The sequence below is a fragment of the Lithobates pipiens genome, unplaced genomic scaffold (assembly GCF_037356315.1).
Source record: "Lithobates pipiens isolate NorthernLeopardFrog02 unplaced genomic scaffold, aLitPip1_a1.2 Scaffold_27, whole genome shotgun sequence".
In the NCBI taxonomy this organism is placed as follows: Eukaryota; Metazoa; Chordata; class Amphibia; order Anura; family Ranidae; genus Lithobates; species Lithobates pipiens.
Genome location: NW_027507788.1, coordinates 54,144,288 through 54,288,466, shown reverse-complemented (window position 1 = coordinate 54,288,466; position 144,179 = coordinate 54,144,288).

Sequence of the window (144,179 nt, the reverse complement as noted above, 5' to 3'; positions counted from 1 at the left end):
GCTGCAGTATTTGTAGCTGCTGGCTTAAAAAAAAACGGCGAACTCCCGGCGGAATCCCGCTTTAAAGACAATCTTGAAAAAATGAGAATGTTTTCTTGAATTTGCACAAGTTCATATAACATGTGATTAGAAAAAGTGCTTACCAGAGTTCTTCTTTACTAATATATAAAATAATATTATTGTAAAGTACACATTTTAAATGCAGAGATGTTAACTTTCAAATGTTGTTCCTCTCTCCGAGCCTTTTCTACTTCTTGACTATTCTTCCAGAAAATTGAAAAAGAAAATGAATATCTAGGAAAGGAACTGCATTTTCTTTCTTTTTTTTACTGTATTAATTTATTATGTGGAGAATTCTGCCTATTAATTGATGTGAGGCTGAGGCAATCCGTGTATTAATTCATCAGACAATTATTTGGTCGACTGAGGCATTGTATTTTTAAATTAATAATTGAACTATTGGTTATTAAAGATATTTTTTTTTGCTACCACATAATGCCTATAACTGGACGAAGCACTGTGTTTATTCATTTTTCCAGCAAGGTTTATAATCACTCTGGCACTTGTAGAGACATAGTGTTTGATAAATCAAAGTCTGGGAAACTGATTGTTGTATTCTTAATTGGTTATATTCTTCCTAGTCATTATGACCACACTTTGCATTATGATTTAAACTAAGGTATTTTAGTGATAGTGGCAAACAATGCATAACCCTAAATAATTAATATACAATTTATATTTAAAGTGTAACTGTAACTAAAAAAGTTAATATTTGTTATGTTATATGAAACATCTAGAAGTGGTATTTGTATCTGAGCAATAGCCTGAAAATGTCCCCTTTTGTCTTGAACCCCTTCTCAAACATTACAATGAATTTTCTCACATGTGGGTGTACATAGGTATTCTTGTGTCTACAGTTCCCTAGCTGTGTATCTGCAGTGTGAGAGCTAAGGCTGTGCTGGCTTTTGCTGCTAGTCTTATAGAGATTTGTAATGTGAGATTCAGTGGTCTCACCAAATTCTCCTGCCCACCAACAACTGCAAAAGTACATGCTCCTTTTGGGTGGTGTAATATTACAAGAAAATGTTGTTGGTGGTCAGGGAAACTTTTTTTATCTCAATGCAACAGAACAAAATAAAGGTACTGTTTTTAGGCAGATGAGCAAGGATTGTTTATTCCTCAACAAATACAGTGTCATTACATAGTTGGTAAGGTTAAAAAAAAGATACAAGTCCAACCTGTGTGTGCGCACTTTTATATCAATATTACATTGTATATTCCTGTATGTTGTGGTTGTTTAGGTGTCAATCTAATAGTTTTTTTTTAAATGATCTATGTTTCCTGTTGAAACCACTGCTTGTGGAAGAGAATTCAACATTCTCACCGCTCTTACCATAAAGAACCCTCTGCGCAGTTTCCGGTTAAATCACTTTTTCTCTAATTCTAGTGAATGGCCGCGAGTCTTTTTAAAAACCCTTTCGCGGAAAAGTTGTATTGTGGGGTCACCAGTGCGGAATTTGTACATTGAAATCATATCCCCTATCAAGCGTCTCCTCTCCAGAGAGATAAAGGTCAGTGCTTGTAATCTTTCCTCATAACTAAGATCCTCCAGTCCCTTTATTGGCTTTGTTGCAATTCTCTGTACTCGCTCCATTTCCAGCACATCCTTCCTGAGGACTGGAGCCCAGAACTGGACAGTATACTCCAGGTGCGGTCGGACCAGAGTCATGTAGAGTGGGAGAATATTGTTTTATCTCTGGAGTTAATTCCCTTTTTAATGCATGTCAATATTCTTTTGGCTTTGCTTGCAGCAGCTTGGCATTACATGCCATTGCTGATCCTATCATCAACTAGGACCCCCAGGTCCTTTTCCATCCTAGATTCCCCCAGAAGTTCTCCTCCTAGTAAGTAGATTGCATTTGAGTTTTTGCCACCTAAATGCATTGTTTTACATTTGCCATGTAGTTGCCCACCCCATTAATTTGTTCATATATTCTTGATAGGCTTCCACATCCTGCAGAGAAGCTATTGCCCTGCTTAGCTTAGTGTCTTTTGCAAATACTGAGATTGAGCTGTTTATCCCATCCTCCAGACCATTTATGAATACATTAATTGGGATTAGTCCCAGGACAGAACCCTGAGCGACCTCACTTTCCACATTGGACCATTCTGAGTACTACCCATTTATCACTAGCCTCTCAACTCGCCCTTGTAGCCAGTTTTAAATTCAGGTACTCACCCTTTGGTCCGTGCCCACAGACCTTAGCTTGTATAGTAAACGTTTTTGGGGAACTGTATCAAATGCCTTTGCAAAATCTAGATACACTACATCTACCAGCCTTCTTTCATCTAGATGGCAGCTCACCTCCTCATAGAAGGTTAATAAATTTGTTTGGCAAAAAGGATTTTTCATGACTCCATGCTGATTACTGCTCATTATACTGTTTTCATTACTAAAATCTTGTATATATTCCCTTATCATCCCATCCAAGAGCTTGCATACTATTGATGTTAGGCTAACTGGTCTGTAGTTCCCAGGGAAATATCTGGGTCCTTTTTTAAACATTGGTGCTACATTGGCTTTACTCCAATCAGCTGGTACCTTACCAGTCAGTAGACTATTTGTAAAACTTAGGAAAAATGGTCTGGCAATTACTTGGCTGAGCTCCTTAACGACCTTCGGGTGCAAGCCACCTTTGCCTTTATATGAATTTTTATGTTGGCGTTAAGTCACCCAGGGCTTTTTTTAGCTCTTTTAAATGTATTACCCTTTGGGATGTACTGGCTAATACTCTTATTTAATATGCTCCTAAAGCACACCCATTTTTCCTCCGTGTTCTTTGTTCCTAGAATTTCATCCCATTTCGTGTCTTCTAGCAAGGAGCGTCGTTTCTGGAAGTTGGCTCTTTTGAAATTCAGTGTCTTTGTATTCCCCTTATGTTTCCTATTTGTGTGAGTAATGCTGAAACTAATTAACCTATGATTGCTGTTTCCCAAGTTGCCCCGTATTTCTACATCCGCAATCAAGTCTGTATTGTTAGTAATCAGTAGGTCTAGTAACGCATTTTTTCTTGTTGGTGCATTTACCATTGGACCCATAGCCCGCCTGCTCCTCTCCTCATTTATATCTGGCTCCATGAGGGGGGAGGGGGGAGGGCCGCCGGTTTCTCCCTGTGCTCACAGGGGGGATGGGCGACCACCCTTTTCTCTCCACAAAACTGGCATCTCTGCAGCAGTGACAGAGGATATCAGACCACCCACAGCAGTCATGGCAACAGCCAGACGTGAGGTGACAGGTCTACCAGGTTTGCAGTAACTGTACCATGCTGGAGTATCGTTGTGTAGTCGCATGTCATTCTTTAGCTTGCATAGGTCACATTCATTTTCAGCAGGGTGTTGCATGCCTGGGAGGCTGGCAAAACAGGGAGGATGTAAACCACATACATTGCTGCTTTTACTTGTTATTTTTCTTTCTTTGGTCAGTTTTTCTGTAATGGTGTTCTGCCCCATCTTTTCTGTCATAGCGTTCTGCCCAGCATGTCTGTCATAGCGTTTCTGCCCCTGGATTTCTGTAATATCGTTCTGCCCCAGCATGTCTGTCATAGCGTTCTGCCCCAGAATTTCTGTCATAATGTTTCTGCCCTTGAAATTCTGTCATATCATTCTGCCCCGGCATGTCTGTCATAGTGTTCTGCCCCAGGATTTCTATCATAGCATTCTGCCCCAGGATTTATGTCATAGCGTTCTGCCCAGCATTTCTGTCATAGCGTTCTACCCAGGATTTCTGTCATAGCATTCTGCCCCAGGATTTCTGTCATAGAGTTCTGCCCCAGGATTTCTGTCATAGCGTTCTGCCCCAGGATTTCTGTCATAGCTTTCGGCCCGGCATGTCTGTCATAGCGTTCTGCCCGGCATGTCTCTCATAGCTTTTCTGCCCCAGGGTTGCTGTCATAGCGTTTTCTGCCCCAGCATTTCTGTCACAGTGTTCCGCCCCAGCATTTCTGTCACAGTGTTTCACCCCAGCATGCTGCCCAGCATTTCTGTCACAGCATCTGCCCCAGGGTTTCTGTTATAACGTTTTCTGGCCTAGGATTTCTGCCATAGGGTTCTGCCCCAGCATTTTCATCATAAGCGTTCAGCCCCGGGTTTGAGCGTTCTGTCCAACATTTCTGTCATAACGTTATGCCCTAGCTTTTCTATCATAGGGTTCAGCCCCATCATTTCTGTCATTGCGTTCTGCCCCAGAATTCCTGTCATAGCATCTCTTCCCCAGCATTTCTGTCATAGCATCTCTGCCCCAGAATTTCTGTCATAGCATCACTGCCCAGCATTTCTGTCATAGCATCGCTGCCCCAGCATTTCTGTCATAGCGTTCTGCCCCAGCATTTCTGTCTTTGCGTTCTGCCCCGGCATTTTGTCTCGGTGTACAGCCTCTCTATTTCTGTCATAGCATTTCCTGCCCCAGCATTTCTGTCATAGTGTTCTGCCCCAGCATTTTCTGGCTCAGCGTTCAGTCTCAGTATTTCTGGCTCGGCGTTTAGCCTCAGCGTTCTGTCATATAGTTTCTGCCCCAGGATTTCTGCCATTGCATTGCTGTCTCAGCATTTCTGTCATAGTGTTTCTGGCTCAGGATTTCTGTCATTGCATTTCTGCCTCAGCGTTTCAGTCTTAGGCCGCGCACACACGGGCGGATTGTCTGCCCAACTTAGTCCACTCGTGTGTGGGCTTCAGCGGACTTTTTCAGCGGACAGTCTGACGGACAAAGTCTTTCGGAATTTCCGTAATTTTGTCCGTCCAAACTTGGTTTTGTCCGTCCAAACTTGGTTTCAGCGGACAGTCCGCTCGTGTGTAGGCAAGTTGGACGGACTAAGTATGGCGCATGCTCAGAAAGGATTTAGACGGCCGAAGGTTGCATTGCAGTGTATTGGACGTCGTTTTTCTAGTCCCGTCGTACGTGCTGTACACGTCATCGCGCAAGTTTTCAGCGGACTGTCTGTTCATCGTGTGTGGTCAAGTCCGTTCATTCAAAAGTTGAACGGACTGTCTGTCGGATTGTCTGACGAACTTAGTTGGGCAGACAATCCGCCCGTGTGTACGCGGCCTTAGTGTTGTTGTCATTGTGTTTCTGCCCCTGGATTTCTGTCACTACATTTCCGCATCAGCATTAAGTTTCAGCGTTTCTGTCATAGCGTTTTTCTGTCATTAAGTTTCTGCCCCAGCATTCAGTTTCAAAATTTCTGTCATAGTGTTTCTGTCATAGCGTTGCTGTCATAGCGTTGATGTCCTTGTGTTGCTGCCCAGCATTTCTGTCATAGCGTTTCAGCCTCGGTGTTCAGCTTCAGAGTTTCTCAGAGGGGCATTGTTCACTCATGGCATACTCTGGTAGCTTTTTCGTCTTCGTTAATTGTCATGTCTCATCGTATCTGTATTCATGTTTTACCTGGGTCAGTTAGCTAGGGTTCATATGTCAGGATCTGTCACATCTACAGATCCATACAGGCTGAGGTTTCATTTGTTAATTGATTATTGTCCACAATCTTCTCGCCCGTATACCATACGTCATACGATGCATGTTCAATCACCACATCTATACGACTACCCACCATGGTATGTGGGTATACTAGCATTGAGTTTTCAGTTAATTACCTGTCTCTGCATTGCAGGTTACTCAGGTTCACTTACCACTTACATGCGGGTGGGGGGGGGGGATCCATCGTCAGGTTCATTTACACGCAGTGGTCTTGACATTTCTGCTCATATTCTCATTCTTAGGTAGGCACAGAGGGGAATTGTTGTTCTCATGTCTGGTTGTCTGTCATTTCTCTAGTTTGTGTTCTCAGGTTGGGCCTTCTTGGCATCCATACCGATATCAACCATGATTGCATTCATTTCCATAAGCCCTGCCCATTGTTGGGGCTATTTGATTGGTGCCGATGTCGTTTTGCCACTGGGCTCACCCTTGCGTCAGAAGCGGTCATCAATTTTCTTCAGTTGACGTCCTGTTGCATAGAGGCCCTGGTTACCGCCCAGGGATTTATAGTCTCTCTCAGGGTGTGTGCTAAGCCACGTCCCCTTGACGGCCTTTGGGTGGTAGGTTTGGGCAAACGTCATCATGATTCTGGATTCCACTCTCGGCTTTGATCTTGTCTAGCATGTTGCCTGGAGTACTGCTCAGGGATGTCAGTCCAGTCATCTTTTCCGATCCCCAGCCTGTTCCAGGTGGGGCGGGCTTCAGTCACTTTGGGCATGTCTGTATCATGTCATGGGACTTATTTCCCTGGGATGAAGTCTGGCCATCCTTCCTTGGTTCAGGATTCAGACTCGGTTGTTAGGTCTCAGACTGAAGCATGACCCGATCGTATCCGGTGGGACCAGTATCCTGTGTCTGGCATGGTTACTCCACGTTTGACGATGTTTATTGCCATGGTGCATGGGCCTTATCCGCTTACTCCATCGCATCCATCAGGTATCTAGCATTTCGCACTCCTGCCAGTGGTCTTTTTGCACTCACCCTCTCACTTCCCCATACCAACTATGGGTAGGCCAGGGATTGGGGGGGGCATGTCACTGAGCTACTACACTGGTGTACATTTGAAGTATTTCAATCTTCTCGGCCATCATTTGCAGGGGTTCCTCGGGCCAGACCTTACTCCTTTCCCCCACATATCCTCTCATTCACAAGCAGTTCATTCTCATGTCTGGGTTGTCTCAGGCATCAGGTTCAATCCAATCTTTCACGGGATGTTCAGTTGGGTTCCGGGGTCATTTTGCAGGTTCTATAGGGGTTCCTTCTCATCACTGAGTCCGGAGTCGGTGGGTTTCTCTTGTCACAGCGAATACTTACTGGATACTTGCTGGATACTTGCTGTTGCCATCCGGGCGCACGCTATTATACGTGTTGGCTCATTACCTTCCCTTCTTCATCTAAATTTGTGTCTTTTGCCCTCTTTTCAGGCATACTGACCAGCTAGGCCAAGGCACGCCTCAGGCCTTGGTTCTTAGGAATATTGCATTTCCCGTTTGAAGACTCTGACTATAAGTGTAAAGGCTGAACGGAGGCCAGCCTGTACTTGTGGGAGGAGCCTGAGAGTGCTATTTAATCTTCCTCCTCTGTCAGGGCCAGTGTTGTCTGCATTTCTGGGTTCCCACCCACCCATTCCCCCAGCCTTTCATACATACTCATAGTATTTTTCTTATTCTTACATTCAGGGTATGCCCTCTTTTCAGGCATACTGACCAGCTAGGCCAAGGCACACCTTGGTTCTTAGGAATATCACATTTCCCACTTGAAGACTCTGACTACAACTAGGGAAATTTATAGTGGAGAAGGATCTGGTGGTTTTGGTAGATCATAAGCTTAATAATAGCATGCAAAGCTAAGCTGCGGTTTCCAAAGAGAGCAAAGTCCTTTCTTGTATTAAGAGAGGTATGAACTCCAGAGAGAGAGATATAATTTTGCCCCTGTACAAATCATTAGTGAGACCTCATCTGGAATATGCAGTTCAGTTTTGGGCACAAGTTCTCAAAAAGTATATGGGGGAACTGGATAAAGTGCAGAGAAGGGCAACCAAACTGATAAGAGGCATGAAGGTGCTCAGCTATGAGGAAAGATTAGAGGAACTGAATTTATTCCCTCTTGAGAAGAGGAGATTAAGGGGGGATATAACCAGCATGTATAAATACATAAGGGGTCTATATAGTGAACTTGGTATTGAGTTATTCACTTTAAGGTCATCACAGAGGACAAGGGGACACTCTTTTTACATTACATAGTTACATAGTAGATGAGGTTGAAAAAAGACACAAGTCCATCAGGTCCAACCTATGTGTATGTGATTATATGTCAGTATTACATTGTATACCCCTGTATGTTGTGGTCATTCAGGTGCTTTTCTAATAGTTTCTTGAAACTATCAGTGCCCCCCGCTGAGACCACTGCCTGTGGAAGGGAATTCCACAAATGAAGTTTAAGGTTAAACCTCTTTTCTTCTAATTTTATTGAGTGGCCACGAGTCTTGTTAAACTCCCTTCTGCGAAAAAGTTTTATCCCTACTGTGGGGTCACCAGTATGGTATTTGTATATTGAAATCATATCCTGTCTCAAGCATCTCTTCTCCAAAGAGAATAAGTTTAGTGCTCGCAACCCTTAAACATAACTAACATCTTCCAGACCCTTTATTAGCTTTGTTGCCCTTCTTTGTACTGGCTCCATTGCCAGTACATCCTTCCTGAGGACTGGTGCCCAGAACTGGACAGCATACTCTAGGTGTGGACGGACCAGAGCCTTGTAATGCGGGAGAATTATCGTTTTATCTCTTGAGTTGACCCCCTTTTTAATGCATGCCAATATTCTGTTTGCTTTGTTAGCAGCAGCTTGGCATTGCATGCCATTGCTGAACCTATCATCTACTAGGACCCCCAGGTCCTTTTCTATCCTAGATTCCCCCCAGAGGTTCTCCTCCCAGTGTATCGATTGCATTCATATTTTTGCCACCCAAATGCATTATTTTAAATTTTTCTACATTGAACCTCATTTGCCATGTAGTTGCCCACCCCATTAATTTGTTCAGATCTTTTTGCAAGGTTTCCACATACTGCGGAGAATTTATTTCCCTGCTTAGCTTGGTATCGTCCGCAAATACAGATATTGAACTGTTTACCCCATCCTCCAGGTCGTTTATGAACAAATTAAACAGGATTGGACCCGGAACAGAACCCTGGGGGACCCCACTACCCACCCCTGACCATTCCGAGTACTCCCCATCAGTGGCGGGACAAGGTATTCCAGTGCCCAGGGCAAAAATGCCAAAATGCGCCCACCTGCCCCGGTTGCAGAGCACAGGGGTTGGATCCAGTAGAAGCATTTGCAGCAGACCAAAACATATGTGATGGTTGCAGAGTGCACCAGTATTACTATTTACATTTGGGGTTGGTTGGTGTGACAGAACCCACTGTCACTGTGTGTTTTGGAGGGGGCTGTGGGCTCGCCTCCTACCCACAGACTATGGCCCAGCAGAGAACATGATATTTGGAGGGCTATTTGCTGTCTCCCACCACCTGGAGAAGATGCCACCTCCAGACATTTGTGTTGGTTTGTTCATCGGAACCGGGTGAACGCGGGATCTGTGGCTGGGCTTGTGGAGTCGTTCCTGGCTACTTAAACCTATTGGCCCATCTGGGTTAAATATATACTTTTATTCCACAATGTACTTTTAGCTGATAAAGACATATACAAAATGGTACTGAGATAATGTAATGTAATGCTACACCCCTTCTCTCCACTCCCCCCTCTTGTTGCTGTGTTTAATTGTGTTGGGTCATGGCATGTAGACAAAAGGTCTGGACTGGAGACACATCCCAGCAGGGGATGTGTAAGGAGGGGCTGCCTGCTTGTCATAATCCCTTCATGTGTTTCAACTGTAGTTGTTTGAATATACAAGTGTTGAGTTTCCATTGGTTCTTCCTTCTCCCCTACCCCTCCTATGACAAGGCTAAAGGGAGTACCCCTAACTGTGTTTAAAGTGTATGTTTGAAACTTAATAAACAGTTTTTGTGCTCTGCATGTTTAACCCTCAACACCTGAGTGGCTTGTCTCGTGATTGAGGGGTTAAGGACTGGTTATGGCGATTCTGCAGGCTTCGGGTGCGTTTGGAGGACAGGAGACACGGGTCTGGCGGAGATGCTCAGCAGGAGTATCCAAGATCCGTCACAGTCATGTTAAGCAGCTAAGCAAGTGTCATCTTGTTTTGTGCTTGTGAGCGGTTGGAATATCTGATATCTATATTCAGACTTAGGAAGCAGTATACTGACGGAAGCACTCAATCGGAGTGTGGGACCGGTTCAGTCACAGTTGGTCATCACAATGATCACAAAGCACACAGTCAATTAGATTGCTGTGATGACAGATTGGTTCGTGGTCAATAATAAGTAACCTGGCAGCCCAGGGGTGATTTCTAAAGACTGTAAATGGTGCTTTAGAACTATGATCTGCGGACTGCCGAGCTGATCATTGTATTCTGACAGTGGAGGAGTCCTGTTGTCAGAGTACAATTGCACAAAAGGGGATTCCTCCATCCACCCTGTTTTGAGTGGATGCAGGAATCTGTTCAGCTTGCTGGAAAAAAAAAGCATGTACTAGGGTGGCACTGATACCGGTATCGAAACCGCACCGCAAAGGTATTGGCAACTGGTATCAGCAAATACTTGAGCTATTGTTGGTACAAAGCAGGTATTGGTGTAACCCTAGTGTGTAAACAACTTTAGACAATGTCAAATGTCTAAAGTTGTTATTAAAGCCTGAAGAAGGGACACGCATGTCCCGAACGCAAGCTCCTCCCCGCTAACCCGGAAGGGATGCCGATCCCCGCCAGTGCTGGTGCCTAGTGTTTGCTCTCCACAACCACTGGAAAAATTGTATCCAGCGGTGTTTCCGGGCCTGGGACCATCCACATCATCTATCCCTCTGCCTATACCCCGTCTACGGGCCTTCCTTTATCTAGATGGCAACTCACCTTCTCATAGAAGGTTAATAGATTGGTTTGGCAAGAACGATTCTTCATGAATCCATGCTGATTACTGCTAATGATACCATTCTCATTACTAAAATCTTATATATAGTCCCTCATCATCCCCTCCAAGAGTTTACATACTATCAAGGACATCTAGTGTAAAAAAGATTTCATCTCCAAATACGGAAAGGATTCTTCACAGTAAGAGCTGTGAAAATTCAGAATAGACTCCCTCTGGAGGTGGTTCTAGCCAGCTTAGTAGATTGCATCAAAAAGGCCTGAATTTTTTCCTTATGTGTATAATATAACTGGGTATTGACATTTATAGGTAAAGTTGATCCAGGGAAAATATGATTGCCTCTCAGGGGATCAGGAAGGAACTTTTCCCCCTGCTGTAGAAAGTTTGATCATGCTTTGCTGGGGTTGTTCACCTTCATCTGGATCAACTGTGGTTGAAGGATTGTGTATATGGAAATGTATGATTTTTTTTATTTTAATTGGTTGAACTAGATGGACCTTTTTCAACTTGACTAACTATGTAACTGTGTACACAGTATATATATACTGTATATCAGTGGTCATCAACCCTGTCCTCAGGGCCCACTAACGGGCCAGGTTTGCAAGATAACTGAAATACATCACAGGTGATATCATTTGCTTCTCAGTGATTGCAGTATTCTAGTCTGCATCTCCCAAAGGTAATACATAAAACCTGGCCTGTTAGTGGGTCCTGAGGACAGGGTTGATGACCACTGCTGTATATGAACACACATCATTTTGCTATGATATAACAGTCTGGCATTTGATACGGTCTGGTTTCTACGTGCTCATTTCTGACTCAGCTTCGGCTCAGAAGATTGAATGTCCTCTAATTACGATGGACAATTATTTCAATAAATTAATTTGATTAAGGATGTGTTTTTTACACACAAGTGGTGCTATGTTCTTTCATATACTAAAAAATATTCCAAATGTAATCGATTTCTTAATCAATTACTAAGCAGCTTGCCTTGATGGATCCTTATAATAATGGCACTCTGTGAATGGTGACTTTGTCATCGCGCACGTGTGGTACGATGTGTCGTGCAAATTATAACTTGTTTGCTTTAACCAATATTACTTTTTTATCTTGTTGGTGGTGGTCACTGTGGGGACTGTGAGAATCTACTTTGGTGCCCATTGTGCACTGTGGTCCCTATTAACTTCTGGAGCCACAAAGTAAGGGCAGATGGACTTTCTAAGGTGACCGAGGTGGGTTTGTGCATGCGCGGTATGGCGCGATGTGTCGATTATAAACTGCAGGTCTCAGTAGGCTCAGTTTGGGTATCCTGCTAGTGGCAATCACTGTTGGGACAGAGAGGACACATTTTTGTGTTCACTGTGGTCCACACGGTCTACAAATCCTTAGAGCCGTGGAGTAAAGGCAAAAGGTTTTTCCAAGATTGCCATGGTGGCCTCGCGCATGAGTGATAGGGCGCCACAAACGGCTTTAACACACCAGCCATAAATAAACCCTAGACTGCGCCATCCCAGCGGTGGCATCAGACACTGCTGGGTTTAAGAGAGTATTTAAGAGCCTTCTTAACATATTTCATTGCTGTGGCCATTCACCCTGTTTCCAGTGAGGCTCTATAACCTGCCTAAAAGTAAGTGGCTTTTCTTTCCCACTCTAGCAATGACATTTTTGCTATTTGTGAGTGTTAAACTATCCTTTTAAACCTTCTGTCATTTTTTTCAGGGATTAATCCCTTGTGATAGATTTAAAAAAGTGTTTTAAAACTGAAAGTAGGGAGTGCTCAGGTAAAAGCTGCATGATTGCCTATAAAAATTACAGCAAGGCATTTCTTTGTTTAATTAGCAAAAGTCTTATGTATAATTAATCATATTTTAGATGGCACAAATTTGTCGGCACCAGAGGAAGTGTGCATTTTGGAAAGGATATGAATATTGATTGATCAATTTGGCAAACTTCTTAAAACAATAGGTTAGGCACAAATTAATTTGGATAGGACCCTAATTTATTTAGGTGTTACAGATAATGATCAGTCTACGTGTGTAATTTTACAGGTGAGACTGTAGGGCAATTGTTCTTCTCTTCTCATTTTTTGTGGCACAGACGTTCCCCATTAAACCTCTTGATGGGTCTAGGGCAGGGGTAGGGAACCTTGGTTCTCCAGCTGTTTTGAAACTACAAGTCCCATGAGACATTGCAAGACCCTAACAATCACAGGCATGACTCCTAGAGGCAGAGGCATGATGGGATTTGTAGTTTCAAAACAGCTAGAGAGCCGAGGTTCCTTACCCCTGGTCTAGGGGATCAATTGGAACCAAAATCACTTTAAAAGGGTGAGAGTGTATTCATCAGATGATCTATATGTGATGTTAATTATGTAAATGTATGTATAAAAATCAAAAAGAATGCTCATCGGGTCCCTATATGGATGTATTGTTGATTATTAAAATACCAAAGTGATTTTATTTTTTCTGTTTTAGTGGTAATATATTAATTACCAAGGCCCTACAAAAGCTCCATAAGAAGCCACATTTGTGGTGAAACATCTAGAGGTAATCACACTTTTGTACCTTGACCATTGGGTTGATATGGTCCAAATTTAATAAATTGTTTAATACTATCTATGTAATAAAAATTCTATATCTTTTGTAAATTTGATTTTGATTGATTTTCTTGCACCTTAAAACTCCATTCTTTGGCTCTCTGGGCATACACTGTTTTGTCATAAAGGAGGTGGTGCGTTTAGAGTCTCCCAGCTCCAATATTAATTTTATAATTTTGCTATGGTCTTTTATTTTTTTTCGGGGTCTACAGCATGAATTATTTTACCGGACCTCCCCATGTCAGCGTATTATGGGTCAGCTCCGCCCCCTCTGACCCCTCCAGGACCACCTTTTTCTTAGCCCATAAAGGGCGGCTGTCTGCCCACACCAGTGTTGTTTTTTCGTCCTCGCTCCGGACGCCTTTTAACGTTTATTTTTATTATTATTTTTCTTTCTTTCTTTATTTTTTTTCTCCATCCACCATCCATCCTGTTCGGGTTTAGCCTCTCCCGGTTCAGAAGAACCCCCCCCCCCCCCCCATATAGGCTGTAAATCTCCTGAAGAGGTGGGTTCCCGTGGGTTCCCATGGTGCTGGGATTGTATGGTACAGTATAAATGACTGTGTATTACGGGAAAAGGTCACTTGCAGTATAAATTACTGTATATACCTTTGTTAGGCAGGTGCTGGCACTCTCTCCTTCCATGTTTTTGTGTGCTTAGGCAGTGGTTTGGCTCGCTGGGACTTGTAGTTCATCACCTCCAAGTGTATTCCTTTTCGGAAGCTCAGAGTTGAGCAGGTGAGATCAGAGGCAGATTCCTCTTGGATTGCCTAGCAAACACCAGACTGCTCACTGCTGATTTGCAGCAGGATCTGTCCTCTAGGCTAATCTCAGCCTCCAGCTGATCAATCTGCTGCTCTGCTCTGGTAAGCCTCCTTCCAGGACTTGTGAAAAATGGGTAAATCCTGTTGCGCACAACCTCACTAGAAGAACTAGGTATAAACTATAGAAAGCTGCTCACATATAAAAGAGTTCTCTACACTCACAATGCAAATAAGGGGGGTGTTTTATGTGGCGCTAACTAAAATATCACTCAATGTGTACTAACCAAAACAATATAAATATATAAATAAGAAAATATAAAGCAATATATATAATAAATTAATACAGTGCATAAAAATGTGCCAAAAAATACTGTTCCCTTTGTGCTCCGGGGATCTCCTGTCTGTCTTCTGTGGGGAGTCTTCTCAATTTCGATATCTTGGGGGATTCCAACGGCGTTGATCTAAAAAATGTTGATATCCTGGACTTCTCCGCACCTCCATTCTTCTTCCGTCGTCCTGTCTTCTTAACTGATCAAACCTATTATGCACAGGTACTGCATAATAGTCCTTATAAGGAGATCTTTCTCTTCTTCCAGTTTGGTGCTATTGGTATGTGTGCGGGGATCTGTCTCTCTGATCTCTCTGAGGGTAATCTCTGACATAATCTTCTTTTTTTCTTCCATAATCTCTCTGTGGATAACCTCTATCTCTTTCATCTACTCTATGTCTCTGTGGGGAGGGAGATCTCTAGTAAAAGAGGAAATCAATAATCAGTCTTCCAAGGAAGAAAGGATGAAAGATATAGTCTTTACACAACATGGTGGGAATGTACAGCATACACCAAATTCGAAATTTAGAAGAAATGGGAACAATCAGTGGAAAAAACCTTTCTGGAAAAGGAACTGGCATAATAATAATCTGAAAGGGAGACCTTATAAACAATCCCAATATGGAAGAAGATCTCCCTCCCCACAGAGACATAGAGTAGATGAAAGAGATAGAGGTTATCCACAGAGAGATTATGGAAGAAAAGAAGAAGATTATGTCAGAGATTACCCTCGTAGAGATCGAAGAGATAGATCCCCATATGCGTACTCTCAGAGAGATCAAAGAAATAGATCCCCGTATGCATATTCTCAGAGAGATCAGAGAGACAGATCCCCGCACACATACCAATATCACCAAACTGGAAGAAGAGAAAGATCTCCTTATAAGGTCTATTATGCAGTACCTGTGCATAATAGGTTCGATCAGTTAAGAAGACAGGACGACGAAAGAAGAATGGAGGATCGGAGAAGTCCAGGATATCAAAATTTTTTAGATCAACGCCGTTGAAATCCCCCAAGATATCGAAATCGAGAAGACTCCCCACAGAAGACAGACAGGAGATCCCCCGGAGCACAAAGGGAACAGTATTTTTTGGCACATTTTTATGCACTGTATTAATTTATTATATATATTGCTTTATATTTTCTTATTTATATATTTATATTGATTTGGTTAGTACACATTGAGTGATATTTTAGTTAGCACCACATAAAACACCCCCCCTCCTTCCAGGACTCTCATTACTTACTGCTGTGTTACTTGTCTGTCAGAGTGTTTTTATTATCCTGTGCCTTATAGGTCTGGGAAATTTTGCCTGCCTAGCTGCCTTAGTACTGAAGATTCCAATGGAAACGTTTATTTTATTTGCCGTTTCTTTGGAGGTGACGATTCTTAAAAAATAGAGATACTACCCATATTTAAAGAAATCGGTACCTTCTTTCCCATTTTTTTTCTGAAATTAAAGACGTATTTGACGATGAGTGGGCGGGGCCTGAGGAGAAGCTCAATGTGCATAATAGAGTATCGAAGCTGTACCCCTTGGGACACTACGCCTAAGGTGAATGCTTCATTACATAGATTCGACCACCACATTCCACTTCCGATGGATAATTCGGTCTCTTTTAGGGATCCTATGGAACCTAAAAAGGTTGTATAGTTTGGCCAGAGTAGCCTGCAGACCAGCGGTAGCACTAACTTCTGTGGCAGCAGCACTTGGGTTGGATTCACACCTGTGCGTTTTTGGTGCCTTTTGCAGATTTGCACTACCGTCTATTTATCATGGTCTCCTATGGAACGCGTTCTGTGGTGTGGGCCTGCGGAATGCAGGGAGCACTGGGAGTGCATGGGTGTGAATCCAGTCTTAGACTGTGTGTAGCGGAGTTGGTGGATGGATGTTCAGATGAAAGTCTGGGAAGTGGCAGTTCTTCTCCTTTGCAGTTTTCAAGACTGCTGTAGAGTTTGTGACTGAAGTGGCTGTCGACCAGGTCAAGATGACAGCAAAGATAATGGATCATTCCGTCACAGCCCGCAGAGCCTTATGGTTGAAGCATTGGTCATCCAATAAGTTTTCAAAGCGACGGGAAGCTACTCTCTTTTTTTTTTATATCTTTATAAATGATATTTGGTCTGGGATCAAAAGTAACATTTCTGTCTTTGCAGATGACACCAAGCTATGCAGTGGAATAACGTCCTTACAGGATGTCTCCAATTTACAAGCCAACCTCAATGCTCTGTCTAATTGGGCGACTATGTGGCAGATGAGGTTTAATGTTGAGAAATGTAAAGTTATGCACTTAGGGGTAAGAATATGCATGCATCATTTATGCTAGGGGGAGTACAGGGGAGTACTAGGTTTTGGTAGATCATAAGCTCAATAATAACATGCAATGCCTAGCTGCAGTATCCAAAGCAAGCAAAGTCATTTCTTGTATTAAGAGAGGTATGGACTCCAGAGAGAGAGATATAATTTTGCCCCTGTTCAAATCATTAGTAAGACCTCATCTGGAATATGCAGTTCAGTTTTGGGCACTAGTTCTCAAAAAGGATATCAGGGAACTGGAGAAAGTGCAGAGAAGGGCAACCAAACTGAAAAGAGGCATGGAGGAGCTCAGCTATGAGGAAAGATTAGAGGAACTGAATTTATTCACTCTTGAGAAGAGGAGAATAAGGGGGATCAACATGTTCAAATATATAGGGGGTCCATATAGTGAACTTGGTGTTGAGTTTTTCTCTTTATAGTCAAATGGGGTCACTCTTTACGTCTAGAGGAAAAGAGATTAAATCTCCAAATATTGAAAGGTTTCTTCACAGTAAGAGCTGTGAAAATGTGGAATAGACTCCCACCAGAGGTGGTTCTAGCCAGCTCAGTAGATTGCTTTAAGAAAGGCCTGGACTTTCCTAAATGTACATAATATAACTAACATTTATAGGTAAAGTTGATCCAGGGAATATCCGATTGCCTCTCGGATATAGGATCAGAAAGGATTTTTTTCCCCTGTTGTAGTAAATTGGATCATGCTCTGCTGAGGTTTTTTGCCTTCCTCTGGATCAACTGTGGGTATAGAATTGGGTATATTGGATTGTACGATTTTTTTTTAATGGTTGAACTGGATGGACTTGTGTCTTTTTTCAACCTAACTATGAAACATCTCGTTACCGCTCTATGTTTACATTTAATGATTAGCTGTGAAAGGATCACAGCCAATCATGTGGTAAACAGCTGCCGGCCAATGGCTGTTTACCAGCATTGGTAATGAACAGTGTTTTCAGTGAACACGCCGCCATGGACACGCACTCTCAGCGCACTCGCGATTTCATCACGTCCGATCACGTGGTAAATAGCCATGCCCAATGACTGTTCACCCCCCTCAGTAGTAACCGGTGTATCCGTGACACGCCGCCACCAAAGGTAAAGGGCTGTTCTCACACGATCGCACACATGCCCTGTTTAAATGGACGGACAGCATGACGCCTGCTCAGAACGAGAGTTGTGGTAGGTGGTTAAGCTGTTGCCCTGACCATGTCACTAGCGCACAACAAAGAAATAGGCTAGCGGTGACAACTACTGCGGTTCCAGTACAGTGTGCATGGTTATGTGTTGTATGCGTGGTGTGCATGTGTAGGTGTAGAATGCGCACTATAGATATAGCGATCCAAGGGAGGGAGGTATATTTCACAAAGTCTATGTGCGCCAAACTTTTTACGTTCCCCTATAGGAGCCATTTTTTTTTTTTTTTCCTGGGGTTTTAAATACTATGACCAGGAAGCACCTGAGTTTCATGTAGATGAATTTATGTTTTTTGTTTTTTTTGTGCAGAATAGTTTGATAGCATTATTCATATATATGATTGATTGTGATAAAAGTTGGTCTTTCTCTCTGGTCCCATCATGGAGCCTTCTTTGTGTGTATCCACTTTACCCTTGTAGGTACACCAGCCCTCTGGTAGGGATTGGTGTGAGTCTTTTTTTTTTTCTGTGTTCAGTATGTTATATTTTTTGTAGTTTATTATTCTCTATTTAGATTCTGGTTTCTGGGCAACTCCAGATCCAGTTAGAGAGTTATTTCTCTCATTATTTTGTTTTTTCCCTCTCCCCTCCTCCCTTTTTTTTTCTCTCTCCTTTTTTGTAAGCCAGGAAATGACAACCAAACTATCCTCGTCATCCTCATTGAAACTCTGTTCATGTAATGTTAAGGTTATTAATAATCAATCCAAAAGAGGCCAAATTCTATATGCCCTTAATAAAGATAGGGTAGATATTATACTTTTCCAAGAGACCCATTTTAAAGCAAATTGTATCCCAGCATGCTCACAATGATATTATTTGAGATGGTTTCATAGTAGAGCCGGGTGATTTTCTTCAAAAAAAAACTGCGATTTATAAAAAAAAATTGATTTTTTTTTTGATGGACACTGCGCCAGTCCTGAGTAGCTGCAGTCAGGAGTTTTTAGGCAAGGCTGCGGCTTCGGGTTAGTCTGCAGCGTCCGGTCTCGTGGACTCACCTAAAAACTCCTGCCCGCAGCTCCTCAGGATCGGTGTGGTGTCAGCGCCATTCCTGGGGAGTTGCAGGCAGGAGTTTTTAGGCGAGGCCGCGGCTTTGGCCTAGTCCATGGTGTCCGGCCTCATTGACTAGGCCGAAGCTGCAGCCTCACCTAAAAACTCCTGCCCACAGCTCCTTTAGGACCGGCGTGGTGTCAAAAATCAAAAATCGATTTGCTGAAAATTTTAATTGTTTTAACCTCTCAACTCGATTCAAGATTCAAATCGATTTTTTTTCCCCAGCCCTATTACATAGTACTTAGTCCTCTTCCAAAAGTAGGGGAGTCTCCATTTCTATTCACAAGCGTCTATCAATATTGCCCTTGCATGTAACTGACTCCAATGGCTGGTATCTCTTTCTTTAGGCTTTGGAATAGAATTTACACGATCGCCAATTTTTATATCCAAAACTATGATCAAATAAAGGCAATTATACAATATCTTCATCTTTTGACAGAATTTGAAGAAGGTCCGATTCTTAGAAGAGGTGATTTTAACCACTTCAGGCCCTGGAAGGTTTTACCCCCTTCCTGATCAGAGCACTTTTTGTGATACAACACTGCATCACTTTAACTGAGAATTGCATACGTGCAACATTGCACCCAAACAAAATTGATGTCCCTTTTTTCCCACAAATAGAGCTTTCTTTTAGTGGTATTTTATCACCTCTGCGGTTTTTATTTTTTGCGCTATAAACAAAAAAGAGTGACAATTTAAAAAAAATGCAATATTTTTTTCTTTTTACTATAATAAATATTCCCCAAAAATATATTTAAAAAAATGTATTTTTCGGTTTAGGCCGATATTTATTCTTCTACATATTTTTGGTAAAACAAATCACAATAAGTGTATATTGATTGGTTTGCACAAAAGTTATAGCATCTACAAAATAGGGGATAGATTTATGGCATTTTTATTATTAATTTTTTTTTATTAGTAATGGTGGCGATCTGCGATTTTTATTGTGACTGCGACATCATGGGAGACACATCGGACATTTTTGACACCATTTTGGGACCATTGTCATTAATACAGCGATCAGTGCTATAAAAAATGCACTGATTACTGTGTAAATGACACTGGCAGTAATGGGGTTAAACACTAGGGGGCGATCAAGGGGTTACGTGTGTCCTAGGAAGCTGTTCTACCTGTGGGGGGGTGGGCTACCACTGACATGACAGTGATCACTGCTCCCGATCACAGGGAGCAGTAAATCCTTGTCATGTTACTAGGCAGAATGGGGAAATGCCTTGCTTACAAAGGCATCTCCCCGTTCTTCCGCTCCGTGACACTATTGCAGGCCTCCGGTGGACATCGAGTCCACGGGACCCATGGTCACGGTCACAGAGCACGCAGTGCATGCACTCACAATGCCGCGATTTAAAGGGGATGTACCTGTATGCCCATTTGCCCAGCTGTGCCATTGTGCCAACGTACATCATCGTGCACTGGTCGGCTAGTGGTTAATATCGCTTTAGAACCCCAACTGGATACCTCCTCTCAGCAATCAAATATCTTTTACAGGCAGCTGAGAGCCCTTAAAAGAGAGTTGTTTGAACACCTATTGCTGGACCTTTTGCATGTATTCAAAAAATCGGGATTATACATATTATTCTTCAGTTCACCAATCCTACAGTAGGTTAGATTATTTTTTCATAGGATCACATTTTGGAATGGAATCCACTTATGGATATTGGGTCTTTTATTTGGTCTGATCATTAACCTCTTTTTTTGACAATACAACCTCCTCAGACCCCACGTTCCGGTCATGGCATCTCTACGAAACCCTTATGTCAGATCCACTACATCATCAGGCAATTTTGGCTTAACATTTTTATTGCTGACCCTGAACATGAGGAGACACCTTTACCTCTACAATGGGAAGCCTTGAAAACGGTATTACAAGGATTGTTTTTTCAACATGGAGCCCGCTTAAAGAAAGAAAGATCAGCGACTATACAGGACACTCTGTCAAGGCTTCGGGCTCTGGAAAGTTTGCATAAAAAGACCCCAGAGCTATTGGCTGATGTATCTTTGATACGGTCATCTTTACTACAGTCTTTAGAGGTGTCTCATAGTAAAAGTCAAAACAGATTTATAAATTTATATATCAATTTATAAATTGATAGAGGAGAAATTCTCAATTTTTACTTCTATCGAGAACTACTCCAATAAAAATGTACCTAGTTGCTCAATACCAACAGTGCCCTACCATAGTTCCCTAACTATAACATGGAATTCTCTTAATTACATTCCTTCTTCCATCTAAATAAAGTGTAACGTATTCCACTTTTAGCACCTATTTAAAAATTATTCTTAAAAGTGCAGTTTCCTTGAAAAAAATAAATAAATGGGAACCCCCCCGTGCAGTTTTCCAATTAATTTATAAAGAGGAGGAGCTCTTAACTTTTGCTTCCATCAAGAATTCCTCCAATAAAGTGTACCAAATTACTGTGTACCATCAAAAAAAAAAAAGGGGGGGGGGGGACAAAGGCAGGGAGCTGTGGAACACCTAATTACTTCCCATATATTTCACATAGACCTGGGTTTGTCTAAATTCCAACCAGCTCCTCCAAGTACTAGCAGATTTTGTTTCAGAATTATTTTGCATATGTATTACTTATTCCATTAACCTTATTTTATCTACCTCCCTAAACCAATCCTTTATTGTCGGGATTACCTTTGATTTCCATTGATTCGGAATTAATGCCTTTGCTGCATTCAGCAGAAATTGAATAATTGTTGCTCTATATTTCTACCTCGGCATCCCCGTTGCATGGAACAAGCATTGCCAGGGATCAAATCCAATTTCATTCCCACTGATTTTCTTTCTCCAGTCCAGTACTTCCCTCCAATAGGGTTGAATAAAGGGACACTGCCACCATATGTATGCATGCGTTCCATCCTCCCCACATTCAACTCCAACACAAAGGGGACAGGTTTAAACAGATTTTATACAATTATATTGGAACGTAATACCATTTGATTAATAATTTGTAATTAATTTCCTTCATCTCTGTGTTCATTGAAGATGAGTGAACATAGTCAAAAAATTTACTTTTCATTGTTTCAGGCAATAACTGATTCAGTTCTCGTCCCCACCCCTCCAAGGGACACAAGTATTCCTCATTTTGGTACGTCATCAAAATCCTATATACACTGGAAAGCCCTTGTCTATTTATTCCCCCTTGATTGACTAATCTTTCCTATGAATTTAGCTCATGAACTGAGCGAAGGGGTTTCGGAAGAGATTCCACAAAATGTGGAAGTTGTCGATACCTCCATGTATCCCATGATGTTACCCCATATTTTCCTCACAGTTCCGATAGTGAACAGAGGGCATTCCCATTCAGAACGTACTTCAACCTCAGATACTCCGAGGAGGTCAATTTTAACAACAATTTATTGTACTTACCTGGGAGGAAATAATTATTACCTGTCAACGGCATCAGAGGACTATTATGCTGCAAAAATGTATTTTTAAAAAGTTCATCCCATACTCTCAGTGTTTCTATGGTAATTGGGGCCATTTCTCTAGAGGAACCTGTATACTGCCTTGGAATCCAAATAATCTCACTTAGGGCTGATTTACTTAGCTCTGCCTCTAATGACACCCATTTTTTATATGGAGAACCGTGCACCCAGGCCATGACTCTCTGCAATACTTCCGCTGCATGATATTTTCCAAATCTGGAAGGAATTATCCTCCCCTTTCGTTTGATTTACTCAAAATTTTACAGGCAATACAATTGCCTCTATTATTCCATATAAACTTTTGTAATATCAATCTAAAAGTTTTAAAATTAATCACGGCAAAATGTATTGGGTGACATTGGAAAATATACAAGGCTTTCAGGAGAATCATCATTTTGATGACACTTTATCCTACCAAACCATAATAGTCTATGTGTAGGTTATCCTCTTAAATCTTGTTTAATTTTATTCAATAGGGGCAAATAATTATCCTGGTATAGGTCGATTGTTGATGTTGACAGAAACACTCCCAGATATTTCAGTTCCCTCCTCCTCCATTTAAAGTGATACAGAATTCTAAGGTCCCTTCCTATCTCAGGAAACTGAGATATCTAATATCTCAGTTTTTTCCATGTTTATCTTGAGGTTCAATACTGCCCCATAATCACTGAGCTCTAACAAAATCTCTGGGAGTGTTTGTGTAGGGTTTGTTACATATAACACAATGTAGATGTCTTATGTTCTTGTCCTGCAACCTCTATACCTTTAATTGTATGATTGGCTCTTATGGAAGCTAAAAAGGGTTCCAGGGAGAACACGAGTAGGGGGGACAGGGGACACCCCTGGCATGTACCACTATATAGCCGCATAGTCTCTCTTGAATTTTAGCTGTAGGGTTAGAGTATAAAGCCTCTATCCACCTTAACATTTGTGGGCCCATACCAAATGTATTTAGTGTCCGTAACATAAAATCCCAGTCTAGCCTATCAAAAGCCTTTTCGACATCTATTGATAGATAACGAACATATTTCCTTCCCTTTTTTGCTATATGCATCAGTAAAGTTGTTCTTAATATATTATTTCTTGCCTCCCTCCCAGGGACAAATCCTGCTTGATCTTTCTCAATACAATCTGGCATATATGGTCTCAATCTTTCGGCCAAGATCCTAGCATATATTTTATCATCCTCCTTCATCAAGGATATCGGCCTAAAGCTAGATCACAAAGTTGGGTCCTTCCCTTCTTTACCCAAAAGTGATATATAGGCCCCTAGTACTTCCTCACAGATCTTTAAGCCTTCCCCAATAGAGTTCATATATAAATGGAAGGGGCTCAGGGTACCTGAAAACTTTTTAAACTATAAACATATGTAACCGCCTGGACTTTTACCAGCCTTAGGCCGCGTACACACGGGCGGACTGTCTGCCCAACTTAGTCCGCTGAACAGTGTTTCAGCGGACAATCCGCTCGTGTGTGGGCTTCAGCGGACTTTTTCAGCGGACAGTCTGACGAACAAAGTCTTACGGAATTTCCTCATCGTGTGTGGTCAAGTCCGTTCATGCTAATTTTGAACGGACTGTCTGTCGGATTGTCTGCCGAACTTAGTTGGGCAGACAATCCGCCCGTGTGTACGCGGCCTTACGTTTCCTAATTGCCTGCTCAATTTCTTCCTTGGAAATATCTTTTTCTAATCTACTTACGTCCTCGTCGGATAATGGCGGTATCTTAAACTTCCGTAAATACTGTTCTATTTTATTTCCTCTATTTTGTCTGACTTCACTATCTTGAATATCATTTACTTTATATAGTGATTGATAGTACTCCAAAAAGATTTTACTGCTGTTCTCAGTAGAATATTTCATTTCTCCCTTTTTATCTTAAATTTTTGCAATATAGTTTACATTCCTTTTAGGTTTAATCACCCCCGCTAACACTTTCCCGGGTCTATTACTGAACTCATACTGCCTTTTAGCTGATCTAATAAAGGCTCATTTGGACTCTTGCTCCATCAGATCTTGCAGAGCCTCACTTTTCCTAATAATTCTACCCTTATCTTATTATCATTTAGATTTTTATGTGTTTCTGGGTTACCCACAATACAGTTGCCGTAATGTTTTCTACGTTGTTCTCTTTAAAAAATAAATTCAAATCCCTTTCCAAATCCTCCGCTATGCCCTGATCATGTAGGAGCAATTCATCCAACCTCCAGAATCTTTGCCTACTGGGATATTCTTTAAATCCAGGCTAATTATAGCCAGGGCATGATCAGATAGGGTGAAAGATTTCACTTCTGCCTTTAGTAGTCCCTCTAGGAGCTGGTGATCTAAAAGGACATAGTCGATTCTCGAATAGGATGATTGTACCTGATAATAATGTGTAAAATCCCTCCCTTTAGGTTACAGGATTCTCCACACTTCCATAAGCTGCTGTTAGTGTAATTTTTGTTTAATTACTTTGAGATACTTACCTTCTGAACGTAGGGAGGGAGGCTGGGTATCCAAGGTTGGATCGAGTACAAAATTGAAATCCCCTGCCATAATTACTTTACCCTCTTTAAAATTTTCTAATTTATTCAATACCTTTCTCAAAAAAAGGCACGGATGGACATTTGGCTAGTATATGTTAACGAGTGTACATTCAATATTGAACAGGGATCCCTTAATAAACAGGCACCTTCCTTCAGAGTCTGTTTCCATCGATTTTAAATGAAATAGTTTATTTTTATTAAAACCTATTGCTATTCCTTTGCTATTCCTTTGGATCTCTTATCAAGGGAATATCCATTAAACCAAGCTGGATAGTTTTTTGAGTTCAATCCAACCATAGAGGACTATCTAAAATGGGTTTCTTGTAGAAAAACAATATTAGATGACCAGCATTTTAATTTCTGCAGTATTTGGTGTCGTTTACTAGGACTATTTAGACCTCTAACATTATAGGACACTATATTCAAGGGTGCCATCTCTCAGACCTGTGAATCAAACACATCCCTAAACTCTTATTCATAAGGAAAGAATATAGAACTTCAAATTTTCCAGAGATGATCCATTTGACACACAATTTAACAAGACATAACAAAACAGTACAACCCCTTCTAATCTATTCCCAGCATACACCCTCTTATGAACCCCTCCTCCCCCTCCCAGCCCTCCCTTCATTGAATACCAATAATATGGCCTACCTGGCTGCTGCCCATATTTTTGTCACCCCTCCCTTGGGGGTTACAATATGCCTGCATGGACCCCCAGATCTCATCCCAAATTCAGGATTGCTTCTGAGGAGACGCGCAGGCATCGCCGGACCCCCATGCACCCCCGAGCAAGGCCTTTCCCCTACTAATCCATTGTTCCCTTATTTTCCTTATGCTATTTATTTATGTAAACCATATTATATTCTAATGGTAAGACTCTGGACTGTTTTCCATTGCTGACCACTTAACTTCCCCATTCAAGGGGGTTTCTTCTCCCAATTCTCCAATTTGATACATGGCAAATCAAATTTTCTGCAAAATTCTTTTAAGTCCTCTGGAAATCGCAGTGTGGCTGATACACCTTGATTTTTAGCCACCAAACAAACTGGGAAATCCCATCTATAAGAAACATTTTTTACTTGTGTAGTGCCCTCTACTTAACTACTACAGACCATTTTGCTGGCTTAAGACCAGACCACTTTTTGCGATTCAGCACTGTGTTGCTTTAACTGTGACGTGGCACCCAAACAAAATTTACGTCCTTTTTTTCCACAAATAGAGCTTTCATCACCCCTGAGGTTTTTGATTTTTGCGCTATAAGCAAAAAAAGAGCGTCAATTCTGAAAAAAAGCATTTTTTACTTTTTGCATCAATATACTTATACTGTGTTCAAATATTTCAGCCAAGATTGACAGGCACTCATGCCACTCTGTGTTCTCATGCCACCTGTCCACTCTATCAGGAGCCCGGAGTTGTAAGAGATGCTTTCCTTCTCACGTCATGCTCCTCCACCAGGTACATGATACAGAAGCACATTTGCAGCTTACAATGCAGCTGAAAATACAAAGGTTTATGCAAATCACGACAACTTATATAGTACAATAGGACAAGTTGTCCTATTGTACTATATAAGTTGTCGTGATTTGTATAAACCTTTTGTATTTTTATTTACCGTATATATGCTTTTATATCTACCGTATTTATCGGTGTATAACATGCACTTTTCCCCCCTTAAAATCGGGGGAAAGTCGTGGGTGCGTGTTATACACCAATCCCCACTGTCTGTGAGGCTAAAATACTGAGCGCCACCGAAAAAGACAGAGCGGCGCAGAAAAAGACCGAGCCGTCTGCTCGGCTCCGCTCGTAGTCCCGCCTCCCTGCTGTTTCTGAAGCGAGCGCTGCCGAAAAAGACAGAGCCGACTCTACTGTGTATTCGGCTTGACTCGGCTCGCAGTCCCGCCCAGTATGGCTCGGTCTTTTTCGGCACCGGTCGGTCTTTTTCGGCGGCGCTCGCTCGGTCTGTCTCGGCAGCGGGATATTTAAACATGGGCAAGGCTGCAAACGGCACTGGGCGAGCTGGAAATGACACTGGCAAGCTGCAAATGACACTCTGCAAGGCTGCAAACAGCGGTAAGCAAGCTGCAAATGACACTGATCATTCTGCAATTATGGACAAGGCTGCAGATGCACACTGATAAGGCTGCATTGACGGGCATTTAAATTTAAGTTTTTTTTCCCTTAAACTTCCCTCCTAAAACTTTTTTCCTTAAAATGCCCTCCTAAACTTGGGGTGCGTGTTATACCCCGATAAATACGGTATTCAATAAATGAAAAAACTTATTTTTTTACTATATTCTATGCCTGTACGTGCCTCTAAAAGTCCACCACCAGGGGTTCCCCTATTTTTGTAGTCTTTATATTGGATGTGGCACAACAAACTTCACACAGCATTGCCATCCTACACCCTTTCTTTCTTTGAATGACAATTGTGCATTCATGCTACACAGTACCCAAATTACATTTTTATAATTTTTTTTCACACAAATAGAGCTTTCTTTTCATGATATTTAATAGCTGCTGTTTTTTTTTTTTTTATCTTTTGCTAACTAAAAGAAAAAAGGACCGAAAATTTTGAAAAAAAACAAAATAGTTTCATAGTTTGGTATAAAATTTTGAAAACAGGTAATTTTTCTCCTTCACTGATGAGGCTGCACTGATGGGCACTGATAAGACGGCACTAAGGGGCACTGATAGGTGGCACTGATAAACACTGATTAGATGGAACTGATAGGTGGCATGATGGGTGGCACTGATGGTTGGCACTTAAGGGCACTGATAGGTGGCACTGATGATCACTGATGTGTGGCACTGATGGGCACTGGTAGGTGACACTGATAGGCAGCACTGATTGGTGGCACTGATTATGAGACACTAATGGGCATTGATGGGTGGCACTGCTGGTCACTGGCAGGTGGCACTGTGGACACTGGTAGGTGCCACTGGTGGGTACTTATAGGTGCCACTGGTACACTGGCACTGGCAGCTGCCACGGCTTTCTGTGTGAGGGACCGATGTTCCTCTGACAGAAGCCAGTGATCGGCTTTTTTTTCTCTCAGGCTGACAGCCGAACTTCTGTTTACATCATGTGATCAGCTGTCATTGGCTGACAGCTGATCACTTAGTAAGGGGTCAGGATCGACCCCTTACTCTGATCTGTGATCAGCTGAGTCTCATTGACTCTCTGATCACAGAAAGTGTTGTGCGCGACCCGCAGGGACAGGAAGACAGTGTTTGTTTGGGAGAACGTCAATCGACGCATTCCCAGCAATTAAGGCCCGCGCTGTACCTGTCTTTTGGCTATAGCAAAAAAAAGGCATCAAGCATAGAAAGCAGTGTTTTGACCATGTAGCTGATGCATGCGTTTGCAAATGTGTGCTAACTAAACCCCTGTTTTTAATGCATTCTGCTAGGTTAATTTAGTTGGTATGCAGACTGGTTGGTGACTTGAGCTGGGAATTTTCTCTGGTTTTGTCTTTTTTTTTATCATGGTACCCTTAAAGTTGCATTACTGAATATTTTTTTCCCCATTGTTCTTCCATGTTTCTCATGTCAGTACCCAGCTTTGTGCCCTTTGACAATCCCTTGCTAATTTAATTTTGAAAATGGCCAGAACTGATTTTCAATATTCACTCTCATAGACTTCAATGAGAATCAGAATAACGTTTGTAATTTTTGGACTTTATAATGGGTTGAACAAAGGGCTTATGATCTGAACCCAGGTTGATTCGCTCATCTGTAGTCTTCATCATATGGAAAGTAAAGGCTGCTAATTTTGCTTTTACTTTAATGTAAAGCAAAATATGGAAAAAGTACAAGTATGCTGTAAGCATCAGGAACAGGCTTCAAGAGCATTCTTGTTCTCTGGTAAAAACACCACTGATTAGCATTAGGGAGACATATTCACACATTATTAATCACACTTGAAACTTTGTTTACCATAATGATTATGTTACCAAAGTATTCAAGGATTCCATGTATACAGGCAATAAATTAATTTTTTAGGCAATATACTATAGGTTGCTGGAAGGCATGTTTGATGCAGTGAAAATGTTAATGGTGAGGCATAAAGTAAAGTAACCCATAACAATCACCTTTCATTTTACTGAAATTAGATGAGTGAAACTCGAATTCTGATTGGCTTTGAGTTTACACTTTTTTTTCCCCTAATAAAATGCCCCTTTTATCTGTAACTATAAAACAGACATGCCGACCATTCTCACTCCCTATCTCATTGTACTGTATGCCCTGATTGTTATTCTCTGTTTTATCTTTTTATTATTTTTATTGATAATGGAAAATAAAACAGACATTCTTTGACCTTTCTTTTGACAGCATTGCCTGACCTTTGCTTTGACAGAAGAAACATTTGATCCCAGAGCCAATTATTCCCAGTAAATACATCTTATCCAAGTGGATTTGGAAACTATTGAATTCTAATTAGCAAAAGGAAAAAATATTGATACTGAAAACAGTGTTATATAGAGTGGTGTCAAATAATGCAATATTACTGTAATATTACCAATTTTATAGCTGATACAACTATATATCTATATCTATATCTATATATATATATATATATATATATATCTATATATATATATATATCTATATATATATAGATATATATATATATATATATATTTATGATAGCTGATACTTTGTGACTTCTTTAAATTGAAGTGAATTGATTGATGCCCCTTGTAAAAGTCCATTTATCAGCTTTGATTTGATTGTATTGTAAAGGTTCATTACATTGTACAATAATTGAACCCTACGTATTGTCATGTTATTTAATGACTGATTTGGTCAAACAGAACAGTTGGACAATAACTAGACAGAAAAGCTAATAAAGTTAAGGATGGAATTTACAATGATTTTTGTTACAAAGACTTAAAGAGTTTCACCCGTTTTTGTATTTATTAAAAGTCAGCAGCTACAAAAGTGTAGCTGCTGACTGTTAATAAACACACACTCACCTATGCCATGGTCCAGCGATGCTTCTACCCAAAGCCTCACTCCTCTCCCTCTCATCTCTGCAGGGCGGGTATCACTACTGTGGGCATATGACTGTGACCGCTTCACAGCCGGGTGAACACTGCCCATGCGTGAGTCATACTGCACTTCCTGAGTGGCTGGGCAATCTTCTGGGATCTGTGATGAATCCCAGAAAATTGCTGGGAGGGAGGGGCCACCTAGGGGGAGAGGAGAAGTCATAGCCCAGAGCGGAAGTGGGAGCAGGTACCTGCGAAAACTAGGTTACCGCCCCTCGCCAGAAAAAAAATGACATTCCAAATGTCAGGAGGTCAGGATCCATCAAAGCGGAAGTTCCACTTTCGGGTGGAACTCTGCTTTAAAACTAAATTCCTGGATGCTTTTAAATGTACCCAGACAGTAGGGTCCCACCATAATGTATGGATTAAATGCTTTTTGACAAGGAGTGGGGAAGGAATAAGTACCAATATTTATTCCTCACTCCCACAGGTTTCTTTGCTTTGTGTGGCCAGTCCCCAAAGCTGCTTCACTTCGCAACCTGGCGGGTCGTAGCTATTTTACGTCATCACAAAAGACAAGGGACCAGCAGCCCACAGCAGAAGAGAGCACAAGATTTGTATGTACTCCTTACCCCCAGCCAAATGAACTTTGAGCCCAAGAAGTGTCAAGAAAACACTGCATGGTTACATTTAAAATCATCCCGGAGCTGTGCACTTGAGCCCCGCAAGATTTTCCCCCTTAATGACCAGGCCATTTTTTGCGATGCAGCACTGCGTCAATTTAACTGACAACTGCGCGGTCATGCAAAACTGTACCCAAACAAAATTGATGTCCTTTTTTCCCCACAAATAGAGCTTTCTTTTGGTAGTATTTGGTCACCTCTGCGTTTTTAAATTGATGATTTTGAAGAAAACCATATTTTATACATTTTGCTATAATAAATATCCAAAAAAATAATTTCTTCCTCATTTTAGGCCGATATATATTCTTCCACATATTTTTGGTAAAAAAAAAATTGCAATACATGTGTATTTATTGGTTTGCACAAAAGTTATAGTGCCTACAAAATAGGAGATTAATTTATAGCATTTTTATATATATTTTTTTTACTAGCAATTATGGTGATCTGTGATTTTTATCAGGGCTGTTACATTACGGCAGACAGATCGGACACTTTTGACACTTTTTTGGGACCATTGACATTTATACAGCTATCAGTGATAAAAATAAAACACTAATTACTGCATAAATGTCATTGGCAGGGAAGGAGTTAACACTAGGGGGCGATCAAGGGGTCAAATGTGTGTCCTAGGGAGTGTTTCTATATGTGGGGGGGTGGGACTGCCTGGGGAGGAGACCGATCATTGTTCCTAAGCATTAGGAAAAACTGATCAGTTTCCTCACCCCTGACATAATGGAGATCTGTCTATTTACATTAACAGACCTCCGTTCTGTCTCTCTCAGGAGCGATCGCGGGGGCCCGGTGTACATTGCAACCAACAAGGACGCACATCGGCTCCGTCATCCCACACACCCCCTAGTGCTCTTAAAGGTGCGACTTGCCATGCGATTTGGAACTATGGGCTTATAAGCTCAAGCATTGCCAGGCCAACAAAACTCAGGAAATCAATTACTAGGGAAAAAAAATCCCAGCCAGATGTCACTACAGTCTCAACTTAAAGCTGACAGCAGGTATTTTTACAGGGCAAAAACATACATTTTTGGTTGGTCATGAATATTTATATCAACATCATTTTACAGAAAGATTATTTGATGGTTGGATCTTCCCACCACTCTTTTAAGTTATCTTTCTTAAGGAAATGTTTAAAATTAGGTTCATATATTAAGCAACATGCATGTAGGCAGGTGGCAATGCCCTTTTAGAGAGACCACTCCCCTGGTGATGTTAGTAGGTGAAGTATTGTGTCTGTTATATTCTGGTGTGTATGGAGCCTTGGGCAAAAGGTGGATGGAAACGGGCTACTCCTGACTTACAGCATTTATATATGTAGCCTGAAGAGTAATAGGGTTCTGGACCTAGTTCCAGGCAGAGAGTCCATTGTGGGGTAACTCATTAAAGAGCATTTGGGAAGATATCAGAACACTAAGGGGTAATTTTGATTTCCCTGAAGTTCTCTGCACTGTAAATGAGAAATAGAGAAGATGTGAAACTGTTGTGCCAATTAATTTCTTAGTAAATCAGTGAAAAATAATATTGTGTGGATTTGCTTTATTCTAGAAGGTAGGACTTGGGCCTGGAGCATCTGTGACACAAAATCGCAGAGTTTCTCCAAAAGATAGGTGTGTGCTTAACCTATCTAGAGAACAAGTGGTCTGTTACCTGGGCCAGCTTGGTGGGAGCTGCTGTCCAATCCCGGTCCCTTATATGCATATGAGAGAGTAGTTTCTAGGCCCAGGCTAAAGGGGCCACACACTGAATATCCTTTGGGGTAGCCAAAAGAGTCTGGCTTGTGGGCAGCACTCACCAAATTGCTCCACCTTCCCCCAAGTAGCCTAATAGTCTGCTTCTCACTAAAGTCCCCATGCTGTGAACAAATACTTTGCAGATTCTGAGTCATTGTGGATGAGTTAAGTCAAAATGTGTTCCTCAAGGAAGTGTATCACCTTGTGCTTGTTAAGCAATAAAACATCACTGAGCAGTGTTTTTTGCACTAAATCACTGTTCCCTAAAAATAGGGTACATCTGTTTAATAAGACTAATTCATGCTACTCGCAGTAAAGCTACTATCTAAAAATTAGACATCTTTTTGCAATATGGTGGCTCTTTGTCAATAAAGTCCATTATGGGGAAAAAAAACACCTTTCTGCAACAATATAACACTTTTCTCTAGCCACCATCCTCCAACAATGCACTATATTTGTCACGGTGATCTCATTTAAAAAAAGGCAGCCCTAATGAGCTTCTTCCTCCCATTAAACATCATATGGATAGAGTGGTTACGCAATGTAGGCTTAGAAGTTCCCACAATATTTAATTACAGCTTTTTAAATTGCACTTATATTTAACCATTCTTGTCATTTATAGTAGCATTAAGTTCTCCACAGCTTTTCACTCTAATGCATGCCTAGAACTAGGCCATATGAAGGTAATCTTAACTTTTTTGCAACATTTAACAAATTTCCTGTACATAGTGTATAGATATACAACTAGTGCACAATTTTCTACTTATATCCAAATGACTGCCAACCCTACGATAACGTGTTTACGTTAAAAAAGCAAGCACATAAGATTCCCATGGGCAACTGAATAGATAGTTAAGGGTGAAAGTACAAATAATATCTTTATTTAATTACTTACAGTGAACCTTGCACCCAAATGCAAACAGTGACTCTGACAGCAGTAAGAGGAGCAAACCCTTCCCTGCTCTTCCCAAATCTAATAAAAAAAAATATAATTTGCAGGACATAAACATCAACCTTTCTCAAGTACTTTGCATGCCCAAGTTTTAAAGGATCATATTCAGAGCATGTAAGCCCTTGTACACACGGTCGGAGATTCCGACAACCAAATCCGTCGGATTTTGTCTGTCGGATTTTGTCCAACGGATTTTGTCTGAAACTGTTGCATGCACACGGTCGGACAAAGTTGTCGGAAAATCTGACGTGATGACGTTATTTCGTTACGACGGGACTACGTTCACGCTAGTAGCCCATAGCTTTGGTGTAGGAATTTGATCTGAGCATGCGTGGCACTTTGTCCGATCTGAATTCTCTACACATGATCAGAGTATGTCCGATCAGAGCATTTTGTCGGAAAATTTTTCCAACAAGTTGGAAAACTTGGTCCGTCGGATACTCCGACGGAAACAGTCCGATGGAGACCACACACAGTCGGAATATCCGACAAAATGGTCTGATCGGACACATTCCGTCGGAATCTCCGACCATGTGTACAAGGGCTTAGAGTTATGGAGTACACTGCAACAGTGACCTATAAATACTGTTTGTATTTGGGACTGATATATTTTTAAGTCTACATGCGATAAGGGCAATGTATATATGTGGAAGGGGAGTAGTGTCTAAGTATACTTATATTTTAATTTGTCAATACGTTGTTAATGTTGATTTGTGCTCAGTTTGTTTTTGGACAGAGAGAGCCATGCCCTCAATATACAAAACATGCCTTGTGTTCAATGTTTAGCTTGCACAGAACCATATATTGTTTCAGTTTAAAGTTGAGTTCTAGGAATGATCTATATTGCAGGTACATTGGTCTAAGCTTCGCAAAAATGTAAGTATACATATTGTATCTTATACCTGATGGGCTGCTTCAGAAGCTCAAAATCAATGTACTAGTAGTAGCTACTAATACAGTGATAGATGTGGTCTTTGGGTCATGCTTGAGTACTATGTTAGTGGCTTCCCCTTTACTCATATGGCATTGCCACCATTCATAGATGGCCTTGTATTTTCAACATGGTGGAAAGGTGGGGTTTTGAGGTTACTCTACCCAACTCCTCTAATATGAGAACTACTTGTATTCACTGAAGAAAATGAAGTATGTTCCATTGGTTTAGATACAGTATTCATTATTTCGAATACTTCGTAACTTTGGATAAATTTGCATTAGCTGAATTTGAAAGGAAATTCCAATACCTATAATTTAATAGTTAGTAATAGTTAAGTTATTATTGGTTAGTTATTGAAAAATAAATGAAAACCTTGCGCCAAAGAAAGCTAAAGAGACTAAAGCTGCTATCCCCTGTGCTAGATATTGGAGATTCTAGTGTAACTATAATAAGTGAAGTGAGGGGCGCTAGTTAACTAAATTATTGCCACTGTACAGTAATATATGTTGTGCTCACAACATATAACGGTAGATATATTAACAAAACGAAATTGCAATAACCCAAAACCACAGAATACGTAAACTTTACATAATATATATATAGTGCTTAAAAAGTGCAGTCCTGAGTACTATACAACTCCAAGACATATATTATTTTCAACACCAATCAAGTCATAGCACATTTTTATGCTGAGCAGTGTTTTCTTTTAATAAAAAAAATACATCTAATGAGGGATTTAATTAGTAGCCTTTGAGAGGCTGACATAAATAATGTTCATAAGCCTGTTACTGTGTGCATTTCTATTATTATAGCATATAGAAAAATATGCTAAAATGCAAGAACTATGCACAGGTGAGAAGATCAGGACCCTTAGAAATGTCAGATTTACTAATGAAATTGATGGAGTGTCAGATTTTATTTATTTGAGTTTTTGTTTTGACTATGTTTACAAGCAGATGGGCAAACTTTGCAAGAACCAGAAGAACCTAAATGACAATGTATTTTGCAGGAGTGATGCACAGACATCAGCTTTGATAGTGTGAATTTTCACTGTTGCAGAATGCTTCTTGACAGGCACAATAACCATGACTGTGTAGTGTACTGGTGAAATGAGACAGCAAAGCTCTCAGGCAAAGTGAGATTGTTACAGGATGACAAAGTACATTGTTGTGGCGTCTACCTCCATTATAGCGTAGGAAAGACAAAAAAGAATGTCCTCTTATATTACAAGAGCAATGTCAATGAATGATTACTCTACATACTTCTAAAATGCATTCTGAATAACACAAATAAACTCGGCAATAAAGCCATTAAAAAGCCATTAAAACTAAATATACCCCCCAAACAAATCTCTAATTTTTAAAGGGGCAACTTCAGTAGAACATAGGATTCCTCCTGGAAATACAGACATGTCTGTATAAATTCACTATATTACATAGTTAGGTTGAAAAAAGACACAAGTCCATCTAGTTCAACCAATAAAAATAAAAAATTAAATTAAAAAAATTATATAATCCCATATACATAATCCTATAGCCACAGTTGATCCAGAGGAAGGCAAAAAAAAAACAAAAAACAGAAAAGCATGATCCAATTTGCTTCAGCAGGGGAAAAAAATTCCCTCCTGATCTGCCGAGATGGAATCGGATATTCCCTGGATGAACTTTACCTATAAATGTTAGTACCCCGTGGCTTGACGCCGACTTGGAATGGCCACTTAACTGCACAGCTTTGGCAGTCAGAGACCCAGACTTCAGTCTCGCAGAGCGATCCCCAGCCATAACTATGGGGAAAATGAGAGGGAAAGGCTCCCTGTCCCGCTCCCGATCCCCGAGGAGATCGGAGGCCAAAGCCGGACACAGCATCCCGTATATCTTCCGAGCCCGCTCACGTGAGGCAGAGGCTTCTCCCGCGGCCTACACGAGTGCACGCTCCCCCAGCCAGAGCCCTTCACTAGGGAGAAACTCACAACGAGCGGACAGCTCGCCAAACACTCAGGCTCTTACGATGGCTGATCTCAGGACTGTGGCAGCTGACATAAAGGACTCCCTCACATCAGCCATATCTGACCTGAGAAGGGATATCCAAGCCATGCACGTCTGCACATCAGATCTGGAAGATACTGCAGCCCACCATGACACTTCCATCCAGCAGTTGCAACAGGCCTCCCAAGCACACAACACCCATCTCAGAGAGCTCCATAGGCACATGGAGGACCTGGATAATCACGGACGTCGCCACAATATACAGGTGAGAGGTATCCCCAAGACAATCGAACAGCCCCAATTAACACAGGCCACCATACAATTTTTTTTAATGATCTGTTTGGCAGACCACCCGAGACTCCGATTGAATTTAAGAGACTTCATAGGACCCTCAGACCCCAAAGCAGAGATACAGACCCCCCTAGGGACGTGATATGCTGTATAGTGAATTTCAAACTGAAGGAAGACATTATAGAAAGAGCCAGGGACTGCCGAAATCTACTCTTCCAAGGAGCAGAAATAAAGCTCTTCCAGGATCTGTCTCCGATTACCCTCCCGAATAGGAGGGAACACCGCCCTTTACTTGACATTCTACATCGCAAAGGTATCCAGTACCGCTGGAGACACCCGTTCTGCCTCTCCGCGACAGTAGCAGGATGCACCGCAAACCTAAAAGTCCTGGAGGATCTCAGAGGGTTCTGCAACATACTTCAAATACCATTGATTGAACTCTTTGAATTGTACAAAGCATTCCACATCCCGCAACTCCAAAGATGACATGTCATGGATGCTATACCAGCTATACTTTTCCCGGCGAATCCAGTAAGCCGCCTTCATACTCCTTCTCTCCTACAAGGATAAACTGATTCATCCACACCCTTATGTCTACCTAAACTGCTCTCTCGGAAGAAGGGACCAAGTACACCGATACACAAGTCCTGAGACTCTCTGCAAATGCACCTCGGACAGAAAACAAATGACCAGCACTAAGTGAAATGACTACTCGTTCCGTTTGAGGCTGCTAAAGATGAGAGAACCTGACAAATGTTTGTAAGACCAAAAGGACCCCTCTCTGGAAGAGACTCTGCCCCCGCCACTAGCACAGCAGTGACAGAATGTCCCATACCACTTGACCATACTACGTTCAAACAAAAGAGTGTGTGAGACTGTTTGCAGCCAGAGGAGGACTACTAGTTAAATAACGGGACAGTACTCTCAAAACAATGGCACCTTTCAAACATAAGACCACAAAACTGTAAAGCCTCCCCTTATCCCAATCTCCTTACTCCCCACCCAGATCCCCAGCTAGAACTTGAAAGGGGAGTAGTGTCACTTCCACAGGTCGGTATGGTAAGACAACCCAATATAACCCCCTTTTGGCTTTTAGAGATCATATTTAAACATAGGACAACTGAGAAGGATAAGTATGCTCCCCTAGCTGTCCAAAGGTCAAATAACCTAAAATGGGAAATGGTGACTTATTATAATCGCTAAGTTTGTTAACATACTAAGGAATTAGGGTTTCAAAGGTAACTGCCGCCATATCCAAATTGCAGAGTGTTGCACAGACTGAGCCACACTCACAAGGTGTTACCCTCCAGTAAAATCCTAAGGCTTAAGGTGCATAATATACGCCACTCCTTCACATAGGATATATGACCCCTGGTAGTCACATTTGAACCTCTGCTTATAGAAACCACCCTCAGGCCTAGCAAACTAACCCAAACTAACAAGTGGCAACCCAACCCTTCCTACCTCAATTGAGTTAACACTCCCCACAGGGACAAGCATTACTTGTCAGAGGTTATTTTGATGTTCGACCAGATGTTTGAACGTTACAATTACAGTACCCTTTCTAGGTACAGAACGTTAATGGATTTTTTTTTTTGATCTATTTTTGCCACAACAGGGTAGTGCTCAAATAATTCACAATAGGAAACAAGTCTTTACCCTGTAATGTTTATATTTATGTTTTCGATACCGTTCACACTGTTAACATTGTGTTATGCTGTCATACTGTTCTGAGACCCTTATCGAACCACGCTCACCATTTGTTTTCTCCATCATAAAATAGCCTCAAGCTCTCTGACAGACAGCGTACACAAAGGTCTCTACACGGACTGGACATCGCAAAGACCTACATCGAACGACCTTCCACTCCTCCACACAATGGTAAGGTGAATCTTGCCGTTGACCCACACTGGACACCAAGACACATCTGGGTAAGGTAGCAAGGCTACACACACCTCCCGTTTCAACATATTTCCACACCCCTACCCCCTCTCTCCTCTGACCCCTATTCTCTCTAAATATCCTGACCCTCCCATCCTTAACTTACTGATACCCACATCTGCATCTCCCCTGCCTTAACCCCACCTCTCTGGTCTCCGCCGTCGTAAGAAACACATCAAATAAGATGCCACTCCCTTAGGCTCACACATAAAACTAGGCTAACCACACTCACATTAGTTCTGAGCCCCTAATATCCAAAGCAATCAAAACAGAAAGCCGAATCGACATATAAAAGACCAAAACGCTGAAATATAGAAACATACCCATCCCTATTCCTAACTCACAAGAAGTAACGCTTAAAGTAGTTTCCCAAAATGTAAAAGGGCTCAGCATTCCAGAAAAGCGTAGCCAGATCTTAACCATGATGTCAAAATTAAGGGCGGATGTGGTGGGGCGTGGCTAACCACCGAGCGGTATGGCAGCTTGATTCCTCAGCTCCTGCACCGAACGGAATAAACGGACTGTTACAGCACCGATCGAGACACCAAAATGATCTCAGCGGATCTTCACAACCGGGGGAACCCGACCGAAGGCTCTAGGAAACGAAAGGACCTCAAATCACCAAAGAAACTTACCGAATTCTTTGCGATCCCTCATGGAGGAAAGACCCAAGATGGCGCCCGCGGTGCCTCACAGCCTTCAGGCTCACAACGTTCGGCGGCCTCTTACACAGACCTCCTGGACGCATCAGACAATCCCACGGTTCCTCCGGGAGACTCTGACAGCTCCCTGCCTTCCTCTGGGACATCTTCCACTTCAAACAGCCCTGCTAAATCGCGGATCCGCTTAGAATCTTCGGATCAGGACCTGGAGGTAAGGCCTTCCCAGGGCCAACCACTGACATTACCCCCCCCTGCTTCCCCCATTGCTTCTTTCCCCACATCTAATCAACCAGTCATAGACACTATGCTGAAAGAGATGCTGATCTCACTACACAGCTCCCTTCATCAAGACATCTCATCTATGTTCACTGCCTTTCAAACTGAACTGCTTCACACAGGCCGCAAGTTACACAGAGTTGAAACACAAATGGGAGCTATGACTGAGACGGTGAATGACCTAGTTGATGCCTACGATCACACGAGAGATGAGCAACAATGGCTGAGGGCCAAAATGGCGGACCTCGAGGACCGCTCAAGGCGCAATAATGTAAAAATCAAAGGCATACCTGAATCCATTCTTCCCACTGACCTGAATTCATATGCCCGGCAGCTCATCTCCACAATTCTGCCTGATCTACCACAGATTGAAACTATAGTCGATCGCATTCACCGCTTACCAAAACCTCCACACTTACCGCCTGAGGTACCTCACGACACCTTGATGAGAATCCATTTTTATCACACTAAAGACATGCTACTTGCTCAATCCAGGCGCATGGGGCAACTCCCACCCCCCTATGCGAAGCTCCAACTCTTTGCTGACATCTCCCAATATACTCGGCAACAGAGACGTCAACTCCAAACCATCACCAAACCGCTCAACAATCACAGGATCCCTTATCAGTGGGGTTTCCCTACAAAGCTGGTGGTCACCAAAAATGGTACCCGCCACAACATCCACACAGTGGAAGAGGGCATCAAACTGCTCCGCACCTGGGGCATACTCCCAGAGATCGCAACTACTGGCTCACAGCCATCTGCAATGTTCCCTCAGAAATACAATAACCATCAACGATCCAACTTGATCCAATGACTACAAGATTAGTGCTGCACCACCTCTACTGGTTATTTGCAACCCGCTCGGTGCCTGTTTGTTGTACTTAGTTCACTGACTTTTCCCCCGGTTTTGATCGGCAGTCCTGGATACACTGCTGATCCCTCCCTACCCCCCCTCAGATTACACCACCGGCTGTTTCTCCATCAGCTCATTCTTTGCCTTTAACCATCTCCTTTTTGTTTTTCTTTTTGTCTTCCACCCCCTCCTACCCGTTCTTTTGAATTAGCAAGACCATCTACCTCGAAACTCTACGTAGGATCACATCCTCATTCTCTTTACGCAATCCGTGAAATCCAGGACCGTTTCTACTAGAAACTGTAAGTACTGCTTTACTTGCATTTACCATCACTCTCCCTCCACACTGCCCAAATTTCTGTCCCTCAATGCTAAAGGCCTAAACCATCCGGCCAAGAGAAAATCCCTCTGGCGTACGGCTCGAGACTCTCACTGTGATGTGCTTTGTGTTCAAGAAACACATTTCAAAAATTCAGCAGAACCTACTTGCTCCCACAGATTATTTCCCCACATCTTCAAAGCCTCTGGTCCAGAAAAAAGAAAAGGGGTGTTTATTGCCATCAACAACACTTGCTCATTTACCCTTCATGACACCTTACAGGATCCGGAAGGCAGATACCTCGCAATAGCTTGTGACCTAAACAACACCAGATGCACTATTGTTACTCTGTACGCTCCAAACAAACGACAAATCAGCTTCCTCTCTAAATTAATGAGGAAAATCAACAGATTTAAACAAGGCCAGTTGATAATCTGTGGAGACTTCAATCTGGTACCTGACTGCTCCATAGACTCCTCCTCCCAACCCAAAAGGTTGACCTCCCCTATGAGTTCTTTCATTCGCTCCCATGATCTTTTTGACGTCTGGCGATGCCATCACTCCACTGAAAGAGACTACTCTTATTTCTCCCCCCGTCACAACTCCTACACCCGGATTGATTATTTCCTAGTGGATAAGTGGACCTTACCTAAAATCTCCTCATCTACAATAGACACCATTACGTGGTCAGACCACGCACCGGTTACCATTTCCCTAGAAGACTCATCAGCATGCTCTCGAACCAGACTTTGGAGAACTGACGCAGCGATCATCGCTTCTCCAACCCACTCATCCTACATCAGAGACTGTCTAGTCGAATTCTTTAATACTAATGTTGGTACTGTTACTGATAATACTGTCCTTTGGAATGCCCATAAGGCATCCATTCGTGGTATACTCATACAAATAGGTGCTAGAGAGAGGAGGAAGAGATCACAGCGTCTAAATCTACTCACTTCAGAAATTAACAAGCTTGAACACCTAAACCAATCCGCTCCCTCCCCAACAACTAAAGCTAAATTGGATGCCCTCAGATTGGAGCTCAGATCCCACCTCTTACAGGCATATGAGAAAGCCCACAATTATTTTAAAGCAACCCACTATTCTACGGGTAATAAAGCGGGCAAACTTATGGCAAATAGAATCAAGGGCCACCACGCTAAGTCCAAAATTACCCATTTATTTCACCCCACTACCAAGCAAAAACTACTTGACCCCCAAAATATTGCAGATGCATTCAGTCCCTATTATAATACCTTATATAACTTAAAAGACGATGCTTCTGTTGTCCAACCCTCGCTGTCAGACATCCAATCCTTTCTACAAGAAATTAATCTACCGAAATTGTCACCAGATCAACTGGCTTCCTTAAATACCCCTTTCACAGCCTTGGAAGTCGAATCCGTGATAAAAGCCCTCTCGTCCAATAAATCACCTGGCCCAGATGGCCTTACTAGCAATTATTATAAACAATTCAACTCCATTTTGTCTCCCTTCCTAACTTTGGTGTGTAATGATGCTGCCTCTTCCTCCTCCCTCCCACCAGAAATGTTACAAGCTTTAATTGTCACTATACGGAAGCCAGGCAAGGAACCAACCCATGCTCAAAACTTCAGACCGATCTCCCTTCTAAACTTAGACACAAAAATCTACGCCAAGTTGATTGCCAACCGATTGTTGGAAGTTATGCCCCTCTTGATCCACCAGGATCAGACTGGTTTCACCAAGGGTAGACAGGCGTCTGACGCCACAAGGAGACTTATCAATATAATCCACAAAGCTGAGGCTAATCGAACGCCTTCTCTGCTCCTTTCCTTGGATGCGGAGAAGGTGTTCGATAGAGTCCACTGGCTATATCTCCAAGCCACTTTATCTAAATTTGGGTTCCAAGGTCCGATCCTCTCAGCCATTATAGCTCTATACTCCACCCCCTCCGCACGGGTATACACCTCTGAAATGCTATCCACACCCTTTTCCATTTCGAATGGCACACGCCAGGGTTGTCCACTATCCCCATTCATTTTCAATCTAGCCATGGAACCCTTGGCGGAACATGTACGCCAAGCTCACTCCATCTCCGGTTTTAAAATTGGGGAAATCGAACATAAGATAAACTTGTTCGCAGACGACGTAATATTGATGGTCACGAACCCCCAATCCTCCCTGGCTTCGATACAACTCCTTTTGCACAGATTTAGTAATGTGTCTTATTATAAGGTCAACGAACACAAATCCTACATACTGGACCTAGGAATGGATGCTACCACTAGCAATATCCTACGCAACACATATCCTTATCCTTGGGCTGACAGCGGTGTCCCGTACTTAGGGATTACACTAACCAAATCCACTAGATCTCTTTTCCTCATTAACTATACAGAAGCGAAACAAATGCTCCTCTCTGAATCCTCCAAACTTACTAAATACGAATTCTCCTGGGCCGGCCGCCTGGCAACATTTAAAATGATGATCCTGCCAAGACTCCTCTACATCTTTAAGGTACTCCCCATCCCACTCTCAGCCTCATACCTTACATCCCTACAGTCTATCTTGAACCATTTTGTATGGCAAGGAAAGAATTCTAGATGCAACCTAGCTAAACTTATTAAACACAGATCTAAAGGTGGGATGGGATTCACTGATATAAAAGATTACTACTTGGCCACAATTTTATCTCAGATCAAAGACTGGCTGCTGCCCTCTCCCATGACGCTTTGGGGATCCATTGAGAATGCAGACACACCAGGCCCAAACCTCCGAGATTGGCTGTTTAGCACAACCTCCACTACCCCCTTCTTACGACACTATTCCCCTCCTATTCAAGCTTCCATCAAAGCTTGGAAGATACTACATCACACCACATGGTCCCAACTCCCAACCAAACAAATTCACATCCCTCTCAACACTCTGAAGCACCTCACGCCAGACTTGACTATTCCCTTAGAGATTACTTCTAAAATGTCCTCTACCCTGGAACTTCGCTCCGTGCTACATAATAAGTCCTTCCGTCAAATTAGCTTAGCTCTCGGAGCCCCCACCAAGGATTTCCTAACCTATCATAGACTACGAACATGCCTTTTAACACATCCCTCACTAGAAGGAGCCATTCCTGTGTCAATATGGAATATTTTTTTTCTTCTAATTCCTCTACTAAAGGAGTCGCCCTCATTTATTCCACACTGCAGGAAAAATGCACGTTTCACAAATTTAAACCCCTCCTTGACTGGGAATCTGACTTACAACTCCAATTCTCAGACCAACAATGGATTACTGCAATAAACTCTGTATACAAGGCCACTTCATGCACCACACTCTGGGAACTCTCCCAAAAAACACTTATGAGATGGTATCTGACCCCCCATAGAATTGCCAAGTTTCATCAACCCACCTCTCCAAATTGTTGGAGAAACTGCGGTGATTCTGGTACCCTACTACACATTCTTTGGTCCTGTCCTCTAATTCGCTCGCTCTGGGATGAAATTCAAGCCCTGCTCAGGGAACTTTTACATTTTTCTATTACTCTCTCCCCAACTAGCCATTCTTAACCTAATGATTGAAGACCTGATTCCAGCCCATAGGCATGTGCTCACTCACGTCCTCTTAGCCACAAAACTCCTTCTGACAAGGAACTGGAAAACAAATAACATCCCACTTAGAGCCGAAGTTATCAATCTAGTCCAAACTCACTTTATATATGAAACCACTCTTGCCAGAACTACGACCAAACACTCCTCTGTTACACAGCTTTGGTACCCATGGTCCTCCTGGTACAATGCCAACTGTAAATGTTGATGATTCAATTGTCGATTGCTGGTGACCTTGCTACTCCCCCCTCCTCCTTCCCTCTTTCCCCCCCATCTTAAATACATATATATATATATATATATATATATATATATATATATATATATATATTATTTTATTTTTTTTAACCACCCCCTTTTCCCGAGATACACCCTTGTCCTTCTTTCTCTACTGTTGTCCATCAAAGACATTCCTTCGCATTGTGGCTTCCTTGGAAGCTGTTTTTCATGATTTGTATTATTGATTGTTACTTTAACCACACTTTCATTCCCTGTACGTACTGTTTTGGTTAAATGTGACTCATGTCACTCTTTCACATATAGTTTGGGTTACGTACTTGCTATTCATACATCTACTTTTCTGCCACTGTATGACTTGTTCACTGTGATAATTCAATAAAAATTATTTTGAAAAAAAAAAAAAATTAAGGGCAGATGTGATGTTTCTTCAAAAAACCCACCTTCGCTTGAGCAACGTCCCCAAACTAACCAACCACAGATATACAACCGCCCTCCATGCCACGAACCCCTTAGCCAAAACAAAGGGAGTTTCGATACTGCTCTCCAAAAACATCCAATGGAAAATGACAGAATCCCTAATAGACCCGGAAGGCCGCTACCTCTTCTTAAAAGGCTCAATCAACAACCATCAGATTACACTAGCTAATATATATAGTCCAAACACGGCCCAGGTCAGCTTCTTCCGATCAGTAGCCAACCAACTAGCGGGCTTCCAATCGGGGATCACCATCTTAGGAGGAGATTTTAACGTAACCCTCCAACCTTTCCTAGACTCATCATCTGGCTCCACAACGCTACCCTACAGGTCACTGAGACAAATCAGAATACAGTTACAGGAATTGTGCCTACACGATTCCTGGCGTACCATGCATCCAAGCGAGAAAGATTATACATTTTTTTCAGCGCCACACGTCAAAGATTCAAGATTAGACTACCTCTTCATCTCTCAAAAGGACCTCCCTCTCTTAAAATAAGCGACTATGGAACCATTAATACTATCAGACCACAACCTGATCACACTCACCCTCTCCTCCCCTGAGAAAAAATGGACAACTAAAATTTGGTGACTAGATGCTGCACTCCTATCTTCCGAAAGCGAAATTAACCACATACGTCCCAGCCTAACTAATTACTTTAGAGAAAATGATAGTCCTGAAATGTCCCCCCTGACTGCGTGGGAAGCACACAAGTATGTGATCAGAGGGGAATTCCTATCACTCAAAGCTATTCGGAAAAAAGCACACCAGGTGACAATGACAGAATTAATAAGCAAAATAAAAAGATTGGAGCTAGCACATAAACAATTAAACACTCAAGACCTTCCAAGATCTTACACACACCAGAAAGCAACTCCTAGAAATCCTCAATAGCAAAACCCGCCACAAATTCATATTAAACCAAAAACTCTTCTACGAGCATGGGAACAAATGTGGGAGATTGCTTAGAGCCATTCAATCTAAGAAAGCAAGTACCAACATTCACACCATAAAAGACCCCGTCGGCAACTCACACACATCGTCGGTTGACATAGCATCCCAATTCGAAAAATACTACAAGGAACTATATAGCATGCCCGGACAATCTGACTCTCCCATAGGCAACAACGCCAAAGAAACCTTAATCACTAACTTTCTGAATAAATATGGCCAAGAACCAATTTCAAATGAGACTGCCCAAGATCTAGACAACCCCATCACTGAAGAGGAACTGAAAAAAGCAATCAAGCAACTAAAACCAGGCAAAAGCCCCGGCCCAGATGACTTATCAGCCCCTTATTATAATACATTTTCTGATATCCTCACAATCCCATTCCTAAAAGCCTTTAACTCCCTTTCCACGGCTCCCACACCCCCTCATGGAATATTAGAAGCACACATTGCGGTAATACCCAAAGATGGAAAAGATGCCACAGCTGTGGCCAACTACTGACCGATCTCGTTACTCAACGTAGATCTAAAATTATTCTCTAAAGTATTAGCAAACTGTCTGTTACCACTCCTACCATCACTGACCTGGGGCTCCCAAACAAGATGCTGAATTTCATCATGTCCCTATACTCCTCTCCAACCGCCAGAGTGAGAGTAAACGGCCACCTGTCAAATGCCTTCTCCATCTGGAATGGAACGAGACAGGGGTTCCCCCTATCCCCTATCCTCTTTATCCTCACACTTGAACTGCTCCTATGAAGCATACGTGCCAACGACAACATCAAAGGAATACCCATAGCTGGCCACACCTACAAGTTAGCTTTAGCAGACGATATCCTATGTTCCTTACTGACCCACTAACCTCAATCCCCAATCTGCTCAAAGAATTTGACCTATTCCATTGTATCTCTAACTTAAAAATAAACTTCTCCAAATCCCACGCCCTTAACATTTCCCTTCCGAAAGACTTAATCAACCTATGCCAAAACAACTTCCCATTTGTCTGGAAACAGGACACAATATCTTATCTAGGGATACAATTACCTACACACCTATCCAATCCATTTCAGCAGATCTACGCAGATGGGACAAACCACATTTTTCATGGTTCGGCCATGCAGCCATACTAAAAATGAACATCCTCCCCCGTGTCCTTTACTTTCTCCAAACAATCCCCATTAGACTCCCTCCCTCAGTCTTTCAGTCTATAAAGAGGCTATCTCTGCAGTTCTCATGGAAACACAAGCGCCCAAGGATAAGCTACGCCCAACTCTCCAAACAGAAAACAAAGGGGGGAATTGGCCTCCCAGACCTCCGAAAATATTCACAAGCATGTCACCTGGGGAGAATAGTGGACTGGGCGGTACATGAAAATACAAAAGAATGGGTGAAACTAGAGGAGTCCTTCTCAAGCCTCTCAATCAAATCTACCCCTTGGATACTCCCCCACCTCGTTCCTAAAACAATAAAAGAACACCCACTCATAGAAGCCACTTTACGCAGCTTCAGAGAAGTAAACAGAAGCTGCAATCTTTTCTCAAACCCAGGGCCCCTCACTCCTATCCGACTCAACCCAGCTTTCCAGCCAGGAATGGCCAACCACTTTCTAAAGACCTCATGGCCACTCAAAGACACGCAAGCCCGCCACTTTTTCCATAATGGCAAAATCACAGATAGGGATGGCCGAACGGTTCGCCCGGCGGTCGTTTCGCTGCGAATTTCGGCTGTTTGCGGTCCGCCCGATTGGCGGACTATTGCCGCTGTTCGCCTAGCGGACTTTTGTGTTTACTGTGTAAAAGAACTTTGACCTATGATGACACATCCATAATGGGGTACAGGACAGCCAATTGAGACATTACAGCACATGGACACTTGGACATTCCCCCTAACTTATAAATAGACCCGATCCGGCGGCCATTTTACATTCTTTCTACTGTCACTATAGGGAGAGGTTGCTGTGTGGAGCAGGGAGAGACTGCAGTGACCCAAATCGCTAGCTATTTGGTCCACAAAAGTTATTTTCAGGACTGGTATAGGTGTTAGGTGTAGTTCAGGATATAGGTTTGAGGCACTGCTGTGCTACTGATTTTTGCAGCAGCCTGTCTTTTGTCAGTGTAGAGAGAGGGACAGGACGCTGTGTGCTGCAGGGACAGTCAGTTTAATCATAAGCTGTTACTATTAGGTCCACAAAAGTGCTATTCAAGTTATTGTTCCAGCAGCCTCTGTTTTATCAGTTTAAATAGGGACAGGCAGGAAGCTGTGTGAGGGACAGTCAGTTTAATCAGTTGCTGTTACTATTAGGTCCACAAAGGTTCTTTTCAGGACTGGTATGGTAATAGGCTTGTACACGTATAATATTCTTTCTTCCAAATATAGAAAGAATATTATACTTGACTGCTGCCCTTCTGCTGCAGTAGTCCTTTATCAGTATAGGGACTGAGGTACAGTCTGCTAATCATTCACAACCTACTTGTTCCACAAAGGTCCTTATAAGGACTGGTAAGGTCTAGGGTACTACAGTGCATAGGGTTGAGTGAGGTACAGTCTGCTATTCCTTAAAGAGGAAGTAAACCCTTTCAAACCACTTTGACCTACAGGTAAGCCTAGATTAAGGCTTACCTGTAGGTCCAAGCAATATCTCCTAAACCTATATGGTTTAGGAGATATTTGCCCGAAAATGGGCACCGCTGTCTACGGCGCATGCGCCATAGACAGCGGCGCGCAGGCGCACTAAATGCGGCAAGTCCAAGAATGGATTTGCCTAATTTGTCGACTCCCGTGCGCATGCGCGGGAGTGACGTCATCGCGGCTTCGCCGAATGGCAGCGACGGAGCTGCGAGACGCGACTCCCGTGCGCATGCGCGGGAGTGACGTCATCGCGGCTTCGCCGCTGTGATTCGTCTGAGCTGCGAGACGCCACCAGCAAGATGGATGCGGCGGACTACAGGGGACAGCGGCGACTTCGCTGGCTCCTGTGTCAGGTAAGTGACACATAATGAGCTACTATGCGATGCATAGTAGTCCATTATGCTTTACCTTTGCAGGGAAAAAAAGAGGAAGTAAACCCATCAGGGTTTACTTCCTCTTTAAGGACTGGTATAGGTCCACAATTTATATAGGGTTGAGGTGCACTACTGCCCTTCTGCTGCAGTAGTCCTTTATCAGTATAGGGACTGAGGTACAGTCTGCTAATCATTCACAACCTACTAGTTCCACAAAGGTCCTTATAAGGACTGGTAAGGTCTAGGGTACTACAGTACATAGGGTTGGGTGAGGTACAGTCTGCTATTCCTTAAGGACTGGTATAGGTCCACAATACATAGGGTTGAGGTGCACTACTGCTGACTGCTGCCCTTCTGCTGCAGTAGTCCTTTATCAGTATAAGGACTGAGGTACAGTCTGCTAATCATTCACAACCTACTAGTTCCACAAAGGTCCTTATAAGGACTGGTAAGGTCTAGGGTACTACAGTATATAGGGTTAAGTGAGGTACAGTCTGCTAATCCTTAAGGACTGGTATATCACAGTGCTGGTGTCAGTGCTTTATGTCACGCTGCTGATGTCAGTGCTCTCTATCACGGTGCTGGTGTCACTCTATCACGGTGCAGGTGTCATTGCTGTATGTCACGCTGCTGATGTCAGTGCTCTCTATCACGGTGCTGCTGTCAGTGCTATATATCACGGTGCTGGTGTCAGTGCTTTATGTCACGCTGCTGATGTCAGTGCTCTCTATCACGATGCTGGTGTCAGATCACTCTATCACGGTGCAGGTGTCATTGCTGTATGTCACGCTGCTGATGTCAGTGCTCTCTATCACGGTGCTGGTGTCAGATCACTCTATCACGGTACAGGTGTCATTGCTTTATGTCACGCTGCTGATGTCAGTGCTCTCTATCACGCAGCTGGTGTCAGATCACTCTATCATGGTGCAGGTGTCATTGCTGTATGTCACGCTGCTGATGTCAGTGCTGTATATCACGGTGCTGGTGTCAGTGCTGTATGTCACGCTGCTGGTGATCATCTCCTGCACCCTCTTCTTTGCCTACCCTGACCTTCCCTCTCCTCCATTGCCTAAATGCGCTCCACAGTCTTGAATTGTCACAATTTCACATATAAAAAAAGAATGCTTGTAGTTGTCGATCCCAGATTCACCTCATACATGTGTTATGTCATTGGCCATGTGGTGGGACTATGTTTGCACAGCTAGTAATTATTTTGTGGCTGCAAATTTGACCTGTAGGTTTGCAAAGTTCGCCTCCCATTGAAGTCAATGGGGCACGGCGCGAACGTTACAGTTCGCAAACTATCGGCCGCGTTCGCGAAACGTCCCGTCGGAAGTTCGTCCATCACTAATCATAGACCGTAGTGCAGTGCCCACGATCCCAGATTGTGAACCCATTCCATATTGGGTATACTTTCAGATCCGACACTTCCTCCAGAAAACAAATTCTGACTCTTCTTTAACCCGAGATCTATCCCCATTTGAGAGTCTCTGTTCTCAAACCTCACCACAGCAACACCTGATCTGAAGCACCCACTCAATTCTTTTTTCATCTACATCACCTACAGAGGGGAAAGCATGCAGAGCCTGGGAAAGAGACTTATAAATGGAACTCTCAGAAGAAAACTGGGAGAGAATATTAACAATCGCACTCAAAGGTTCCCTCAACGTCACGATACTGGAAAACACTATCTCGTTGGTACCTAACACCCAAACTAATAAAAAAATTCAACAAAGACATACCAGATAAATGCTGGAGGTGTAACACCAAAATAGGCACATTCCTATACACCTGGTGGTCCTGCCCCAGACTACAGACTTTCTGGACCCAAGTCCATGACATCACTTCCCAAGTCACAGCTGACCATATGGACTTCTCGCCTGCCCAACTCATCCACATGTTTAATGCAGCTAAACTATGCAGACCAGCACATTGGGGTACTCCAGATGCCCCATCTATACCTGAATGGTTGAATCGAATTGGGATAATAGCAGAAATGGAAGAGTTAATACACATCGCAAAAGACACCCCTCACAAATTTGCCCAAACATGGGCAAGCTGGAACCACTTTCACTCCTCAGTAAGATATATGAATCAATTATGAGACCAGAAAGATGAAGAAGATTCTCTGGGAGACTTTTACACACCACTCCAATAAAACGCGGGGAACATCCTAATCCTGGACTCCCCCTCACATACAGCAATGACGAGGAGAGACTTCAAGGTCCCCGTCGACCAGCACCAAGACACCTAGGCCTACTATAGTCTACCCCTAGTGCGCGGCGGAGACCCCAACCCTCCACTCTCCCTTTGCACCCTCTTCCCTTCCTTTCTTATTCTACTCCCCCTTTAGTATAACCCTCTCTTTGACCCGATCCTGGCTCGACTACATCACCTATCATCTTAACACAGACAACTAGACGTACTACTCCACAGACCACCACAATTCAGACGGCTTTGTGCCATCCCCACTAAAAAAGACCAGATATGACAGTAGAAACACCACTAGGAGAGACTTCAACTTACCTAACGGGCGATAAAACACAACTCCCATTCAAGGTATCTCTCACAGGAACCATCCGTTATAATCCCAACACCCAGACGTATTGAGAGACATTTGCATGGAACCATCCCGAAAAGGGCCTTTCATATCAGCCCAGGCAGCAGGTCTCAGAGCAGGGTGATTTACTCTATATTCTGATTGAATATGATACCTACTGAAAAATGTTTAAAGCATAAAATAAAATTGCAAATATCTACACTGTTCACATGCAAAATGTCTGTACAAAACTTTGTATTTCCTTTGTATTTCCAATAAAAACTTGTTATGGAAAAAAAAAATGTTAGTACCCAGTTATACTATGTACATTTGTACATATAAGAAATAATCCAGGCCTTTTTAACCACTTCAATACTGGGCACTTAAACACCTTCCTGCCCAGACCAATTTTGAGCTTTCAGCGATGTCGCACTTTGAATGACAATTGCGCGGTCATGCTACACTGTACCCAAATGAAATTTTTATAATTTTTTTCCCACAAATAGAGATTTATTTTGGTGGTATTTGATCACATCTATGTTTTTTTTTTTTGCTAAACAAATAAAAAAAAAACGAAAATTTTGAAAACAAATATGTTTTTTTTTGTTTCAGTTTCAAAACTTTTCGCACTGATAGCTGGCACGTATTGGCATGGATATGCGGCATGAATGGTCATGGATAGCTAGCACAGATGGACATGGATAGGTGGCACAGATGGGCATGGATGGGCACTGATAGGTGGCATGGATGGGCACAGATAGGTGGCACGGATGGGCACTGATAAGCAACATTGTATTGCATGGAATGGATGCCAATCAGGGCCAAACAATAATGCATGCCAATCAGTGATGCCCATTGTGGGCACTGATTGGCATCCATTGTGGGCACTGATTGGCATCCATTGTGGGCACTGACTGGCATCCCTGGTGGTCTAGGGGGGGCATACCTGGTGCTGGGCATCCCTGGTGGTCTGGTGGCGTCCCTGGTGGTCCAGTGTGGGCATCCTCGGGGGGGCTGTGCTGATAATCGATCAGCACAGACCCCCCTGTCAGAGGAGCAGCTGATCGGCTCTCCTCTACTCGCATCTGACAGACGCGAGTGAGGAAAAGCCGATCACCGGCTCTTCCTATTTACACTGTAATCAGCTGTGATTGGACACGGCTGATCACGTGGTAAAGAGTCTCCGTCAGAGACTCTTTACTGAGATCGTAGTTGCGGGGTATCAGACTGACACACTGCAACAACGATCGCCACGATGCACGCCCCCGGGGGCGCCCAGCGGCTCAATATCCTGAGGACGTCCTATGACGTCTGGTCAGGATTTTGAAACCACTTTGCAGCCGTCATTTGACAATTGGTGGACGGCAAGTGGTTAAAGCAATCTACTGAGCTGGCCAGAACCACCTCTGGAGGCAGTCTATTCCACATTTTCATAGCTCCTACTGTGAAGCAACAATGCAGGCATACCCCACTTTTAAGTACACAATGGGGTTTATTGACTAAAGTTGAAAAGTGCAAAATCAGGATCCCTTCTGTGTAGAAACCAATGAGCTTCCAGGTTTTTTAGCTCATTGGTTTCTATGAAGAAGGGAGCCTGATTTTGCACTTTTCAGCTTTAGTAAATAAACCCCATTGTGTATTTAAAAGTGGGGTAAGCCTGTACTGTATTTGGAGATAAAATCCCTTTTCTCTAGATGTAAAGAGTGCCCCCTCTCTGTCATGAACTTAACCACTTCTGCCCCGGTAGATTTGGTTGCTCGAAGACCAGGCCATGTTTTGCGTGGTGGTGATCTGCGATTTTTATCAGGACTGTGATATTGCAGCAGACAAATTGGACACTTTTGACACATTTTTGGGACTATTGACAATTACAAAGCGATTAGTGCTATAAAATGCACTGATTACTGTATAAATATCACTGGCAGGGAAGGGGTTAACACTAAGGGTGATCAAGGGGTTAAATGTGTTCCCTAAGTGTGTTCTAACTGTGGGGAGGATAGGAATGACTAGGGGAGGAGAGATCGGTGTTCCTACTTAGCATGAACACATACATGATCTGTCTTCTCTCCCCTTAGAGAACTGGTATTTGTGTGTTTACATACACAGATCCCGGTTCCCGCTCTGTCACAAGTGATTGCGGGTGCCCGCCGGACATTGCGCCCGCCCCGGCACTCGCATTGGCTCCGGGCACACGCTGCAGGTGCACGCCTCCTACAGTGTCTTAAAGGGCTGCCGTACAGCTACATGGCTCGCCCAGGGGAGCCATTCTGCCACTGTATAACTGCGGTGGCTGTGGCTAATCGGGAACCAGTTAAAGTGAATAGCTCAACATCATATTCACTATATGGACCCCTAATGTATTTTCACATGTTGATCATATCCCCCTTAATCTCCTTGTCTCAAGAAAGAATAAATTCAGTTCCTCTAATCTTTCCTCATAGGTGAGCTTCTCCATGCCTCTTATCAGTTTGGTTGCCTTTTTCTTTTCTTACATCAGGGGACACAGAGCCATAGTAATAACTATGTGGGTTATATCGGACCATCAGGTACTGGACACTGGCACGCCCCTTAAGGCGTGAATTTCCCCCATATAACCCCTCCCACTACTGGGAGTCCTCAGTTTTTTGGCAGTGTCTAAGGTGTAGGGCACGTGTAAGGATGTGTTGTACTGAGCTCCACGAGCAGTAATCCTTTGATGAGAGACAGCCATCCTGACCGGATCCATTCTGATGTCTCCGTAATGGACTAAATGAATGGTACCCGGGCCTCGTCATCCAAAGACGCAAGGTTTTGCTTGCGAATGCTTTAAGAGCTAGGCCCTGGGATCCAGTACTTTTTGGTAGTATGACCAATAAAAGTTTACTGGCAGGGTCTTCTCGCAGGTCCAGGATAACAGGTGGGATAATCTGAGTGTTCCCCGGTTCCTGAAGGTTTCCTTTTAAGGTCTCGGAGCCTACAGTGAAGTGCAAAGATTGTTTTTTTTTATCTCTGATAAACCCTGCAGCGAGATAAGGTAGGGGAGATTTTCTCAGGAATCTCTCCTTCCATGTATTGTGTTGTCATGTCATGTCTATGTGTCACCACTGGAGGCTGTATTGAGTACTCATCATTCTGACACTGGAAACAGCAGAAGCTCCACTCTCCTCTCCGTTCAAGCTAGCTCAGACCCTCAGGTATGATGGGGGGTCTGATCCCTTCCTGGGCCCACAGATTTTTGTCTGATTGAATGCCAGCCAGCTGCAGTTTTTTTTGGCAAGCCACTGCCGCTCTCTGAGCGGAGGATTTACCCCCCGCCACCCGCCATCATGCCGGGGCTCATGAGGGAGATTCAACTTCCCTGTTTGAAAGAGAAAGGGGGGGCGTTTCTGTGTGGGGGGCATGGCTATGCGGCGTCAGATACCGGCCACACATGTAGGAAGTAGTTTAGAGCTCTGCAAGAGAAGCTGCTACCTGGCGATGGAGGTACAGAGCAGAGTGGTTGCTGGTCAGGTTTGGTGACACAGGCATTTCCCGTTTGACAACATTGTACTGTATAGCTAGGATTAATAGCAGTTATTGTACTGTACTATAGCCTAGCAAGTGAAACATTCTTTTGCTGGTACTGTCTCTGCTTTGTACTGTAAGCTATGAGTGACAAAGGGACCAGGAACTCCTCTAAGGGTTCTAAGGGGTTAATAGTATACAACAAACTAAAATCCCTTCCAAAAGAATGTCATCTTCCCCTGAGAGGTAAAAAGAAAAATGCGGCCAGTCAGATGAGCCGTCAAGGGTAGAACACTTCTGTCCCTGTGTATTTCATACAAACAGTTTTTTTCTTCTACCATTTAAAAAATAATTGCTATGATGGCTCTTCATAGTAGGACTAAACATAACAGATTCCCATCTAGTCCTCTGGGCCCTTTTGTTGAGGTGCAGGAGGCTGGGGATCAGGTAGATCTTCCCAAATATTAGAAGATACTTATTTTTCCTCTTTGGAGGATCCTAACAGGGAGGGAGTAGCCACACAAGTCAGCTGTTTGTCTACTCCCTTACTTACTTTTTTTGCCTGCAGCACAGGCTCTTGAGGTATCTGCCTCTAATAGGGTTAATTTGAACCTCCCCCACCTGGGGATGTTTTTCCTATTCATGCATAGCTATGTATTCTGAATGGGAATATTTCTATGAAAGAAATGGGTGGTTCCAGCTATTAATGCTGCAATCACCTCAGTGAGCAGAGTCTCACATATCCAGTGGATAATGCACTGATGTTAAAGGATCCAGCAAGTTTGGATTTTCCTTTTAAAGACAAAATGTCTTTTGCAGTTCTGGCTGCAATTGGAGTAACTCAGTCCATTAACCCTTTAACGTCTGCTCCACTATTTTGGTGGAGCACATTTTTAGTCACGCCAATGCATTGGAAAATGTAGACTCCAAGGGGTTAAGGAACAGGTGTGAGATACCTGAAAGTTCTGCCTGATCAGCTGGTGTATTTTACACACTGTGTCTCACAGATGCTAAGAAGGACTCAATCATTTAAGCCCTATGGCTTATACTTGGACTAGTGCATTTTTGCAGAGGTCCGTGGCTGAAATATTGATCAGCCGAAGCACCAGGTGAAAACTCTTAGCCAGTCTGTGTCCCTTCCTGGGGTACGACTATTTAGAGTGGATCCAAAAGGTGTAACGCTCTATTTACCAGTAAAAGGAGGTTCAAACAGTTCTCCTTAAATCGTGCAGCCTCTCCTATGCCTGGGGTATCTGCCTTTAGGTAGTCTCGACAGTCTCAATCGTCAGGTTCAGGAAAAAGTTTCCAGGGGCAGCACCAGGATCTTGGGAGCAGAAAGCCCATAAAGCAGAATTAAAAGGCCTTCTCATCAAAGAGCACCCCCACTCATTTGGCTGAGGGGAAAGGTCATGCAATTCTCAAAGTCTGGCAGGAACAATGTTAAGAGCAGAGGGATTTCTTCCTTTTTTTTTTCTCTGTTACATCTAGAGTTTCAAGAGCCCGGATGGCCCAGCCGGCTTTTGATCTGAGGGTCCGGGGTTTGGGTCCTGTTTGGATGCTGCCTGTGGGGTCCTTGGGGCTGCTGATGCGGCAGTCTTTATGCAAGAGTGTCCATCTCCTCAAAGAATGCTCCTAAGGTTCCAGAGAAAAAAGAAAAAAAAAGAAGAGAAGTCTCTCTCTCTGGCCTCTGGATCAGCTGTTATCCCAGTCGGTGATATCAGAGATTGCCTTAGTGGAACAGGTTTTTTTTTGGCTCAAACCTTTTAAGGTCCCAGAGCCAAACAGAGGTAAGACCCATTCTAGATCTTGGAGATTTGAATTGGCACTTGAACATCCGATTCCTTCCTTTAACCATCAAGGAGGTTACTTGGGGGCTGGTTGTAGATACCATACAGAAGAAGGTATTCTTACCCCAGACGTGAATCAGTTTCATTGTAGGACTAATTCTACTTATCAGAATAAAGGAAAATTCCTTCATTCGGCTGCAGGAGATTTTTAGGGGAAATGCTGGCCTCCTTCAGGGCCATTCCTTACCTGCAGTTTTATTCAAAGACTGCTTCAAGACACCATCCTGTCGGTCTGGAATAAAGAGGATTCATAGGTCAGAGCCTAAATTGGTGGTTGTTATCCAGCAGAAGGGAAAAAAGGAAAAAGGTGTTAACAGATGCCAGTCTTCTAGACTGGGTAGCAGCCCTGGAAGAAGATTCTGTCCAGGGGAGATGATCCAGGTTAGAGGACCTTGCCTATCAACTTTGTTGGAAGTTTCAGGCAGTACATCTGGCCAATCTTGGTGGTCAGATTACGGGACTGTCCTGACAGGATTCAGTCTGACAGAGCCACGGCGGTGGCTTACATCGATCACCAGGGGAGGCACAGGAAGTCATGCAGCCCAAAAAAGAGGTGAATAATGTTCTAGCTTTGGCAGAACACAACACTCCTTGCCTATCGGCAATTTTAATATTTCAGGCGTACTACTTGAGACGCCAACAATTATTTCCGGGAGAATGATCTCTTCACACTGACATCTTCCTAGCAATATGTCAGATGGGGTACTCCGAACATGGACTTATTCACATCCTGATTCCTTAATAAGGTTGACAACTTTATGTCGAACAAGGGGTCCGCTAGCAGGGGGAACAGATGCATTAGTCTTCCCAGATGATCAGTTTTCACTGATCTATGCATTTCCTCCAGCTCTGCTACTTCTGCGCCTTCTCTGCAGGATTAAGCATGAACAGAAGGAGATGATTCTGGTGGCCCCAGCCAGGTCCCAGAAGATTTTAATTTATTGAGATCATATAGATGACAGTAGGAGTCCTTTGGACTCTGTCATTATAGCCAGACCTTCTTGCACAAGGTCCGGTATTTCATCCTACCTTACGGACAAGGAGTTTAACAGATTTGACTGTTGAGTCCCACTCTATAAAGGATCGTGGGTGATCTCCTTCGGTAGTGTCTACTTTGACTAATGCCAGGAAGCCTGCTTCCAGAATTGCCTACTTTAGAGTCTGGAAGGCATAGGTTTCTTGGTGTGGATCCGGGGTTTGGCACCCCAGGAAGTATGTCAATAGGCAGGATTCCTGATTCCTTCATATGGGATCTGAAATGAAGCTGGCCTTGACTTTTATCAATAGCCAGATCCAGGCCGTGTCAATGTCTTTTCCTATGGCCTCTTGCTTCCCACTCTTGGTGAGTAGCTTATTCAGGGGGTAACATGGTTTATCCCCCTATCAATGCACCTATAAATCCTTAGGATTTAAAATTGGTCTTATGGGCTTTGTTAAATCAGCCGTTTGAACCTTACGAGATATTCCCTTGGTTCTTTGACAAGAAATATAATCTTTTCTGCTTGCCATTTCTTCTGCTAGAAGAGTATCAGAACTAACGGTTCTATCTTGTAAGAGCCATATTTCATCATGCATAAGGATGAGGTGGTTTTATGTCCTCATCCTGAATTCTTACCAAGAGTGGTAACAGATTTTCAGTTAAACCAAGATATTATTCTTCCTTCTTTCTCTCCAGAGCCTCAATCTGGGGAAGAGAAAGCACTACATTCTCTTGATGTAGTAAGAGCAATCAGAGTCTATTTAAAGGTGACCGCTCAGGTTCGCAAAACACAGGTTTTGTTTGTACTGCCAGAGGGTCCAAGATATGGACAGGCAGCATCAAGATCCACTATATTCCAAATGGATTTGTCAAGTGATTGTTCAAGCTTCAGCTAAAAGAAGAAAATTCTTCCTTCTCAGATTAAGAGCACACTCATCCAGGCCGATTAGCGCCTCTTGGGTGGTGCATCCTCAGGCCTCAACTTGGTCTTCGGTTCAGACGTTTATCTGATTTTATCAAATCGATGTTAAAGGTCATGAGCATATTGCCTTTGGGTACAGCATATACTGCAGTCTGCAGTATGAGACCTCTGGCCTCCTGTTTCCTTGATTCTGTCCCCCCCCCCCTTTGGTTGCCATTGCTATGGGACATCCCACATAGTTATTACTATGGCTCTGTGTCCCCTGATGTAAGAAAATAAAATAGGATTTTTATAACAGCTTACCTGTAAAATCCTTTTCTTTGATGTACATCAGGGGACACAGAGGTCCCTCCCTTCTTATACACTTTGATTGCTTGGCTACAAAACTGAGGACTCCCAGTAGTGAGAGGGGTTATATGGGGGAAGTTCACACCTTAACTACTTAAACCCCGGACCAATTTGCAGCTAAAGGACCAAGCCCTTTTTTGTGATTCGGCACTGCATCGCTTTAACTGACAATTGCGCGGTTGTGCGACGTGGATCCCAAACAAAATTGGCGTCCTCTTTTTCCCACAAATAGAGCTTTCTTTTGGTGGTATTTTATCACCTCTGCGGTCTTTATTTTTTGCGCTATAAACAAAAATAGAGCGACAATTTTGAAAAAAAAATGCAATATTTTTTACTTTTCCTATAATAAATATCCCAAAAAATATATATAAAAACATTTTTTCCCTCAGTTTAGGCCGATACATATTATTCTACATATTTTTGGTAAAATGTTACTAGTAATGGCGGCAATCAGCGATTTTTATTGTGATTGCGACATTATAGCGGACACATCAGACATTTTTGATACATTTTTGGAACCATTGACATTTATACAGCAATCAGTGCTATTTAAATGCACTGATTCCTGTGTAAATGACACTGGCAGTGAAGGAGTTAACTACTAGGGGGCAGTGTAGGTGTTATGTATGAAGTTATGTGTTTTTTTATTGTAGGGGAGTGTGGCCTTGCATGTGACGTCACTGATCATCCTTCTTTATAAAAGGGAACAGATGATTGGTGACAGCCACAAAGGGAAGCACAGGGGAGAGGTTTGTTTACAAAGACCTCTCCTCATTCTTCAGCTCTGTGACCCAATCGCGGGACACCAGCAGCGATCGGGTCTGCTGGTCCCACTGCCACGGTTACGGAGCACAGGACCGGGTCAGGAGCGCGGCAGCGGCGAGCTCCCGTCCCATGGCTGGGCACTTAAAAAGCAATGTACAGGTACATGCTTGTGCCCAGCCATGCCATTCTGCTGATGTACATTGGGGTGAGGTGGTCCTTAAGTGGTTAAGGGGCATGCCAGTGTCCAGCAGACGATGGTCCAATATGAATGAATGAATGAATTAAATACTTGCATAGCGCACAATGCAAACTGAATCGCCTCTAGGCGTTGTGGCGAGCTTTTATCATCTGCTAAAAGAGGAAGGTCTTGAGTTTTTTCCTAAAAGCCAGGTGATTTTCTTCCAGGCGGATGTTGATTGGTAGAGCATTCCATAGCCGAGGCCCTTGGACAGCGAATCTCTGATCCCCCTTGGATTTATACCGGGCTTTGGGCACGAGGAGGAGGTTTTTGTTGGCTGATCGAAGACTGCGGTTTGGTGTGTAATGATTTATTTTCTCCATTAGGTATTGTGGAGCTTCTCTATGCACGCATTTGTGGGTGAGGCAAAGGGTCTTGAACGTAATCCGAATTTCACAGTTAGCCAATTTAAGCTCCTCAGCGAAGAAGAGATGGATTCCCAGGGTTTTTTTCCTGTTATCAGCCTTGCCGCCTTGTTTTGGATCAGTTGTAATCACGCAAGTTGAAGTTGTGGTAATCCTATGTAAAGTGAATTTGCGTAGTCCAGACGTGAATTAATGATTGTTCCAACTAACACTGCTTTGTCATTCTTTGGGATAAAAGGGATGAGTCTGCGAAGCATGCGCAGCAGATGGTGAGATCCACTGACTACAGATCCTATTTGCGCATCCATTGACATTTGTGCATCTAAAATAACCCCGAGACTCTTCGCTTTGGTCTTTGGGGAGATAGTCTGCCCAAAGACGGTTGGTGGAGACCAGGAGGTTTTGGTTGCTGGCTTATGATTTGGGTGTAAGATAAGAAGCTCTGTCTTTGATTCGTTCATCTGGAGGGAGTTAGTGGTCATCCAGTCCTCTATTGATTTGAGGCAGTTTTCAAGTTGTTATTGGTGATCTTTTTTTCCATTGATCCGGAAATAAAGTTGCGTGTCATCAGCGTAAGAGTGGAAGCAGAGATCTGAGCATCTGATGATTTGAAGAAGTGGGCGAATGTAAATGTTGAAGAAAACGGGTGAGAAAGGAGAGCCTTGAGGGACTCCGCAGGTGACTGCCCGAGTTTCGGAGAGGAATTTTCCTAGTTTCACTGTCTGTGACCGATTTCTTAGGAAGGACGCGAACCATTGGAGATCTATGTCTTGGACTCCGGCTACTTCTGTGAGACGGACGAGTAGAGTATTGTGATCTACTGTATCAAACGCTGCACTTAAGTCTAGCAGTATGAGGAGACACGGCTCTCCGTCATCTGCTGCTTCGAGGGCGTCATCCCAAATCTTGAGGAGAGCTGTTTCTGTTCCATGACCCGGGCGGAAGCCTGATTGCAGAGGGTCCAGGAGTTTGTGAGTGTCCAGGTGAAGTTGTAGCTGATGTACTACAGCTTTCTCCATGATCTTCGGAATGGCGTTGAGGCTCGTAATTGGCCTACGGTTGTTTGGATCCTGAGGGTCCAGGTTTGGTTTCTTGAGTAGAGGTTTGACGATGCCTTGTTTGAGGATGCTGGGAACAATCCCTTTGTGGAATGATTGGTTTATGAGGTGGGTTATGGTTGGAGCCACGATGTCGGAGCATTCTTTCAGTAGTTTTGTGGGGATGATGTCAATAGGTGAGGTACTGTCACGCAGTTTATTAATGATGTTTTTTGCGGTGTCTACGGTAATTGGGGATAGTGAAAATTTTGGCGGTTGCGGTATGTTGGTGCAGACATCCTCTTTATGTATTTGCTGGCTTAGGTCGGATGTTTTCTTCTGACAAATTGTTTCCCTGATGGTTTTGACTTTATCGATGAAAAAATCTGACAGTTTGTCACAGTAATCCTGGGATTCACTTTCTGGGGGTTCTAGGCACACCCACATAGTTATTACTATGGCTCTGTGTCCCCTGATGTACATCAAAGAAAACGATTTTACAGGTAAGCTGTTATAAAAATCCTATTTTTCCAGTTCCCCGATATCCTTTTTGAGAACTGGTGCCCAAAACTGAACTGCATATTCCAAATGAGGTCTTACTAATGATTTGTACAGAGGCAAAATTATCTCTCTCTCTCTCTCTGGAGTCCATACCCCCCTAATACTAGAAAGGACTTTGCTCACTTCAGAAACCGCAGCTTGGCATTGGATCTACCAAAACCCCCAGATCCTTCTCCACTATGAATTCCCCCAGTTATACTCTCCCTGGTATGAATGATGCATGCATATTCTTAGCCCCCAAGTGCATAACTTTACATTTATCAACATTAAGCCTCATTTGCCATGTAGTTGCCCAATTAAACAGTGCATTGAGGTCGGCTTGTAAGTTGGAGACTTCCTGTAAGGAAGTTATTGCACTACATAGCTTGATGTCTTCTGCAAAGACTGAAATAGTACTTTTAATACCAAACTCTATATCATAAATAAAGATATTAAATAGTAATGGTCCTAACACTGAACCTTGGGGTACACCACTGATAACCTTAGACCATTCAGAGTAAGAATCATTACCCACTACACTCTGAATTCTGTCTTTTGGCCAGTTTTCTATCCATTTACAAACTGATCTTTCCAAGCCTGTAGACTTTACCTTATAAATTAGCTTGGTGCGAGGGAACTGTGTCAAACGCTTTTGCAAAATCCAAGTACAATACGTTCACAGTCACCCCTCTGTCCAAGGTTTTACTTACCTCCTCATAAAAAGAAATCAGGTTTGTTTGACAACTTCTGTCTTTCATGAAAACATGCTGTCTGTTATTTGAAATATTTTTTTCCAGCAAGAACTCATCTATGGGGTCCATTATTAAACTCTCCAGAATCTTCTCGACTTCCCAAAGGCAATGGACACCCGTGCCCACACATGGCCCATGTGTAAGGTAAAGTCTACAGGCTTGAAAAGATCAGTTTGTAACTGGATAGAAAATTGGCTAAGGCCTGGTTCACACCTATGCATTTTTTAGTGCGTTTTCAGTTTTGCAGAAACACACAACAGTCCATTCAACATGGTTTCCTATGGGCCACGTTCACATATGTGCCTTTTATGGAAAGGGGCAGGGATCAGCAGGTTGTGTTTTTGGTTCCATAGACTTCAATGGATCAAAAACGTATATTAAAAAATGCAAAATGCACCTGGAATATGCATCAACTGAAAGACTGTATTCAAAGAGTAGTGGTTAATGATTCATACTCTGAATGGTCTAAGGTTATCAGTGGTGTACTCCAAGATTCAGTGTTGGGAGCCTTACTTTTAATTATATTTATAAATGTATAGGTTCTAGGATTAAAAGTACCATTTCAGTGTTTGCAGATGACACCAAGCTATGCAGTGGAATAATGTCCTTACATGATGTCTCCAACATACAAGCCAACCTCAAAGCACTGTTTAATTGGGCAACTATGTGGCAAATGAGGTTTAATGTTGATAAATGTAAAGTTATACACGTGGGGGCTAAGAATATGCATGCGTCATATAAACTAGGGGAAGTACAACTGGGGGGAGTCAATGATGGAGAAGTATCTGGATGTTTTGGTAGATCATAAGATTAAAGTGATTGTAAGGGTTTTTTTTTTTTTTTGTTTTTGTTTTTTATTTAAAATAACAAACATATCATACTTACCGCCATTGTGCAGATCGTTTTGTATAGAGTGGCTCCGAACCTGTTCTTTTGGGGTCCCCGGCAGCTCTCGTGGCTCCTCCCCACATCGGATAACCCCCTTGGGGAAGCTCCTTGCAGGCACGCTCCCTAGTTCAGCATTCAGCATCCATAGCCACAGAATGTATGACTTGGCCCCACCCCCTGGTGCCCGCATGATTGGATTTGATTGACAGAATCTGGAGTCAATGGCTGCACTGCTATCAATCTAGCCAATCAGGACACAAGACATCTGCTAGAGCTGGTGTGGTCATCCCGGTGCAAGAAAAAGAGGGTTCAGGTAGGTAAGACAGGGGGCTTCTGTACTGCAATAGGTTTTTCACCTCAATGGATAGAATGCAGTGAGGTGAAAAAACATGAAGGTTTACAATCCCTTTAATAGCATGTAATGCCAAGCTGCAGTTTCCAAACTAGTCCTTTCTTGTATTAAGAGAGGTATGGACTCCAGAGAGAGAGAGATATCATTTTGCCCCTGTACAAATCATTAGTAAGACCTCATCTGGAATATGCAGTTCAGTTTTGGGCACCAGTTCACAAAAAAGATATTATAGAACTTCAGAAAGTGCAGAGAAGGCCAACCAAACTGGTAAGAGGCATGGAGGAGCTCAGCTATGAGGAAAGATTAGAGTAATTGAATGTATTCTCTCTTGAGAAGAGTAGATTAAGGGGGGATATGATCAACATGTATAAATACATACAGTGCCCTGACAAAGTATTCATACCCCTTGACATTTTCCACATTTTGTCATGTTACAATCAAAAATTTAAATGTATTTTATTGGGATTTCATGTAATAGACCAACACAAAGTGGCACATAATTGTGAAGTGGAATGAAAATAAATATCTGAAAAATGTGATGTGCATTTGAATTCAGCCCCTTTACTTCGATACCCCTAACTAAAATCTGAACCTATTGCCTTCAGAAGTCACCTAATTAGTAAATAGAGTCCAACTGTGTGTAATTTAATCTCTGTATAAATACAGCTGCTCTGTGAAGCCCTCAGAGGTTTGTTGGTGAACCTTAGTGAAAAAAAAAATACATCATGAAGGCCAAGGAACACACCAGACAGGTCAGGGATAAAGTTGTGGATAAGTTTAACCCTTTCCCGCCGAGCGTACGCACATCTGCGTACTCGGCTTCCGGGGGTTATACCGGGATGATGCCCGCACCTGCAGGCATCATCCCGGTACCGTTTTTTACAGCAGGCGATTGGCTATCCAGGCATAACAACCGATGCGGCTAAAAGCCGCTCGGCTGTTATGCCGGAGGAGCGGGAGGGGACGTCCCCCCCTCCCGCCGCCTCTCGCCGCTGTTACCGGTGCTCCCGCTCGATCGGGAGCACCGATTAAAGATCCGTCGGCTCTGGCTGCTGAGGAGGAACTGGAACGAAGCCGTAATCGGCTTCGTTCCAGTCTCCTCATCGTAAACACGGAAGCGACGTCATGACGTCACTTCCCGTTTACTCGGCTGCCAATGGCGCCGGTTTTAAAAAAATATCCGGTATTCAGAATCGCCGTTTTTGGCGATCTGAATACATTGAAGTGTAAAGGAGGGGTGGGGGGTCTTTTAGACCCCCGATCCCTCCATAAAGAGTACCTGTCACCACCTATTACTGTCACAAGGGATGTTTACATTCCTTGTGACAGCAATAAAAGTGATCAATTTTTTTTTTTTTTTTTTTAAACAATTTAGTCATTTAAAAATAAATAAAATAAATAAAAAAATAAAAAAAAAATTTTCAAAGCGCCCGCCGTCCCCGCGAGCTCGCGAAGCAAAGAAAACGCATACGGAAGTCGCGCCCGCGTACGTAAACGGTGTTCAAGTCACACATGTGAGGTATCGCCGCGATCGTCAGAGCGAGAGCAATAATTCTAGCAGTAGACCTCCTCTGTAACGCTAACCTGGTAACCGTAAAAAATTTTTAAAGCGTCGCCTATTGAGATTTTTAGGTACCGTACTTTGTCGTCAATCTACAAGTGCGTGCAATTATAAAGTGTGACATGTTTGGTATCTATTTACTCGGCGTAACATTATCTTTCACATTTCGCAAAAAAATTGGGCTAATTTTACTGTTTTGTTTTTTTTTTATTCACGAAAGTGTCCCTTTTCCCAAAAAGTTGCGTTTAAAACACCACTGCGCAAATACCGTGTGACATAAAATATTGCAACAATCTCCGTTTTATTCTCTAGAGCCTCTGCTAAAAAAATCTATATAATGTTTGGGGGTTCCAAGTAATTTTCTAGCAAAAAATATGTATTTTAACTTGTAAACACCAAATTCCAAAAATAGGCTTAGTCATGAAAGGGTTAAAGCAGGGTTAGGTTATAAAAAAAATCTCAAGCTTTGAACATCTCACGGAGCACTGTTCAATCCATCATCTGAAAATGGAAAGAGTATGGCATAACTGCAAACCTACTAAGACATGGCCATCCACCTAAATTGACAGGCAAGGCAACGCCCGGTCATCAGTTCTAAAGCACAGCTCGTTTTTGCAGTGCTTTAGCGAGTCTGATGGAGCCTACACACTATCGGAATTTCCAACAACACAATCCGTTCGCACGGAAAGTTTGATCGTGTGTACAGGGCATAAGAACTGGGCAAATGTGGAATAAACTCCCTCAAGGGCTGGTGATGGCTAGCTCAGTAGCTTGTATATAACTGTATATAACTGTATACTAACATTTATAAGTAAAGCTGATGCAGGGAGTATCTGATTACCTTTTGGGGATCAGGAAGTATTTTTTTTCCCCACTGGAGCAAATTTGACCAGGCTTTCCTAATTTTTTTTGCCTTCCTCTGCATCAACTGTGGATATATAATTGTGTATATGGGATTGTATGATTTTTTCCCCCTTTTATTGGTTGGACTGTATGGACTTGTGTCTTTTTTCAACCCAGCTATGTATAAATACTGGCTTACTTTATTGGGATATGTTTCACTTTTGGGATGAGTATTTTTCGAATTCCTAAATTGAAGTTATTTCTTACTGTGAAATTAACTCCGGATGCTCTCAAGCCCTCTTTTTTCTTTCTTCTTCTTTCTTTTTTTCCCATTCTTTCCTGGACACCTCGGGTGTTTACTTTTGACTCCAAAATTACTGGAAAATGGCACCCAGTATGCAATGACTGTAAGGTAAGACTGCGCTGAGGCTTAGGGACTGTATCCTTTACTACACCTGTTCAATGATCATCACTTACCCTCTTGTAGTTATGTACCTGTAGTTTTCCCCATCTGCCTAGTATGTACATGTAAGCTATGTTCTCCTACATGTCGTTATCTACAGCATAGTATATTTTTGTCTGAATGTTGAGCCTCAATTGCTTTAGTTGCCACATACTGATATTCCAGGATTATGTACATTAAATTGCTTTGTCCTCTAATGCTTTGTCTGTGCACATACACTTGACACTGCGGTTTTTCACTAAGAACATGATGGCATGTAATACTTTTGTGTTATGTTGCATACTTTTAACTAGACATGTGCTCCGTCAATAAATTTGTTTTGTTTCGTTACGTTCCGGTTCGTATTAGAATTAATTTGTATTTCGTAATTCGTGTGCGAAATTCAGTTTTGATTCATTCGAAATAAGAATTGTCGTTAGGTTTGTTAACTTTTCGTAACAATTACGAACATTCGTTATAATGAATTTAAAGGCAAAAATATATATACCTATCCCAATATGGCAGTCGAGGCTGATGATGGTAGTTTGGTGTTTATCCGAAATACGAAATTCCGTTGAAGAATTTCCGATCCCAAATACGAATTTTCGTTAGATGCTTTCACTTTTCGGTCCAAATTTCTTTCTTGACTGTTGGTTGACCAATCAGAGGTTTTCTTCTGATGCTGAGGCCTACAGGGCAGGCCCGATCATGTGACTTCCCTTTGTGGGTTAGTTAGTGTAGTGGAGTAGATCACACAATTATTTGTCTGTGCATCTGAGCAAGTATCTTTGATTTTCGTTGTTCATTTTAGTTTATATCTGTTGTAGTGTTCGAGTGTATCATCTGTTAGTGCTTAGTTTCTGGTTTTATTTGTTTTTTGGTTGGTTTTGAGAGATCATTTTTTTTTTATTTAGTTAATATTTTTTTATTATTTGTTGGTATAATATTTTTTTTTGTACATTTGGTGATTTTGGTGTTAGTTTGCTGCGATCAAAATCATATATTTTTTTTGTCTATATTTTTCTAACTTTTAAAGGAAAAATGAGCAGCAAACAAGGCCAAAAAAGCAGTAAGCGTGCTGCTGGGAGAGGGAGAGCTATGAGCTGTGTACATGAGCAGCAGGTGGGACGTTCTATCTCTGCGCCCTCCGAGCTCAGCTCACCTCCCATAAAGCTGAGGTGAACGGGAGTGAAGACTGCTGGTGGTAAAGAGCCTGGCAAACAGCAGACATTTGCACGTTGCCAGCTGTTCAAGGATTTACCTCATAGAACCAGCAGTACAGTTCATAGCAAAAGTGAAGCTACCACCTCTGCCACTGCTGCTGGTAGCATGGTGCTCATTGGTACCTTTTATGGAAGAGGGCAGGCCAAAGAGGTTCCCAGTGCACATACATTTGTGCAGCCAAAGCTGGAGATCCTGGCCATGCAGCAGGAAACATGTCAGGAGGCCGAGGCTCATGATGATGTCACTACCACCATTGCTGCCAGTGCCATCACCATCAGCACTACAGGGAGCTTGGCAGTGATCAGCAAGGAGACAGAGTTTACTGCTTCTAATGATCACTGTTCCATTGGCAACGTGGAAGAGGTGGAAGCAGGCTTTCCTGACATTGTTATAGACAAATTTGATTTCCAGCCCTCTACCCATGTTGGCACCACCGACAGCCCAGAAAGTATCTCCCCTCAGTCCCCACTACTTTTCTCTCCTGAAAAGTCCCCTGCCCAAGTGCTTTCTAAGCCTCCAGCATCAGAATGGGCCAATGCAACTATTAGGGCTCAATCCATCACAACACCCAAAATACATGGGATGTTCAGGTCTCTTCCTCCTTCTCCTGCCGAACCTCAGGAAAAGAGTGTGACCACTGCAGTGGATGGGATTCCATCAGGCAGTGTCATTGGTGGTGGCTGCCGTTCAAGAATTTGGCAGCATTTTAAAAGAATTGGTGTTGGTCAGAAGGTCAAATGCAATCACTGTGGCAGGGAGGTCAGCCGGGGATGAGACATAGGGCATCTATTAATCTAGTAATAGTGGCATGAACCAGCACACGCACTACCATGCAGTGCTGTTAGGGGAGAAAAGTATTATGGCCCCTCCTCCAACAGCTACAGCCACCATGAGTGCCAGCACCACCAGCCAGTATAAGGCAGAAAGAATGCTGTTACCATCCTGCATCCAATCCATACCAGCCAGGCCACCCTGGAAGATTTTGGTGGCTTTAAGAGTAAGGGTATGTCTCGGGCACAGGTACATAAAATAACACGCCTGATCGGCCAGCTCATTGCAGTTGGAGGAGCACCTTTCAACATGGTGGAAAGTGAGCCCTTCAAGCAATTGATGCAGGCTGTTTCACCACAGTACCGTGTGCCATCACGTAAGACCTTCAGCCAAACTGTGGTGCCAGACTTATACAGGTCTTGTGTTGGGGTGCTCAAGGAGGAGATTGGAAGGGCAGGTGGACAGGCAGTGCACCTGACCACTGACCTGTGGAGTGCGTGTAGTGCCCAGCATGTCTTCCTGTCCCTGATGGCCTGCCAAGGTGTCGTATGATGTAGTTCAAACATCTGGATCCTTGTCAGCAGTCGATAAACAGGGGCACCGTTCCTTCCTCCTGCACTCTGAGGTGCTTGATGAAAAGCACACAGCGCAAAACATCCTGCAAGCCCTGCAGAAAAAATGTTTTTGCAGTGGTTTGGACAGGCAGAGAGCAACTACTGGATTGGCTATGTTGTCACTGATGGAGGCAGCAACATGGTCAAGGCTGTAAGGGATGGCAGCTTTGTGGGTGTGCGCTGCTCAGCCCACCTTCTCCACTAGGTGGTAACTGACAGTTTTCGGTTGGTGGAGGCTATTTCTGGCGGCGATGGAAAGCTGTCCAAATTGGTGGACTCTTGTCGGAAGATGGCTGGCCACTTCCATCGAAGTGTGAGGGACAGCCACCTCCTCAGGGTGGAACAGAGGAAGGCAGGCCTTCCAGAACACTACCTAAAACAGGATGTGGGGACTAGGTGAAATTAAACCCTAGCAATGCTGGAACGCATCCTTGAGCAGCAGAAGGCTCTCCATGCCATGGCCTGTGATCATAACATTGGCATGGAGAGACCTTTAGGCAGGGAGGACTGGGCCATAATTGGGCAGATTGTGGCAGTCCTCAAACCTTTCCTCTCTGTCACAGAACACCTAAGCCACAAGGATACCAGCATTGGTCATGTGCTCCCACTCTTCAATCACCTTCAGAGCAAATTGGAACAGTTCAAGTTGGCTGAGGAACCTTTGCCTGGTGGTGGCCCTCAACCTGATGTGTTGGCTCTGCTAAACACATTTCTGATGGAATGGGGCAGGTGCACACAAGAGTTGACCGCCTCTTGCCCAGAACTGATGCTGGCTGCCATGTGTGACCCTCGCATCAAGGGAAAAATGGCTGTGCAATGCAGTGCTCTGACAACATGGTGGGACAGACTAATCGACAGGGTGCGTCAGAGGGAAAGGCAGATGGTAAGGCCGCTAGAGCTGGGAGAGGAGGAAGAGGAGGAAGAAGATATTGAACACCCCTTTCCCATACATCATCTAGTGAAGTGAGCAGAGCTCCTGCCAGAGCAGCATCTTCTGTCTTGGCTGCGGCACTTGACACCCTAATGGGAACCTCCAGCATAGTGCGCCCCAAGAAACCCATATCAGTAAAGGAGGTTGTCATGTCCTATTTGTCCACCCCACCAGTGCACCCCACCACGGATCCAATGTTTTTTTGGTAGGAGAAGAGCGAGGAGTGGCCTGCCCTCGCAGATATTGCCAAGGAGCTACTGTCCTGCCCTCCAACAAGTGTCCAGAGTGAGCGGGTGTTTTCTGTGACGGGAAACATCCTGTCACCCCAAAGATCCCAGTTGTCCCACCAGCTAATGGAGCAGTTAGGATTTTTATAAATCTATTTGCCAAAGCTGGTGTACCTTTCCCTCACTCTGAACATTCCTTGAACTGACTGTCTGCAGCAGAGATGGCCCACAATCACAGTTTATTAAATGCCCAAAAAATATTTACAATCAATTGCTTGTCAATGTGCTAAATTTATAATAATCCACAAGCAACAAAGATTGAGGTGTTCTCCTTGCTGCCCTCACTTTGCAAAGGTACCAGGCATGTACTGGCCATCGGGATTACCGGGAGTTTCCCAGTGGGCCTAATTTGCCTGTTGTATTAGAGGTCCATGGCAATCTACCCATCAATCACTGACAGCTGGCGTCTGACGGGTAGATCGAGATGCGTGCAGAGTAGCGCAGGAAGCGTGTGTAATAGGTTCTCTCTCCACTGCTCCCCGGTGACCCCTCCTCACTTATCATCTATCCCTATTTGCTTGTGACATCATCTGGGATGGACAAGAAGAGAGGAGGGGCCGCCAGGGAGCAATGGAGAGAGAACTTATTACACACGCTTCCTGCACTACTCTGCATGCTGGCTGGTAAACGATGTCCCCTGATGTTCCACAATGTGCCCCAATGTGCTCCAATATGCCCTGATGTGCCCTACTGTGCCTCAATGTGCCCTGATGTGCTCCAATGTGCTCCAATATGCCCTGATGTGCCCCAATGTGCCCTGATGTGCCCCAATGTGCCCCAATGTGCTCCAATATGCCCTGATGTGCTCCAATGTGCCCTGATGTGCCCCAATGTGCTCCAATATACCCTGATGTGCCCTAATGTGCCCCAATGTGCTCCAATATGCCCTGATGTACCCCAATGTGCTCCAATATGCCCTGATGTGCCCCAATGTGCTCCAATATGCCCTGATGTGCCCCAATGTGCCCTGGTGTACCCCAATGTGCTCCAATGTGCCCTGATGTGCTCCAATGTTTTCCAATATGCCCTGATGGGCCCCAATGTGCTCCAATATGCCCTGATGTGCCCTGATATGCCCCAATGTGCTCCAATATGCCCTGATGTGCCCCAATGTGCCCTAATGTGCCCTGATGTGCTCCAATGTGCCCTGATGTTCCCCAATGTGCTCCAATATGCCCTGATGTGCCCCAATGTGCCCCGATGTGCCCCATGGTGCTCCAATATGCCCTGATGTGCCCCAATGTGCCCCCACCATTCTTCTCATTTACACATATGACTGCTAGAACAGATAAAAAGACATTTAGGGAAATTGATCAAAATTGGAGCGAACAGAATCTGGAGCAGTTGCCAGGCAACCAATCAGTTTCTCTTCAGTTTGTTCCATTAAGATTTGAAAATGAAAGAGAGAAGCTGATTGTCTGCCATGCACAGCTGGTCCAGTTTTCACCTGCTCCAGTTTTGATAGATCCCCCGCACTGTTTGGGGTCACCGGGGATGTGAGGAGAGCACATGCGCGGTAACACCAAACAATTTCCAGACCCCGCACATCCCCAGTGACCCCACACAGTGCGGGGGATCTAGCAAAACTGGAGCAGGAAAAAACTGGAGCAGCTGTGCATGGCAGCCATGTGCTCATTATGAAGGGCTCCCACCATCCCTGTGCTGTGCTCATTATGAGGGGCTCCCACCATCCCTGTGCTGTGCTGACTTCCTCCTGGGGCTGTACCCCTGCTGCGATCAGTATGTCAGCACAGCACAAGGATGGTGGAAGCCCCTCATAATGAGCACAGCAGGGGTACAGTCCCAAGAGGAAATCAGCATAGCACAGGGATGGTGGGAGCCCCTCATAATAAGCATAATGAGTCAACGACTGCCATATTGAGGGATTTATTTTTTGCTTTTTAAATTCATCATAACTAATGTTCGTAATTGTTATGAAAAGCTAACGAACCCAACGATCCAAAATTCGTGAACGAAATTTCATATTTCGTACACAATTCGGAAGCATGGCAATTCCTATTTCGGATCCTCCCAAATGTATGAATTTATGGAAATCGCACATGTCTACTTTTAACCTGTTCCCACCCGTGCTATAGCAGAAAGACTTTGCAAGGGAGGGTATTCATCTGCAATAATCTGTGATTGCCTTGTTTCCTTGGACACAGCCAAGCGAAGATCATGGTAAATGGCCAATCACAGAGGCCTTTTACCATGTGATCGCTGTGTCCAATGATAAGCAATCTAAAATGTAAAGAAATGATCCCATGATCCACAGAGACTGAATGTGAGGGAAGTTAGTTTCCTTTACTAATCGTCAGTGCTCAACAGTGCCCAACAGTGTCACAGTGCCATCAGTGTAAGGCCGCGTACACACGGGCGGACTATCCGTCCAACTAAGTCCGTCAGACAATCCGACAGACAGTCCGTCCTACTTTTGAATGAACGGACTTGACCACACACGACGAACAGACAGTCCACTGAAAGCTTGCGCGATGACGTGTACGGCACGTACGACGGGACTAGAAATACGACGTCCAATACACTGCAATGCAACCTTCGGCCGTGTAAATCCTTTCTGAGCATGCGCCATACTTAGTCCGTCGAACTAGCCTACTCACGAGCAGACTGTCCACTGAAACCAAGTTTGGACGGACAATATTTACGGAAATTCCGAAAGACTTAGTCCGCCAGACTGTCCGCTGAAAAAGTCAGCTGAAGCCCACACATGAGCGGATTGTCCGCTGAAACACGTTTCAGTGGACCAAGTCCGTCAGACAGTCCGCCCGTGTGTACGCGGCCTAACAGTTCCCATCAGTGTCACAGTGCTCAACAGCGTCATAAGTGTCACACAGTGCCCACCAGTGCCATACAGTGTTATCAGTGCTGCATATGTGTTGCCTCTTCAGTGGAATCTCATCAGAGACTCATCAGCACCCATTAGTGCAAGCTCATCAGAACCCACCGGTGCAGCCTCATCACCACCACTATGTCTAAGAAACTATTTTCCAGTGAGGAGGCATAACAAAATTGTAAGTGCTGCCAATGAGAGCAGTGGGGAGCTCTCTGTGTCGAATTCTGCTTGGGATTCTGATTCTGATTATGAGCTAGTGTTAAGCAGTGAGACACTAACATAGTCAGAGCAGGAACATGCGCCCATCAAACTAAGGCGTTCTGGTGAAGAGGAGGCTAGCAGAAGTAGAACAGTGGCCTCCACCAGTAGTACTACTAACTCAGGAGCAGCTAACATTCCCCCTTGTACTGTTTACCAGGTGTCCAGATAAACACAGAGAATTTTGCCCCCATAGATTTTTTTTATTTTGTTTCCACAGATGACTTATTGCATTCAATTGTGGCCCAGTGCAACCTCTATGCACAACAATTTGTAACCAACATTCCAACATCACATTATTCCTGTCACTATGAATGGAAAGCATTAACAGTGCAAGAGTTAAAAAAAAAAATTGGGCCTCACATTCAATATGGGACTCACCAAAAAAAATTAGTTAAGCTATCACATCTACTCACCACTAATGCTAAGAACAAGATTTTTGGTGATTATGCGATTTCTCCATTACATTGATTACACCCAGAGAGAGAGATATAATTTCCCCCCTGTACAAATCATTAGTAAGACCTCATCTGGAATATACATTTCAGTTTTGGGCACCAGTTCTCAAAAAGGATATCGGAGAACTAGAGAAAGTGCAGAGAAGGGCAACCCAACTCATAAGAGGCGTGGATGAGCTCAGCTATGGGGAAAGATTAGAGGGACTGAATCTATTACCTCTTCAGAAGAGGCCATTAAGGGGGGATATGATCAACATGTACAAATATAAAATTGGTCCATATCGTGAACTTGGTGTTGAGTTATTCACTTTAAGGTCATCACAAAGGGAAAGATTAGAGGGACTGAATCTATTACCTCTTCAGAAGAGGCCATTAAGGGGGGATATGATCAACATGTACAAATATAAAATTGGTCCATATCGTGAACTTGGTGTTGAGTTATTCACTTTAAGGTCATCACAGAGGACTAGGGGGCACTCTTTATGTCTAGAGGAAAAAAAATAATCTCCAAATACGGAGAGGTTTCTTCACAGTAAGAGCTATGAAAATGTGGAATAGACTCCCTCCAGATGTGGTTCTAGCAAGCTCGGTAGATTGCTTTTAAAAAAAAGGCCTGGATTATTTCTTAAATGTACACAATATAACTAGGTACTAGCATTTTTTTTTCCAAAAGTTTATTACATTTTCAAGTTTTACAAACAAGATAAACAGAACTGTAATTGTTATGTCAGGTATACATAGTCATATAATCGACTGTAGAGGCATCAATAGAAATCACATTTCTTATGCAACGCACATATATACTTGAAATATGTTCTATTTTAGTATCAATCATATCGGGTGTAGTTGAGTGTAAGCAGAAGTATCACTGTCGTAACGTTTTGGAGGATAGTCCTTGGAGGGTTTGCACATGAATGTCTGGTAAACCAAAACAAGCCTTCCGATATCCCTAGCACCCCAGACGAGATCATACTGTGATAGGGAGAGGGCAATTGTAGCTGTTTTGACTCATCTCTATAGTGTTGGTTTACTCATGGGTTTAGCTGGCCCTTTCCTCAGGCTTGAGGGTTTTGTATAAGAAAACTCTGACATAAGGCCTTCATATAAAGTAGTTCCTCTACATAACACCGTAAGTTGATCCTGCCTATGAGGGTTGTTATAATAGTAGGAATAGATATTTTCTTTATAATGCCTGGGGGCAGCATGTTAAATGAGGGATGTGGAAGAATGGGTAGGTGCGGGGGACGGAGATTCAGTCTTGGTGGGGAATATAAACTTAGGTGAGGGATATCTGTTTATTTCCACTACTTTATTATGTTATGCGTTGCGTTTTAGATCCTGAAAATCAGAGGAATCTCGGAAGTGGAGCCAACAGGCCCGTGTTTTCCGATATTTCGTTGGATTTTCCTTAGCTTGATGGATTAGGTTTTCCATGTCCGCTATTCATTCTACACGTTGCAGCCAGTCAGTAATTTTGGGAGGAGTGGTACTTCTCCACAGTACAAGTATACATTGTTTTGTGGCATTGATGAGGGGGAGTGTGAGAGATTTCTTATACGCCGAGTATGGTATAGATGTGTAATGTAACAGGTATTGGGCCGACGAAAAGTCTGGGGTATAGGTAGTGATTTGGATAATTGCATTGTGGACTTTCTTCCAGAATGGTTGTAAGTGTGGGCACCCCCACCAAATATGGAGTAGTGTGCCCAAAGTTGAGTTGCATCTCCAACAAAGCGGGGATACACTAGGGTGGTATGTGTGAATTATTTCAGGCGTGCGGTACCAATGCCAGTAGATTTTATAGCCATTTTCTTGGGCCGAGATGTTAATGGACCCCTTATGAATGTGATCATATATGTGTTCCCATTCTTCTTTGGATAGATCTAAAGTAAGTTCTGGTTCCCATCTTTGGCTGATCGGGTTGGCTTTAGGATCAAACAGGAGGGAGTATACCGATGAGATTAGGTGTTTCTGCAGTTCCGTGCAGGCACAGAGTGCTTCAAAAGGGGTATAGTCTCTAATACATTGTGTAAGAGGTTTGGCACTGTTCAAGTTCAAGTTGTGTCTACTTTGTAAAAATTTGTAGAAGGGAATCTTTTGTTCCGGAAATCGAGAGGATAGGGTGGTGTATGTGAAAAAAATAGTTGTGCTCTAATTGGCGGTTATGAGTGTGGGTGAGGCATGTTGACCTCCGAGAAACCAGGAAGGAAATTGGGGTTTTGGTCTAGTGGGGTCATTGGACCAGGTGAGGGGTTCAGCTCCAGTGCGCTACATGCCATTTTGAACGCAAGTAGCGTGGGGCCTGTAAGAGGGTGTGTAAGGTTTGCCTTGGGGATTGATTTGAAATCAATCTAAGGTAAGTGGGAAAGTGGTACTTACACATAGGATTCCTCAATTGTAATCCAATCTTTAGAGGGCCTATCAATATGCCAATTGATTATTCTGGTGAGGTGATATGACGATTGATATCTGTGTATATTAGGGAGTCCTAGCCCCCCTTTCGATTTGGGTAGGGTCATTTTATCCCAGCTTAGTGTCGGAGATTTGGATGCCCAGGTGAAATTTCATTTGTAATTAGTAAAGAAAGATAAGGGGATTTTGATTGGGACTGTCTGCAAGAGATATTTAATTCTGGGAAGGACATTCATTTTTATGATAGCTAGATGGCCAAACCATGTGTCCCAAAGTCCATTTGTGGAGGTCCTGCTAGATAGTTTTGACTATAGGTAGGTAATTCCTATTGTAAAGTTTGGATAGTTTTGGAGATTTAGATACCTAGATAAGTAAGTGCTTGCGGTTCCCACCCAAAAGGGAAGTTAGCCTAAAATTGTGAAATCAGGGTTGAAGGAAGGGAAATGTTTAGGGCTTTTGATTTTGCAACATTTATTTGTAAGTTAGAGATAGAGTTGAAGAGGGTCCTTAAAGAGGAAGTAAACCCTGATGAGTTTACTTCCTCTTTTATTCCCTGCAAAGGCAAAGCATAATGGACTACTATGCATCGCATAGTAGTCCATTATGTGTCACTTACCTGAAACAGGAGCCAGCGAAGTCGCCGCTGTCCCCTGTAGTCCGCCGCATCCATCTTCTTGGTGGGGTCTCGCAGCTCCGCCGCTGTCATTCGGCGAAGCCGCGATGACGTCACTCCCGCGCATGCGCACGGGAGCTGACACACGCGGCAGCTCCGTCGTTGAGAATGCCGCGGTCAGTGCGCCTGCGCGCCACTGTCTACGGCGCATGCGCCGTAGACAGCGGTGCCCGTTTTCGGGCAAATATCTCCTAAACCATATAGGTTTAGGAGATATTTCTTGGACCTACAGGTAAGCCTTAATCTAGGCTTACCTGTAGGTCAAAGTGGCAATTCGGCACTGCGTCGCTTTAACTGACAATTGCGCGACCATGCGACGTGACTCCCAAACAAAACTGATGTCCTTTTTTTCCCCACAAATAGAGCTTTCTTTTGCCGGTATTTGATCACCCCTGCGATTTTTATTTTTTGCGCTATAAACAAAAATAGAGCGACAATTTTGAAAAAAACGCATTATTTTTTACTTTTTGTTATAATAAATATATTTTTTCCCTCAGTTTAGGCCGATATGTATTCTTCTACATATTTTTGGTAAAAAAAAAATCACAATAAGCGATTGATTAGTTTGCGCAAAAGTTATAGTGTTTACAAAATAGGGGATAGTTTTATGGCATTTTTATTAATATTTTTTTTTTACTAGTAATGGCGGTGATCAGCGATTTTTATTGTGACTGCAACATTATGGCGGACACATCAGACATTTTTGACACATTTTTGGGACCATTTTCATTTATACAGCAATCAGTGCTATACAAATGCAGCGATGGCTGTGTAAATGACACTAGCAGTGAAGGGGTTAACCAGTGGGTGGCAGTGTAGTGGTTAAGTGTTCCTAGGGGCGTGTTACTAACTGTTGGGGGCTGGGCTTTCTTTTAGTGACCACTGATCTCTGCTCCAATCACATGGAGAAGAGATCAGCGTCACTTGTTGCTAGGCAGAACAGGGAGATGCTGTTCACAATGGCATCTCCCAGTTCAGCCGCCCCATGAGATGATCGCGGGTATGCCTGCAGCGATCGAGTCCGCAGGACCCGCGACCGGACTCACGGGGGTCCCGACCGGTGGCGCGCTCGCGATGGCAGGGTGGCATTTAAGATTGGACATACCTGTACGCCAATATGCCTGCCCGTGCCATTTTGCTGACGTACATCGGCGTGCGCCTGTTGGGAAGTGGTTAAGCAGGTTAGGAATGGTGGTTATGGGGTCAGGGAGAAAGATAAGAATATCATATCATCCGCATATGCCGCGATTTTACAGTTTTTGTTTTGAACGTCAATACCTTTATTGCCAGGGTTAGCTCTTAATTTGCATAACAGGGGTTCCAGAGTGAGCATAAAAATGAGAGGGGAGAGGGGGCATCCCCCTGACGTGGAGATGGATAAGGCGTTTGACAGGCAGCCGTTGACTCTGATTCTGGCAGTGGGAGTAGAATATAGTGCCATTATCAAGTGAAGAAAGTGAGCAGGAAATCCCATAGCCTGTACTGTAGCCAACATGAAGTCCCATGCCACTCTGTCAAATGCCTTCTCCGCATCGAGGGACAGGAAAAAGCCCTTTTTGGAGGTAGTTCTGAGCCAGTAGTGAATATTGATAGCTTTTATGGTGTTATCCTGATTCCCTGGCATCTCGTCCAGGGATAAATCCTACCTGGTCCAGTGAGATCAGTTTGTGAGTAAGCTTAGCATGAGGTTGGCAAGGATTTTAGAGTAAATTTTCACGTCCACATTCAAGAGGGATATGGGTCGGTAGTTTGAAATGATCATGACATCTTTGCCTGGTTTAGGTATGAGTGTTTTGTGGGTTTCATGAATGTCTTTGTTAGCTTGGGGAGAGGAAGATAAAGAATTAAATGCCTTTGTGAAGTGGGAGGTGAGTATAGTATGTCCGAAAATGTCTTGTAATATCTCACTGTTAGGCGATCCGATCCTGAAATTTTACCCGTTTTAACCCGTTACCCATTTTAAGTAAGATTTTTAAGATTAATAGGGTGTTCTAAGTCTGCAGAGTCTTCTGTTGTAATGGGTGTTGGGACATATTGTTTTAAGAAGGTATTAATCAACTCAATCTGGTGGTTGGTGTTTCCCGTTGTGTGGGGCAGGGCAAATTATAGAGTTTAGAGAGCTCCTCCAAAAGCTCTTCTTTTGTGTCATGTAAGGTTAAGTCTTTAAGTTGGGTTTTAATTGCTCATAGGATAGGTCATAGAGGAAGCTCCTGTGGATGAATCTTGTGCTTGAGTCTGAGCGACATTCAAATCACCTCTTACAATTAGGATGCCTGAGTAGAATGATGTGAGCTGTTGTAAAGGTCGAACGGAAAAACGGTACTTAAAGTTTGTTTGGCGCATACAGGTTTTGCTAGTGTGATGGGTTTGTTTTGCAATGTCCCTTTTAGGAAAATGAATCTACGTGCTGGACATCCATTACTTGAAATGGACAATGTTTTGATATGAGTATTGAGACTCCCTTTGTTTTTGAGTCTTCATTCAGGCATGGTAGACTCTTGGAAAATAGATATTGTGTAGTTTGGGGATATTGCTTGATTGAAAGTGTGTTTCTTATAAAAAAAGGCTATGTGTGCTTTGGCTTTCTGCAACGTGTAGACAAATTGAGATCTCTTTTCTGGGGTATTAAGCCGTCGCAAGTTGAGCGAGCACAATTTAACCTGTAAAGAGGGCGTGGCCTTATCAGGGTGTGTAAAGTTAGGGGTAGCTGAGTCCTCCATTATGGGAGAGGGGTGGTTAACTTTGCCGAAAATAAAGGGGGTCCACCAGATATTTGACCTATAGGTGAGGCCATATAGGATGGGGGAATGAAACTACCTATCCTTCTCAAAGATGAGATGGGCTAGTAAATTACACTGAGCTGCCAGTATGGGCCAACCTAGTTGTAAGCCAACACTGTATTGACCTACTGTGTGGGGGTTGAGAATGACCTGGCAGAGAAGAGTCTACAAGGGTGTGGGTTGACCCGCTTCTGTCAGGTAATGGTACCCATGGGTAGAGGTATATCAATTACACTGCTGAGATAGTTCAAAGGTAATGGATAATAGCAGAGATAACGGATGTGTGTGACTTTTCTAAGTGTGTGGTGAGAGTTTACGGCCGTGGCAAGGAGACATATCCCTGTCTCATAGCTGTTGTTTTTAGTCCAGGATTTCTACTGTGTTCTGTGTCCTTAGAGTCACGATCTGCATACGGTGTGGCACATTTAAGCGGTACCTGTGTCTTTATACTAATAAAATAAGAAAGCACAGTTCATATTGAAACTGAAACTTATCTGTCAGAAGGAGAACCTTCAGTAATATCAATCTTAACAATAACATATCATTCCAATCTAAAAAGTATTCTGCCACTGTAAGGTAAGTTATCTAGAGGGTTGTTAACAATATAATACTTAGGGACTTGTAGAGTCTACAACCATCCTGTCATAGCAGTGTCACCCAGCATCTAACTTCAATCATTGGTAGAAGGGGCTTGGCGAGTGTCGTCCCTTAGGAGCGCCCATGCAACGTGTAATGTCATGTAGGGAGAAGTCTAAGGATATGTTGGGGATCTTAGTAAACCAATATTATTTACTAATCACCTGAACTGCCCCATGAGGGGGGCAGCTTGTCTGGGTTTAAGTTTATTGTCCACCCGGTTTTCCTTGAATCATCGGCCCACCCTGAGTACAGCATGTCCCTTCTAGGCTGGAGAGAGGCTAAAAATTGAATATTGTATGTATCATTACATGCCCTTTACCAGGGCCCACCTTGGGGCAGTCTGCATGCTTTTAAGGAGAAGAGGGGGGTAGGAAGGCGCTAACTCGGGTGTAGTGGGGCCGATGGGCCCCTCAATCTGATTAGGTAGGATGATAGCCTAGAGCATGTTTTCAGCATTTCTTAGGTCACCTTGTGCATGTGAGAGGTCTGACAAGGGAGCAGTGTTTATATATATATATATATATATATATATATATATATATATATATATCTCCCTCCTTTGGGGAAACCTGTGGTTCAGGCTGTTCTTTACTCTCCCCTCTCCCCCCTCCCCCCCAGTGACACATTCTGGAATACCTATTCCCCACATCACAAAGCATATAATCTCAGGCCAGCCTAGAAGGGGAGGATAAGAAGCCCATGGGTTCCTGTTCGCTGGGGTTGTCTCCAAAGTACTTTTCCTTAATAATAGCGTAAAAATTAATTCTAGCATATAGAATATGGCCTTTACAGCAAACAAGGGCCCTGTAGTTTAACATATGATCTCTTCTGCCGTCTATGGTGCGAAAATCGGTGCCAGCTAGAGCAGGAGAGATCCCTATAGCGTGACTATTCTGGGCTCTCAGTCACAAAATCTGAGATTAATCTCATTTATCACATGTTTGGGGTAGAGCCCCCCAACTTCTCATTCAAATCATACATTACCCAGAAGTTAGTATGTAAGTATTTTAAAGTACACTCAGGCAGAACCACTGTCAAGAACAGTATGATATGCTGGTCAGAGGCAGGGAGAGCATCTTCTGGGTGTGGAGAAGTTGTGGGCCATAAAGTGCTGCGGGAGCTCCTTCTGGTACAGAGCGCTGAAAGTAAGGTGGTTTTCAGACTGAGGTGTGCATGTGTAGGTAGGCGCCATCTTTCTGAGTCTGAAATCATCTCGTCAGAGTAGCAATTGTCTGGGATTGCAGGTAGCAGAGGTGGCAGACCCGCAGTACATCTTACCAACTGACCAAGGTTAGCGCTATTATTAACTGTCAATGGAGGTCCAGCTGAAAGAACACAGAAGTCACAGTCTGCGTAGGTGAACTCATTAATAAAAGTTCAATCAAGGAAAAGAGAACTCAAAGTTTTTAACTGCGCCAACCATGGCAATTTCTATTCAGTAGGTAGAAGATTTGAGGAAAATTCTAATAGTCCTGCCGTGCTCTCTGATATCTGACTGAGCTGGTAACTGGGTACTAACATTTATAGGTAAAGTTGATCTAGGGAAAATCTGATTACCTCTCGGGGGATCAGGAAGGAATTTTTTACCCTGCTGTAGCAAACTGGAGTATGCTTTGCTGGATTTTTTGCCTTCCTATGGATCAACTGTGGGTGTAGGTTTGTGCATATGCGATTGTGTTTTTTTTGGTTGAATTTGATGGACTTGTGTATTTTTTCAACCTGACTAACTGTGTAACTATGTAACCCAGTGCCCTCCCCGAAATGATTACCTTGCTACAAGGAGAACTTTCCAGTGGTATAAAAAAAGTCTCAATTTATCCTTATAATTTGGCAATGTAAAATTCATATGTGATATACCACAAATCCACTGAGAGACTCACATCCTTCCTTAGCTATCAGGAGGAAATCATCACTGTCCTTGTATACCCGAATGGCCCACCAGAAAGCATTTGATCAGATGTAGTAAGCAGACTCCACGGATGCCATTTTCCTGATATATTCCCTCCCAGAGAAACAGGCCACAATCCTAAAAAAAAAAATGTAGTGTGTGCTCCAGAGGGGGAGTTAGAAGAGACACCACTTATTATTGTCCCCAGTGTCCTTCCCAACCAGGCCTCTGCATAGGTGATTGTTTCCAACATTACCTACAATATTAGTGATGTATGGTAAACGTAATTCTCAATTCCTGCCATTTGCCTTCACATTCCTTATGCCTCTGCATGCTCCTGAACTGAACCTAGCCTCTTATTTGACCACGCCACTGCCTGATGCCTAAACTGACCATACTTCTGCTTGTTCCAGAACTGACTCTGCCCTGTTATCTGACCATGATTCTGCCTGCTGCCTTAACTGACCATATTGCCTGCCTGGAACTGACCCTGGACTATTCATTGACCACATTTTGTGCTTGCTGCTTGGACTGATCTTTTACCCTGCCACTGTAGTACTGGGATTCATGATAACACATGGGGTCTTTATATATATATATATATATATATATATATATATATATATATACACACATATATATTTTTTGTTTTGTATTTTGGTGGGAGAAGTCTCTTCCCCTGGTGCCCAGGTCTTACCTGACTGCGGCCCTAAGCCTGATATTTCTGCCTGCTGTGGACTTACTGCCATCGCGCCTCTCCCTGCCGCATGAACTAACCACACCTCTGCCTGCTACCTGTATTATGGACCATGTTCCTGTCTACTACTATTACCAATATTTTGGCTCTGCTGACAATATCAATACCTGCTGCCTGTACTGACTATGAACAATATTCCTGCCTGCTGTCTGGACAATTCTGTTCTCTGTCGCTGACTATGTGCCTGTCTGCTGCCTGGACCTCTCCTCTGTGGACAACTGCACTGCTAAAACCACAGGTAATCTTTTGTTTACCTTTTGCGCAACAGAATGTATTTTGGGGTGTAATTCTTGGTATGTACTGTACATGGCATGTGTTATTCAAAAATGATAGGTTGTCAGGAAATTAGATGTGTAATTTATGTCCCTACAACACCTGACGATGTTCCTTGCATGTTGGGCCTCTCTATGTGGCCAGACTGTGAAAAAGCTTCACACATGTGGTATCATCATACTCAGAAGGACTAGCAGAATGTATTATGGAGTGTATTTTTTGTTATCTGTTAGAAAAATCTCAGAAATGAAGAACTTTGTCTAAAAAAAAACGTTTTTAATTACTTTCAACAGTTTCCAAAAACCTGTGGATAAAAATTGACATGTTCAACAAACTTATTATGCCTCATAGAATTTAGGTTGGGGTGTTTGCTTCTCAAAATGGCGTAATTTTTTGGGTAATTCCATTGTCCTGATGCTTCAGGGCCTTCAAAACTTGTAATTGGTAGTCAAGAAATTAGATGTATAATTTATGTCCCTAGAACACCTGACATGTTGGGTCTCTTTGCATGTTAGGCCTCTCTATATGGCCAGGTGGTGGGAAGTCTCACACATGTGGTATCACCATAGGCAGGAGGAGTAGCAAAATGTATTTTTGTAATTTTTTGCTATGTACATGCTATGTGTTAGAAATATCTTATAAAGGGACAACTTTGTGTAAAAAAAAATAAAATAATTTTCTTTCCACAGTTCCTGAAAACGGGTGGAAAAAACAACATGTTCAAAAGACTCATAATGCATAATAGAATATACAGTAGGGTGTTCACTTCCCACTTCTGTCATTTTGTGGGTAGTTCAATTGTCCTGGTGCTTTAGGGCCTTCAAAAGTGTGATAGGTAGTCAGGAAATTAGATGTGTAATTTATGTCCCTAGAACACCTGATGGTGCTCTTTGCAGAGACCGTCATTCCAACATACCAAGATTTCTCATTCCTGCTAGATGACCACTGATTTTTAAAGGTGGCAACTATGGAAACAAGATAAGCAATAAAGAGTGAATTCTTTGTCGTTCCCCTGTTCAGAGGATTGCATCTTTATGCTGATACAGTTAAAACATCCCCATTAATGAATGAAGTAAACACACTTTAATTATGTGCCACCTTAGCACACAGTTTCTTTGCGGCACTACTATAATAGCAGTTTTTGTTAAAAAAACAAATCTAAATGCCTGTGAAGCCTTCTACTTCTCCTCCCTCACACATTCACTGACCTTCCCAAGAAGGAAGAAGAGAGAAATGCAAAAAGAAGAAAAAGCAAGTGTAAGCTGAAGCGAGAGCAGGGCGGGAGCTCATGTTTAATAGAGATGCTGGTATAATTCTCAGCTCTGCTTATATGTAACATCGGCCTCATTAAAATAAATACATCTCCGTTCTCATTTGTACAGCGGCTCTCTCTTGTAGACATAATGGCTACCAAATGTTCTTTAGATTTCTAAGATGGATCTTACCACAGGAGACGTGTTTATGACTCAGTGGGTAAAACGTTGTTTAATATAGGCTATGAGGAGGAGGAGAACAGCAGCTTGCTGGATACTAGACTGGCAGCTCATATAGCAACATATTTCAGACATCCTATAGCTTTTGGCTTGACCTCTCGATGGGAAGCCAGCGCAGTTTATAAAATGGTGGAGGTGTCTGCATGTTGGTTTTAATGAGATTATACTGAATACTCACATTCCTGTACTCATTTATAAAATATCATATTCCCCCCTGAGAATCGTTTATATATATTTCTAAGTGGTGAAGAAAAGGGTTCTATTTAAGTCAATGCCAACACTGTGATTAGCCCTAGGTCATCAGTAAATAACTGTAACAAGGAATAGGGTGGAGAAGTAATAAATATATATATATATATATATATATATATATATATATATATATATATATATATATATATATATCGTTCTACTTATATTACACTTTTTTCTTTTTTTTTTTAAACAAATGTTTATATAAAATACAAATATATTTCATACGCCTATGACACTGTTTTTTCAGGGCATTCTCAGAGAACACAGCAATAGCTTCTCCTTTTTTTAACCATTTATTTTACAGATCTGTAAAGAACAGGGAAGAACGGGACACATATCACTTTACTGTAGGAATAATTTAAAGGTATAGTTCACCTTTACCAAAACCTTGCCTATGTAGGTATAGAGCACCTGTAGATAAAAAAAAAAAAAAATGTGCAGCTTTGACCAATAATGCCCCTGCTATAGGGATACGCCATTTATGTACCCCATGAAGCATGACTGAAAAACTCCCAGAGATTACATCATCCCATTCCATGGCCCACATGCATCAAACACTACCCTCCACCCAGACTGACAATGCTGCTGTCCAAAAGGTGTCCCCTGGGCTTCTTCATCCAGAGTGGGGGGTACTCTGGTAGGTGTATTTACTGGCCATATCACCAGGTGAAAACAGAAGGAAAAAAGGAAAACACAAATGGAGGCAGCCACCACATCTAATGATTGGTAAGCTGCAATATACAGTATTACATTTTTGTTTTTTGTTTTCACATCCCTTTAAATTCCAAATTGAGGACATTTTAACCTGATCCCTTGCAGTGGGACTGTACCTGCACTGAAATATTTAATTGCATGTTTGGGTCTAGGGACAGAGAAAAGAAGATTTATCTGTACTCTCCTTTGCTCATCCATGTTGCTAAACCGATCCCTGCTTCTCCCTCATGCTCAAGCAGTCTGAGATCTTGCCATCCTCAAGACCAATGCAGGTTCCATAGCCCGAGCATAGGGGAGCACCATTTGCGGGGGGGGGGGGGGGGTAGCAGAGGGTCAGGCAAGTAAAAGAGCTTCTCCCCTCCTCCAGACAAAATAATGAGTTAACCCTTGCAACCCCATTGCAAATTTCCCAAAGTTGGGCTTTAGATTGTTTAACCACTTCAATACCAGGCACTTACACACCTTCCTGCCCAAGCCAATTTTTAAATTTCAAGGCTAACGCCATTTGAATGACAATTGCATGGTCATGCTAAACTGTACCTAAGCAAGTTTTTTTATCATTTTGTTCCCATAAATAGAGATTTTTGTTCCCATAAATAGAGCTTTATTTTGGTGGTATTTGATCACCTCTGCGATTTTTTTTTTTTGCGCAACAAATAAAAAAACAAGTTTTCTTTGTTTCTGTTACTTTTTTATAAATAAGTACGTTTTCTTCATCAATTACGGGCACTGATATGGCTGCACTGACGGGCACTGATAAGGCAGCACTGATGGGCATCGATGAGGTGGCACTGATGAGCTGGCACTGAAGATGGGCACTGATAGGCGGCACTGATAGGTGGCAATGATGGGCACTGATAGGTGACACTGGTATGCAGCACTGATGGGCACTCATAGGTGGCACTGATGGGTACTTATGGGTGGCACTGATGGCCGTGAATGGGTACTGATAGGTGGCACTGATGGATACTGATGGGTGGCACTGATGACACTGATGGGTGGCATTGCTGGGCATCCCTGTTTTGTAATGTGCCACAAAGGTGCCAGTCAGTACCCATTTGTGGGCACTGATTAGCATATATTGGGCATATGTTTTCACATGTGGATGGCCATGGCAGATGTACCTTGCCATCCACATGCTGGGGGCTTCCCTGGTGGTCTAGTGTGGGCATCTGAGGGGGAACTGTGCTGATAAACAATCAGCGCAGACACCCCCCCCCCCCTGTTAGGAGAGCCACCGATCGTCTCTCCTCTACTTGCGTCTGTCAGACTCGAGTGAGGAAAAGCCGATCAACAGCTCTTCCTGTTTACACCATGATCAGCCATGATTGGACACGTCTGATCATGTGGTAAAGAGCCTCCGCCGAAGGCTCTTTACAGAGATCAGTGTATCGTGTGTCAGAGTGACACAGCGCACCACCAATCACCGCAATGCACACCCCCCTGGGCGCGCGGCGGCTGTTATCCTGAAGGACGTCATAGGACACCCAGTCAGGATAACTGAAACAATGCCCGGCCGTCATTCTGCTATAGGCCGGGTGGGAAGTAGTTAAAGCTGAACTTCAAGCAAACAGCCAAAACACAGAGGAAATACATATACAGTAAGCAAACTGTTTAACCTGCCAAAAGTCCATCCATTCCCAAAATTACACTGAAAAACAAATGCATTGGTTTCCTCCCTCCACCCTGAGCCAGCTGAATAGACAGTGAAGGAGAAGTATGATGCCGCGTACACACGGTCGGAGAATCCGTCGGAATGCGTCTTATCGGACCGTGTCATCAGATAATCCGACTGTGTGTGGTATGCATCGGACTGATTCCATCCGAATCTCCGTCAGACCCAATTTTCCAACATGTTGGAAATATTTCCCGACCAACTGGGCCGGTCAGACGTAATCTGATCATGTGTAGAGAATTTTGATCGGACCAAGTGCCACGCATGCTCACATCAAATTCCTACATCAAAGCTATTGGCTACTAGCCTGAATCTAGTCCCATCGTAATGAAATTACGTCATCACGTTCTGAAAGATCGGATTTTTCGACAACTTAGTCCGACCGTGTGTATGCAACAGTTTCGGACACAATCCGTCAGACTAAATCTGACGGACAAAATCTGACGGATTTGGTTGTGGAAATCTCCGACCGTATGTACAGGGGCTTAGATCTATGTGGTCACCCCTCTGCTTACTTTGCTCTCTTGTCAGCACACTTGCATGCTTGCCAGTCCTACTCCTCTCTCTCCCAGAGTTCTGCTATTCAGAGAATTGCAAGAGGCAGGGTCAGTCCTAGGGTCACAGATGCCTGGATGCAGACTTTTTTTGGTACCCCCACATGGGTGTGGTCTTCTTCCTCCTCTTTACAAATGTTTCTATGGCAATGAATCAATGACACAACACCTGAGGATAATGCTCAACAGCTTATCACTGGTAATTCAGAACTTTTGAGTGTACAGTTGTTTCAGTATGCCTAAACTGCACGCATGCCAACAACTAGGGATGAGCTTTGAGTTTGAGTCAAACTCATGTTCGACTCGAACATTGCCTGTTCGCCTGTTTACCGAACAGTGAACAATTTGGGGTGTTCACGGCAAATTCGAAAAGCCGTGGAACACCCTGTACAAGTCTATGGGAGAAATCTAAAGTGCTAATTTGAAAGGCTTATATGCAAATTATTGTCATAAAAAGTGTTTGAGGACCTGGATCTTGCCCCAGGGGACATGTATCAATGCAAAAAAAAGTTTTAAAAACTGAAGTTTTTTCGGGAGCAGTGATTTTAATAATGCTTAAAGTGAAACAATAAAAGTGTAAGTGTAATTAAATTTAAATTTCGTACCTGGGGGGGTGTGTATAGTATGTCTGTAAAGGGGAGCATGTTTCCCATGCTTAGAACTGTCCCTGCACAAAGTGTAATTTCTGCAGGAAAAGAAGTAATTTAAAATCACTCATTGAAAGTCATTGATTAAAAAAAAAAGTGTGGGATTCCCCCAAATTCAATTACCAGACCCATCAGGTCTGGTATGGATATTAAGGGGAACTCCACGCCAAATAAAAAAAAAAATGGCGTGGAGTTCCCCCTAAAAATCCATATCAGACCCTTTATCTTAGCACGAAACCTGGCAGGCCGCAGGAAAAGAGGGGGGCGCTCTCTCGAACCATACCTGGCCACATGTCCTCAATATTGGGAGGATGCTTTGGGGTCAAGGGCCTCATCCCCACAACCCTGGCCGGTGGTTGTGGGGGGCTTATCAAAAGTACCCTACCATTTCACAAAGAAAGTGTAAAAAATAGTTAAAAAAGACACACACATCTTTGCAAAAGTCCTTTATTAAAAAAAAAAAAAATTGAAAAAAAGATTGCAGTGGTGGTAATTCACTCTTGCTATCCAGCGATGGATGATCATCTCTCCAGGGTCCAGTGATGGCTGATCTGATCCAGTGATGGGTGATCTCTCCCTCCAGCGCAGCGCATCCATTCTCTGTCTCTGCCGGAGACACTGCAGGGATCCCGGCAGACTGACACTTCTTATATGAGGAGGGCGGGGCCGCCCATCACCTGGCCCCGCCCCCCTCTGACGCAAGGGAAAAGCCAGGCTTCCCCAATGATGTGCGGGTGACCCCGCACCCCTCTGATGTAACAGAAACCTGATTTTGAACCATATTATCCTTTAAAATTAGCACTTTTGATTTTGAACGTTCGAGTCCCATAGACTTTAATAGGGTTCTAAAGTTCACACGAAGTTTAGGTCTGTTTTCAGGTTCTGGTGCGAACCGAACCAGGGGGAGTGTTCAGCTCATCCTTACCAACAACATTCTGAATTTTACCAGCATTAACTAATCACAGTTCTACTACCTAGCAATGTAGGGATTTTGAAACAAGGAATAAAGAACTCGAATGCAGTAAAAGTCTCCAGCTCCTGTTGGCTCCTACAGCATTTCTAACACTGATCAAGGAAAATGAAATAATCCTTCCAAAGGATGTGGTAGCACTCAAATCATACTGACACCATGCTTGATATCACTAATATTTGATTAAATAGTTAAACTCATACCGCAGAATCAATGGGAACCCTGAGCTTGTCACTTGCCACCAGATGCAACGGGCCACTGTTGCCTGCCACCAGATGCAGCGTGCCACCATTGCCTGCCACCAGATACAGTGGGCCACCATTGCCTGCCACTAGATGCAGCTTGTCACTTGCCACCATCGTCTGCCACCAGATGCAGCGTGCCACCATCTCCTGCCACCAGATGCAGCATGTCACTTGCCACCCATAGCCTGACTCTCTCTCCCTACCCTTCAGCTGGGCATGCTGGGGGCTGCAGTTTCCCTCTTAGGATTGCAATGGGCTTTTCAGTCCTCTGGACTACATGTCCCACAGTCCACCTTTCTTCTCCATCCCCTTCACCTGGCCAAAAAACATAGCGCCTGTTCTGGCAAGCGCCGTAATGATAGAGCTATGGACTGCCTATGATATACCCTTATGGCATACTAATATCCTGATCTGTCATAATGTATCTATTGGACTATATGGTCCCTTGATTATGTTAAGAGACTTATTCTTTTATACATTTTGTAACAGATCTGTTTTATTTTTTGCAACTATCTTCAATAAACGTTTGTATTCAAAAAGGAATAGGTAAATCTAAGCCACCCAGAGTACAGCTGATCCACCACCCAAAGTTAGCCACAAAATAGCCAAACTAATACATGCACAGGGCCTAGCTGACATCTGGAGAGAACTAAATCCCTCAACAAGAGACTTTGCGCACTACTCTGCACCACATAACACATATTCCAGGATTGACCACATTCTGATTCCCACACACACTAGCCCTCTTGTTTTTAAACTCTCAAATTAGAGAGATGGTCCTGTCGGACCACTCACTGGTTATAATAACCATTCGCCTTACCTCCCCAAAGCCTGGACAGAGGTACTAGAGACTAAATTAGTCCCTTCTCTCTGATCCAATCAAAGTAACCATGATTGAGAAATCATTGATGGAATACTTTAAATTTAACAATATCGAGGATACCTTGGCGCAGACCTTGTCACCAGCCCATAATGCCTTCATCAGGGTGAAATCATTCAAACGACCACACAAATAAAATGGGAAAGAACAGCCGAAATTGAGAAATTAGGAAGTGAATACACATCACTTCGATCCCAACACAAAAAGAATCCCTCAATTACCTCAAAAATCCAACTTCAGGCTAGAACTTAACTTGGCCTCTCACGGCACAAGCAGAAAAATACTTCCATTGGAATAAAATCAAATTTTATACACAGAAAGACAAGATAGACTCCATGCTAGAGTCCAAATTGTCTCCCAGAATGCAGCTTCATGTGATGCATAAGATCAGAATTCTCAGACATGGACCCACAGCTAACCCCACGGAAATATTACAGGCATTTCAGGATTTCAGGATTTTTATGCCAAACTCTACAAGGCCCATCCCTCAAATAATAATCAAGTCGTTAATCGATTCCTGGATAATCTGACCTTCCTTGTCTTATAGCCCAAACATAAAAATAGTCTGGATGCTCCCTTTACTGAGAAGGAGATACTAGGGGTCATCAGAGACCTTAAAAGCAGGTCTGCCTTGGGGCTGGTGGTCTATCTAATCCTTACTATAAAACATTCACTAACACCTTAGCACCTCTTCTAGTAAAAATTTTTACTGCCAATACCCCAGGCGAACCAATGGAAACACAACTTAATACAGCATACATTGCTGTGATACCCAAGCCCTAAACAATCAGGCATGCTTCTCTCTTTAGACATAAAAAAAGGCTTTGACTCTGTCTCCTGGCCGTATATCTTTACCCTCCTAGAGCGATGGGGCTTTGGCAACAGATTAATGGTCTTAATTTGGGCTCTATTCTAAACCACAGGCATGAGTTTGCCTCCAGGTAAACTATTCTAATCCAATACACAATGCAAAAGGCTCTAGGCAGGGGTGCTCACTCTCACCGCTAACCGGCAATTGAAATCCTTGCTATTGCAATTTATCAAAACCCAAACATAAAAGGAGTAACGTGTGGCTCCCAAACTCACAAGTGCAGGCTTTACACAGATGACATTCTAATATTCCTCACCATCTCTATCACATCCCTTCCCAACTTATGCCAGACACTAGAAGAATTCTCCGAAATATCAGGACTACAGGTTAACTATTCCAAGTCCCAAGCACCTGAACGTTTCCCTTCAGCCGGATTCGGTTTCCCTTCTGCAAAAATCATTCAAATTTGAATGGAGTGAAGCGTCCATTAAAAATCTTGGAATTAACTTAATACCTAAGACAGAGTCCCTCTCTAATATTAATTAATTACCCTCCTATGTTCTGTAAACTAGAATTAGATCTTAAGGCCTGGTCCAAACATAACCTATACTGCATAGAATGGATAAACTCTATAAAGATGGCACTACTCCAGAAACTGTTCTACCTGTTTCGCTCCCTCCCCATCCCAATCAAAAGGGACCACATTCAATCCTTTCAAAGCAAGATACTGAAATTCACATGAGGTAAGGGCGGATACAGAATTCCGCAACACACCCTTTATTGTCATAGGAAAAAGGGGGCTTAGGCCTACCAAAATTACACCAATACTATCTAGCAGCCAGACTTGCCCAGCTTTCAATAATATACTCCAGATTCGAAAAACCAGACTGGGTCCAAATTGAAAGGCAAGCAGCACCTTACCACACTTTGGACTTTTTCTGTGGTGTCCCCGAAAAGCCCACCCTCCGATAATGGCACCGACCCTGTCTCACTCCCAAGACCTGTGGGACTCTTTACACACTTCGACGGTCCTGACCTCAGCAAGCAAGCTGCTGTCCCATTTAACCCTCCTGCCCTACCCTCCGTACTCTATTCGCTGCGGGATCCAGGATTGTGCTGCGTGCGGCTCGGTACTCTGTGTTCTGGTTTTACAGTATTGGAGCATTTATATTTCATATGTACCATGTATATCTATGCATCGGTTTGAATGGTAATGAGACGGTCTGAAGAACTTTGAATGTGCTTGCTGCATATTGGAATTAACACTACATATTTTCCCTGATCCTCTGTAATGGGGAATTACAGTCATCTGATAGGAAGTGATTTCTTCTAAATTTGGTGGTGGATTCAGGACGATTTTCTAATAGCACTTGGAGCCGCCATCATACATACGGATGGACTTCATCAATTACAATTTGAGCACTGGTGGATTTTTTATTGATGGACTTCAAGAGGAAGTAAACTCTCCCACTCCATTGCCACTTTTCATCTAGACCATTATATGAAGTTAGAAACAAACATTATCCATTGTAAATAAGCCTCAATCACATATTACTTACTTTTTATAATAACTTTTATAAAATATTTCTCCAGGGATTACGCTGCACCATTTTAGGTATTGTTTCCTGAGTCTGCACTGCATATTACTTCTGCCCTTTCATTATGGCTTGTTGTTATCTCGCACATGCGTGATTGTGCCTTAACTAAGCCTCAGTTTCGATCCAATGTTCCTATGGCAACCATGGTCCGCCGCTCCGCCGCTCCGACCTGAGAGTGCAGAATTGTATAGCAGTTTTGCTGTTTTGCCGTGTGCCTGCCTGTCAGGCTGCTGTATGCGGCGGCCAAATGACGTCACATGGGGTGTAGTAGAAAGTGAAGAGAGAATCTGCAGTCTCGTGGTTTTTAATCGCAGTGCCACTGGGAGAAGAAATCACACCGCACAGCATCCTACCAATGGATAGATGGTGTAACGGCACTCAGAGCGTGCCGTGAAAAATGGGAGAGATGCGCATGCGCCGGTGATGTCACTACACAGAACGGGACGTATTACAAGAAAAGTAAGCAAGTAAGGAGACGTCTACAAGCGGCAATCATTAGCATAATTTAATCAGATTGAAATAAGATAAAGTTGTGGGGAAGGGTTTACAACCACTTTCATTGGTTCAATTAATTTTTTGAACACTTGTGGACTTCACTTTTCACAATTTACATAATCAATTATCAAGGTTTATATATACGTTTTGAAGTCTGGTGTATCACATATGGATTAACTATTATTTATGATTTAATACAGGAGAATTGCAGCTTCCGATAAAGTTTTGAGTATTTTGTATTTTTAATTTCTCATAGCGCAGTTTTTTTCCATTTTTTTCTATTTAGTAACTCTGATTTCCCCCCAGGCATGAACATATTAGCATTTAAATGGTGGTTGGACAAGGGACTGTACTGAATCTGACATTTCACTCCATCAGGCCCTCTTTCCCTCAATCATTGCTGGATTTACACACCTCAGAACATGTCAGGCCGCGTACACACGCGCGGACTGTTGGCCCAACTTTGTCCGTCCAACAGTTTGAGCGAACAGTCCGCTCAAACTTAGCATGGACGGACATGGCCACACACGACGGACGAACAGTTTGCTGAAACCGTGCGCGATGACGTGAACGGCACGTACGACGGGACGAAAAATACGACGTCCTATACACTGCAATGCAACCTTCCGACGTGGAAATCCTTTCTGAGCATGCGCGAGACTTAGTTGGCCGAACAAGCCTACACACGAGCGAACAGTCCGCTGAAACAAGGTTTCAGCGGACAGTTTTTCGGAAATTCCGTAAGACCTTGTTCGGCCAACTGTCCGCTGAAGCCCCACACACGAGCGGACTGTCCGCCCAAACACTGTTCAGCGGACAAGGTTGGGCGAACAGTCCGCGCGTGTGTACGCGGCCTCAGATTCAGACAAATTTCACACTTTTTAAACTCAAAGTTTCATAGTTAGTTTCATAGTTGATAAGGTTGAATAAAGACACCAGTCCATCCAGTTCAACCTGAGTGATTGTCTACAATTGTCCCTATTCCTATACATTGCACACTCACATCGGTCCCTACCCTCAAGGAGCCCACAATCCAAGGTCCCCATTCATAAACTAGGGCCAATTTTGGGCAGAAGCCAATTAACCTACCTGCATGTCTTTTGATTGTGGGAGGAAACCGGAGTACCCGGAGGAAACCCACACAGGCACAGGGAGAACATGCAAACTCCAGACAGGTAGCGCCATGGTTGGGATTCGAACCAGCGACCCTTCTTACTGCTAGGTGAGAGTGCTACCCACTACACCACTGTGCTCAGCTCAATCCGGTTGGAAAAAACACTTCCACCTAGGTTCTCTGCGTATAAACTCTGGTGCAGACAGGGCATGGAACAGAGGGGAGGGATCGTTATCATATACTCGTCACTGGTGCTTCCTGCCTCCAAATCACCCTTCATGACCCCCTGGGAGTCGGACCTCCAATTCCGCTGAGACCTGGAGACCTGGCAGGCAGATTTAAGGGCCTCACAGAGGCCAGTCTGAAAGTGATTCTTAAACGGCATTACACACCCTTCAGATTGGCTTCTATGTATCCCTCGGCAGACCTTCTATGCTTTAGAGCAGGAACATGCAATTAGCGGACCGCCAGCTGTTCCAGAACTACAAGTCCCATGAGGCATAGAAAGACTTTGACAGCACAAGCATGACACCCAGAGACAGAGGTATGATTTGTAGGACTTGTAGTTTTTCAACAGCTGGAGGCCTGCTAATTGCATATCCCTGCTTTAGAGGTTGCCAATTTTTGGGAACAATGGGCCACATTTCGTGGGAATGTCCCAGAATATGCAATTTTTGGAGACAAAATCTTCAATGTTATCGACAAGCTCGCTGGTTGCCAGGTCCCTAGGACCCCAATGGGGGCTCTCCTCAATGCTGTTCCCAAAGATCTCTACTCCCATTCAAAGGCTAATCCACTTTATTCTAGCAGGAGCCAAACTGACTGTGGCCAAGGCATGGAAACAACCAAAATCTTGTTAAAGGCTGCTCAGAGAAAAATCTCCTGGATAATGTCTTAGGAAAAGCTATCCAGTATACTATCAGACACAGTCAACTAATTTGAAGCCACCTGGGAACCCTGGGCTCAACATGTAGGCATCTCCCTCCTCCCTAGGTGCTAAGCCAGACTGATCTGTTGCTAAAAACCTTTCTCTACATCTTTCTTTCTTCCTATTACCTACTCTATACCAATCTATCCATACTATGACACCCAAATGTGTTGGGTTATAGAGGTTTAAAATGTAAAGTTAAAACCTGGCAAAAGTTAAAAATTAAAGTTACAGTTATTCTTTGCCAATGAGAGTAGCCAAAATATTGTAAATTTACTGCTGTTCCGTGGTGAGATAGGGGTTAGAGTCGGGGGTTATAGACTCCCCTCCTGGCAAAGGTTGATCCCCTTGGGGGTGCCGGGTGCAGAAGGGGTCTCCCCCGGATCGACCTGATCTCTCTGCGGCAATATATGACTTGACGTGTCTCAGTGGTCCCAAAATAGCCCACAGGATGACACCAGTTCATTTATTGGGCTTCATAAATTCATTTCTGGTTATGCTATATGCCAATTCATTCTCTGAATTGTTCTTTAGATGGCTCCCCGATTTCACACTAGCTCGTCTGGAGCTAAGCATCCATTGTATCATAAGGTATTGGTCCTGTTTTACCAATGTTCCATTTTTATATTACATTTATACTTCAAAATAAAAAAAAATGATTTTGAGATAAAAAAAAAATCAGTTGGCTTTACATACATAGTTACATTGTTGCACATAAAAAAAGGGAAGTTTGGGACTTTAAATGAAGCACTTGGATAGTAAAAGACAGAGATATATCATTGGACCATATAAATTTATTTAGTTGAATGTTCAAAAGAACTACTCATTATAAATAAGTCCAATTTATGATATATATACATATCGATACAATAAAAACATAATATATGACATAATATATAGTATCCACATATAGTTATACATAACAGTAATACATAGATTAATTAAGTAATGTGGCAAAATAGTGCCCATGACAGCATGTCCGACATCGCAGATGTATGCACATGATAGATATGCATCCCATAAATGAGGACAAAATTAAATTTGTAATGAATGGTCAAGGACTTCTAAATAGGTAATTAAGGACTTATAGATGTGGTTCCGTATACAGGTATAACCCGAGCATCAAAAAGCAGAGCTCGACGCGTTTCGTGGGTGTCTCCCCACTCATCAGGAGCAGATGCTACCACAAAGTTTCTATAAAAAATAAAAATTATACAAATAATATACTGACCAGTAAATTAAGATAGTAGATTCATAAAACTATATTATGAATAGATAGTATGGTTAGAGTGGACTCACCAGTCCAGGCGTCAAATGCAACGCACAGCGGTAGGCGCCGGGCGGGCCAGGGACAAGCTCCCCCTACGGGCACTGAGGCGGCAAATAAATGGATACGACATATGGCACAGAAGGAGTGTATCAGCATGAGAAAGTGTGCCGAAATAGCGTTGGGTCTTTTCTTTCTTGCGGGCACTGCGATGCGCCAGCGGGTCCTCCCCTCCTCCCTTTTCATTTTGATCGGGAGGTTCGGGCGGACTCCACTCTGCACATCGACGCCATGTTACCTACGCCGTGCGCGTGACGTTGGTCTTAGCGTCATCACGCCGGCTTTTTTGGTTTTTCCATTCTCCGTGTATCTGGGAGGGGGGGGTGGGTCTACGTGCCTGTCGCTGGTTGATGACCGGGGTTGGGTGCGACCCCTCCCCCTCAGTCTCACGCACATGGCGTTGGCGGCATATTTAAACCCCCATTCGGGGATGGCTGCTTGACAGGCCAGTCTCTGCATGGGGTCTGAACACACCAGCTATCTGGTTAGCTGGTTGTTGTTCTCGGATCGATATTAAGGTACATACTTGCTTATTTTTCCCATTTCTCCTTCCTTTTCTTTCTCTATCCTCACTGATATATTCTCTGTCTATTGCTAATTGATTATCCCCCCTTGTTTATCATCACCAACACATACCTTACTTTTCATTCTCACACTCACCATATCCCATGCACTCACACTCCCACACATACATCCACTTTACCCCCTCATACTTTTTCCATTTTCAATATGTTAGTCATTTTTGCATACTCACCACCCATTATCACTCTGTTTTGTGTTCATCATTTTGTGAAGTCTGCTGTTGTTGATTTATTTTCACTTTCACTTTTCTTAGTCTCAACGCTATTTCGGCACACTTTCTCATGCTGATACACTCCTTCTGTGTCATATGTCGTATCCATTTATTTGCCGCCTCAGTGCCCGTAGGGGGAGCTTGTCCCTGGCCCGCCCGGCGCCTACCGCTGTGTGTTGCATTTGACGCCTGGACTGGTGAGTCCACTCTAACCATACTATCTATTCATAATATAGTTTTATGAATCTACTATCTTAATTTACTGGTCAGTATATTATTTGTATAATTTTTATTTTTTATAGAAACTTTGTGGTAGCATCTGCTCCTGATGAGTGGGGAGACACCCACGAAACGCGTCGAGCTCTGCTTTTTGATGCTCGGGTTATACCTGTATACGGAACCACATCTATAAGTCCTTAATTACCTATTTAGAAGTCCTTGACCATTCATTACAAATTTAATTTTGTCCTCATTTATGGGATGCATATCTATCATGTGCATACATCTGCGATGTCGGACATGCTGTCATGGGCACTATTTTGCCACATTACTTAATTAATCTATGTATTACTGTTATGTATAACTATATGTGGATACTATATATTATGTCATATATTATGTTTTTATTGTATCGATATGTATATATATCATAAATTGGACTTATTTATAATGAGTAGTTCTTTTGAACATTCAACTAAATAAATTTATATGGTCCAATGATATATCTCTGTCTTTTACTATCCAAGTGCTTCATTTAAAGTCCCAAACTTCCCTTTTTTTATGTGCATTAATTACCGGGATGGAGGTACTTAACTGTACTTCATTTAAAGTCCCAAAACTCCCCCTCTTGTTGCCTATAGTTACATTGTTATTCTGGTTGAAAAAAATATACAAGTCCACCCAGTTCAGCCAATAGAGAGGGAGAAGAAAAAAGAAAAACAACACACTCAAACAGAAAACCTCCATATACATTATCCAATGCCCACAGCTGACCCAGAGGAAAACAAACCCCCCAATAAAGCATGATCCAATATGCTCCAGCAGGGGGGAAAATCCTTTTTGATCCCTCAAGAGTCAGTCGAATATTCCCTGGATCAACTTTATAAAATATAATTAGTATTCAGTTACTGTATATTATGTGTATTTAGGAAAGAATCCAGGCCTTTCTTTAAACAATCTAGTAAGCTAGCCAGAACCACCTCTTGAGAGATTTCACATATTTGCAACTTTTCATGTTTTGAGATTACATTTATTTTCCTCCAGATGTAATGGGATTGATTGCAAAGTGCACAGTCTTTTTCCCTTTAGTCAAAGTGCTGTTGATCCAGATCTTAGTAAATGAGCTGACTTCTGACTGCTGACTTCCATCATACAATCATGTGCAAACAAAAATGCATTTTTTATTTTCCTTGGCACAAGATCTTCTAGAGCCCAGGGCAAACATGCCAAACTGTGCCACCTCCCCCAAGATGTAAGAGCATTATGTGTCAGCGCACACACACATGCACACACACACTTCAAACCCGCTCTCCTAGTACAAATCCCCCCAAAAACAATTTCCCATCCTAGCACAATTCCCCTCTTCCATATCACCTCTTCTGGCACAGAACCCCCAAAGCACCCCCTCCTAGTACAAATCCCCCCATCTCCCTCCTAGCTCAAAAGTGCACTTGGAAGTGCAGTCACTCTAAATCTAAGGGGTAGATCTGAATTGAGGGTATGATCTGCTGATTTTATCATCCAATCATGTGCAAGCTAAAATGCTGTTTTTTATTTTCCTTGCATGTCCCCCTCGGATCTACAGCGACTTTACTTCCAAGTGCACTTTCAAGTGCACTTGCAGTGCAAAGTGGATTTTCCTTTAGTAAATAACCCCCATAGACTTTTATGGAGTTTAGCTTAGGAGCTTTGGCAAAAAAAATGCCAAAAGCTCCTAAATTCAAGTTTAGGAGCTGTAGTGTACATGAAGCCGTATGTATACATGTTGATCATATCTCCCCTTAATCTGCTCTTTTCAAGAGGGAATACATTCAGTTCCTCTAATCTTTCCTCATAGCTGAGCTCCTCCATGCCTCTTATCAGTTTGGTTGCCCTTCTCTGCACTTTCTCCAGTTCCTCAATATCCTTTTTTGTGAACTGGTGCCCAAAACTGAACTGCATATTCCAGATGAGGTCTTACTAATGATTTGTACAGAGGCAAAGGGGCCAGGGGAACATGTTAATATGTCTTTTGTTTTGGTCGATAATCAGTCACATCATTCTATAATGAATAGCTAGTGAGATTGTAGTAGTTGTCACATTTCAGTAGGATTAGATTAGACAACATCATAGCAACAACATTATATAATTAATATTATATATATATATATATATATATATATATATATATATATATATATATATATATATATATATATATATAATTTTTTTTTAATTATTATTATTATTTATTTATTGACATTTAAGAAGGTGATGAAGAAAATCTGAGAAAGGACATTTTAAAGGGACACTGCCAAAGGAGGATATCATGTCAAAAATCACATAAGAAATTAATTTAAGATGGAGAGTTCCTTATTTTCCAATCATTGCAGAATGACAAATTAGCAATAGATTTGTTGTTTAAGAGTTTCATGCAAGACAAATGTACGCTATTCGCCCCCATGGTACATGCATGAGCTTTTTAAATGACGTTAGAAAGAAAATCAAGACAGAAATAAGTCAAAGGGAGAGTAACATAAGAGAGAATCAGATCAAATACTTGTGAGAGGAAGCCAGAGAGGGCAACATTAAAGAGATCTGATCAGTATCCTGATGTAGCTTGGCAAATCTACAGAAGCAGACGTCTTACCTAGTCAGTGATGCAGATCAAAGGAAAGAGAATCAGGAAAGGATATTTACATCTGATCGAGTGTTACATTAGAAACACTTAAGATAGAGAGTCATACCAGGGAAAGAGAGTCACATCAGCATTATAGTATCAATAGGATGCACACTAGATGGGGACGTATAAATGGGGTACACTTGTAGTCCAGTTTAAAAATATAATTAAGTAATTAAATATATCTTTAAAGAGCACTTCACAGAAATTCCGAAATACCAAAAAGAGAGAATAACGTAATAAAATTTTAGAGAACCTTTGCAAAATCATCTAACGTGTTCAGTCTTGCTTCACATAAAGTTTATCTAAAGCTAAAACATTTAGCTCAAAAAAACGTTTGAAGGCAGGGTATCAAACAATAATAAAATACAAAGCAGTTTTTTTTTATGATTAAAGCTTAACAAAGAAGACATTCCTTATCCCTTTAAATACATAAAATTATAGAAAAACACATCATGAAGATACATCCCCCACTAATTTCTTTACACTCAATATACAGTATTTCTATTACAGTACATATGCAGAAATTGGTGGAATTACTACCCTTTTTGCATATTAAATATTTCTGTTTGTATCGCTAAGCTCAATGTGTTTCTTAGATAGAATGCACTTCCTCAGGAGAACATATGGGGGTAGAATTTTCTACTATAATCACAAAACAAAATTATAAGAGCAATACATTCATAGTAAGATTCGTCCATATTGATTTTAATGCATACATCTTTGCATAGTCGCCATTACCTGAAGTCCTCCAAAGGGAAGAAGAAATTCACACCAGAAAAAGCCCAAGAAGGGGCCACAAAATGGGGAACAGCTGTCCTCCCCAAAAGACCAGGCAAAAATAGGTGACATCTACACTTGCTAGGTGTTGTAGCAAGCCATCAGTATATAACCATATGCCCAAAATCTATAAAAATGCGTGTGAAAGTTTTTCAATAATCCCTTAACCCTTAAAAGAGAAGTATGGGGATATCTTATTTTTAGAATCATACTTACCTCACTGGTTCTAAGACTTAGAAACAAGTGATCAAACATCTCGCTGAGAGCCTGAGCCAGGTGCCGGTCCAGACATGTGGGTGGATCCTGACCATATGGTTGCGATCTTTCCCAAGCCTGAACCGGCTGTGTGACATCAGCCAACAGCGGGCTTCAGCCTGCTGTCTGCAGAAAACAGGTCACAGTATGAACTGCACTCCTGTGATCCACAGGATAAGTACAACCAATTGAGCGTTGGCTGCACTTAACCGTTAAGGGTCCACCCTTACAAACACAGACTAACATGAATAAATGTATAATATACTTCATCCCATGAGAATATGCAGAGGCCACAGTCAATCCATATAGCAGTGTGTTAACTACAAAAAAATATATACTGTATATAGGAAATACCATTGTCAGAGAATGGGAGGGGTGGGCTAAAGTCTTTAAGGGCACTCCCAAAACTTTTGCTTTCCATCCTCTATATACCTCTGGTGGCAGTCCCCTGAGTGGCTGTGAAGTCTTGGAGGGCATCCAGCGGTGCTTTGACAAGCCATGACTCTGGAGAGGTATTCTTCAGGGTGGAAAGACGTTTCAAAAATATTTTTAGGCCGTAAGATTACATAAAACCACTAATATGATATATATTCTTAAATCATACACTCTAGAAAATATAATGGTGATAGTTCTAATTTTTTATGTCACATGACATTAGTGCAAGGGTTAAGGAAATGCAAAATGTCTATAAAAAGTACACTAAAGTTCATTTTAAGGCACTCAACTGCAATCATTTACTCTTTTTTGGTGAAATATAAAAGATGAGGTTATGCTGAGTTAACCCCGTTGGCGGTATTCCCGAGTCTGGCTCGCGGTGGAGATTTTGTACCAAAAGCCGTAACCCTGAGCCAGACTCGGGACCGCATCGCTGAATACAGGGAGAGTTTACTTACCTTGTCCCCTGGATCCAGCGATGTCCCCGCGCTGTACGAGCGAGCCAACCTCCGCTCGATCTATCACGGAGCCGATCTCCGTTCCCTGCGAGCGTTACGACGCACGGGAACGGAGAACGGCGCCAAATTCAAAAAGTAAAACACACACATTACATACAGTATAATGTAATCTTACAGATTACATTGCTGTATGTAATAATTTCACACCCCCTTTGCCCCTAGTGTTCTGCCCAGTGCCCTGCATGCAGTTTTATATTATAAAAACTGTTCTTTATGCTTGGAAACTGGAGATTGTCCATAGCAACCAAAACTGTCCCTTTACATCAAAAATGATTTTAGACCAGCTGGAAAACAGCAATAATAAATTAGAATCACTCGCAGAATTGAGCGACATCGATTTGTGGGGAGATCCGTCATCAAATACTGAAAATTAATGACAGTGATAATTCTGCAACTGAGCAAATTTCAGTGTTTTTGATTTGATTACATTATTGAATAATTTTAACTATTGTTATATTATTATTTGGTATAATTATTTATAGTTATTTATTATATTATAATTTATGATTTCATTTTTCAAACTTTATCATACCCGGGATGTCTGCTAGACTCTGGTTTGGACAGATTTAAGTGAGTTATTCCTAAGAATTACAGGACTACAATATAAAACGCCAAATTTTCATGCAAAATAATTGTACCGCTTTCAGCACCTAAAATCTGAAATAATCATACCGCCAGGGAGGTTAATAGATACCCAACATATCAAACCTTAGAATTGCATGCACCAAACTTCAGTACCCTATATTTTCCATAGGTGACACAAAAAAAAAAAAAAACACAGGTCATCAGTTGAGTTAACTGTGAATAATGAGCATAGACTTATTTTTATTATTTATCTCACTCAAGCATGCAGGACATTTTGTAACATGTGTAGCACAATCAATGCTTTCATGTGTATGTGCCCCCAACACGTACATTTACATTCATATGTGTAAGTCATTTTGGAGGGCATTTTTTTTTTTATTGATAATAAAGGTCAGGACAGAGGAAAAAGAAAATTACATTATATATTACACTTAGGAGAAATAGACAGAACATCCAAACCAACATGAAATGTAACAGTACATGTATACAAAGCAGGGCAAATGAAATCCACCGAATAGGTGAGTAAGATGAGTAATACACAATGAGCAACATCTCAGGGATTACTAAACACACCCCTGCTTGCCTTGAAACAGTTTCCGTGGGTTCAACATAAAGCAAAATACCATTGCTATCACAAAAAGTGATAACACAGCTGTAGTACTCTGCCCATCACTAGTTTAGAGGGGGACTAAACCTGGTACATCCATTCCTACCATACTAATTGAAACTTTCATAAGTCTTTTCGATGTCGACAAGCAAGTTGCTCATGCAGTAGCAAGGAGTTAATATATTATCCATTGTTTCACTGTCGGGATAGTTGGAGCCATCCAGTATCTAGCTATCGGTTTACGAGCAAGATACAAAATATATCATTATATATGTACATGTTTGAAAAAATTCAGGATCTAATGTTCCCAATAGACATACTGGTGTATTAGTAGGTATAGTAACTTGGGCGACTAATGAAATGTGTGTACCACCTAGGTCCAGTAAGGCTTACGTTTTGAACACCTCCAGAGAAGATGTATGAAATCACCTCTATGAGATTGCCATTTAGGACATAGAGGCAAGTCCCTTTTACCCCAGTCATAGAGTTTGGCTGGCGTTCTGTAAGCCCTATGTAAAATAAAAAGTTGTGAAAGCTTGTGGGAAGCTGACAGGGATACAAAGGGAATTGATTCCAGGACCATATTCCACTGTGCGCCTGTTATTTCCCCAATATCCTTCGACCATACTGCCATGCAACTGAGTGTAGCAGAGTCCTGTAAAGTGAAAAGTAACCATTGATATATAAAGGGAAATCAATCCTCTTTTCCTCCACTGCAGACACCGCTTTGGTAACTAGGGTTGATTCTGATTTAAGCATCTCTCGACTGTGCTGTTGTGTCTGAATTGCTTGGCGTAACTGCAGATAATGGTAAAATTGCCTGTTTGTTAAAGCAAACTCAGATTGCAGCTGATCATAAGACTTAAATGTTACCCAAGAATACCTATGTTGCGTAATGAGCTAAGTAAATAAATATATAATAGCAATCATAGGCCAGTAACTGGACAACAGAAATCCATATATGTTCACTCTAATAATAGTAAATACAACTGTGCAAAAAATGCAATATAGCGTGCCAAGTGAATGTGCAAAATGTAGAACAAATTTAAATAAATCAAGTACATTAACTAAGAAAAAATAGTGACAGCAAAAAATTATTAAAATATAAAACATGGACTACTAGTTCATACAGTGCATAACATTGTGCAAATACTGCTAGCAGCAAAAAAACAGTGCATAGCTTTGTGTAAACGTTGCAAGTGGCAAAAAGGAAAAGTAAAGTGCTAATGATGCAAATTGATAAGTCCTGAAATATTAAAAAATAAGCGTGCAAAATTCTGCAAAATAAAAGTTCTTTGTTTCAAACTCAAGTGTTGGTGTTATCATGCAAACACTTCAGTGCAGTGGTTGTTTCTTTCTTTCATCCAATAAGTGAGAGGATGTGCCCTTACCTCACGGCTGTGAGGTTACAGCCTTATTATAGTGTAGGTGTGTATATCCTATCTCTGCAGTTCTGAAATCTTAGGATGGGTGTACCTCACAAGATATAGAGATGGTAATCCATAGTGTAGTAGTTCAGTAAAACAAATTTTATTGAGATATAACAACAGGGTACTCACATTATGGAGCACTCATAAACAGCGGTGTATGAATAAAAAGGAGCGGTGCACTCCAGCGTTCCTTCCGGTGTCCCTCTCTCTTTCTCCTTCCTTACGCGTATTCGTCACCGTCACATGACTTCATCAGGGAAATTGGCAAAGCATCAGTTGGTAGAGGGGTGACTAAGGGATCTAGGGGCATGAGAATGGATTTAGTCCAATTAATACTAAATCTAGAGAAATCCCCAAATCAGGTAATAAGCTGCATCAAAGCCTGCAGGGAGCCCTCAGTGTCTCCTAGGTATAATAAGGAATCCAATCATTGAAGTTGAGTTACACTTTTTACATTTTTTTCATCATATAAAGTACAAAAAGGATTTGTTTTTGGTGGCAGGTTCTCTTTAATAAGACATTAAGGGTCTAAAAGGCCCCTGATGTCTCACCTGCCCTCCAATTAATCAAATGGAGTGCAGAATACACTAGGAACAGAAGTGACTAAAGTGAGTTTTACATCTTGCTTCTGGGTCAGTAGCAAGAAGAGGAGATCAGTGAATGGACGTTCTCTCTTCCCTCTACCTGGTAGCACCCACCATACTGGACCTAGTGAGCATGCGGTGCCCAGGGAACATGGGGGAGGCCAGGATTAAATGGATGTGTGGAAGCGATCAGGTTGTAGCATAGTCACCAGATTACTTCCATCTAGCAGCCACCTGTTCGCTAGTCAGATCTTCACACACTCCTCACCTTCCATTATTACCCCCACTACATTTGCAGCCAGTCCTGCATGGTTAGGAAAGAAAAAAAATCAACATACATACGTTTGTTTAATCTATGTTCTGTCCAATCCAGTGCAAGTCAATGTTCCTCTTTGCTGTCTTCAATGGGTGAATCCTATGTAATGACATACAGTGTTCTGGAGACTTCTCCAGTGAGTTCAGGGGGTGGAGCCATGATGCTCTGGGGTTACTGGAAGAGAGTTGAATGATCCAAGGTGTCATTCTACCAAGAGGAGGTGCATCACTGGTTTGGAGATACTGCTGGGGAAGAGCCAGAGACCAGATCAGTATAGCAGCCAGAGTTGCTGTTTTATTTTAAGCCACTGTCAGGTGATAATTGTGTTTGCTTAAATGCTCAAACTGGAAATAATCTTTACATCATAATTTCATGCAAAAGTATACTTTATCCTATATACTGTATTTGATATTGCAATGCAATGCATGCACCTTGATGAGCTGACTCTCTGTAATAAAGCACAGGCATCAGAGAAATATCCCACTCACTGTCAGGACAGGATCATAGGTCAGAGGTCAGAGCAAGTAATCCAGCATTATAAGAAAAAATATGAAAGGTGTGAGCAACCAGGATAATCACAGCGCACCAACCCCTTGGACTGAAACTGCCCCCAATGGTCTAATGCAAAGAATGTCCAATATGTATATACAGTGTATATTATATATATATATACATACAGTGTCTTGAAAAACGTTCCATACCCTTTGAATCCAAACACACACACACACAATGGGGGTTATTTACGAAAGGCAAATCCACTTTGCACTGAAAAGTGCACTTGGAAGTGCAATTGCTCAAAATCTTAGGGGTAGATCTGAAATGAGTGGAAGCTCTGCTGATTTTATCATCCAATCATGTGCAAGCTAAGATGCTGTTTTTTATTTTCCTTGCATGTTCCCCTTGGATCTACAGCAACTTTATGTCCAAGTGCACTTTCAATGCACTTTCAAGTGCATTTGCAGTGCAAAGTGGAATTTCCTTTAGTAAATAACCCCCACTATCTCTTCTGCTGCTTCTCAAAACTTGTCTTCTCTGCCCAAATGCAAACAAAGTTTGGGGGGCACACCCTAAACAATACATTAAAGATGGTGTAGCCATAAGACCATACAGACAGGAAAAAAGTGATTACAGCGCACACATACAAAAATTAAATTTAACTCCTGCAAGGCTATTTAAAAACACCTGAGCATATTCAGAAAATATGGGGATTTAGTTACCCCATGGGGGTTATTTACAAAAGGCAAATCCACTTTGCACTGCAAGTACACTTGGAAGTGTAGTCGCTCTAAATCTAAGGAGCAGATCTGAAATGAGTGGAAGCTCTGCTGATTTTATCATCCAATTATGTGCAAGCTAAAATGCTGTTTTTTATTTAACTCGAATGTCCCCCTCGGATCTACAGCAACTTTACTTCCAAGTGCACTTGCAGTGCAAAGTAGATTTTCCTTTAGTAAACAACCACCCATATGTCCATATATTGCTAAGCCCACTACTATGCCAAAGTACCCCAATATTAGTGGGCCCTACGCTATCCATAGAATGGAAGATCCTGCTTCTCTAAACCATGGGAGCAATACACTCCTCTATATGGGAGAACTAAAAGGACGCCTCCTATAACACAGGTGGACAATGATAAGAGGCAATGATTGGGGGAGGGTGCTCCAGCCCAAATGGATTTGGTCCAATCCATACACTAGACAAACAAATATTTGGGGGGCACACCCTAAAAAATGCATTAAAGATGGTGCAGCCATAAGACCTATGGATAGCATAGGACCCACTTTGACATAGTAGTGGGCTTAGCACTATATGGCCATATGGTGTAACTAAATCCCCATATTTTCTGAATATGCTCAGACGTTTTTAAATAGACATGCAGGAGTTAAATTTTATTTTTGTATGTGTTTGCTGTAATCTCTTTTTTTTTTTCTCTGCCCAAATGCAACACCGTTCTCGTTCAGTTCTCAGGAATGCACTTTGCCAGTAATCCAACCTACAGCACAATCAGCTGATTGGACTGTAGCATCTACTCCGAGTCGACCTGTTGTTTAATGAAGACCTTTACCTAATTAACGAATCATGACAAATTCATTTGTTAGTTTTTGTTATAATTTCTTTTGTGTTAGTTGAAATTCATTGTTATTTACTTCAGACATTCGGGTGCACCCGAATGTCTGAAAGTTGCAAAATTTGTCTACCTGTCAGAACATTGTTTACACTGATAATTAGGGATAGGCGAAAGGTTGGGGCGAGCATACAGAGAACAACCAAATTCTCTGTGTGCATGGTGGGATGTTCGCCCGCTAAACACACAGTCAAAAGGTTGTTAAGGAGCGGGGCCAGGAAGCTGGCCGCCACATCCTTAACAACATGTGAGTCATCAGCTGTCAGCGAACTTCCTCACAGACAGCTCAATGAAAAAAAAAAATGGCAGAATTAGCCAGCAATAGAAAGTTAATAAAAAATGGCGTGGGGGTCCCTCCAAATCCAGACTAGGTTCTTTGGGTCTGATACAGATTTTAAGGGGAACCTCACCCCAAAATTAAGAATAAAAATGGATCGGGGCCCTCCCAAAATCCATAACAGACCCTTATCCTAACATGCCTGGCAGGCCAGGAAAGGGGTGGGGTGGGATCAAGCAAGGGCCCCTTCTCTTGAACGATACCAGGAAACATGCCGTCAACATGGAAGGTGCTTTGAGGTAGGGAGGTCTCTCTGTTCCAGGGTTGTGGGGGTCTTATCAGAATATGGAATCCCCTTTAACAAGCCCCCCTTTGTAAATGAGTAAGGTACTCATTCACCAGAAAAAGTGTCAAAAAATAAATAAAGATAGGAGGCAGTTTTTGACAATTCCTTTATTAAAAAAAATAAAAAACAATGTCCCCTGATGTAGATCCATTGTCTATCAGGATGTCCGCCACACAGCCACAACCAGAAAAAAAAAACCCTGGCAGTGACAAAGGCTAACCGCCGAATGCCTGCTCCGCAATCTTTTTCTCTTTGGGCCCGGCGGGCGGCGTGATTGACAATTAATCTACATCGGGAGAATTGTTTTTTTTAATTTTTTTAATAATTAATTAAATTAAATTATTAATTAAAATAATTTAAAAGGAATTATCAAAAACTGCCTCCTGTCTTTTTTTTTTTTTACACTTTTTTGGTGAGTGAGTAAGCGTACAATGTCCCCCATACTCATTCACATGGGGGGGGTGGGATCTGGGGGCCCCCTTGTTAAATAGAGCTTTCAGATTCCAATAAGCCCCCTGCCCACAGACCCCCACATCCACAGCCCAGGGTAGTTGGAAAGAGGCCCTTGTTCTCATCAACATGGGGACAAGGTGCTTTGGAATGGGCAGAGCCGCCCTCCCCAAAACACCCCTCCCATGGTTGGGGCATGTGGCCTAGTATTTTTCACCCCCTCCCCCTTTTCCTGGCCTGCCAGGCTGAATGCTCAGATAAGGGTCTGATATGGATTTTTTTTGGGGGGGGGCCATCCTATTTTTGTTATTTAAATTGTGGCATGGCGTTCCCCTTAAAATACATACCAGACCCAGAGGGTTTGATATGCATGGTGGGGGGGGGGGGGGGGGTGGGAACCCCGCACAATAGCTTGCAGCCATGAGTCATTTAAAAATGTTTTCCTTACAAATGGCAGTTTTGCTACAGCAGGTCCTATACACAGTACATATGTGCCACTTTACAGGCAGATTAAGGGGAGCCCCCAGGCACTATATTTAGGAATAAGGAATTTTCCATTTTTATTGTTTCACTTAAACCACTTCCCGTCCACCATATAGCAATATGACGTGCAATCACAGCTGATCACAATATAAACAGGAAAAGCCATGTATCTGACAGATGTGAGTAGGGGAGAGCCGATCAGCTGTGCTGTTTAACCCTTGCTATAAAGGGAACAGGGTCTCTCTTTTTAGATTTACAACTGCTTTAATAGAGTTTGTGGCTTGCAAACCAAACCAAGGGGTTTCGTCCCATCACTACTGATAAACAGGGCACTAATCATCAGTACCCTGATTATTTTTGCAGCTCCATCAGTGACAATTAGTGCCCTTCAGTGCGGCCTATCAGTGCAGCCTTATCAGTGCTGCCTCATAGGTGCCCATCAGTGCTACTTATCAGTGCCCATCAGTGCAGCTTATAAGTGCTCATCAGTGGAGCCTCATCAGCGCACATCAGTGAAGAAGGAAAGTTACTTATTTGCTAAATTTTATAACAGAAACTACGAAAACACTTTTTTTTATTTGGTGATAAAAAAAAAACACATCCAGTGGTGATTAAATACAACCTAAAAAAAAAGCTCTATCCAGAGGCGTAGCTTGAAGCTTGTGGGCCCCAATTCAAAAGTTGACCTGGCCCCCCCACTACCACCCACCACTTCCACCGTGTGTACAGATACACCCACCGCATGCCAAGATACTCAAAGTGGTCGGAGATTCCGGCAATCAAATCCGCCGATTGTACATAACGTGATGACGTTATTTCGTTACGACGGGACTACGTTCAGGCTAGTAGCCAATAGCTTTGGTCTAGGAATTTGATCTGAGCATGCGTGCCACTTTGTCCGTCGGAGTAGGCTACACATGATCGGAGTATGTCTGATCGGAGCATTTTGTCGGAAAATTTTACCGGCAAGTTGGAAAAGTTGGTCCGTCGGATATTCCGACGGAAACAGTCCGATGGAGACCACACACAGTCGGAATATCCGACAAAACGGTCCGATAGGACACACCCCGTTGGAATCTCCGACCGTGTGTACAAGGGCTTAGAGTTTAGAGTTCCCAGAGTTCATCCTTACATTAGAGGACAGGGATCACCCCTGGAGAATCAGAGGACAGGGATTACTGCTGGAGAATCAGAGGACAGGGACCCCTGGCAGGTCACTTGGCAGAGCACCTTTCCCATCCCAGCACAGTATACAGCTCCCCCCCCCCAAAATACACAGAGCTGAAATCACAAAATCACATTCTTTTACACACAGTCTGTCAGCCTTCACAGGGTGTATCTGACTTTTATGTTGCCGTTATGACCTGTGAAATTCTCTGGTCGGAACAGCAGTGTAGTTGCAGTAGGCATCCCTGCGGAGTAGGAGCAGTATAGAGTGCTGTACTGGGAAAGAAGCTCAAAAGCTGGCATAGCATTCAGGGTGGTCAAGGGGCTTTGGGGGGGGCGCAAATTAGATCTGGGGGGGCAAAGCCATGTGACATGAAATCTGGAGCCTGCAGCCCCTTAGTATGTGTTAAGGGAGTTGTTTTAGCAATTTCTGAAGGTTTCTCTGTCAGTTTTGGCAGGTGTTGGGTGAAGGTCACCTCCCGGAGGTGCGTGTCTTTTCCCCAGTTATCAAGGAAGTGGGATAATCGGTCATCCCGGGTGGGGGGTACAGAGAATCTAGTGACTAGAAGACACTGTGGGGTGTCTTACCTCACCAGTGACATTGGTCCCATCATGGCTACAAGACGGCACTCTCCTCCTCTTAACTTGCTGAGTTCGGTTAACATTCCATGTTGCCAGCATACAGCACAGACACTTCCCCATCCTGGGCTGTTCTCACCCCATGCTCCTCTCCATTCAGGAAATGGCTCACAGCTTCTCCCCAGCCAATGAGAACAGAGGGGTGTGGACTGTGGAAGGCAAAGTGGAAGCCCAGTACTGGAGCATGACTGTGGGGCCCTAGGGCAGATCTTAGCTGAACTTTGTGGAGGATATGATAATATGACAGGGAGGCTGCAGGGCCCCCTTGAGCTAGGCCCATGGCTCTATCTGTCTCAAAAAAAATGTAAACATTTCATTTGGGTACAGTGTTGCATAACCACTCAATTGTCATTCAAATTGCAACAACACTGAAAGCTGGCCTGGGCATAGTGGGCAGGAAGGGGATGAAAGTGCCAATATGGAAGTGGTTACATGATATGCCTTGGGGGTGCCCTAACCCAGCCTGTGAAAGGCTGCATTTTTGTTGTTTATTAAAAGTGTTGCAGCGGCACTTGTACTTACAAAGGATGAAAATGTTTCAAATTGCCAGCAAATGACATTTCATTGTCAGGTTCTTTTTTTAAAAAGCAAAACAAATGAAGCATGAAAATAAAACAAAATGTAGTTTTCTGGCAATTTAAGCTATTATTTTGTTTTCTTTATAAATTACATTTTTGCTGTAGCACATCTTACACCATCCATATGCTGATGAGGACAAGGGCCTCTTCCCCACAACCCTGGACTCGTGGTTATGGGGGACTGCGAGTGGGGGGGCTTATCAGGATTTGAAATCTCTTTCTAACGATAAGGGGGAATCCAGATATCACCCCTAGCCCCCCTTACTAATGAGTGCTGGGTACAACAGTTCATTCAATAATCCTGAAAAATCTTGAGGGCTCACAACTTAGACATTTTTACAATATAATGTTTTAAGAATAAGGAGGAAAGAAAGCAAAGTGGCTCTCACTGTATTATGATAGTAACAGATTCTTGGAGGCCTCTCTATGTCTCAGCATGCTATTAACATGAGAAACAAAATCATGTTGCTCAGGGCTTCTAAACCTTTAGAAAAGAGAATAGGCAGAAGAGGCAGCCTTGCTTCAGTGTTAGCTTTGCATGCTGAATTGTTACCAGTAATAACTCATTGTTTCTTAACCACTTGCCGACCGGCTCACTTCAATATACATTGGCAAAGTGGCACGGGTGCGCAAAACAACGTATCCATGCGTCGCTGCGTCATCCACGGCTAGCGAAAGTGTGCCGGCCGCGCGCTGTGGGAGTGTGCCCATGGGTCCCGTGGACTCGATGTCCGCTGGCTGCCCGCCATCGCGGCACAGAGAGGTGGAACGGGGAGATTTCTATGTAAACAATCCCTGTTCTGCCTAGCAACATGACAGGGATCTACTGCTTCCAGTGATCGGGAGCAGTGATCTCTGTCATTCTCTAGTGAGCCCATCCCCCGTACAGTCAGAACATGCTGAGGGAACACAGTTAACCCCTTGATCACCCCTATTGTTTACCTCTTCCCTGGCAGTGACATTTACACAGTAATCAGTGCATTTTTATAGCACTGATCGCAGTATAAATGCCAATGGTCCCAAAATGGTGTCAAAAGTGTCCGATCTGTCCATCGCCATGTCTCAATCATGATATAAATCACAGATCGCCAACATTACTAATAAAAAATAAATGACTAATAAAAAAAAATTACTAATAAAAATGCCATAAATCTATCCCCTATTTTGTAGACGCGATAACTTTTGAGTATACCAATCAACATATGCTTATTGCGATTATTTTACCAAAAATATGTAGAGGAATACATATTGACCTAAACTGTGGAAGAAATTAGTTTTTTTATATATATTTTTTGAGGATATTTATTATAGCAAAAAGTAAAAAATATTGCTTTTTTTGCACAATTGTTGCTTTTGTTTGTTTATAGCACAAAAAATTTAAAACGCAGAGGTGATCAAATACAACCAAAAGAAACCTCTATTTGTGGGAAAAAAAGGATATCAATTTTGTTTGGGTACAACGTCGTGCGACGATGCAATTATCAGTTAAAGTGATGCAGTGCCGTATCACAAAAAAGAGAAAAACAGATCCAAACTATCTGCTATCAGCTATCTGCTTGTTTGACCAAACTAGGAATAAAAAAAGGTATCTCAAGTGACCATAGATTGCTTTGTGCACACTTTTGTTTCATTGGCCACCTCTAAGATAGAAATGTCAATAACACTGATATCATCATTGGACTGGATTAACATACTGTATGTGCAAATTGGTATGACATGCAAGTGTGAGGGGCTCTCAATGGAGCCGGTTCACACATGTCCAGGGTGGCCGTTTTGTGGATTCCAAAAGGTTGTTGTGCGTTTTTGAGTCCAGTTCAGGTGCGAATTCAGGCACAAATTCATATCTGAATCTCACCTGAACCTGGTGAACAGAATGGCACCAGACCCCAGCTAGAAACATATGTGAACCCAGCCTTAGCAGGTAAAAGTAAAGTGTACCCAAAATTAGGGATGCTTTTCAAGTTTAGGCCATTCATGGGTTTGCCCCAAACAAAGGTAATTTACAGGTCCAGAAAATTATAAATTAATGCAGCCTTTAATAGCTACAGCAACCATTTACTAAAAATGTACTTCCTTAATAATGTGGTCAGGTAAATTAGAGAGGTCCTCAATTTGGGTTTTCTTTTGTTCCTTCACACTTCCCATAAAAGTCAGGGTTACCAGCAGCTTTCTGTCAGTGTGTCTTGGAGGCTTATGCCTAGTACACACGGGCCAAATTTCGGGAGACATCGGGCCAGTTCAATAAAAACCGGGCAACATTTGGCCCGTGTGTATGTCAGTCGGTCTGACAGAAGCTGCAAGTTTGGCCCGCTTCTTGCAGACAAGCATGCTGGAAAACCAGCAGCCTCCGGCTCCTGATTAGCACTCTCAGCCAATGGCTAAGAGTGCTGACCAAAGTTTTTGCAGGGCATTATGTGGGTATTCACCCCACCGAATGCCCTGTGATACACTGTGCACTGCACAGTGCATTCTAAGCCCTGATTGGGCAAAGCTTTGCCTAATCAGGGTGCAGTAAATAACTGTTTTTTAAGAAGTGGGGCCGGGAAGCCAGCCACGGTGTAACTAACAACCGATGAGTCATCAGCTGCCAATAGGCTTCCCCTCTGCCAACTGAAAAAAAAAATATTGCCGGCATTAAAAAAGTGGAAAAAAGAAAACAGCGTGGGGGTCTCCCGTATCCATACCAGTCCATTCAGGTCTGGTATGGATTTTAAAGGGAAACCTATGCCCACATTTTTTTAAATGGCATGGGGATCCCCCAAAATCCATACCAGACCCTTATCCGAGCATGCATCCCAGCAGGCCAGGAAAGGGGGGATGAGCAAGCTGTGGTTATGGGGGTCTGCGGGTGAGGGGCTTATTGGGATCTAAAGCCCCCTTGTTAACAAGGGGGCCCACAGATCCTAGCTTGCCCTATCTGAATGAGTATGGAGTGTGAAAACGTAATAAAAACGCAGAAACAGTTTTTGAAAATTCCTTTATCTAAAAAAAAAAATAATAATAATAATATCCCTGATGTAGATACATAATAAATCACACCGTCACTGCCAGACATTGCAGTTTGATGGTGGAGTGGATTTTTTGAGTTTTTTTTCAAGTCTAGCGGTGCCAGCTGCATCGTGATAGACTTTTTTTTTTTTTTTTTTTAATACAGGAATTGTCAAAAACTGCCTCCTGTTATTAGTATTTTTTTTTCACTTATTTGGTGAATGGGTAGGGGTATGTACCCCATACTCATTCACATGGGAGGGGCAGGATCTTGGATTTTGGAACATGGTTATATTCTTTCTATTCTATTGTTTTTTTGTTTTGTTTTTTATTCTTCTCTATTCTATAATGTTCTTATGTATACAAATTTAAATGTATTATATTTGAAATTCGAATTTCAGTAGATAGTTACATTCTTTCTATGTTATTTTAGTCTATTCTATTTGTTTCTATTGTATTCTAGTCTATTCTGTTCTTTTATTTTCTATTCTATCTTGTTCTATTTTACTCTATTATATTTTATTCTTTTATTTTCTGTTATATTATTTTCTATTCTACAATTTTTTCTACTCCTATTCCTTTATTTTCTATTCTATATTCTCTACGGAAATTGGAAAATGATTTGAATTCGACACATTTTTCATTTATTTTTTTGGGGGGATATTTTTAAATTCGGTACTATTGTAATTTGGAAATTTGGATACATCCGAATTTACGAAAAATGAAAAGTTGTAAGAATTTAAATATGAATTCATGAATTAATGAAACAAACCGCACATGTCTACTGATAAGCCCCTGCCCACAGACCCCCATTAACATGATGACAAGGTGCTTTGAGGACATGCAGCCTGGTATGGTTCAGGAGGGGGAGTCCTCGCTTGCCCCCTCCCCCCTATCCTGACTTTCCAGGCTGCATGCTCTGATAAGGGTCTGGAATGGATTTTTTTTTGGGGGGGGGATTTAGGCATGGGGTTCCCCTTAAAATCCATACCAGACCCAAAGGGCCTGATATGGATTGGGGTGAACCCCCACACCATTTTTATAAACATTGCTGGCAATGGTATTGTATTGCCTGCAATTTAAATGTTATTTCATTCTTTTTTTTCTTTGAAATGTCAGCTTTGCTGCAGTAGGTTCTATCTACCGTACAGATGCAGACTAAGCCCCCCCCCCCCCCCCGGCACTATCCAGTGCCTTGAAAATGTATTCCTACCCCTTTATATTTTCCACATTTTGTCATGTTACAACCAAAAACATAAATGTATTTTATTTGGGATTGTATGTGATAAACCAACACAAAGTGGCACATAATTGTGAAGTGGAAGGAAAATTCTAAATGGTTTTCAACATTTCTTACAAAAAAATAAGTGTGGCGTGCATTTGTATTCAGCCCAATACTTTGTAGAATCACCTTTCGCTGCAATTACAGCTGCAAGTCTTTTTGGGGATGTCTCTAACTGCTGGAGAGAAGAAGAGCAGAAGAGAAGAAGGCGGCAGCGGCGACAGCGACAGGAGACCGGGCCAACGCTAGTAAAAGAGCTATAAGAAGATAGCGAAGGCCTGGCAAGAAGAACCGAAGAGCGGGACAAGACCCCAAAGTCGAAGAACGAAGAAGAAAGCCGGACTCCTCCACTAGTAAAAGAGCTAGCAGAAGATAGCAGAGGAGTCCGGCGAGAAGACCCCATCAAAACGGAAGAAGACCGTCAGAGCTGTCTAATATATTATTTTAAAAACTTGTGTTGTGTTTTTTTTATTTACACTTTTTTTCACCAGGTGAATGGGTAGGGGTACATCGTACCCCACACTCATTCACATAGGGTGGAGGGCTGGTATCTGGGGGCCCCCTTATTAAAGGGGGCTCTCGGATTCCGATAAGCCCCCCGCCCGCAAACCCCAACAACTAACGGCCAGGGTTGTCGGGAAGAGGCCCTTGTCCTCATCAACATGGGGACAAGGTGCTTTGGGGTGGGGGGGCCAGGAGGGGGGCGCTCGCTCATCTCCACCCCCTTTCCTGACCAGCCGGGCTGCGTTCTCGGATAAGAGTCTGCTACGGACTTTGGGGGAACCCCCACGCTGATTTTTCGGTGTAGGGCTTCCCCTTTATTTTTTTTTTTAAATAATTTTTATTAGGAAAATAAAGAAAATACAAAGACATATGTTCAGGCACAATCATTAAAGACAAGATACATATCCAGGTCATACCTTGGGGTGACAGAGAACCACAAAGCATAGAACGTTCCAAGACAGTGAAATTACGTAAAACCTAGGCAATAATGACCAGACTGGATAAATCAGCTACTGTTTTGGACCTTAAATAGTACAGGCAGTAACAATAAAAACCAGTACCCCAGGGGCCAAATGCCTAACTGCAACTTAGAAAGCAATATGTTGACAGAAATAAGGGGGAAAGAGAGAACAGGGAGGGACATGGATGGGGGGGAGGGGGGGGGTTCAATGGTGATGTCCAGAAGAGGGTTCCTGGCGTGGGAGAGAATTGAGGAGAGTTTTGAGGAGAGTCTTGAGGGGGAGGGTGTCGGCCTCTGCATAAGAGACTCACATTGGTATCAGGAAAGGAGCGGATCCTTGTAGATAAAAGAGAGTTGATCCAATTCGCGTTGGTCCTGTATAGACATGTTTGTGGTCATGAATAGTTGCCACCTGGCAAGGAAGTCAGCTTTTTGTTTACCATGCGAGAAGTCTGTCGTGAGCCTCTCTGTGTGTAGGAGAGATAGAAGGTCTTTGCGGAGTTGGGAGGCTGGAGGGCCAGAGGGCAGGAGCCAGAATCGTAGTATGAGACGGCGGGCCAACAGTAAGCACAACAGGGTCCAGTCCACTGTAGTACGCGTAGGATGAGATCCTGAAGAGGGTCTAGTGCCTGCTGAGGTGGACCAAGGTAGCAGGATGGGATCCCAATAACCAAAGATTAGGAGAAGAGGTTCTTTAGGTAGTTTCATCAAGGTTACATCAAAAATGAAGGCCAAGACCTGGTCCCAAAAGGTAGAGATAACGGGACAAGACCATAAACGATGAGCGAGGGGTGGCTTCGGGAGATGACAATGAGGGCAGGAAGCCCCATCGGATTTGGATTTGGAGGAAAGAAAAGGAATGTAGGCCCTGTGGGCAATCTTAAGCTGAGTTTCCCTCCAGGTTTCATTAGGCGTCAGGTTGAGGACTTTGTTTAGACCGAGCAAAATTTTATGAACAAGATCTGTGTCCGGGAAGGCAGATGACCATTTTGCAATAGAGGTAGAGGATGCAGGTGGCTGTGATCGTTGCAGAAGCGGCTTGTAGATATCCGAGATTTTAAAAGATTCGTTGCGTATCAGCTGATCCAGGAAGCTTGGTTGAAATCGACGGGAGTCCTCCTTACAAGTGTGGGTAATGTAGCTGATGCATTGTTGGTAATGGAAGAAATGAGAGGTGGGAATCAGGAATGCGTCCATCACTTTCTGAAAGGGGAGCCGTTTGCCAGTATTCGGGTCGCATAGGGAAGAAAGAAGGGACAGGCCCCGTGCTGACCATTCCGAGAAGGCCTTACAGTGGAGACCTGGAGTAAAGCATGGGTTTCCTTGAATAGGTAAATGAATAGATAAGAAAGGCGTAAGTCCAGCCAATTTTCTGGATTCTCTCCACGCTATTGCTGTGTCTCTGAAGACTAGATTGTGTTGGTGGGGGAGGGGTACCGATTTCCAGCGGCAGTGTAACAGGGCAGACAATGAGAAAGGGTGAGCCATAGCGGATTCCAAATTAAAATTAGAGTATCTGGACGAGTGTGTGATCCAGTCTAGGCTCGTTCTGAGTAAACAGGCTAGATTATACAACCTAATATTAGGTAGACTTATACCCCCATCACCCCTGGGAAGGTGTAATTTTTTGAAAGCAATACGTGGTCTTTTGCCGTGCCATAAAAATTTAGAAATAGCAGATTCCAAAGAGGTAACATCTTTGTGTTTGAGCAAAAGAGGAAGAGTTTGCATAGGATATAAAAGTCTGGCAAAACTGACCATTTTTACAAGGTGGCACCTTCCCAGGAGCGAGAGGGGCAGATCCATCTAGTTGGTCAATTCTTGGGATATCTTAGTTAACAAAGGGGGATAGTTTAGCTGATACAAAGAAGAAGGCATTTTACCAATTTTGATTCCCAGGTAGGTGATGTAAGAGGGAGCTACAGAGAATAGGGAGTCACTGACCCAGGAAGGAGTTGAGAGAGAGCCAATGGGTAAAATTTCACTCTTAGAATAATTAATGCGTAGCCCTGAGCACAACCTAAACTCATCGAAAGTAGTTTTAATGGTGTAAATGTCAAGGGAGGGGTTAGAGGTGAAAATAAGGATATCGTCAGCGAACAGGGATGTGCGGAGTTCCACTCCTCCAATTTTTATGCCCTGGAGGGGAGCTGAATGAGATAGGTATCTGGAGAGGGGTTCCAAGGCTATGTTAAAAAGTAGAGGGGATAGGGGGCAGCCCTGCCTGGTACCTTTGTGTAAGGGGAAATTTGGTGAGAGGAGGCCTGCCGCTACCAGACGGGCGGTTGGAGAGGAGTACATCGAGGTTATAAGGTGACTGAATGGGCCTGAGAAACCTAATTTAGAGAGGGTCATGGATAGCCAGTCGAAACTGACATTGTCGAAGGCTTTCTCAGCGTCTAAGGTAATAATGGCATAGGAACCATTAGGGTCCTGTTTGGCAGATTCAAGAGCGAGTAAAACTTTACGTATGTTTAGAGTGGCTGTCCGACCTTTGACAAAGCCTGATTGGGCTGGGTGGATTAGATGGGGGAGAATATCAGCTAGCCTTGTGGCGACAATTTTTGAGAGGATTTTCACATCTAGATTAAGGAGGGAGATAGGTCTGTAAGAGCCGGGTTGTAACGGATCTTTACCTTTCTTAGAGAGAAGCTTAATTACCGCTTGATTCCCGGAGGGAAGGTAGGGACCCCCCTGCCCAAATAGAGGAGTAAACTGAGAGGAGTATGGGCGCTGCAATGTGAATGAGGTTGTTGTAAAAGTCGCTAGTGAAGCCGTCGGGGCCTGGCGCCTTATGAGAGTGCAGATGACGAATGGTAGATTCAATTTCAGATAGAGTGATGGGGGCGTTTAGGGTCTCTAATTGCTGTGCTGATAAGGTGGGAAGTGTCACTTTGTCCAAAAAGGCCTGAGCCTTTTCTCGTACTATGGGGTCTGGTGCATAGAGATCAGTGTAGTATTTCAACATGGTCTCGTTTATGGCTTGAGGGGAAGAATGTGTCTGTCCCGTGTGGTCACGGAGGGAGGTGATGTGAGTGGGGCGATGGCCCCCTTTACACAGCCTGGAGAGGAGTTTTCCGGCTTTATTGCCATACTTGTGAAGGGTAGCATCCAAGTGAGCCTTTTTCGATCGTTCAAGAGTGTCAGCCCAAGTATCAAAAGCTGACTTGGCTGATACCCACTCATCATGATGCATGGTGGAATTGGAAGACGAGAGCTGCCGTTGGGCAGCATGTAGTCTGGCACTGGCTAATTTGTAATGCTTGAGTGCGTTGCGTTTAAAGGATGTGGCATAACAGATAATGCGACCTCTAAGGTACGCTTTCCCTGCATCCCAAAAAAGATTCGGATCAGCCGCATGTATGGCGTTTGCGGAGGAGTATTCCACCCAGGCCTTATCCATAAATGTCAAAAAATCTGAGTTATTAGCTAAAAAAGCTGGAAAGCGCCAAAGGTTGGGATGCGGGGGAAGATCCAGTCTGTCTAGGGAAATTGCCACTGGGGCATGGTCAGAAACCGCTATGTCATGAATTTCAGATTCGGATACCAAGGTTATGAGATCATCCGAACCAAAAAAGTGGTCAAGTCTGGCCAGGGACTTATGAGGGTTGGAATAGAACGTGAATTCTCTGTCTGTAGGGTGACTGAGACGCCAAAGGTCCGTCATGTGTAGGGAGTCCATGGTGGAGGCAAAGATAGTAGGGATCATTATGGTGTCATCCTGCAGTTGTTTTTTTGGGGAGGATCTGTCAATCGAGGAGTGCATAACGTCATTAAAGTCACCCCCTACTAAATGAGGCAAGTGGGTGAATTTAAGTAACCACGATGAAAGTTCAGAATAGAATTGCTTAGAGGGGTTATTAGGGGCATAAACGTTGGAGATAAACATTTCCTTAGTGCCTATCCGTACCTCGGCGGTGAAAAAACGACCCATGTTATCCGAGAGAGTGGATAGAATTGTGCAGGGAAGGTTTTTGTGAATTAAGAGCAATACCCCGGCTTTCCGACCCACTGACTCGGCTCCATGTACTAATCCCACCCACATTTTTTGCATGCGTGGAAAATCGGATGCGTGTAGGTGGGTCTCCTGTAATAAGGCAATGTCTGCTTTGAGTCTTTTAAGGTGACGAAGGATCTTCACTCTCTTTTGGGGAGAGCGGAGACCCTTTACATTCCAGGAGACTACTCTAAGAGGAGCGGAATTAGTGGGTGTGAATGGCAGGATATGAGATACAGGTGGCTGAGGATAGTTAAAATGCCTAGGCCGAGCTCAATGGTGATACAGGGCATAAGGTGTTGACCAGGGAATCTTGACTGGTAGAGGGGAGAACCCAAAAGGTCACGGGGAAAGAACCAGGGGAGGGCAGGAAAAAAAGGGGCTTGGGGGGTAAACAATAATAAAAGGATAATAACCAAACAAATAAACAACAGCATGTACTTCTCTTTTTTCCGCATGAGTTCACTGTGCATAGGGGAGGGAGCTCTCCAGCAGAGCCCCGCGGAAACAGGGGTAGAACGCGGGCAGTGCCGTAATGCCGCTTGAGGCCTGCCGGACTAGGATATGTGTCACAGCGTAACGGCTAGATGGTAGAGGGGTGGAATAATACACAGTGGAGTCATGCCAAGATCTAAACCAGGTGGAGGAACAAAACAAAAGCGAGTATGGCAATAAAATCTTAAACAATAACTTAATCAACGGTGCAAAGATAAGAGTATAAGCGCAATATGATAGAAACCTGAACATTTGTCCAAGGACGTGAGCGTGCAACCGAAAAGGAGAAGGTCATTTGTTGAAAGCTCGCGGTGTCCATTGTCCAGAGCCTTCGGGACCGGCAGAGTACCAGCTCCCGGTGTTAAGTGATATAAAACTTGGTAACCGGAATGAAGGGGAGATGAGGCAAAGTACCCAAGAGCACGGGGAGCAGACAGCTGATACTTAGCACATCATGGCTTGCAAACCGGGTAGAAGGGGGGGACAAGGAGAAGACATCAAGCCGTGGTAGAGATGAAGAGAGGTCTTCAGCGAGGAATGTTGCGATGCCGATGATCCGGATCCGAAGCTCGGAAGCGTTTAGGGGAATCCTTTCTGGGGCTCCTCTGGTCCAGGGCACGAAGAGTTGAGGCAGATTTGGAAGGAGTAGCCGGAGAAGGATCTGAGCGAAGTGAGCGTAAAAATGCTTCCGCTTCAGAGGGGCCCTGGAAGGAAAGTTGCTCCCCTTTGGGGGACTTGAGACGAAGCACGGCGGGGAATGCCAGGGAGAACTTAATTTGTAATTTAAACAGTTCCGAGCAGATCGGTTGGAAGGCTTTCCGTCTTTTTGATACTTCGATAGAATAGTCAGCGAAAATTAGAATCTTGACCCCATCGACCTGCACTGAGGAAGACTGCCGGAATGCTTGCAGGACAGCAGCTTTGTCCGCGTAGTTCAGATATTTGGCAATGATGGGACGGGGAGTTTTGCGGTCCGCATTAAAGGATCCTATGCGGTGGGCCCTTTCCACCATGAAGGGGCCTGTGAGACCGAGGGCTTCCGGGATGCGTTTCGCGCAAAAGTTACCCAAATTGGCGTTGGGGAGCGATTCAGGGACACCAACGAAACGCAAATTGGAGCGTCTGGATCTGTTCTCTAAGTCGTCCAACTTTTGGAAGACATACTGAAGCGCTTTTTCCTAAGCCCGCTCAGTGGCTTGGGATTGATACAGATCATCCTCTACCTCCGAGATTCTATGTTCAAGGTCATCAAGTCTGGTAGCATGCTCTGTGATTTGGGCCTTGATTTGTTGCATCCCAGCCTGTATGGCTTTCTCCACAGAAGCTGTGATCATGGGAGACAGCAGGGCCGCCACAGCTTGTGCTATGCGATTGGTGTGTCCATCATCCCCCGGGGGTGGCTGGTGTGTATCACCATTAAGGTTATGAGGGGGCTTTGCAGTATGCCCACGGGGGTGTGGTGGTCCTGAGGTTGCTGGGGGTGTTGGGGTGGCGACCCCGCTTACCTCCATGTCTGTGTCCGGTCGATCTGCTGCATAGGCCTGAGAAGTTGGAGCGGAATGAGCCGGAGCTGAGTAGGCCAAAGCCGGGGGCTTGATTTGCGGCCGATCCGCGGGCGCCGCCGCGGCTGCGTACGAACGGGATCCCGTTTTTTCGACGAATCGATCCATAAGAGCGGGGATCGTGGGGGACCACCCGGAGCCTGAGTGGAGCACTGGGGTCGCTGTGGCAGGATTTTTAGGCCGGTTTGTGGGGCTCTGCAGTGGGAGCTAGGCGGGAGCGCAGCTAGCTCATGCGGCGCCGGAACCGGAAGTCCGGGCTTCCCCTTTAAATCCATACCAGGTGACGGGCCAGCGTGGTGTCAGTCTCGCCGATGGAGAGATTCCTTCGCTAGTCCCGTCTACCTGGAGCCACGTTCAAAATGAACGGACTTTACTCCGTGTGTGGGCAAATCCGTTCATTTCAAAAGTCCGGCGGATTGTCCACCAGAAAAGTCTGGCCGTGTGTGGGCAGGTTCGCTCGTTCGGAAAGTCTGGCGGACCTCCACTGCAAAGTCCGGCGGTTTGTCTGCCGGACTAAGTCCGCGGTATAGTCCGATCGTGTGTATGTGGCATAGCAGGTTTTCTTCTAAGATTGCCCTGTTTTTGGCTCCATCCATCGGAAGATCAACTCTGACTAACTTCCCTATGCCTGCTAAAACAAAGCATCCCTACAACATGATGCTGCCACTACCATGTTTCATGGTGGGGATGGTGTATTTAGGGTGATTTGTAGTGTTAGTTTTCCGCTAAACACATAGCGTTTTTCTTTTAGGCAAAAAGTTCAGTTTTGGTCTGATCTGACCAGAGCACCTTCTTCCACATGTTTGCTGTGTCCCCTACATGGCTTCTCACAAACTGCAAACGGAACTTCTTATGGCTTTCGTTCAACAAGGGCTTTCTTCTTGCCACTCTTCCATATAGGTCATATTTGTGGAGTGCATTACTAATAATTGTCATGTGGACAGATTCTCCCACCTGAGCTGTTGATCTCTGTAGCTCCTCCAGAGTTACCATGGTTCTCTTGGCTGCTTCTCTGATTCTCTGATTAATGCTCTCCTTGCCTGCAATTTAGGTGGCCATGTCTTGGTAGGTTTGCAGTTGTGCCATACTCTTTGCATTTTCGAATGATGGATTTGGATTGAACAGTGCTCCATGAGATGTTCAAAGCTTGGGATATTTTTTTATAACCTAACTTTAAACTTCTCCACAACTTTATTCCTGATCTGTCTGGTGTGTTCCTTGGCCTTCATGATGCAGTTTGTTCACTAAGGTTCACTTACAAACCTCTAAGAGCTTCACAGAACAGCTGTAGTAGTCATACTGAGATTAAATTGTACACAGGTGGACTCTATCTCCTAATTAGGTGACTTTTAAAGGCAATTGGTTCAGCTAGATTTCAGTTAGGGGTATCAGAGTTAAAGAGGCTGAATACAAATGTACGCCACACTTTTCATGTATTTATTTGTAAAAAATATTGAAAACCATTTATCATTTTCCTTCCACTTCACAATTGTGTGTCCTTTTTATGTTGGTCTATCATATAAAATCCCAATAAAATACATTTATATTTTTGGTTATAACATGAAAAAATTTGAAAAATGTCTAGGGGTATGAATACTTTTTCAAGGCACTGTAGATAAAGGATTTTTTTCATTTTTTATTGTTTTACTTTAAGCATCATTAAACTCACTGCTCCTGAAGTTTGATGAACTGGTTCATTATGTACATGTCCTAGAGGAAGAATAACGCTGCGCTTATAAATACAGTTTCTCAAATTCAGTTGCAACAAGAAGACCTGGAAAACAGGGAATGCCGCCTATTTGAGGATACATGGGGTTCCCAAATCCATTAGTGACAAAGAAATACATCCGTATCTTCTGGGCCTGTTTGTCACCTTGTCCCCCCACATTCCAGATATTGATTGCTGCCTTGACAGAGCTCACAGATCCTTGGCTCCTAAACCACCTCCAGGGGCTAATCCAAGAGACATTGTCCGTTTTCATTATTAAGAGAGCAAGGAAGATCTCACTGTGGCCACACTTAATTAATCTTGTGCAGACTTTAAAGGAACCAAGATTCAAATCTTCAAATCTTTAATGATCTGTCACCCATCACTCTGGCAAAGAGACACAGCTTCCCAGTGCCGGGACAAGGTCATTCGCTGCCCAGGGCGAAGATGAAAAACTGCGCCCCCCCCCCCCCCACTCCCCCACAGTGAAAAGCTACAGCGCCTACAGACGATGGGATCTATACTAATGCATCAGTGACAGTGCATTAACCCCCTTGCTGCTGCATATTACCAATACCATTGCTAATTAAGCAAACTCCCATCAGAGACTGCAGACATGATATAAGATAAGAGATGGTTAGAGACTGAGGACATGACACAGGAGATGGTCAGAGACTGCCGACATGATACAAGAGATCAATGCAGTCTCACCAGTGCCCATCAATGCCGTCTCACTGTGCCCATAATTGCAGCCTCTCTGTGACCATAATCGCAGACTCTCTGTGACCATACTCACAGCCTCTAGGTGCCCATAATCGCAGCCTCTAGGTGCCCATAATCACAGCCATTAGGTGCCCATAATCACAGCCTCTCTGTGACCATAATCGCCACCTCTAGGTGCCCATACTCACAGCCTCTAGGTGCCCATAATCACAGCCTCTAGGTGCCCATAATCGCAGCCTCTAGGTGCCCATACTCACAGCCTCTAGGTGCCCATAATCACAGCCTCTCTGTGCCCATAATAGCAGCATCCCTGTGTCCATAATAGCAGCATCCCTGTGTCCATAATCACAGCCTCACTTTGCCTATGAATGCAGACTCACCATAGCCTGCCCTGGATCACACATTTCCTGCAGCACTGTGTGTCACATAGCTGGGTCTGTGTGTGTGTTGAGCGGCGCTATAACAAGGTCCCGCCCCCCTAGACCAGCTTGTGTGATAAGCGGAACATAGATTCAATCTGCTACCACATGAGCCGGTCTAAGGGGGCGGGACCTTGTTACGGCACTGCCAAACACACACAGATCCAGCTCCCTGACACACTGCGGCCCCAGGACAGGCAGCCTGTAGCGTGGCCTCTACTGCACCCCCTTCCTCCAGTAAATGGTCCCGTCCAGGGCATCCATCCCTTCTGCCCACCCCTTGTACCGGCTCTGCAGCTTTCATCCTGTTACTGCTCATCTGCAAAACCATCAGATTATGTATCGCTGGGGATTCCCCTTTTGTCTTTCTGCTTCTAAAGATGGAGTACAATATTCCATGAGAGATCTACATGAAAGTGAGGCATTTATATGAAATCTGGGCCTTCCATTTATCCCTGAAAAAGCCCTACAGCTTCCTACTTTGAGCTCAAGGCTGCCCTTCACCCCTGGAAAGATCTGTACCCTGGCACATCAGCGATTACAGAAAGCTTCCATCACCGCTCAAAGGGCTACCCCATCGATATACCCCACCTGAAGAGTTTCTGCTGTTGTCTCAGATATTTTACATTCATGGGGATGAATTGAGCTTAGTTCGTATGCCCTAGTTTCTAATACAAGAGACTGACACCCTTAGCCATGGGTATCTCTCTTCTTTTTTGCCTTCACTGATATTGTATGCTTTGTTCATTGACTTATGTTCAGCTGTTTCCATTCTATTTCATCTGTTTGCTGTCTACATTCTACTATTTTTTTTTCTGCTTTATGCACCATGGTATTCTTTCTTTATTTCAAATGTTCCACTGACGTTAGCTGTCTGTTTCAGTGATACATCATGACTTTGAGAGTGTTTTCATGTAATGTGAAGGGCTTGAACTCCATTCATAAGCACTGGCTGTACCGCTTTTGTAGCTTCTGACCCCTTTGGAAAATCTGGGGTAGCAGTCTAGATTAAACACTCCTGCCTGATATGTATTACATCCTAATTCGTGTGGCGCTCACGGCCCACAATGCACTGCGTCATCGCATTGCATTGCTGGCTCATGATTGGCCAAGCATGCACTGTGACCCCACATGCTTGGCCAATCACAGCGCCAGCAGCGAGGAGAGCCATGATTGGCCACAGGCAGGATGCCTGTGGCCAATCATAGCTCAAGCTGTGTAGTACATGCCCCACACTATATAAGGCCGCTAGCGCGGCGGCCTTGTGTAGTGTGTTGGCGTCTGAAGCAGTTAGTGGGTGTTCTGTGTACCTTCAACACAGTACACACCGATCGTTATCGGCCGATTTTCGATCTTGCTCTTCTGTAGTGGTTGTTGTCTGCTTGCCCTGACCGCAGTATACACCACTATATTCACCTCACCTATATAGCTAGTGATCTATCTTTTATAATAGAGCTTGCAGTCAGTAGTGTTAGGAGCTTGTCCGTGCTGTCTGCGTGCTCTGTACCCAGTACACACCGCTATATCCACCTACATAGCTCTTCTCTATTTGAGCCCACTTGCCATCTGCAGGAGTTATTGGAAGTTGTGTGTGCCTCCAGCACAGCACAGTATACATCTGTATATACCCCTTTATCTCTGGTGTTCTATAATAAAGGCATCTGCAGGAGTTAGTAGGTTTTTTGTGCCTCTAGCACAATATACACCTGTATCTACCCTTTATTGCTGTTCTCTAATAGAGCCATCTGCAGGGCTTAGTGGGTGTTGTGTGACTCAATTACAGTATACCCCTTTATCTCTGGTGTTCTATAATAAAGGCATCTGCAGGAGTTAGTGGGTGTTGTGTGCCTCCAGCACAATATACACTACCCAACTGCTGTTTTACCCAACTCCCTTCAGGCCATTACCATGTCTGGAAGGCCAGCAAGGAGAGGCAGACAGGCGCGAGCCGATAAAAGAGGGCAAGCAGGCTCTGTGTCTAGAGACAACAGTGCTGGTCGTGGACGCGGTGCATTGTCATCAGCACGTGGCCATGGGACACGCTTGTCCTTCTTTTCGGCAGCTGGACATGTTGAACCGCAACATGCCAACAACTTGGTAGAGTGGATGACCAAGCCCTCTTCATCCTCCTCATCCTCTCTCACCCAGTCTCAGGGTACTAGCAAAGCAGCTGCCAACGCATCGTCTTCCCTCCTCTCAATGTCATCATCAGTGACCCCTTCCCTAGACCCACCACGTCCTCCTGAGGAGTCTCCTGAACTCTTTGAGCACAGTGTTGGATACATGCTCCAGGAGGATGCCCAGTGTTTTGTAGGCTCTGATGATGACACTCAGCTAGAGGAAGGCAGTAGAGTGAGCGCAGAGAGAGGGGATGCTCAAGAAGGACAGCAATCTGGCAGTCATGTTCCACAAGCTGCAGCATACTGCCAGGTTTGCTACAGCGATGAAGAGGGAGGGGATGATGAGGGCACTGACTCCACGTGGGTGCCTGGTAGGAGAGAGGAGGAGGAGGAGGAGGAGGAGGAGGCACATGTCCAACGAGGCAGGATGCCCTCCGGGGGCCAGCTTAGGGGCAGCACACTGACTGAATCACACCGCAGAGCTCCGCCTGTGCAGGGCGCTGCCTCTGCGCGTTATTCTAAAAGTTCTTTGGTGTGGGCCTTTTTTGAGACGAGTGCATCAGATCGCACCGCTGCTATTTGCAACATATGTCTCAAGCATATCTCGCGTGGCCAAAACATCAGCCGCTTGGGCACCACATGCTTGACCAGACATATGTTGACCAGCCATGCAGCTCGTTGGCAAGCGTACCTCAAAGACCCACACCAAAGAACAAAGCGGACCTCTCCTTGCTCCTCGTCAGCTGGCATCTCCAACCCCACTAGACCTTCAGTCCTCTCTGAAACCTGCTCTGAGAGGAATGAAGGTGTAGAATTAGGTGTGTCACAGCCAAGTGCTTCTGGGAACTCTGCTAGCGGTACACCCACGTCCGATTATAGCAGACAAATGTCCCTGCCCCAGCTGCTGGAGAGGCGAAAGAAGTTCACTCCCAGCCATCCACATGCCCAGCGGTTGAATGCTAGCTTGGCTAAATTGCTAGCACTTCAACTGCTGCCTTTTCAGTTGGTAGAATCGGCCCCCTTCCGTGAGTTTGTACAATGTGCAGTTCCTCAGTGGCAGGTCCCCAAATGCCACTTTTTCTCACGGAAGGCGATTCCGGCTCTCTACCGCCATGCGGAAGGCAATGTCCTTGCCTCGCTGGACAGGGCGGTCAGCGGTAAGGTGCATATTACCGCTGACTCATGGTCCTGCAGGCATGGACAGGGACGTTACCTGTCTTTCACGGCCCATTGGGTCACTCTTCTGGCAGCTGGGAAGGATGCCGGACAAGGTGCAGTAGTGTTGGAGGTTGTTCCACCACCACGCCTCCAAAATGCTACTATTGGTTGTGACACACCTCTCTCCTCCACCCCCTCCTCTTCTTCTTCCTCCATGGCCTCTTCCAGTGCTCTGTCTTTAGAACCAGCGGTGCTCCGTAGGCGTTCCAGGGGCTACGCAAGTACGCAGGCAAAACGATTCCATGCCGTGCTTGCGCTGGTTTGTTTGGGGGACAGGAGCCACACTGGGGCGGATGTTTTGTCAGCTCTGCAGAGGCAGGCCGAGAGGTGGTTGACGCCACGCCAGCTTAAGCCAGGAATGGTGGTTTGTGACAATGGCACCAACCTCCTCTCCGCCCTCCGACAGGGACAACTGACCCATGTGCCCTGTGTAGCTCACGTCCTTAACCTGGTGGTGCAGCGGTTCTTGGACAGGTACCCCGGCTTACAGGATGTCTTGAAGCAGGCCAGGAAAGTCTGTGTGCATTTCTGCTGATCATTTAATGCCTGTGCTCGGCTTGCTGAGCTCCAAAAGGAGTTGAACCTGCCCAAGAACCGCCTTATATGTGACATGCCCACCAGGTGGAACTCAACGTTGGCCATGCTGCAGCGGCTGCACACGCAGCAGAGGGCCATCAATGAGTACCTGTGCGACTATGGCACCAGGACAGGCTCAGGGGAGCTCGGTTTTTTCTCACCACGCCAGTGGGGCATGATCAGGGATGCATGCACTGTCCTGTCACCATTTGAGGAGGCCACAAGGATGGTGAGCAGTGACAGTACATGCATCAGTGACACTGTACCTCTTGTCCACCTCTTGGAGCATACGCTGCGTGGAATAATGGACAGGGCACTTGAGGCAGAACAGAGGCAGGAAGAGGAGGACTTCCTTGCCTCTCAAGGCCCCCTTTATCCAGACAGTGTTCCTGCTGTGTCACCCATCACACAGGAAGAGGATGAGGAGGAGGAAGAGGAGGAGGAGGATGATTGTGTCAGCATGGAGGTGGAGGCTGGCACTCAGCATCAGCAGCAGCAGTCTTGTAGGGATGATTTACAGTCCCAAGAAACACGTGGACTTGTACGTGGCTGGGAGGAGGTAGCTGCGGATCATGTTGTCCTTAGTGACCCAGAGGAGTCCGGACCGAATGCCTCAGCTAACCTATGCTGCATGGCCTCCCTGATCCTGCAAAGCCTGCGGAAGGATCCTCGTATTCTTCGGATCAAGGAGAGGGACCATTACTGGCTGGCCACTCTCCTTGATCCACGGTACAAGGGTAAGGTTGCCGACCTTATCTTGCCAGAGGATGAGACAGAGCAGAGGATGAGACATCTCCGGGAGGCCTTGCAGAAAGGTCTGTGCAACGCGTTCCCAGAGACTGGGAGGTTACAAACTGGACAACGTGTTGCTGAGGCATCGGTCAGAAGGAGCGGTGGAGAAGGTGGCCGTCTGACTGATGCTTTCAGACAATTTTTTAGTCCGCAGCCCCAAGGTATGATCGGTTCCAGCAACCATCGCCAGCGTCTGATTTACATGGTGCAGGAATACCTAGGGGCAAGGTCAGACTTGGACACCTTTCCCACCGAAAATCCTCTGGCTTACTGGGTCTTGAGGATGGATCACTGGCCAGAGCTTGCACAGTATGCAATTGAGCTACTGGCCTGTCCTGCATCCAGCGTTCTTTCGGAACGCACCTTCAGTGCTGCTGGTGGCTTTGTTACCAATCACAGGGTGCGCCTGTCCATCGAATCAGTTGATCGACTGACCTTCATCAAGATGAATCAGTCTTGGATTACCCACAGCTACCAAGCACCTGAAGCTGATGTAACCGAATATTTTTTTTTGAAATATCACATCCCTTCAAGACTGCCTATGCTGATGCTGAGTGACTGTCCTGTTATGTTGATTGTCTATCCTCTTCCTCCTCCGCTGATATGTTGGAAGAACATTTCTGGTTCTGGGTGATGCCATCAGCCCAATTTTTCTGCCCTTGTTTAACAGGGGCGTTTAATTACAATTTTTGATGCAATGCTTTGCAGCAGGGCTAATTCCTGCAATAAAACTAGAGTATATGGGAGAGGTTGCAGTGTGGTGGCACCAGCACCAGTGCCTAAAGCCCAATTTTTCTGCCCCTGTTTAACAGGGGCGTTTAATTACAATTTTTGATGCAATGCTTTGCAGCAGGGCTAATTCCTGCAATAAAACTAGAGTATATGGGAGAGGTTGCAGTGTGGTGGCACCAGCACCAGTGTCTAAAGCACAATTTTTCTGCCCCTGTTTAACAGGGGCGTTTAATTACAATTTTTGATGCAATGCTTTGCAGCAGGGCTAATTCCTGCAATAAAACTAAAGTATATGGGACAGGTTGCAGTGTCGTGGCACCAGCACCAGTGCCTAAGGCCCAATTTTTCTGCCCCTGTTTAACAGGGACATGTAATTACAATTCTTGATATAATATTTCACAGGAGGGCCCGTACCTCTGCCCACCCAGAGTAACTGTGAGGACTTATAGTGTTGTGGCACCAGCACCACAACCACCAAAGGTCAATTTTTCTACCACTGTTCAACAATGGCATGTAATTACAATTCTTGATATAATCGTTCACAGCAGGGCGCTCCAGCGCCCACCAAGAGTCACTTTGAGGGCTTACAATGTTGTGGCAAAACCAAAACCTTGTTCCGCCATTTCTGCAGAGCATATAGGGCAGGCCCCTACTTTCAAACATCCAACTTACAAACATCTCCTACTTGCAAACGGAAGGAGACAACAGCAAGTGAGATGAAAAAAGATGGACGACAAAACAAATTATAGAGGGGTGATAACCCTTCCCTATGTTTTCCAAAAAGCTTAAAAATGTTTTTTTTGACTGGAGCTACACTTTAAAAATGTACCAGTTGAAAATTACAAACAGATTCAACTTAACACAACAAACCTACACAGTCCCTGTCTTGTTTGCACCGCCTGTATACTGCTGTTCTGAGTATATAGGGCCTGGGGGCCACACGCATTTCCTTTTTTTAATATGGGTACGGGGTTCCCCTTAATATGCGTACAATACCCAAAGGGGCTGGTAATGGGCAGGGAGGGCTACCCATGCCATTTTTCTCAATGATTTTCAACCATATTGCAGGAACCAGATATAACATTAAAACCGCAAGCAGTTTTCAATGATGTTATTTCCGTTTAATGTCATTTTGTGCAGGGACTGTTCTAAACACGGGAAACACGTGGCACTTCACAGGCATACTACAGACACCCCCCAGGCACCATATTTAAAGGAATATTTCACAATTTTTTTCACTTTAATCGTCATTAAAATCAGCGCTCCCGCCAAAACGGCCATTTTTAAAAACATTTTAGGCATTGACCAATGTCCCCTGGGGCAGGAGCCAGGTCCCCAAACCCTTTTTAGGACAGTATCTTGCATATTAGCCGTTAAAATTAGCACTTTTAATTTTGAACGTTCGAGTCCCATAGACTTCAATGGGGTTCTAACGTTCGTACGAATTTGGGGTCCGTTCGAAAGTTCTGGTGCGAACCGAACCGGGGGGTGTTCGGCTCATCCCTAATTTTCACACACAAAAGTATTAATTAATAGATTTGAGGAAAAGGGCTACTCTAAACAAGATCTTATCTTAACAAAAAAACAGGTGTTACGAATGGATAGGGAACAGCTATTAACTAATAAAAAGAACCCCCCCCCCCCCTTTTTCACAAGGAGGCTTAGCTTTTCTTTCTAGTTTTCATAGACAGTACAAAGATATAGAAAAGGTTTTTAAAAAACATTGGCCAATATTGCTAAAAGACAGGGATTTGCAAAACTCATTACCTACTAGACCACAATTCATCTATAGGAGGGAACCAGGTATCAGACATACCATTGCGCCCAATGTACCAGACTCCCCGAAGAAGCCTCCCACGTTTCTCGATGGGTCAGGGTTCCTTTATTGTACCCGGTGCAAAGCATGCCATACCACCTCACGACAGAGCAAGAAAATTACTAAATTCAAATCGAATGTCACTCATCAGGAGTTCAAGATTAAACCCCTGATTATGTGTTACTCCAAGTACATTACATACGTCTTGGAATGCCCTTGTTCCCCACAGTATGTGGGTAGGACCAAACGGAAACTAAGGGTACATATAAATGAACATGTGACCAACATCACAAAAGGTTCCTTGAACCATAGTGTCTCGCAACATTTTCGGCTTTATCACAACAGGGATACATGGCTTTTGACGTTCTATGGTATAGATAGAGTGACTCCTAATTGGAGAGGCACAGATCTTACGAAGGCCATCTCTCAAAATGAGACCCAATGGCTGTACCGGCTTAATACGATGCAGCCCTTGGGACTCAATATAGAATTAGATCTAAATTGTTTTTTGACTCTCCACTGAGGGTATACCCCATCAGTGGACTAGTGATATCTATGGTTGGGTTACAGGAGTATGTTTCCCATATGCCTTTATCTTTGTTTGTAGGGAAAACTTCCTTGGGGTGTATTATAATATATTAACATTTCTTAAAAATCTAAAATAAAACCAAACCAGTAAAAGTTGAGGTGACACTGTGTTTGTTGTTAGTTTTTTATTAATTTATTTGCTATTATTATTATTTGTATTATATATATTTTTGGTACCTTAAGAACCATGGAGTATTATGAATTTACTATGAATTTATATGTTTTATATGCTGTAATTAAAAAATATGAGATTACCCAGGACTTCTCGTTGTATCAATACCTCTCTATTGTTTGACTGTTTTTATCATTTAAGGGTTTATTTAATGTATTTATTCTGATTTGTAATGAAGTATGGAGGAATCCTTGTTTAGGCTGCATTTTGAGCGATTGTTAGGGCTAATTACATAGATATGGCTGTGTAGGCTTAGATGCTGAGGAACGGCGCTGGGGCTAGAATTTACCTAGCAACCATTTTATTAAATTCCTATTGGCCCAGCTCTAGTAATCTGCCTAGCAACTGTCTTATTAAATCTCTATTGGCTCAGATCCGCACCACTTATGGTAGCTAATGTATTAAATGTTCATTGGGCCAGGTTTGGTAATCTGCCTAGCAACTATTATACTAAATTTTCATTGGCTCAGTCCCACACTATTTATGGCAGCTAATGTAGTAACCTCCTGAAGACGTGATACGAAACGTACGTCGTGCCTGGTTACGCAATCCGGCCTCACATCCGGTCCCTCTGGCTGTCGTGGAACACACGCCCAGGAACTACCACATACAGAGCAGATTCCCCATCGCAATTATGAGCTCACTAGCCCCAGTTCCGGGCATAGGAACTACGGAATGTAAGCAGCCATTTGGCTTTTTGTTTTTATCTAATTTATTTTTATTAAAATGGGATTACATTATTTTGTTGTTTGCATCTTTTTTGAATAACATTCCGGTTGTTATCATTGGTGGAGAGGAGGTGGTCATTCCCCACATGGTTCATTTCGGTTATGATAGCAACAATTTCTTCCACAAGGCTCATTTGACCTTTCTCTAACCATTAAGGTCAACAACTTCTGGTAAGCAGACATCCATTTTAGAGTACATTTGGGTGTTCAGTGCAGCTGGTGGAGGTGGTCCATTCGCACAGTGGAAGCAACATTTTTGCATATGTTTATCTACACTCCAGATTTGAATTTGCACAGACAACCTTCTTTTAGGATCGCAAAAAAGTTAATGTATAGGACTGTTTTCTTTATAATTAGACTTTATTTATTGTTATAAGCACTATTTTATGTTTTATGTTTGGAGATACTTGGATGATTCTAATTTATTTTCAATTTTATAACCAATCTTGATATTTGTGAATAATTTCAGTCACTGTTGTTATTTATCACCGAGCAGAGGTAATATATATTTATTTTAGCACCCCTCACTACACTTATCACATTCATACTAGATTTTTTGTCTAGCACGAGGGATAGCAGCTACTGTATAGTTTCACTCTAAACTTTGTATGTAGATTATTATAATTTTTTTGGTGCGAGGTTCGTATACATTTTTCAATATCCATACCATACCCAAAGGGCATTGTAATGGACTGGAGGGAACCCATGCACAAATCCCCAGGACCTGATAGCCTTCCTTACACTTATTACAAGACCTTTTTCAAAATTTTATCCCTACACATGCAAAACCTCTTTACTCCTCTCACTTCCTACTTGTGTTTATTATATCTCCAAATCAGGCAGGGATACATCTCTTCCCGACAATTATAGACCCATAGCACTGTTAAATTCAGATTATAAAATACTTCCAAAAATTTTAGCAAAAAGATTGTCATGTTTGTCACCTTCATTGATCTGTAATAGGGATCAAGTAGGCTTTGTCCCCACTAGGCATGTAGCACAAGACGCACAATTGATCTTATAGATCTTCTGGCTAAAACAAATTGCCCCACTTTTCTTTTAAGTTTGGATGTCCAAAAAGCCTTTTACCGCCTTAGTTGGTCATTTATGTTCACTGTCTTGTCCCATTACGGATTTTTGGTTAACTTAATAAAGCTCTACAAGCACTATATTCGACACCTACTTCTCAAGTACAACTTTACCCACATTTACCACAATCATTCCCCTTGAGCAATGGTACTAAGCAGGATTGCCCTTTGTCACCCCCTACTTTTTTTTTCTCAGCATGGAGCCGCTTGCAGCTGCCATTAGATCCCACCCAGACATCCGCAGAGTACCATTCCGCCAATGGGAATACAAATTATCTCTCTTTGCTGACAACATTCTACTGGCACTCGCTCACCCTCACGTAGCTTGAAAATACAATCTCCTTAGCATATTGGGGGAAAATCTGGGACACCACATTTAAATCTTCACGTTGTTTAGCACAAAAGGAGACTGTATAAGACCCCAGACATCCCACATACATGCAATCCAGGAGTTTATCAGCAGTGCTGGAGTTGCTGTAGAGATGTAACAAGGGGTAACAAGGGGTACCCTGTCCCAACTGGCTGTAGGGATTTCACTGGACAAGTCTCCGGATGGATCAAGCGATCAGTGAGTGAGGCTATGTGGGCTGAGTATAACATTGTATAGCAGGAATGGTTATCCTTCATTCAAGAGATAGGAAGGATCCGGTTGGCACAGAGGTGAGACTGCTGGTGTTGTATTTTATAGGCACATGGAGGATGGGGTGTCGGGGTCTGCACTTAATAAGAGGATGGCAGAATTGGCATTCTTATTTAAGTGGCAGGGGCTGTCGGATTTTACAAAGTATTTCTGGGTGCGCCAGGCCCTGAAAGGATATAGGCGGACAGTGGGTCAGGGGGAAACCAGGCGACCAGTGTCGTTCAATATTCTTATGCCATATTAGAGCAGTTAGGAGTGTGTTTTTTCGGAATATCAGGTTTTCGTTGTTCAAGGTGACTTTTTTGTTAGCGTTTTGTTAGCGTTTTGTTAGCGTTTTTTGGTGCATTTAGGATCAGTGAGTTGGTTAGCAACTACAAAAAAGTGCAAGGGGGGATTTCGTATCAAGACGTGATATGCAGGGAGGAAGGGATAGAGTTTCTGTTGCATAAATCAAAGAAATCAAAGACAGATCAAGGAGGGAAAGGCAGGACGGTACAAATCTTCTCATTGCCAGGCTTGCCAATGTGCCCAGTGAAGGCAGTACAGGGATTTTTATAAAGGAGGCCGGGGGCGGTGGGCTCCTTTTTAATGCATGCAGATGGATTTCCACTATCAAAGTTTCAATTTGTGACAATATTCAGTAAATGTGTGAGGAGGTTAGGTTTAGAAGAAAAGGAATTTTCTTCTCACTCCTTTAGAGTAGGGGCGGCAATGGAAGCTGTCAGGTGTGGGTTAGACACCTGGGTTCGCCCACAGCTGCTGGTGGTACAAGAGCCACAAGGGTTGGGGGATATGGTGCGTGGTTTGGTGTAAGTTAGGGTTGTTGAGGTCATGGTGGTGTGTTGTTTTCTTCTATTGTAGGTACGAAGCAATGCTTAATATGGATTTTGGGCCATTCCTATGTGTGCTGGGGGGCAAGATGGGCAGATTGTCAGAAACCATGAAACAGAGACAGAAGTACAATCAAATCACACGTGTTTATTAATAAAAATAAAAAGGTAAATAGAAAAAAGCGTAGTCAAGCATAGCCAGAGTCCTGTAGCCAGATTGGGTAGTCAGCCAGTCCAAAGTTCATTAACCAGATCGGGTAATCAGCCAGGCCGGAAGTCAGGGATCCAAGGAGAGCAACCGCAAGCAGGATAAGAAGCCAGGTGGGATGTCAGCAAGCCTGTCTTGAAACAAACAGCAGGAGATGGTTCCCTGTGATGTGACCAATGCGAAGGCAAATGAAAAGGTTAGCAGGAAGGCTTTAAATAGGCAGGTCAGACGAGCATCATCGGGAACAGCTAGTACCTGTGGAAAGAGAAGAGAGCTGGCAATTATCCGACAGCTGAGCAGCCAGCCCAGAGGAGGAAGGGCTAAGCCAGCCCTGACAGTACCCCCCCTCCAATGACCCCTATCCCTCGGAGGGCCACCGGGCTTGAGGGGAAACAGTCTATGGAACTCGGGGAGGAGAACAGGGACATGTACGTCAGAGGATTAAACCCAGGTGCGTTCCTCTGGACCTTACCCCTTCCAATGCACCAGGTACTGCATGCGCTCACGGAACCTACGGGAGTCAACAATGGATTGTACCTCATACTCCTCATGGTTCTCAACCAGAATAGGGTGAGGACGTGGCACTGAGGTGGTAAATCAGTTAAAGACCAACGGTTTTTAATAAGGAGACATGAAACACATTAGAGGTGCGCATACTAGGAGGAAGGTCCAATGCGTAAGCTACTGGGTTAATCCTGCGAAGGATACGGAACGGCCCAATAAACCGAGGTGCAAACTTCAGTGAGGGAACATGAAACTGGGGGTTGCAAGATGACAGCCGGACCCTGTCCCCAACCTGGTAGGAAGATGCAGGCAGGCGTGGTGTCTGTACCTATCATTAGCATGACGCAAAGCCTCCTAGACTTGTACCCAAGTGGAACGAAGACCACAGAGATGCTCCTCTAATGCAGGAATACTCTGCGGAACAAACGAGTCAGGCAACATGGAAGGTTGGAAACCATAATTCACCATAAATGGAGACAATCAGGAGGCAGAATTCAAGGCACTGTTGAGAGCAAACTTTGCCCAGGGTAATAGGTCAGACCAGTTGTTATGATGGTCAGAAATATAGCAACGTAGGAATTGCTCCAAGGACTGATTGGCTCATTCTGCGGCCCCATCAGACTGCAGGTGATACGCAGAAGAGAACGCAAGCTTGATCCCCAACTGTGCACAAAAGGCTCGCCAGAACCGGGAGACAAACTGACTGCCCCTATCCGAGACAATCACCTTGGGTAGCCCATGTAAGCGAAAGATCTCCCAAGCAAAAATGGAAGCCAGTTCCTTACAGGTGGGCAACTTCTTAAGTGGAATACAATGGCACATCTTTGAGAACCGGTCAACCACCATAAGGATAACAGTGTTGCCTTGGGAGTTGGGCAATTCCACAATGAAATCCATAGACAAGTGAGTCCAGGGCCTCTCTCCATTGGGTATGGGTTGTAGGAGGCCCACTGGAAGGTGTCGTGGAGGCTTACTCTGAGCACACACAGGACAGGCAGCTACGAAGGCAGTAACATCAGCCCGTAGACTAGGCTACCAGAATTGTTGGGAGATGGCCCAAAAGAGTTGATTCTTCCCAGGATGGCCAGCTGCCTTGGGAGAATGGTATGTCTGGAACACTGGAGTACGGAGACTCTCTGGGACAAAGCAGCGGTCACAAGGTTTATCAGGAGGAGCATGGACCTGAGCAGCAAGAATTTTCTCACCCAAAGGAGAAGTAAGACTGGTGCGAACCGTAGCCAAGATACAATCAGGAGGAATCATAGGAACTGGAAACCGACTCCGACTTGGAAGTGGAGGAAAATTGTCGTGACAAGACATCAGCCCTTACATTCTTAGTACCGGGTAAGAATGAGACAATGTTATTAAAGCTCGACAAGAAAAGAGCCCATCGCTCCCTTCTGGAAGAGAGTCGCTTAGCCTCAGACAAGAATGTAAGATTTTATGGTCAGTAAGGATAACAACGTGCACTGTGGTACCTTCAAGGAGATGTCTCCATTCTTTCAGGGCTAAAATGATCGCCAACAGCTCTCTGTCTCCAATCTCATAATTGCACTCAGCAGGTGACAATTTCTTGGAAAAGTAGCCACACGGATGCATAGCACTCTCAGAGTTAGGACGTTGAGACAGAAGGGCGCCAACTCCCGTCTCAGAAGCATCAACTTCTAGGATAAAAGGCAACGTAGGATCAGGATGTGCCAACACAGGAGCAGAAACAAAGGCAGCCTTGAGAGTCTCAAATGCCTTAATGGACTCCGGAGACCAACTCTGTGGGTTACCGTCCTTTCTGGTCATATCAGTCAGAGGGTTGACCAGAGACAAGAAGTTACGAATAAACTTCCAATAGTAGTTGGCAAAGCCCAGGAAACGCTGCAGAGGACGTAAACCCACAGGTTGAGGCCACTGTAGGACTGTCAACAGTTTCTCTGGGTCCATCGAAAAACCAGCAGTGGAAATGACATAACCCAGGAATGTAACCTGTTCACGATGGAACTCGCACTTCTCCAGTTTACAATAGAGATTGTTCTCTCTTAGCCCTTGTACACACGGTCGGAGATTCCGACAACTAAATCCGTTGGATTTTGTCCGACGATTTTTGTCCGAAACTGTTACATACACACGGTCGGACAAAGTTGTCGGAAAATCTGACGTGATGGCGTTATTTCGTTACGACGGTACTACGTTCACGCTAGTAGCCAATAGCTTTGGTGTAGGAATTTGATCTGAGCATGCGTGGCACTTTGTCCAATTGGAATTCTCTACACATGATCGAAGTATGTCCGATCGGAGCATTTTGTTGGAAAATTTTACCAACAAGTTGGAAAACTTGGTCCGTCGGATATTCCGACGGAAACAGTCCGATGTAGACCACACACAGTCGGAATTTCCGACAAACCGGTCCGATCGGACACATACCATCGGAATCTCCAACCGTGTGTGTGCAAGGGCTTGAAGTACACGACAGACATCTCAGTGGTGGCTCTCCAGGGACTTGGAAAATATGAGGATATCATCTAGGTAAACCACCACACACAATTGCAACAAATCTCGGAGCACATCGTTAATAAATTCCTGGAAAACTGCTGGGGCGTTACAAAGGCCAAAAGCATTACCAGGTATTCATAATGGCCTGTTCTGATATTAAACACAGTTTTCCACTCGTCGCCCTCCTTAATGCGCACGATATTGTATGCCCATCTCAGGTCAAGCTTTGTGAAAACCGTTGCTCCCTTGAGGTGGTCAAATAACTCCATAATCAATGGAATCAGGTAGACATTCTTAATCGTGACACGATTGAGACCCCTATAATCTATACAAGGTCTCTGTTCACCGCTCTTCTTTTTCACAAAGAAGAAACCAGCACCAGCAGGAGACGAGGACTTGCGGATGAAGCCTCAAGAAAGTACGTCAGCAACTTACTCCTCCATGGCCTTATCCTCCAAGACCGACAAAGGGTAAACCCGGCCACGAGGAGGTATGGCACCAGGTTGAAGGTCAATTGCGCAATCATAAGGCCAGTGTGGAGGCAAACTACCAGCTTGACCTTTATCAAAGACATCGCCAAAATCACAGTACTCCTCCGGCAAGGAGGGGAGTGAAGCGGTGCACAGGACCTTGGATACCTTCAGGAAGCATGTCTCACTGCATTGTGGTGACCAGGAGAGAACCTCAGCATGGAGCCAATCAAAAGAGGGGTTGTGCCTCTGTAACCAAGGATAACCAATAACCAGCGGAAATCTGGGTGAGGAAATAACTTGGAATTGGATTATCTCATGGTGAAGAGCCCCTAAGGCCATGGACAATGGAACCGTCTCATGAGTCACATGGGCAGGCTGTAAAGGTCTCCCGTCGAGAGCCTCAATGGCAAGTGGAGTGTCACGCAGCTGCAGTGGAATCGAATGCTGCAAAACAAATGCAGCATCAATGAACAGGCCTGCAGTCCCAGAGTCGATTAGAGCCTGTATCTCGATGGACGACTCAACCCAAGAAAGGGTGACCAAAACCAGGGGCTTATCCTTCTGGATAATTGGGGACGAAACAACGCCACCTAAGGTCTGTCCATGACAGGACCTCAAGGTTTGGGCGTTCCCTGGACGGGTTGGACAAGACTTCAAAAAGTGACCTGCCTGGCCACAATAAAGACACAATCTCTCCCTCCTCCTAAAGGCTCTCTCATCCACAGAGAGACGCGTGAAGCACAGGTGCATGGGTTCATCTTCACTGACCAACTCAGTTCCAGGAGGCATGGGAGGTGAGGGAGGCATGGGTAGGACTACAAAGCTCGGAGGCAAACGTACAGGAGGCTTCCGCAAGCGATCCTTAAGAGAAAGTCTTTCTCTGAGTCTGGAGTCAATGAGGATGGCAAACGAGATCAAGCTCTCCAGCTCAGTGGGTATATCTTGGGCTGCTATCTCATCCTTGATGGAATCCGAGAGACCATGAGAAAAAGCAGCCACGAGGGCCTCATTGTTCCAAGCAACCTCTGCTGCCAGAGTACAGAATTCAATGGCGCAGTCGGCAACAGTTCTCGTACTCTGTTTGATGGACATGAGGCACTTGGCAGCAGAAGCGGAGCGTGCGGGAACATCAAAAATCCATTTAAAGGAGGCCACAAACTGAGGATAACTCAAGACAACAGGTTTTTGTGTCTCCCATAGAGGGTTAGCCCAGGCCAAGGCTCTCTCAGAAAGCAAAGATCATGAAACCTACTTTGCTTCTGTCCGTGGGAAACGCCTGGGGCAGCATTTCGAAGTATATCTCAACCTGATTGAGAAACCCTCTGCATTGATCTGGATCACCCCCAAATCGCTGTGGAAGCAGAACAGAACCAGACAAACCTCTTATAGAGGTAATACTCGAGGCGGGTGCCTGCACAGAGACTGGCGCAGCAGTAGGGACGGCCTGTGACTCAGGTTGTACCGGAGCAGCCACCATGGGGGATTTCAGGTGAGCCGTGCAATTCAGGAGCGTTTGTAACGCAAAGGCAAACTGATCCATGTGGTGATCTTGCTCATCCAATCTGGAAAAAATATTATCAACAAGTGGATTGACAATATCTTCTGAATTCATGGCCTTCACGTACTGGCAGAAACCATGAAACAGACAGAGACAGAAGTGCAATCAAATCACACTTTTTCTATTTACCTTTTTATTTTTATTAATAAACAAGCATAGTCAAGCATAGCCAGAGTCCTGTAGCCAGATCGGGTAGTCAGCCAGTCCAAAGTTCCTTAACCATATCGGGTAATCAGCCAGGCCGGAAGTCAGGGATCCAAGGAGAGCAACCGCAAGCAGGATAAGAAGCCAGATGGGATGTCAGCAAGCCAGTCTTGAAACAAACAGCAGGAGATGGTTCCCTGTGATGTGACCAACGCGAAGGCAAATGAAAAAGTGAGCAGGAAGGCTTTGAATAGGCAGGTCAGGTGAGCATCATGGGGAACAGCTGAGCGGCCAGCCCAGAGGAGGAAGGGCTAAGTCAGCCCCGACACAGAGGTGAGGCCAGACAGGAAGCCTGTGTCTGTTGGCTGGGATTTCCAGGAATGCTGTGGAGCAGGGTGGTCTCAGAGGTACACCATTTTGTACGTTTGGACAGGCCGCCCAACGTTTTAATTTCGCACGTGGGTGGCAATGACCTGGGAGTGAGATCCATGCTTTATATCACACAGAACATTACGTTTTATATGTTGCGTCTTCAGATTGCATTTCCTGATATGATAATAGTGTGGTCGGACATGGTGGCTCAGACATCATGGAGGATGGCTAGATCTGTGGAAGGGGTGAATAGGGCCCATAGGAAGATCGATAGGCATATTAGCAGGTTTGTGGTAAGGAATGGGGGTTTGGGGATAAGACCTCTGGAACTGGAGGTGGAGACATAGAGGTATTAAAGAGGGGATGCAGTGCACCTGAACGATGTGGGGATTGATATGTGGGCGTTGGGGCTGCAAGATGGAGCGCAGAGAGCATTGAGGGTGTGGAGGGGCACTCAGAGGTAAGGTTTTTTCCCTGGTGCTGTGGCTGGTGTTGGTCTTTGCGGGTGAAGGAAGATATTGCGGAAGGAAGAGTTCAGGACCTGTTGGTGGAATAGGTCCTGATGGTAGTATTCCAGTTAATGAAGGTTAGCTGGAAATTGGTAATTGGGTGCACTGCGGTAAGTGGTTGTCTCTGAGCCAGCCTGTCGGCTTGAAGCCTAATAACACACTGGAGAGGTACCGCAGT